General features: G+C 38.0%; 10 protein-coding genes and 3 long non-coding RNA genes across 15 annotated transcripts; 7 read left to right on the top strand and 6 right to left on the bottom strand.

The window, feature by feature from the left end:
* Positions 1-9,260: 9,260 nt before the first annotated feature.
* On the top strand, positions 9,261-12,752 carry LOC133710255 (EIN3-binding F-box protein 1-like). Its single transcript, XM_062136282.1, has 2 exons — positions 9,261-9,489; positions 10,074-12,752. Exons 1-2 carry the CDS (start codon positions 9,465-9,467, stop codon positions 11,978-11,980), a joined length of 1,932 nt encoding a protein of 643 aa, XP_061992266.1. The 5' UTR covers positions 9,261-9,464; the 3' UTR covers positions 11,981-12,752.
* A 3,809-nt stretch (positions 12,753-16,561) lies between these two features.
* Positions 16,562-17,447, top strand: LOC133710240 (EPIDERMAL PATTERNING FACTOR-like protein 8). Its single transcript, XM_062136265.1, has 2 exons — positions 16,562-16,836; positions 16,930-17,447. The coding sequence occupies exons 1-2, from the start codon at positions 16,764-16,766 to the stop codon at positions 17,190-17,192; spliced, it is 336 nt and encodes a 111-aa protein (XP_061992249.1). The 5' UTR covers positions 16,562-16,763; the 3' UTR covers positions 17,193-17,447.
* Positions 17,448-17,592: 145 nt separating this feature from the next.
* Positions 17,593-22,407, bottom strand: LOC133710217 (CBL-interacting serine/threonine-protein kinase 24-like). 2 transcript variants are annotated; one of them, XM_062136240.1, is made up of 15 exons: positions 22,213-22,407; positions 21,824-22,086; positions 21,639-21,701; positions 21,472-21,543; positions 21,264-21,371; positions 21,071-21,145; positions 20,888-20,941; positions 20,222-20,347; positions 19,822-19,911; positions 19,467-19,589; positions 19,075-19,194; positions 18,560-18,676; positions 18,259-18,315; positions 18,083-18,157; positions 17,593-17,949 (listed from the first exon to the last, which is right to left on the bottom strand). In XM_062136240.1, the coding sequence occupies exons 2-15, from the start codon at positions 21,992-21,994 to the stop codon at positions 17,854-17,856; spliced, it is 1,347 nt and encodes a 448-aa protein (XP_061992224.1). In that variant the 5' UTR covers positions 21,995-22,086; positions 22,213-22,407; the 3' UTR covers positions 17,593-17,853. The 2 variants fall into 2 exon arrangements, with proteins under 2 accessions (XP_061992224.1, XP_061992217.1); XM_062136233.1 differs by having other exon boundaries at positions 21,824-22,054; positions 22,213-22,406.
* Positions 22,408-25,340: 2,933 nt separating this feature from the next.
* Positions 25,341-27,200, top strand: LOC133710232 (F-box protein At3g12350-like). Its single transcript, XM_062136252.1, has 2 exons — positions 25,341-25,701; positions 26,671-27,200. The coding sequence occupies exons 1-2, from the start codon at positions 25,627-25,629 to the stop codon at positions 26,953-26,955; spliced, it is 360 nt and encodes a 119-aa protein (XP_061992236.1). The 5' UTR covers positions 25,341-25,626; the 3' UTR covers positions 26,956-27,200.
* A 1,314-nt stretch (positions 27,201-28,514) lies between these two features.
* On the bottom strand, positions 28,515-29,924 carry LOC133710250 (uncharacterized). Its single transcript, XR_009846574.1, has 3 exons — positions 29,818-29,924; positions 29,407-29,681; positions 28,515-28,760 (listed from the first exon to the last, which is right to left on the bottom strand). It is a non-coding gene; the product is annotated as an uncharacterized LOC133710250 (long non-coding RNA).
* Positions 29,925-40,847: 10,923 nt separating this feature from the next.
* Positions 40,848-42,617, top strand: LOC133710208 (uncharacterized). The gene is made up of 3 exons (XM_062136225.1): positions 40,848-41,544; positions 41,952-42,124; positions 42,243-42,617. The coding sequence occupies exons 1-3, from the start codon at positions 40,999-41,001 to the stop codon at positions 42,403-42,405; spliced, it is 882 nt and encodes a 293-aa protein (XP_061992209.1). The 5' UTR covers positions 40,848-40,998; the 3' UTR covers positions 42,406-42,617.
* Positions 42,618-42,756: 139 nt separating this feature from the next.
* Positions 42,757-44,814, top strand: LOC133710200 (phosphatidylinositol/phosphatidylcholine transfer protein SFH12-like). Its single transcript, XM_062136213.1, has one exon. It carries the CDS (start codon positions 42,947-42,949, stop codon positions 44,615-44,617), a length of 1,671 nt encoding a protein of 556 aa, XP_061992197.1. The 5' UTR covers positions 42,757-42,946; the 3' UTR covers positions 44,618-44,814.
* A 1,496-nt stretch (positions 44,815-46,310) lies between these two features.
* Positions 46,311-47,873, bottom strand: LOC133726955 (equilibrative nucleotide transporter 8). Its single transcript, XM_062154591.1, has 2 exons — positions 47,236-47,873; positions 46,311-47,150 (listed from the first exon to the last, which is right to left on the bottom strand). Exons 1-2 carry the CDS (start codon positions 47,774-47,776, stop codon positions 46,450-46,452), a joined length of 1,242 nt encoding a protein of 413 aa, XP_062010575.1. The 5' UTR covers positions 47,777-47,873; the 3' UTR covers positions 46,311-46,449.
* A 2,039-nt stretch (positions 47,874-49,912) lies between these two features.
* On the bottom strand, positions 49,913-51,043 carry LOC133726954 (uncharacterized). Its single transcript, XR_009854955.1, has 2 exons — positions 50,599-51,043; positions 49,913-50,320 (listed from the first exon to the last, which is right to left on the bottom strand). It is a non-coding gene; the product is annotated as an uncharacterized LOC133726954 (long non-coding RNA).
* A 1,442-nt stretch (positions 51,044-52,485) lies between these two features.
* Positions 52,486-54,957, bottom strand: LOC133726936 (uncharacterized). Its single transcript, XM_062154575.1, has 7 exons — positions 54,919-54,957; positions 54,271-54,363; positions 54,088-54,187; positions 53,782-53,998; positions 53,467-53,700; positions 52,876-53,386; positions 52,486-52,800 (listed from the first exon to the last, which is right to left on the bottom strand). The coding sequence occupies exons 1-7, from the start codon at positions 54,955-54,957 to the stop codon at positions 52,486-52,488; spliced, it is 1,509 nt and encodes a 502-aa protein (XP_062010559.1).
* Positions 54,958-55,988: 1,031 nt separating this feature from the next.
* LOC133710184 (nuclear pore complex protein NUP1) lies at positions 55,989-59,882 on the top strand. Of its 2 annotated transcripts, none has more exons than XM_062136203.1 (8): positions 55,989-56,331; positions 56,485-56,546; positions 57,023-57,186; positions 57,360-57,573; positions 57,857-58,138; positions 58,236-58,322; positions 58,427-59,062; positions 59,183-59,882. In XM_062136203.1, the coding sequence occupies exons 1-8, from the start codon at positions 56,064-56,066 to the stop codon at positions 59,597-59,599; spliced, it is 2,130 nt and encodes a 709-aa protein (XP_061992187.1). In that variant the 5' UTR covers positions 55,989-56,063; the 3' UTR covers positions 59,600-59,882. The 2 variants fall into 2 exon arrangements, with proteins under 2 accessions (XP_061992187.1, XP_061992181.1); XM_062136197.1 differs by having other exon boundaries at positions 55,991-56,331; positions 59,171-59,882.
* A 12,662-nt stretch (positions 59,883-72,544) lies between these two features.
* LOC133710177 (axial regulator YABBY 5) lies at positions 72,545-75,914 on the bottom strand. Its single transcript, XM_062136184.1, has 7 exons — positions 75,544-75,914; positions 74,485-74,604; positions 73,644-73,770; positions 73,475-73,523; positions 73,324-73,399; positions 73,156-73,224; positions 72,545-72,930 (listed from the first exon to the last, which is right to left on the bottom strand). The coding sequence occupies exons 1-7, from the start codon at positions 75,616-75,618 to the stop codon at positions 72,886-72,888; spliced, it is 561 nt and encodes a 186-aa protein (XP_061992168.1). The 5' UTR covers positions 75,619-75,914; the 3' UTR covers positions 72,545-72,885.
* Positions 75,915-84,283: 8,369 nt separating this feature from the next.
* LOC133727068 (uncharacterized) lies at positions 84,284-86,458 on the top strand. Its single transcript, XR_009854999.1, has 7 exons — positions 84,284-84,450; positions 84,640-84,737; positions 84,825-84,900; positions 85,199-85,279; positions 85,718-85,771; positions 85,890-85,965; positions 86,178-86,458. It is a non-coding gene; the product is annotated as an uncharacterized LOC133727068 (long non-coding RNA).
* Positions 86,459-117,605: the final 31,147 nt, after the last annotated feature.

Raw genomic sequence — 117,605 nt, 5'->3', positions numbered from 1 at the left:
GTATACGATACTTGTATCCATCACTTCCTTTCCTTTTCTTTTTCCCTTCTCTTTTTTATTCGTTTCTGAAGTTATGAAATGTTATCATAAATGGTTAGTACACAGAATACAAGTAAAGCCAATGGCAATAATGCAATATAGCTCATTCAAAACCCTTCCAGTTTGACAGAAAACTAGAGCTTTACACAAAATCCAAAAATCTAATAGTGCGGGAACCAATTACAGGAGCAGACAAACTAATCAGGCATCTATACCCAGACTGAAGTGACACATATCTTCACTTATGAAATCACAAGTGGCAAATTCATTTGTATATAAATCAGTAAAAGAAGCTACATACATGCATGAATGATATGATTATGATGCAATTAATACTATCTGCTCAACAATAAATACTGCCAAATTAAGCAATTGCATTACAACAAGCTAGCTATAGTAGTTCAGTACGATACCACCTACAATATTTTCCAGATCGAAACCAGATTGAGACAGAAAAAACAAGTTAACATGCACCAAGTGGCAACTTGCATGCCACTCGTTTATTATGGTTACAAAATCTTCTATGCTCCCTCCACTAGGTGTTCACTGAGAAAACTTTGAAAATTAATTTATTCCCCACACAGGCGCGTACACACACATATATGTTTGTCTCCTTGTTCAAATTTTTAGCTTAAATCATGAAATAATTTTATATGTAATTTTAAATATGATCTGAGTATCTGACGATCAAAACCACCGTTCGTTTTTTATATCATCATTAAAAATTCATTTCTACAAAAAAATCCACCAAATTGGAGGTTATTTAGTCTTCTGAATATTTCAAACAAACCAACAATTCTACTAACAAATTTATTTCTTATTGAACCTCATATTTGATGACCGAACATACTCCAGTTCAACTCACAAGCAAATGCCTTTTATCCCTTCAACTACTCCTGTATGTGTATATAGTTTCCAAAAGCTTAGCTTTTTAAATGTGAGACCATCTTCCTCACGAACATTGATCTACGCAACTTTGATATATATATTTATTCCCCATGCAATGAATGTTTCGGGACATTACAAAAAAGCTAGCTACAACTTGATGGATCAATTATCAAAATGCAAATTGGTAAGTATAACTATAAACAATGCTTGTATTTCCAGGTCATAAGTTTGAAGTCATCATAGATTATTAGATTTAGGCAAAGTCTCTTATGACTAAATAAATAAAGAAAAAGGTGGAAATTAAACAAGAAATTATCCAAGACCAAGACTATATGCAGAGACTCAATTAAGATCTCGGAAAAAATTCTAGGTTCAACAAATTAATTTAACCAAGATTAATTTGACTATATATTTGGACTAATATATTTCGATTATTTTTCTTAAATTAGATGCATTATGTCTAATATCATGACATGCCATAGTGCCATACCACTCTAATTAGATTAACATGAACCTTTTCGTGGAAAAAGCTAAGCATCCAAGTTGGGTTTGTAGCTATCCCGAAGATTAACAACTTTCTGTTTGGAAAACATCTTGATTGGTTTTCTCAAAAACATCTTGATTGGCACACTGTAATTCACTCATAGCTGGCATACTTGTCTTTGAGAGCACTGCTACCAACTCATAGGGTTTAATTTAAAGCGACTTGCCTCGTTGGTTTAATTCTAATCTCAGATTAGAATAGCTCAACTTGATCATCATCGAATCGATCACACTCTAGCTCTTATAATTTAATTGGAACATCCAGTAAACCACTTGGTGGTTACGTAAAGCTGTTTTGTATATTAGGGTTTCTATATGCATTCCAAGAAAAACCAGACAGTACGTACGAGGGTACGTGAATTCGTACTCTCTTTTACAAAAAGATAAAAGTGTGAAAACCCTAGTTACCCGTTAGGGCATAGAACAATGAATAAAGTAAAAAAGAGGTGCATGCACCGTGTACTTTCTTTTTTCTAATTTTCGTGGAAGATGCACATTCAGGGATTTGAATAATGTCGTTGAAATTTCCGAAGTTGTTTTCTTGTACGGAATTCCATGGATGCCCTTATTTTCTGTGTAATTTACCAGAACAATATGTAACATGCATAAAGTCGAAGCAAGGAGGGATCCAAATGTTTCTAGCCTTACAATTTGCATGTTTCTGTTCTGGTCACGTTTTCAGTCTCCAACCCATACTTGGCTAGCACTACCAATAGGACCATATTATCATACTTCTCATGCCAGCAGCCAATTCATATGATCATATCCATGAACGAATGAATGAATGCACATTAATCAAATTTGGACCTAAAAGTAAGAAACAAATTCATGCATGCACCTTTTAACGTACCTATCATACTTGCTTTGGAAACATAAAATTCAATTATGTATTCATTCAATAATTGTTATTTCTTTGTGACAAAACATGAATTTGTAGCGGACTCTAAGCATTGTGCAGACATGCAAAATTATCACATTGATTAAATCAATAAGTATATAATCTGCAAAATTATCGCTTTCACATTTAGGCTGAAATCGATAAATATATAGTCCGCTTTTAGTTAATTATTTTAACTCGCTTTTTGTTAATTATTTTAACTAGACGACTACGGCTAGAGCCAACAAGTTTGATCGTTTATGTAAACCGCAATCCGAACTTTTTTTTTTTTTGAAATAAAGGTAGGGGTGGCTGTCCTCAAGTCTCGATTAATAAAACTGCAGAATACAAATAATCAGAGAACATAAGGCCTGAATCCCAAAATACTTATGTATTCTAACATGCACCAACTAGAAAATAGTGTTATACTAGCAATTATATTGTCAGCAATCCTCTTATGCTCTTATAAATTAACTAAAAAACAAAAGTAGCAAGTTGCTCAGACGCATGTCTGATTTGACCTATGCACGGGATGGGAATCATGAGTAATATATTTTCAACTCAAAACATATAAAATCACCGTTTTTTTTTCTCTCGCTCTTGTTTATAATACCTTGCTTGCATGCTTCTTATGATTTCAGCGAAATTGAGATTCAATGTATAGAATGGGCATATTGGACCAAAACTTTAAGGTCAGAAATTCCCTGAAACTAATAAGAAAGGATAAAGTGGATTAGATAAGCCTTATTAACTGTAGTTGATTTTGTTCTGGTTGGCTTTCAGGCATTCAGCTGTCTATGCATGGCTGTAGATGACCCTCTTGAATTCCAGTGGCCAACTTATTCTTTAATTGCTATCAACCCTAGTACCGGTAGGTACAATGTTCATCTTCCACCAATAAATGGTTTATACTACTCCCCTGTTATCTTTATTGTTTTTTAGCGACAATACTTTTGAGCGAAAATGAGAAAGGCCATTTTGTAAGTTGTCTTTTACCGTAAGGTCCTGTGTAGTGCTGTTGGTCTACATTGATCTTTACCGAACAATTTAAACTCAGGGGCAAAAAATTTAAAACAAAGTTTATATAGTTGCTGCGTGTTCATACGTTGGCTCCATTTTTTGATGACATTATATGTTTGCTGCATAGAACATCAGCTTTCAAGCACACTGTCAATTAGCTTTGATGGAATTGAGTAGTTTACTTTTAAATTCATAAATAGTATATCGACGTACAACATAGAAATAGGTCGGATCAATAATTAGGTTTGTGACACCAAGTCTCCAACACTGACATGAAAGGAGCGTCGAGTGACACCATCCACACTCCACAGTACGTGATGAATTGATGATTGATTAGGAGTGCTAATTCACCACGTGGTACTTTCAAATATATAATAAACACTAAATAGATAAGAATACTAAACCCCTTAAAAAAAAAACCAAATAAATATATAATAGATAAGAATAAGAGGATCAGTTGATATTGTAATGGATGCCCTAACCTACCTTGTGTCACTTACAAAAAACCTACCTTGTGTCAATATAGAATGATGAGGTAAGCTAATGGCTTCCAGTATATATACAACAGACGTTAACCAAGTTACAAGAAAATAAGAAATGGATATTGAACGTTTCAAAAAAAAAGAAAAAAAAAATGGATATTGAACGAAAACAAAACAAAAAATGTAAACCACAAGAATTCAGAAGAAGAAAAAAAAAAAAAGGTCCGTGGACGGTGGACATTGAACAATATGAAGAGAAGGAAATGGTCGGTAGCTTGGCGTAGTCTTGAACCAAAAGAAATATAGTGACTTGCAATTATAGAAAAAGCAAAGAAATGAAAACCCACACGGAAAAGCTAATTCTTGTAGCCTCTAGAGGTTTTTGAAAGCGATCCATCGATTGTAACCCACATTATTTTCAAAACCCTAACCCACCAATTAAGTCTAAAATGTTGATATTTTGAGCCTACATAATTAAAAGATTAATGTTATCTTTGAAAAATGCATTGGACCTACATAATTAAAAGATTAGTATTATCTTTGAAAAATGCAAATTCATGCACATATCCTCACTAGTCACACCACTATGCTTTGTCCAGGAGAAGAGAACCCAAATGGGAGTATGACACTTGAGTACCTTTGCCTCTCCTAAACCGTGTTTAAAATTCTTTCTAGCCTACCAAAACATATCATATTATATACGTCGATATAAGATGCTTTGTATATATATACACACATGCATTGTGTGAATCCGACTCTCTGCTGTGACCGTTATAGGAAACAAATTTTGACCACTTCTTCGTTCCAAGTGAATGAATTGAACCCTGAATTTCAAGAAGAACAGTCTGCATTTTGACTTGTATTATTTGTACGGCCGGTCTGGATTACAGGCAACTTCCTGGACTCCTTCAACATTTACACACTAACATTAAGTCGTCATTGTATAATTCATCTAACAATCTAGAGGAAAAATCAAGAAGAAAACTTCCAATACAATAAAACAATGTCTCTGAAAAAATATGTCAAAATAATTTAATTAAATAGTTCTAGTTAACTACGTAACTTACATCTAAGTTTTATAAATTATAGATATGTTAGTAGCTTTCTCTAAAACTCTCTTATCTTTATAGTCAGTGTCAACTCTTACATTCTAACACTATAACAAAAATATTTAATAGCTAAATGGCAATTGTAATTAATTAGTGTTAATTTACCCCCTTTGTTAATGATAAGATTAACCCTTCATGGATCGCAGTGGTTTTGCCCCTAGCTCGTTTTAAATAGTATTAATCTCTCATTAGTCGTAGTGTGTAGTTATAGTGCACTTGAGATGGTTCCTAGCGCCCTTTTCAAGTCATTATGTAGTTACTAATTAAGTAATTATTGGACTGATTCTGTTTCAGCTGGATATCACAATTTAACAACCACTTGTCTTATATATTTTATATAAACGCGGTTTCAATTCATGAATGAATTGAACCTGCCCAAAAACTTCAACCAATGTTAGTAATAATACGGATTTCTTTTAAATCTAATCTTGAAAAATAATAAAGCAAAAGTAAAGTAGAGATTGGCCCAAATTGGAAATAATTATTCATATCGATGATTGAGAAAGTGACCCCTTAGAAAAACTTGTGATCCCTGGTTTGCTGTCACTAGTTGTGTGTTATCATTGTTAACCAAGTTGATTAGGAAAGCTGATTAAGAAAGGAAAGTATAGCTGCTACAAAAGATGGAATCTCTAATCTAACCCATTTGTTTCTATCGAGACTAGGAAAGCACACAGCTTCACCTTAACTAGCAATCTATATTAGCCAACTGTGAGCACTTTCATCCACTTTGTCAAAACCCTAGTGGCAGAGGATCACCTATTATTTTTATTTTATTTTTTGATGACAAGAGGATCACCTATTTAATCTTTTATCTCATTCCCATTTGAGTAATATGAAACTGCATCTTATTAGTAAAACAATGACAAGCTAACTGCTCTACTTTTCTTAATTCTTCTTCCATTTTGTGAGGGTATAATTCCATCCTTTGCTGGATTCTCATTTGTATGGAAAAGGGGTTGTTGGACCACAGTGTTTCGATTCAATGAATGGAGATTAACAAATCAATTCACCTTTTATAAACTTGGTAAATGAAAGTTTAATTACCAACCATAATTGGTAATCCATTGGAAAAGATCACCCAACTTTGTAAAATGACTAAATTTGAATGGAAAATAAACTACCAACCATTGGACACAACATGTTACAAAGTTTTGAAACAATGCATGAATCTTATAGTTAACTATATATATTCCATTATGAATAGAAAAATCTCCAAGCTCTACTACAGTCTAACAGCAAGGGCTAAATTATAATTAATCAAACACCACAGCATAAACAGTTGGTCAAATTAGTGCATTTTTTCTTGGTGGATTTGTCCCCAATTCTTAAAAAAGATGTTGTAGAATGCATCAAATAAGGGGTTGCAGAGTAAAAAAGGTTACCTACAAATTGTTCCAATTTTTGACAGGTTACTTACATTTTAAAAATATATTAAAGTATGTTGAATATATATTCATACTCTAATTTATGCATATGTAAATCATATTTATTGATTGTAATCGTTTAATAAGTTCTCCGTATTATCCAGATGCCGTAATTATTTTTAATAGAATTTTTTTTTATATTCATATACCAACTTTTTATTGTTTAAAGTATTTATTTAGAATATGTAGAATGTTGTAAATTGTCTGTTTTGACGGTCACATTGTCAAACCTAGCGTAAATTGCGTTAGATATGTTTTTACATAAAGGGAGAAAAACATGAATGCCATACACTAAATTTTATAGAAATTTCGTTCACATTCATACCCTAACTTTTAGGATTAAATTCAGTTTACTCCCCTGAACTTTGGGGTTAAAATCAGATTAGTCCCTCTTTCTGAAAATCAATCTCGATGGTCCCTATACTCTCAAATGATATCATCCGAGTCCAAAATTTGAATTTGGCTCCAAAAGTGACGTCAGCTGCTGACTTGGAGCCGACATAGGGTCCCACTTTTCAGCTTTACAACCTCCAAGAAGGCAAAATTTCCAAACTAACCTTTGGGCTAAATTCACCCAAAAAAAAAAATTGAAGAATGCTATCCCAAATTGATCTAAACCAGTGGTAGAGGAGAGAGAAAGAGATTTTCAGATTTACTTTCTCTCTCCTCGAACTCTGTCTCTCTCACAGACACAAACCCAGAAGCAAATTGTGAAGATCTCTCCTCCTCTTCCAATCCCAATCCATCGATATCACACACACATAAACCTTGGAGAAGGGCCGTTCTTGACAGCTTGTTGGCCGTACTTGCGCCATCTGTACCCGTCGTCTAGGTTAGCAACTACACCAGATCCATCATGAAAATCAAAAACCCAAACACTCCAAATAATCATTATCATGAATCGGACTCGATAAATTTGGTCGATTAAAAGAAAGGCGTGGAAATGAAGCTTACTATTTCTGGGTCTTGTCCGGATCTTGGTCAGCATCTTCTTCCTCATCTGTTGTTTTTGTCGTGGTTTGCTTCTCATTATTATTCGCCTCGATCATGAGCTTCGTTAGACGAGGACGAGTTAGGTGTCGTAAGAGCAGTATTGGCAGTAGAGTTCAAGGCCTCGGAGTTAGTCTCACTCTCCGGCACTGTAGACGACACCGGCGACGGCGATGGAAGCGCTTGTGTTTGTATTTGTGTTTATTGTTGCTGCTGAGGTGGCATCATCATAGTCATCAACGAGTTAGACGGCGTCGTTTGGGTCCCGAAATCAAATAGAGGAGCGTAGTCCCCCGCGTTGCCGAGCAAGTCCATGAAACCAAGGGAATCCCTCTCGGGTTCTGAGTCGAAGATGCCGGAGAGTGAAGAGAAGGTGTTGGGTATCATCGGAATCTCGTGATCGGAGAAAAGTGCTGAGTTGGCCATCTGTGCAGAGGAGGAGGAGGAGGAGGAAGAAGAAGGTGTGTATTAGTGTTAGAGGTGAAGATCAACAATTCACAAAGCAAAAGTGATCAAAAATTGAAATTAGGGTTAGAGGAAATTGGGATTAAGAAGGTGTATATTAGTAGCTGTTGCTTGCTTGCTTCCATGTTGACTTTGCGGCCGTTGGTATATGGGTCTTTCATGGCGGAGAAGAAGAAGAAGAAGAGAGAAGCCTACTGTGTTGAGCGTGAGGGTAGAGAGAGAGAGGCAACTTTTCTGGTTTTTGGGGTAACAAGGGGTAGTTTGGACATTTTATCCAAACTGAGGGTCAAAGGCTGAAAAGTGGGACCCTATGTCGGCTCCAAGTCATCAGCTGGCGTCACTTTTGGAGCAAAATTCAAATTTTGGACTTGGGTGATGTCATTTTAGAGTATAGGGACCATCGAGATTGATTTTCAGAAAGAGGGACCAATCTGATTTTAACCCCAAAGTTCAGGGGAGTAAACTGAATTTAATTCTAACTTTTAATTGTTGATGCAAAATCATGAATATTGTCTGTTTTGTCGGTCAAACCGTTAAATGCGGTGTTAACGACCTTAGATATGTAATCCATATAAAAAATAAAAATTTGAATGTAATATACTGGATTTGGTACAAATTTCATTCACCTTCATATACTATCTTTTAATCTTTTCAAAACATTTGTTCATAAAATGCAAAATTCTTTATCTGTTTCGTTGGTCAAACCGTGAAATTTAGCGTTAATTACATCAGATTTATTTTTCACATAATAGGGGGAAAAAAATTTAGATGCCATACGCTTGATTTTGGTAGAAATTCTGTTCACATTCATATATTGATGTTGATCTTTTAAAACATTTATTCATAATATGTTGAATATTGTATATTGTCCCGTTCTTTGGTCAAATCGTCAAAAGTAATGCTAATTGTTTTGACATTTCTATATCAGATCACTTGGGCCGATGTTAGAGGTATATTCGGTTTGAATTACGTCGAGGCTCACGTCAGATTGATCTTATAAACTACATTACCCGACAGTTAAAATTGATAATTTTGTATGATCGTGTTTAATGCTAAGTAACTGTACAAAAAATTAACTACCAAACACTTCGAGTCATGTTTGATATCTCATTTATTACATTATCGAATCGACGATCTGCATGAATATGTATATAGTAAGTTCGAAATTACATACCAAAATTTTGGGTTCTATTTTATGTTTAATCCTAAAATAAACAGATAAAAAAAGATTTCCTAGTTTATTCAAAAAAAGATTTCCTAGTTTCCGGTTTGGTTGTATTTTGGGGGCCAAGGGAGGTGGTTATGGTTGGGAAGACCGGTTTTGGGGAAGAATACATTGCATTTGATTTGCATGTAGGGAGATGTATGTGAGAGCGACACCTTAGTATTTCTTTTCCCCATATAAAGCTTTTGCCATCTACACAGACCCCATCATCCCATTCAACCTCCTCCATTCCTCTCCTCCATTTTTTCTCCTCCATCTTTTTTCCCTACTCGTTAGGGTTGTTTCTTAAATGCTCTGCACCCTCTTCACTCTAATCTCAACGCTTTACATCTTCAGCTGTCTTCTCTTTTGCCTTCAAGAACAGTTTGGACTCTCCTCGATTGTTACAAAGCTGCACTCATGCCTACCCTCGTTAATTACAGTGGTGCGTTTCTGGGTTCTGCTTTTCATTTTGTGTTATTGTTCTGGCTTTGTTAATTCAGTTTTGTTGATCTTGATCTAGTTTTGGGAGGTTGATGTTCATGTTTTGGTCTTTTGTTGTCATTTCATGTTGATTTATATGTCTGTAGCCTTTGATTGCTTGGTGTTCTGTTGGTTGAAGAATGCCTAGATTCCATGTCTGGTTTTGATATTAAATACATATGCCTAGATCATAATCTGCAATATGCATGTATGCCCTCGGTTTCTATATTAGCAATTTGATCCTTGGATGGGAGGTGTTTGAATTGTTTCGTAAAAAAGCCTATGCCTTTGTGTAGATTTATGGAGATTAGATCGCTGAGAAATTTAAAGCAATGATCTTTAGGGAAAAAAATTCAACAGGATTGGATAACAATGATACATTGATGCATTGAATGGTAAAAGTATTACCTTTAGATCTAATTGGTGGTGAATAGTTAAGCTGTTTTAATGTTGATCGGGGACTAAAATCGCTTAATTGCATGTTTTGAGCAAAGCTCTGGATAATCTTTGCTGAATTTTCCGGTTCTTTTCTTTGGGTGTTTTCAGGTGACGATGATTTCTACTCTGGGGGCTCTTTCTACTCAAATCCCATGGATTTGGGCTGCCTGTTGTCACTTGGCTCCAATGCAGATTTGTATTACCCTTCTAGCAAGCGGGCTCGCATCAGTTCCAAATTTGACTTTGCAGGGAGCAATTTTGAGCAAGAGAAGAAAGCTTCCATTGAAGTTCTTCCTGAGGAATGCCTCTTTGAGATCTTCAGGCGCTTACATGGTGGCAAAGAGAAGAGCGCATGTGCCTCTGTCTCCAAGAAGTGGCTTATGCTCCTAAGCAGCATCCGCCCATCTGAGAAGGAGATCCCCAAATCAGATGACACTGAACTGACCACAGGCGATGAGGATCAAGAACTGGAAGCTGATGGTTTCCTTACAAGATCTTTGGAAGGGAAGAAAGCAACAGATGTCAGACTTGCTGCTATTGCTGTTGGAACCAGTAGCTGTGGGGGACTGGGGAAGTTGTCAATTCGAGGTGGCGATTCAATTCGTGGAGTTACCAACCTTGGCCTGTCAGCAGTTGCTCGGGGATGCCCTTCTCTCAAGGCTCTTTCTTTGTGGAATGTCTCTTCTGTTGGTGATGAAGGTTTGATTGAGATAGCTAAAGGCTGCCCTTTGCTGGAGAAGCTTGATCTTTGCCAGTGCCCTTCAATTTCCAGCAAAGGTTTGATTGCAATTGCAGAGAACTGCCCAAATTTGACTGCTTTGAGTATTGAGTCATGTCCCAAGATTGGAAATGAGGGCTTGCAAGCTATTGGAAAGTCATGCTCCAAGCTGCAGTCCATATCTATCAGGGACTGTATTCTTGTTGGGGATCATGGAGTATCTAGTTTGTTATCGTCAGCGTCTTCTGTTCTGACAAAGGTAAAGCTTCAGGCTTTGAATATCACAGATTTCTCGCTTGCAGTAATTGGGCATTATGGCAAGGCTGTTACCAATTTAGTTCTCACTGGTCTCCAGAATGTCAGTGAGAAAGGCTTTTGGGTCATGGGTAATGCTCAAGCTCTGCAGAGTCTGATCTCATTGACAATCACTTCCTGCCGAGGAACTACAGATGTCAGTCTTGAAGCCATCGGCAAGGGCTGCACAAATTTGAAGCAGATGTGCCTTCGCAAGTGCTGCTTTGTATCCGACAATGGATTGCTTGCTTTTTCCAAAGCCGCAGGATCACTTGAGAGCCTGCAACTGGAGGAGTGTAACAGGGTTACCCAATCAGGGATTATTGCTGCCCTGTCGAACTGTGGAGCAAAGCTGAGGTCTCTTACCCTAGTAAAGTGCATGGGAATCAGGGATATTGTTGTAGGAGTACCTATGTTCTCTCCTTGCACATCTCTTCGATCATTGTCCATTAGAAACTGCCCTGGTTTTGGTAGTGCTAGCCTGGCGGTGGTGGGAAGGCTGTGCCCTCAGCTTTGCAACGTAGACCTGAGTGGTCTCTATGGAATGACAGATGCTGGGATTCTCTCACTTCTAGAGAGCTTGGAGGATGGACTTGTCAAAGTGAATCTTAGTGGCTGCTTGAATTTGACAGATGAAGTAGTTGTGGCCATGGCTAGGCTACACAGGGAAACCCTGGAGGTTCTGAATCTTGATGGGTGCAGGAAGATCACCGATGCAAGCTTGGCAGCAATCGCAGCCAACAGCTTGTTTCTTCGTGAGCTAGATGTAACAAAGAGTGGAATCACGGATTCTGGCCTTGCTGTCCTCTCCTGTGCTGAGCAGATCAGTTTACAAGTGCTCTCCATATCTGGTTGTTCTAAAGTATCAAACAAGAGCCTCTCTTCCCTGAAAAGATTGGGCAAGACCCTGTTGGGATTGAATCTCCAACACTGTACTGCAATTAGCAACAGATCAGTTGAGCTGCTTATAGAGAGCTTATGGAGATGCGATATTCTTGCCTAATCAGGAACAGAACAACTCGCCAATTTGCTGAAGCAGAGTAGCGCATATGCAGTTGGTGTCCAGAACTCAGAACTCTAGTTTGGCTCATCATAAAGTAGATCTAAAAGCTCATACAGTCGGTTCGTACAGGTAGCAACGTTCAGCTTACAACATTTTTGGCCCATTCGTGGTGGCGCTGCTGGTAGTTCAGTGGCTTGGTTGTTTTCAGGGGACTTTGGCAACTTTCATCATCCACTTTTTGCAGGCTTCATGGTAAAGCCTGTTTTTTAGCCTCTCATTCAACGTGAGGCCTGCCTCTTCCATGCCCATGGTTCCCTGAAATACAGTCACCAAGCTCTGATTTAAGGTTTCCACTTGCGTACCGGGTCCTCCTTTTGTCTTGCTGGATCATCTGCTTTACCTGGTGTTTTTAAGCTCTGTCCTGCATTCCTCGAGGGATGTCTGATTAAGCTTTCTTTTTATTTTCAGTCTTATGGAAGTCTGTTGTCTGAGATTGGTGTTCTTTCTTTTCATTTAGGGTCTAGCACATGTTTATGGAACTTTGTTTTCCTTCCATGGAGCATCTAGTGTGGTTGCTTTCTGCTTTTTGTAAGTTTGGGTTCCTCTTACTTTTTGCCTTTGGTGTGGTGGCAAGTGATTTCGGTTAGTCTGCCATGACAATCTTGTTTAGGGTTGTTGTTTTTCCCACCAAATGTCCTAGTTATGCAGGTTTCTCCTTTCTTTATGAATTGTACTCTGCAATTACCAGTAATGAAATCAGTCATTTGCTCAATATGGTTTGCTTTTCTCTCATACATGAAATACATAATTGGACATTGCTGATTAAATCTGTTTTATGTACTACCACAAGCTTAGAAGAGTTGCATTGCCAGAAAAAGTTCTGGCGATGCGCAACATTAGACCTTGATGGTTTTGCTGGTGATGATATTGAATTATGAGAAAAATTCAGCTACCGTCCCCAAACTATTCTGCCAAGGTCAATTTGATACCCGAACTCTCAAAACTATCAATGTGATACCCAAAGACCTAAATTAGCATCAACGTGATACTTCCGTCCAAAAATTTTTACTGCGCCGTTTGTTTGCTGACGTGGCAAGCACGTGAGTAAAAAAAAAGAAGTGAAATGACCCATTTACCCTTCTTTTTTTTGGAGAAAAATTCAGCTATCGTCCCCAAACTATTCTGCCAAGGCCAATTTGATACCCGAACTCTCAAAAGTATCAATATGATACCCAAAGACCTAAACAACGTGATACTTCAGTCTAAAATTTCTGACGGCGCCGTTTGTGTTGTTGACGTGGCAAGAACGTGGGTCCAAAAAAAAGGTGAAATGACCCATTTACCCAAATCGAGCAATTGACAGTGTGTGAGAGAAGCCAAAGGTACCAAGTACCAGCTGCCAAGTCTTTTTCTTGATCTAATTGTGCTCAAATGCTATCTGGGTTGGTTTTGCTTTTTTGGTTTATGTTGGGTTTGTGTTTAGTTCTTGTATACATGAATTCATAGTTATATGTTGCTTTGACCTTGTGATTGTGATTTTGATCGGAGTATCTGATATCTGTTGTTACTGACATGACGGTGGTGGTGGAGGAAGATGACGCTGAGGTTATGGCGGTGGAGGAGGGCGTTTGATGAACGGAGGTTCTATTAGCGAATGGGTGATGGTCTTTGCGAAGAAAGAAGATGGTTGGTGGAGCTAAGGTTCACCAGAATTTGGTGTGCAGCGAACCAGTTTCCCAGTTGGTTGTCCCGAAAGAGGAAAGTTGTTGGGCGGAGAAGAAGGAAATCGGTTTTGGCGGAGAAGAAGACATGGGAGTCTCTGGGTGCCCAGAGCAGTTTTCTGGGTGCAGAAAGATTTGATTTTTTTTTTTTTTGTTAATCGTGTCACCCAACTTTGGTTTTGGGTCCGTCCGCTGGGAGTTGAGTGCGAAGAACATGAATTTGTAGCAGGAATTGGAGAGGATGATGGCAGTGTTGGTGATGGTTTGGGCGGAGGGGAAGGAGATGAGAGAGAGGAGGAGGCGAGAGAAGAAGAAGAGGACTGAGGTTGAAGAAGAAGCATAAGCCATTTTTCTTTGATTCATGGGTGGAGGAGAAGGAGCGGAGCTTGCGGCGGTTTGGCTAGAACAATATCCCAGAAGAACAAGAACAAGAAGAAGAAAAATAAATGAAAAAAAAAAGAAAAAAGAATTAACAAAAAAAAGAAGGGTAAATTGGTCATTTCACTTTTTAAAGGGCCCACGTGCTTGCCACGTCAGTAAACAGATAGCGCCGTTAGAGATTTTTGAAGGAAGTATCACGTTGATGTCAAAATACGTCTTTGGGTATCACATTGATACTTTTGAGAGTTCGGGTATCAAATTGACCTTGGCACCATAGTTTGGGAACGGTAGCTGAAATTTTCTCAAAAAAAAAAAATGAAAATTAACAAAAAAAGAGTAAAAAGTCGATTTTGCCCTTCTTTTTTTTTACCCACGTGCTTGCCACGTCAGCAAACAAATGACGCCGTCAGAAATTTTGGACGGAAGTATCACGTTGATGCCAATTTAGGTCTTTGGGTATCACATTGATACTTTTAAGAGTTCGGGTATTAAATTGGCCTTGGCAGAATAGTTTGGGGACGGTAGCTGAACTTTTCTCTTGAATTATTGATACAGACACTGATGGGGGAAGTGGAATTTCATAGTGGAGAGCTTAGAAAACCAACTGTAATTTCTATTAAAACTAAAATCTGAAGTGAAAATTCTGTGGGGTAGAGAAGATGAGATGGCAGGGCCAAGGGTGTTGGTTTAGGCAGATAGCAAGTAGGGTTTGGAAGAGATCCTGAAATAATGGTGAAAGCAACTAAATGCAGAAGTGAGATGGCAATGAGATGAAACTCAAACTTGTATCAAAGAGTAGGCAGATGTTATTTACAGAGAGGACATGGGCGGTGAATCGGTGATAGAGGTGGGAGAAATGTCAGGATGATGCAACTGTTGCTGCATGCCAAGTGAAAGCAGCAGTAACAGTGGGCCTTTGAATTTGATTGATAATGGAAATGAATAAAGAAAATGCAGAACCATCTCTTCTGAATCTTGTGAGAGATGCATATATGGCTAAGCTACTGTTGATTATGTTATATGAATGATATGACCATTTGTCCTATGTATAACAGTATCCCTACCCTATATCTCTATGAAAGGTGACAAATGTCCACTATGCAAATGTCCACTATCCAAAAGCTAAGGTCCTAGACTCCTAGACTACAAGGGGGACTGGTAGCCCACTAATGTTGTCCTCTCTTTTCCATGTGGTTTTTCTGAACCATATTACACTGTCCCTGTGGCACAGATTCTCTGCCCCCTCCAATTTCAACCTTACCATCGTTATGATCTTCACCAGAAAAAGAGAGATTCTAGCTAGCTCTAATTAGAAAAATTAAGTGATAGTACCAGTTTATCTGGCTAATTCTGATGAAGTGAGGTACTGGGATCTCTCACCAAAACGTTGTGATAGGATTATGGAAATAGAGTTTACATGATTTTAGCTATTTAGAATTTTTGATATGCATATGATTGTAACACATATAATACATAGGCTAATGCATATACACTTGCACTATTTATATGACAGTTGACACATAACTTGCTGTGTTCTATACTATTTCTGTATTATGAGAGAGTGAGATATTAGAAGTAACTAAATCAATGCATTATAGAATACACATAATAAATTACTGTATGGATTATGAACATGTGGTTTATATAACCCATCAAGTACAGATGTAAAAGTGACTGAGGTATCTACTAAAGCAGTAGTTTTACATGGGAGTGTAATGCATGTTCAGATTTGCTTTGCTATAGTGATTATGTACTTATGCTATAATATTACGAGATTAGATTGCTAGAATTTAAATGTTGTTGGTCTACTTTCATGTAAGATATTATGTATCACTAAAACCTAAAATCAAATTGATTTGTATACCATGTGTTTAATTATTGTGTCATATGATTAGTAACGATGATTGAGCATATTGTTCGTTCACTCTTTGGGCAGGGTAATACTAAAACAAATAACAAAACTACAACTCTCCTCTACAGACAGAGGTACCGCTTGTTGGTCCTGGAAGCATGGGCTCTTAAAAGAAGAGTCATGGCCTCATGGGTGATATTCCAAAGTACAAATTCCCTCCCTCATCAACTAACATAGATTGATCGTAGTAAATTATAGTAATCATACCAATCAAGACAATGTCGAACCACAGTAAATCATGCTCGTTATCTAAGCTTAGTGTTTACTGCGAGATTTGAGCTGCTGTACGTATAGCATATTCCAATCACGTATAGATACAAAGATGATACTTCAAATCATGCAGAAAAGAGTGGAAGACCATATGTGATTTATAGCAAAACAAAAGCAAAGTGGACAAATGGAACAGGTAAAAGCCACAACATGTACGGTGACAAAGTACAGAGAGAGCAATCCCTCTGCAATAATGTCAAGTTTGCAAAGAAAAGTCAAGTCAGCAAAGTTTAAATTGAAAAAGATGAAGCAAAACTTGTAATTTTGTCACTTAAATAGAAACAACAAGTCAATAGATATAAATGAGTAAATAACAGTTGGTTCCAAAAAGAAAAGCTTAAAAACCCAGAAGCATTCAAGTCCAGAGACCCCCTATTAAACTAGTGTGAGTCTTAGATTCACTTCATTACTCATCAAAAGCCACACAAGCTCATCAATCATCATCAAGACCAAAGGTCCAAAGCCATAGCTGATCTCAAGGTTTCTAGCTAGACTGGTAATGATGGCTGCTTCTTCTAGAATCATTCTGATGATGCTCATCGTCTGTCTCACATTCCTTTCTTCCAATTCAGGTAACCCATTTTAGGTGAAAAACATGTTAGCTAAACTACCTTGGTATTTCTAAACCTTTTTTTCCTTTCTTTTCTGGATTTTTCTTTCTGTAGGTGAGCCATTGTTGCCAAGAGATCAGCATGGTGATCATGAGCAGCAGTTGAAAAAGCAAATGAAGATGGCGTTGGGTTCGAGCCCGCCGCGGTGTGTTAACAGGTGCATGAGTTGCAGGCCTTGTACGGCCACTCTTGTGGTTCCTCCACACCACCACAAGATAAACAATCTCAAGGCCACACCGGATCATTACGACGGAGATGAGACCTATTATCTTCTCTCATGGAAATGTAGATGCAGGAATAAGTTGTTCCAACCTTGAATAATCTTGGCCTAATTGACCCATGATTATGTTTGTTGCTATTTTTGTATGTACTTATTGGTACCAGCTATGATGATATTATAGATCACCTTCATGGATTTGTCTTCATAATTGATACCAATAAGTCCTTCCATGGACAAACTCTCTGTGTTTGCGCTTGTATTTACAAAGGTTTATCAGCATATATATGGTTATTTTGCTCTTTCGTTGTAAAGGTTTCAGTTGCAGAGATTCTGGGTTCATACAGATTCTGGGTTCAGATTTGCCATTGAAAATCAATGCTTCTATAGTGATATGATTCAGTGAACGAATTAGGTGAACGTCTAGTTTGATTAGTTTAACTGATTGCTTGGTGCTGGTCCAAGATCCAAAGTCATGAAATTGCAGTGAAGAATTCGTGGGGTGGTGAAAGCTATAACTATATTGTTGAATTAAACGAACAATCTTCGCGACGATACATTTTGGGAAGAACTTCCGCATACTAAATACAAGGTAACGAGTCTTCACAGAAGTTTACTACAACATTCTTGGCGGACCAAAACTTTAAAAAAAAATAGTAGATTTAGGGCACACTAGCTAGTATATGACTTTTTGAGGGGGGGGAATTGCCTCCCTATGTTGGCCTGCTTGTGGATTTGCGTCACACCCAAGGAATTATGGGTCAGCAAGTCATCGTTCTAAGTAAATTGGAACTGGCCGTGCCCTCTTTCGGTTTCCATATAATCTCATCTAACTTGGCACAGAAATTTTTGTAAAACTGCAAAAAGAGAACCGCAGGCATGTAATTTAAATAGTGTATTTTTTTGTTTTTGTTTTCGGGGGGGGGGGGGGGGGGACAATATAAGAATATTTGAGTGCATGAATCTGAATAATCCAGTAGGAAATCTAACCTTGTGATATTCAAGAGTTTCACCAGCGGCCTTTCGAACATCCACCATAAAAAGGGATGGTGCAACTTCGAAGATCTATATAAGAAAGATAACAACCATATTAAATAGTGGTGTACTGTATTCAAGGCATCCTCTGGAAAGATACTTGAAATATCATGCAGATAAAGCTTAATTACCTCGAGGACAACTGCAAATTGCCCAGCCTTATTTGCAGATATACCTTCAAGTCTTGTCTGTGGTGCAAGATTTGAAAACTACATTAGAACATGTCTTATAAAAGTTGAAGGAAAAAAAAAAAAAAAAAAAAAGCTAAATGACTTTCAGGTAGCATCATATGCAATACATATTGGCTTCCAGAATTCCAGTACACAACAAGGTAGTTCAACAAGTTATACTACAACCTCAATCAAGATCATTAGTCAAGGTATAAGACTTGGGAAGATCAAATAAACTAAGAAGTAAAATTACAAAACAAACCTTGAAATTCCGTGTATGGACCTTGAGACCCATTGATTCTGCAACAGCTTCTACATTTGAAATTATAACTTTAGCTGGTTTGCGGGAGACAAAACGAGTTTGTCGTTTTATACAATCCTGCAGGAGAAGAGAAACTTTAGAGAGAGAGAGAGAATTCCAGTACTGATCGATTTTGCAACATTATACTAGTCCTCATCACATTTCTAGCATAATTTTGGGAATCAACCCTTATAAAGAGCTTTTAGTAGACTGTGAGCAATGGTGACAACCAGAAATAGAGAGATCCAATCAATTTGCAGGAATACAAAGAAACACTTCTTCGTACTTCTAACAGAGTAGCAACACTTTTGTATAAAAGGTTAAAAATACAAAGAAGCAAAAGGTGATAATTCAAACTTTCAACCAAAGTAATAAGTAATGGTTAGTCCCATAAATACTTGTGGAACTATGAAGAAATATTTGACAAGGGTCTTTCTGGAAATATATGCAGAAGGGAGTAAAGTATACAACTATACCTGTCTCCTGTCGAACAAAGCAGATAAATTTAGCCCTTGGGAGAGGGTAATCATCTCAAATGCATTCATTAATAAAGGACCGCCGTCTTTATTATCTGTCCTTTCTTCTGCATATTGATCCTGTGAAATACCAACAGTTGACACAAACTTCCTTTGTTAGCAATCAAATGGATGCATTTCATGCCAAATGAAAAGTCACTAAGACCCTCCCATTTTATTAGTTTAGTAACTTTGTTTTGACCAGATTACGTAGTCTGTACCATCATAATCTTTTTGTGTGTTGGTGATGGATTATCTGTCTTTCATATTGGTATAAAACACAAAATTCTGTAACTTGCATCAGAAAGTTTCTCAACGAAAATGGAGTAGCACAAAAGAAACGGCCAACCAACCTCAATGTCCTCAAAGACTGCACGAACATCATCTAAACTGACTTCCTCATCTTCCCTATATTCAACAGGCGCATAATGTTTTCTAAACCAAGGATCCTTTCTGATTCCTTCAATCCGAATACGCTGCATTAGCACAAGAACCAGTCAAGAAAGCAAAGGGGAACCTTAATCCTAACTCCATTATGCAGATATGGTTTTCTTTGGTCTTTTTTCTTTCACAATCGACATTATAATTAAGTTGGCTAAATTTTGAATAATCATGATGATATATATGATGTGAGATTATTCGTATAAACCTTTCCATCAATTGGCACAAAAAATACTCAAATCGCATATGGTGAAATAAAATACTCACAGTTTTAGGATTGGGATCAAGTATCTTATGTATTAATGAATTTGCCCCTGGAGAGAACCAAAACGGGCAGGAGAACTGTGCTGCATTAATCTACAAACGAGCCAGAAGAAGCATTAGAAACTATTTTAAACTCTAATGATAACAGTCTATACAGCAAAAATTGTAGGAGTGATGTGGGGTGGGAAGATTCTCTAATGGATGATAGATGCATAGATGTGATTTGGAGTCTATACAAGACGACTCAAAAGGAAAAAAAGAGGAGTTCCCTTGCGAGATACTTATGTGTGCACAAAGTAATAACGAAGAAAATGATTGTGCTAGGCATGGACATTTGCAATGTGCAATCCCAAATTTCTGTGCTTGCAAGGAATTCTTACTAAATCCAGTAAATTTAGCACACCTTTTCATATAAGGTAGCAAGGTTTGTCTCATGAAATGGGAGGTATCCAGCCATTAAAACAAAGAGGATGACCCCACACGACCAAACATCAGCAGCTGCACCATCATAACCTTGATTGCCCAGCACCTGTTTGCCAATGAGACATAACATAATCAGCATAAGGTATTGTTTTCTCTTTTCCTTTCCCCCTTCAATTCTCACACATTCACATGCTCCCTTTTAAAGGGAAGCAATGACAAGCTTTGTCTTTAAAGGTGAAGGGCCTTAATGTTAGGGAACACATACAACTTGTGAGACAACAAAGAAACTCTAGAAAGTCAAAGATGGATGCTGCATAACCTATCATGATAACATGAATGTAACAGGAAACTTGATATACATGTCCCAGTAACCATAATTTGGTGAAGAACAATAGAGAAGAAGCAACCTAGATACACAATGAGCAAGACCTCCAAAGAACATTCTCCCCTTCCTACCCTCCAACTACTTAGGACAGGGGACAGGGTATTCAGACAATCTCTTCACCAATTTCCTAGCCTCCCCTGACTTCAATTCCTCTCTTCCACCTGATTTCTATAATTATTGTTTTTGGATATAATCTAAGTGACATCATTTCCTCATCAATTTTTGTGGTAAATGCAACATCAAAGTGTGTAAAAGATTTACCTCAGGGGCGACATAGTTTGGGGTTCCACATGTTGTGTGAAGAAGACCGACCCCCTGCTCAGGATATAGGCAAAACAAGAATGCCAATGAGAGATTGAGAAAGGATAAAGTATAGAAAAGCATCTTTCATTAAAGTAACTCCTCGTACGCTATTGAATAAAAACAGAATTAGATAAAGCTTACTTGCTGGGGCAATGCACTTAGTCCAAAATCAGAAACTTTCAAATTTCCATAAGAATCAAGGAGAAGGTTTTCAGGCTGTAAATGCAAATCACAAGAAAAACAAAGAACTAATCAGTACTAGACCAGTTTCGGAAATTTACAGAACGAAGCCGAAAATTAGTGTCAAACTGAATGTCTGAATGTTGATTTTCACCTTCAGGTCTCTGTGGTACACACCCTTACTGTGACAATGAGACACTGCATCTATAAGCTGCTGAAAGTATTTCCTTGATTCATTTTCCCGAAGCCTTCCTTGATGAACCTACAAGTCAAAACAAGTGTTACGAGTTTCAGTCAGTAGTGAATTAGCTATAAATGATGGTCCAAAATCACTGTTTCAAGCAGCTAAGAAGAAACCTTACAATTTTGTCAAACAATTCTCCTCCGGTTACAAACTCAAGAATTATATATATCTTTGTCCGGCCAGCCAAAACCTAGTATTTGAAAAGCGAAAAGAGTCATTTCAGCTGTAATGCGACAAGAACATACACTCCAGCAGCCTCAAAATGTTACGAAATCCAAAGCTTACCTCATGCAACCTCACTATATTCGGATGCCTGACAATCTTCATTATGGATATCTCTCTTTTAATCTGAAAACACAATTAGCCAAATCCATAATCAAACCTATAAACATCTAGGATTGTATCTCAACTTAAACCAACTCGAATTTCGATACACATTAAATTTGGAGGAAGATAATGGAAGCGAGTACCTGATCAACCATTCTGTGCTTGAGAATGGTGCTTTTGGCCATAACCTTCACGGCAACACTCTCGCCGGTCTCGGCGTTCCTGGCGAACTTAACCTTGGCGAAGGTTCCTTCGCCGATCGTTCGCCCAACCTCATACTTGCCTACATTTCTTGTCACCTTCTGCTTCATCATCGTCTCCCTAAGCTCATTTCCCGCCGATCAAACTCTCCGATTCTCCGAAACTCAAAACTCCTGCAACGCCAACACAAAAGGCTTCAATTTCACTGTGAAAACGAAGCTATAAAAATCAACACAGCCAAAGCAAATCTAAATTTCTCAATCGAAGGATGGAGGATTCGAAAACCGAATCGGCGATTGAAGAGGTTAACAGAATAGGCCACCGTACTTACCAGGAAATGCGAATATTCCGGTCGCAGGAAAAGCAAGGCACGTGCGATTGGGGACCTCCAGAAGCCGGCTTGAGCTAATCTGAAGGTCTCTTGGCTCCGACGAGGCTTCTGCAGCTCAAGATGGAAAGAGAGAGAAGACTCCAAATTTAACCGCTGAAATGTCTCCTTTGTTTCGTGAAAGATGTAGCTGACATGACGGGTCTATCTTTTAGTCTTTATACAAATTTTCTATTTGTTATTCCGATCACAATAAATATTTTTCTTTTTTTTTTGTTAGGGAATTTTTTTTTCTGGATCAAATACAATAACTAGTCTATTGTGGGTCGAGCTCACGAGTCACTACCTTCCACTTACAAAGAACAATTCTTAGGTTCACCCCTAGAGTGAATGAGCATATTCACCTCCGTTGTCGATTAACATATTTTTACTTAATAAATTTATAATTCAACGGTCTATATCTTAAATTATCTTTTAAAGATCATCTCTGTAGAAAATCAATCGAATCAGAAATCGTTTAATTATCTAATTGAATCAAACAAATGGATGGTTCTAACAACACTTACTACTACTATGATGAACCGTCCATGTATTTCATAGAAATAAATAACTAAAAGGTCTTCAATTTGATTGATTTTTTACAGAGCTAATCTTTATATTACGTTATACAACATGAATGGTTGGATTAGAAAATTATAAAGTTATTATGCGTTAATCGCAAGATAGGGTGAATTTCACTCTCTAAGGCAAAATCATTTATCTAGTCTAATCTGCCAACACTCAATTGTGATACATATATCAACTAGAAACATCTTAGAAAGTATATAGAAATCACTCCCACTTGAGAAGGCTTGAAGTTCAGAATGTCTTGAATTTGTTATACCTAAACCCTAATATTTTTTCTCTCTACACCTCCTCTTCCCCACTTCACACCGCTAATTTCCACCGATGACCCCATCCCAATCTCCAACACCGTCTCTAATTTCACGTTATATTCAATAATGATGGTGAATTCCTGAAGATGTCAATGGGTAAATTTTAAGCAGAAGATCAAGATTGAAGATCACTTGGTTATGAACCACACTGGGCTGCTGGGTTTAACTGGCGTTTGGTTATGAAGGTTCTCATTATCTATACATTCACTTGCTTTAATCATGATTTGATTTGTTTTTGTCAGCATTTGGTTATGACCCATCATTTTCTCATTATCTTAACATCACAAACATAACCCTATTGGAAGTATTTGATATGTTTCTATCTAAGCAAAGTAATTCTGAACAAGAATCATGCCTTCGATTTGAAATACCTTCAATTTTCGCCACCACTCATCTATCTATATATTGTAATTTGTTTTGATAGCGATGTTAAGAGCGATAGAGGAGAGATCGCCGTCGAGATCTTGCTGGATTGGGAACTTTGAGAGTTTTTTTTTTTTTTTTCTTTTCAATGATAAGGATAAATTAGGATTTTAAAATTTTAAAAAATATAGAGAGGTCTAAAGAGTAAATAAGGAGGTCTAAATAGAACAACACAAGAGGGAAAAAGTGTTGATGAAACGAAAAAAGTTGGATAACAAAACAAAGTGGAAGAAAACTTTTGTGCGATATACCACTTTGCCACGTGATATATGGGAAAATAGTTATTCTCAACGGAAAAAAAGTCGTCGGTGGGTCTGAGTGATTTTCGGGTTTGGGCGCCTGTGACGAGGAATTAGTCTGACTTTGCTGTGATACTTTCGTAGACCTCGATTCGAGTACTGACTCTATGAGTGTGTTACTAACTCGCAAACGTATCCGATGTGCCTTGCTGCCTCATACCCGATAAAATAAAATAAAATAAAAAATTAAACTTTTAATTAGAGGATGTTACTAAAAATCACATGTTTATACAAATATGCTCTAACTTGTTCTTGATAATGGTTTATGTGATATATTGTAATTGTAATGGGTTGGGCCTTTTTTATGAGTGACCAGTCTACAAATGTTTTCTTTTAGCTTTTTCGAATAACAAAGAAGAGTCTTGAGCGAAAATTTTCTTTAGTACTCTAAAGTATGAGTCATTAAATTAGTTACTGTTTGTGGTGTTCCCAATACTATTAAGTAATCTAATCACTCTATAGAGTTTCAATATTATAAAATACTATTTTTCATTTTTGAAATATAATTGTTGAAGTAGACATGTCACTGCCACTACACTACTTGTTCATTGAACTAAGAAGAAATAAGATAGGTATAGGTCTTTGTTTTTTTTTTTTTCTTTCATTTTTTTTATCAAATCAACAACTCATATATAGCAACTAGCCTATTGTGAGTCGAGCTCAAGACCTCACACTCACAATTAAGAGACTTACGTCATTAGACTAAATGGAACTGGACATTTCTTTTTCATTTTTGATTGAGCAACATTTACTTTCGCGGTTGAAGATATTAAAGTCACTTCATAGTATTCCTTGACATCTTGTATATTTGTATTGCACTGAAAATGAGTGCCACGATTATTTCATCCATACATATGATATGTACCTCATTCCCACGATGGTCAAATATATATCATATTGTGTATAGTTTACACATTGGGAAAACAATTAAAAGCCTAAGATGTAACATGAACGATCCTTCTTATCGATCAAGGTATATATATATATACTCTCTGTGTGTATTGTTTGTTTGATCAAGTCAAATTAAAAAAGAAGAAAACAAGCAATTAATTAAGAATGATCGAGTTGCGTATGCATGTAAATAAAACAATTTAACAATTAAACAAGCAACATCAAATCAATGCTTGAGATCCACGTGATGCTTTCTTTGCCTAATGTAAGGGAGGATTCATAACAAAGGAAAATCGACGTTTATTTTCAGACAAAACAACCAGATTAATTTAATTAAGTGCTTAAAAACATAGGGAAATGATGCAAAATGTCATATTAGAGTATGAAATGATAAAAAAATCACCTAGTTTCCCACTTGATAAAAAGGTCCATAACAAATTGTTAGTAATATTAATATAGTCCTTATAAATAATGAGGTGATGTTAAAAAATGTCAATTTTTAATTTTTTTGATTCCAAGTATGCCCTTAAAGGCAATACCCCGTTTATAACTTTTCATTCAAAATTTTAGATATCTAATTTTCTCTCTCTTTTGATCAGAAAGCTTGATTCGATTTGATCGGAGATTCTCTGTTCGAGTTTCTCTCTCCGCCGCCAGCTTCCAATTGAGCTTGGTCTCTCTACGAAGATCTGAAATCTCAGTTTTGGATCTTCAATCCAGAGCTTTGTTCTCTTTTTCTCGATCTCTGGCACCATCGCTCTTCGCCTTGATCACGTCACTTTTTCTTCTTCTTCGTCTTCCGCCGTGATCAAGCCGAAACACGTCGCCCTTGGTGAGAATCGAAGGATTGAAATTGCAGGGATCAGATTATGAACAAGGCGAGGTCCTACTGGTTCAGCCAGAAGGCCACCAAGGAGATCTCCTCCGTCGACGATGATATCAAGGTAAGCTCACTTCTCTCTCCATTTTGATTCAACTTGTTTGATCTGGTTTCGCGATCCTGAATTGTTGTGTTTTGGATCAGAAATTTGAATTCGTTAGCTACTTAATTGAGTCATTAGATTAATTCATTTAATTATTGTTTAATTGAATCTTAGGATGATTGATTTCCCTGTTATATGTGTTAAGATGATTGAATCTTAGCTGTAACGCATGAAAATTGTATGGTCTTGCTTCCCTTGTGGATGAGATTTTTGTTATAATTCATCAACAAATTTCTTTGTATTGGCATGTTGTGCCTCATAATCTCCAAGCTAGTTACTTTCTGAGATTGTGGCTTCAAAACTGTGTAACCATAGAGGGAATGGAAAGGTCGTATTTGATGCTGCCAGCTATGTCATTTATTTAGCTCATTTTCAAACCTAACATGATGTGTTTGTGGTGGTTCAAGTCTGGTGTGAGATGCTGATATATTGTTCAACTTCTTTTCTTGATAATTATATGCAAGGGGGTTTATTAGTACGTTGCAGTATCTCTTTCCTTTATAGGCTTGTCAAAATTATGGATTGTTTCACATCTTTAGCATATATTAGGCGTTGTCAAAACTAGGTACTAGAACATACATGCCAGGCCTAAAAGTGTTTTGAAGTGTGGCTCAATTGAAAATTATGTTTTTTGTTATGAGGGAAGTCTGTCTACATGAAGCCGTTGTTTTTTAGTGCTGGGAAGAATTATTGTTGATGCTTATCATTCTTTGAATTGGTTTAGTAGAATTTTCAAACTAATGGGCATTGTTGGATCAATCATATTTAGGAACATAATCGGCTAACTTTGAGATAGCAGCTCTAGGGTTAACTGATTGATTTTGTTGTATTCTTGCTTCCTTTTCTTGATTTCTTATTACCCGATGGTGGATTTAGAAGAGATATCAAGTGTGACTCAATTTAATCCTTGTCAATTGTCTCTGTTTGCAGGGAATTTATGATGATATGAACTTGGGATTTTACCTTGTTGCATATGATGACATTGGGGGCATTTCCTACCAAAAGGCTTGCGACTTGTCTAGTCACATTTGCAGTTTCACTCGGGTTATCAGTAAGCACCCAATCTTTTGGTCTACAGGCCCTACTTTTTCCGAGTCTCCGTTTGTCCCAAAGGAAGAAAGTTTATATAATAGTCGCATACATATTCGACAAAATGCCGTAGCAGATCACATTCACCAGCTCACAAGAATTGAAGTGGTCTCTCGGATTCTTTGAAGTTGTCGGTTACTTAATACTTTTACACCTAATAGGCTTTTTAATTGGCCTTCCATGACGCAGTAATTTCCTTTGTTGAAGTTAAGACATTATATAATAGGTTTACTGTAATCATATAGCCTGAATTTTGTCTCCAGCAATTTAGTTAATGAGTTTCAGAAACTATGTCATGTATTTTCTTTGCAAATGTAATGTATTTCCATCTAATTGTTTTTCAAATAAAGTGGTTATATATTGGAAAAATTTGACGATATCTGATAACTTTGTCAGTGTCATGTGTACAACAATGACATGATCAGTGAAATAAAAATGTAGACTAGCCAATAATATGGATATAACAGTGACATGTAATATGTCACATTACATGTCACTGACCATGTCACTAACCAAGTAACTGTCAGTAGCCAAGTCACAAGTTAATAGCCAAGTCACTGTTAATCACATGTCACTAACTAAATAACTGACCATGTCACTAACCAAGTAACTGTCAGTAGCCAAGTCACAAGTTAATAGCCAAGTCACTGTTAATCACATGTCATATTACATGTCACTGACCAAGTAACTGTCAGTAGCCAAGTCACAAGTTAATAGCCAAGTCACTGTTAATCACATGTCACTAACTAAATAACTGACCATGTCACTAACCAAGTAACTGTCAGTAGCCAAGTCACAAGTTAATAGCCAAGTCACTATCACATGTCACTGACCATGTCACTAACCAAGTAACTGTCAATAGCCAAGTCACAAGTTAATAGCCAAGTCACTGTTAATCACATGTCACTAACTAAGTAACTGACCATGTCACATTACATGTCACTGACCAAGTAACTGTCAGTAGCCAAGTCACAAGTTAATAGCCAAGTCACTGTTAATCACATGTCACTAACTAAGTAACATTACATGTCACTAACCAAGTAACTGTCAGTAGCCAAGTCACAAGTTAATAGCCAAGTCACTGTTAATCACATGTCACTAACCAAGTAACTGTCAGTAGCCAAGTCACAAGTTAATAGCCAAGTCACTGTTAATCACATGTCACTAACTAAGTAACTGACCATGTCACCACCAAGTAACTGTCAGTAATATGGATATAACAGTGACTTGACATGTGACATGTGATTGACAATGACTTGGCCACTAACTTGTAATTAAGTCACAAGTTAATAGCCAAGTCACTGTTAATCACATGTCACTAACCAAGTAACTGTCAGTAGCCAAGTCACAAGTTAATAGCCAAGTCACTGTTAATCACATGTCACTAACTAAGTAACTGACCATGTCACCACCAAGTAACTGTCAGTAATATGGATATAACAGTGACTTGACATGTGACATGTGATTGACAATGACTTGGCCACTAACTTGTAATTAACATTGGACATGACCAGTGACCTGGCCAGTAACTTGGTCTATGCCGAATTCATTTCTCATTTTTATTTTTTCCTCAATATCAAATACTTGCCTATCAAATTAGTTCGATTAGAAAAATAAGAAGTAAGGCTACAAGTACTATCAGATTATATATTACAAATTCATCTTCAACAAATTATTATGCATTCATCTTCAGCAGACATTTTCTATGTCGTGAATGGGGTGTAACTAGACAAACGAGATTGGGTACTGATACATGCGAAGCAAGACAAGGCCGGTGTCATCTCATGTAGCATATTAGGGCAGATAATCTGTTGAAGCATGGTTCATAGTTTACTCGCATCAATCCAATATTCAGCAAGGTTCCATCATTAGTTCTTCACCTCTTCAGTGAAGCATGTCCAGTGTCACCTAAATGCTTATGTAATTGATTCCTGCAGCAGAGAAACCATCCACATCCAACTAATTAACATTACCAGAAAACTAAAACTATAATTATGATAAGAACAAATTAACCAAACAAATTGCTACAAAGTGAACCAAACTTGCTGCTATGCTAGTTAGACTATCCAAAATTTCAAGCATGGATAGTGCAAATGATGTTCAAAACATCAAATTCGAAATCAAATAAGCAGATAGACGAAGAAACAGAACTTCATATTATTAACAACAAATTCAAATGCTACATGGAAGAACCATAATTTTCCTTTTTTGTTTTACATGTAAAACTAGTAAAACCCACCAAGCCCAACACTATTATTTATATATTAGTACAAACTAATCAAACATATAAACTGGTAAAAGTTGTCAAGAGTCTTGCATGCCTTATAACTAGAGCAGGTAGCACATAAAAATTAGAAATGTCCCCTTCATGCATAAACATGTCTTAATCAAAAGCAGAATATGGATCTATATGGGTCTGTATACTATTAGATACGTACCAATGCACTAGCTACAAAGTACAAACCATTGGATTTGGTAACTTTTTTTTTACTATAAATGACTTGTATTTGGCAAAGGCATCAATTATCTGGTTCAGTAGATATCAGTCAGAGAAAAGATATCAATGGTGAAACATACCCAGTATCTCGTTCGAGCATGTTGAGAGAACATTGCAGCTGCACCATCAGTTTCCTTGATTCCAAACAACTTGAAAGTTCAAGACAACCTAGAGGAATCAAGTCATTCAACAATATGCTACCAATAATAAGAAACTCCCACACACCAACATCACCTGATTTAAACCATTACCATCAGGAAAATGTCAGTAACACTGCTAAGGTTATGGAGCAAACTGTACTTCTTGCTCCAATGCAAAAATAGCTCAGTATCAACATTACTTTCACCACATAAAACTGCATCCAACACAAATATTGCAATACTTCAAATATACAATACCAAATTCTCAGGCATTCTCAATCTAATCAAACTAAACCAGTGCCTTATAACTGATTTTGCTCAATAATAGCGACACAGATAGAGATCAACTACCTGACCAATGCAGCCAAGAACCTGTTCGCTTTTCGCAGTCTCGTCTCTGTTCTCATACAGCTCCAAATCAGGTACCTGAATTCGTCATATATAAAGAACATGATAATACCCACGGAAACATACAAGCTTACATACAAACATATATAAAGAACAAGTAACAAGGCCTCGATCTCCATATGCAGGCCAATACCACACACATAATTTTCCTTTGTCTACCTATAACTCCAAACAAACTCGTATAAATCCATTAAACTGAGCAATTCATCAGCAAGTTTGTCATCTCATACTACACTGCTGGTCAATTATCAAGTTATCAACAATATCAATAAGAAATGATGATTAAAGCTATAGCCTACAGCTTTTTTGGTGGAAAAATCAGGGATGCAGTTAGAGAGATACATGTGGCTTTGATGAAGAAGAAGACGAATCTCCGCCGTAGCGGCCGACGCGAAAAAAAAAAAAGCTCCTCATGCAATTGATTCCTCAAACTCCATCAAATTCACGCTAGATCTCGAAAAGCTCAAAAACGAAACTGGACCTGAGGAACTCCCGAAGCAACTCCCGGAAATACGCGCCGCCTCTACCAAATCTCTCCAAATCCACAGAGCCGATTCAAAGCTCCCGCTCCGGCGAAGAACGCAGAAACGACGTAGTAAGGGACCGGACGTACTGGACGCCATGGGAGGGAGAGAGAGAGAGAGGGAGATTTTGGTAAGGGTCGAGTCCGAATGGATTCAGACGGGCTTGGGTAACGGCAAGGGAAGAGAGAGAGAGAGAGAGAGAGAGAGAGAGAGAGAGAGAGAGAGAGAGAGAGAGAGAGAGAGAGAGAGAGAGAGAGAGAGAGAGAGCTGCCAGTGGCAGCTTTGATAATTAAACTTAACTTTAGTGGCAAGTTGTTAATAGGTGACCTTAATTATCATGAGGACATTTGTGGTGACTGGATTATCATAAGGTACTTTAAAATGACATCTTTTATCATTGTCCCTAAAAACATTTATTATATTCAAGCGCGTTCTAAGACTACAGCAATTTAGGTGTAGTGGTAAAGCCGCATGTTCATGCAAAGTTTGTATGGATATGGCTCGAACACTGAATTTGTGCATATTACTAGGGTTTCTCTAATACTGTTTTTGGTTGCAAACACTCTCGCTCAAACACTAAATCTTGACAATCATTACCACCTATCTCATAGATCTCATTTTTAATTATGATTCCTGCAAAATTTGAGTCGAATTAAGAATCAATTAGCCATTTGATTACTCATCTTTAACATTTCAATTTCATCCGGTGTGTTATTTATTTGGGAAAAATTCACCAACGGTGTCTGGACACTTAGGGGACTTTCAGAATGATACCTGAACTTACAAAGTTATCAATGTGATACCTGGACTCATTTTTTCGTATCAACATCGTACCTATGACCAATTTCCGTAACGGCTCCGTGACGGAAATTGGCCATAGGTATCACATTGATACGAAAAAATGAGTCCAGGTATCACATTGATATCTTTGTAAGTTCAGGTATCATTCTGAAAGTCCCTAAGTGTCCAGACACCGTTGGTGAATTTTTCCCAATTTTACACGTGCGATGCACGTGAGTCACTTAATGAAGACAAAATGACCGATTTACCCTCAAATTCTTTCTTTCTTTTCTTTTCTTTTTTTCTTTATTCTTCTTTCTTTCTTCTTCTTCTTTTCTGGTTTCTTCTTCCCCTGATTTGAATCATCAAGATTCAAATCATCTTGCTCGTCCGATTCCTACCGCCGATCGCCGATCAAACACCACCGCTACGTCTCAATCCACCTTCATGCACCACAGATGTTTCTAGTTCCCCCAACTTCAAATCCTATAGCAAATTGAAATTGTGCATTGAGGCTTCACCACTCACTCCGAGTTCATCCCTGCGCCGTCGCCAATGACTTGACCACAACAACCTCCACCACCGCACAACAACGTCGTCCTCCGCTGCTTCTCGATTGGGTTTGGGGATAAGGACTGCTTCTTCCTCCACCGCTAGCAAAATCGTGGAGGCTCAATGCCACATTCTAAGGGCCACAGACCGGAAGGACAGCCACAGAAAGGTTTGCACCACCAAAGGCCCCAGGGACCGCAGCTTCCGGCTCGTCGCCCACACCGCCATTCAATTCTACGATATGCAGGACCGGCTTGGATACGACCAGCCTAGCAAGGTCTTCGATTGGCTAATCAAGAAAGCCAAGGCCGCAATCAACGAGCTTGACTAGTTGCCACCGTGGAACCCAAACTAAATTTATGTTCATACAACATTTTCTCCGACGAGGCCGATATCCGCCGCGCAGGACACGCAGAACGTGAGCCTCAATTTCTCGATGGTGGAGGCTCCGAGTTCTTTGTCTACTAATCGGCGAGGCATAATGGTGGGTAGCAGCGGAGTGGCGAAGCTGGTGAATAAGAACAGCTCGAATTTTCTGCAGGTGAGGATGGTGTGGAGGCCGAAGTTATTAATCTTTGTCTGCCTAAAATTGCCTCTGATCGAAGTTGGGCTAGAGGCCGAAGTTTTCGGCTAAACCGATGAAGTTGCAGGTGAGGATGGTGTGGAGGTGGTGTTGCATGTCAGGAACGAAGGAGAGGATGGAGGGGTGGGATTGGAGCTGTGATTTGAGAGTGGAAGGCTGGCGGAGTCTGAGTTTCTGATCAATGGTGTATAAAAGGGGGTCGGAGGAGAGAACGAGAGTGGTGGTGGTCAAGTCATTGGGGGCGGCGGCGGGGATGAACTCGGAGTGAGCGGTGAAGCCTCAATGCACAATTTCAATTTGCTATAGGATTTGAAGTTGGAGGAACCAGAAACATCTGTGGTGCATGAAGGTGGATTGAGACGCAGCGGCGGTGTTTGATCAGCGATCGGCGGTGGGAATCGGACGAGCAAGATGATTTGAATCTTGATGATTCAAATCAGGGGAAGAAGAAACCAGAAAAGAAGAAGAAGAAAGAAAGAAGAATAAAGAAAAAAAGAAAAGAAAAGAAAGAAATAATTTGAGGGTAAATCGGTCATTTTGTCTTCATTAAGTGACTCACTGTCACACCCCGAATTCTGAATTTAAGTAATTCATATTCGAAGCATGAACCTCAAATACCCTGTTTATAATCTCAGAATTTTTTTCTCAAAATCAACTGCACATTACACCTCTCAATAATTACATAAACCAAATCCTCAAGCTACTTATTACAGTACACTCTCACCAAAACAAATTATAAAGCTCAAGAGAGCACAATTCTCCTCACAAAACAAATGCTATAAATCTAATACTAATACTCTAAACCGCACGATCACTGCCCTGATTCTCCTGACCTGTAGGATTACCCGCTACACATTTTGAATAGTGTACCGGGAGTTGCAACAACACAAAACCCGGTAAGCTTTTGACAGCCCGTATGAGTAAACAAGAAAGAACTGTTGATTTATTCAATTATATTTATTATAACTCAAGTAAACAATCAACACACTCACAAGGTAACTCCAAAAATCACATAAACATAAAAGCAAGTATATTCTCGATACTCTCTTTTAAAACTCAACATTTGACTGATCACAACCAACAACTATTGCAACATTAATATGTGAAATAACATTAAAGCAAAGCATGCTTGATTCTCTTTTGACTAACACCTTCACATATTAGCAATATATCACAGATAGATATTTGATCAGGATAATATAAGCACACTTCTCTTTTTAGTGAATTTTCGGATTAACTGGTAACAAATCACAAATCCACGTACTAGGGTATGTCTACTATACCCAAAATACGGGTAAGCTGCAGCATACTAAGGCTACTTCCAAAGTATGTATACCCAAGGTCGGCTACTTCCTTCCTATGAGTATAATAGTGCACTATCTGTAGGGACTAGGGCCCAGGCTAACTCCTCATAACACCAAAACACATTTACCAGTAATTCATTTAAGCACGGGGTTGTAGAAATCACTCGGCTTCACAATTGTACTTCTCAGACATAATCAAATTCACAGAATACAATCTTTATGATTTATAGATCGTATATATGTATATGTACACCCACATAAAGAGACATATTATTTCAAGATAAATCTTTATTTCTTAAAATAATTTCCACATAATCACAAGTGGGCATATAAAATAGCTTTCACACCACATGATCAACATTTCATTATTCAACAATTAAAATGCGAGATTAATAGCTTGAATAATATCCAATCCATTCTCAATCATTTCATCACACCAATCACACATCAACCAATATATATATTCCACGTAAATATATATATACGTAATCATCCGCTCAGGGATGACCACTAATATCAACTATAGTTCAAGCATAAAAACCGTGAAATTCATTTGTATAATAAAATCATTTTACTTACCTATGGACCGTAGTTGATCAAGTCCATATAATTTAAAACAAATATTTATTCCACAAATATTTTCACACAATTGCGACAAAAATAAAGTAATTAAATTTATTCGGTTCGTAATATGAACCACGTGAGGTTTACTCACCTCTAATCCAGCTGCGTCTTCTAAAAAGCCAAATATATCAATCCGAATCGTCCACCAAATCAATCCATCGATCACCTAATCCAATAATGATCTTAACTTAGCCAACAACTCATAAACGTACTTAAACGATGATCCAACGGTCTGATTGAAATTAAACGATGATCCAACGGTCGGATCGAAATTATATGATGATCCAACGGTCGGATCCTCACGGATCGCCTTTAGGATCATCCTCCTAAATTATCATGAAGATCCAACGGTCTGATCTTCCTGAATCGCCCTTACTAATATCTCCATAAATTTATATGAAAATCCGACGGTCAGATTCTCACGTATCGCCTTCCGAATTACTGCTTTACAATTATACGAAGATCCAACGGTCGGATCTTCGCCCGTGACCTCACAAAGTCATCGGTACAGTCATACGATCAACATATCTAAATTTGAAGCAAAACCAATGGTCTGATCTTCGCAGATCGTAAACCGAAGATAAAACGTAAAAACCGTAAATAGTAACGTAAAAACGTAAATCCACTATTTATCAACTTTTTCTAACATGACCATGTTATATATCAAAACGTTCGTATGGATGCATAGATCATCGCCTAGATAATGAAAACTCGAAATATGGTCTGACGCGCCGCCACAAGCGGTGGTCAGTGGGCGGTCAACGCGGCGGTCAACTCCGGGTCAACCACCTCCGATGGCAAAGTGACCAACTACAAACTGGTTCAAAATGAAGAGTTGATCGTCTTTCATACCTGGAGCTAAGCGAGATTCAGTCTAGATCGTCCTAGATCAAGCTTTGAAGTCGGATTAATCCTGTGCGTCCGATCAGATTTCATATTAAATCAGGGACGTCGAAAAAGTCAAACCTTGATCTAGTGTTCTACACTCAAAATCGTGATGAAAGACTTACATGGGGATGATCAGGGGGAAGAGAAGATCACGAAAATGGGAAGGATCGGCCTCGGAGACGCCGGAAAAGTGGAGTTCCGTCCGGGTCACCGATCGGAGGCTGGGTTGCTTCGATCCAGGTCTGGGGGCAGCGTCGGAGCAAGGTGGTGGCACCAGGAGACTGGGCGGCTCACGGCGAAGCTAGGGATGGCCGGGTCGTGGCCGGAGGACGGAGATGGATCCGGGTCGGGTCAGTCGGGTCGGCTGCGTAGGGAGGAGAGAGAACGGAGAGTTTGGGGGACCAAATTGCAATTTTGAGAAAATTTTGTCCTTCCGAAAAATTCAGGTTTTCCACCTATTTATAGAAAAATCCCAATTTTTAAAATATTCGTAACTTATTCATACGAACTCCGAATATTGCGTTCCATATGTCCACGAACTCGTATCGACGAGCTCTACAACTTTCATGAAGTAAGTTTTCCCAAATTTTGAACGTATCAAAAGTCAATTTCCACGAGCCCCTAAATAACGTTCGATTTCGAAAATAAAATCGTTCGAACTAATTCCACAACTTTTCCAAGCTTCGTACTCGCTCCTACTATCCTGAAATCATTTCTAAAAATCCATGGAATTTAATTTGGATTTTTCGGGGTATTACACTCACGTGCATCGCACGTGTAAAATTGGGAAAAATTCACCAACGGTGTCTGGACACTTAGGGACTTTCAGAATGATACCTGAACTTACAAAGTTATCAATGTGATACCTGGACTCATTTTTTCGTATCAATGTGATACCTACGGCCAATTTCCGTCACGGAGCCGTTACAGAAATTGGCCGTAGGTATCACATTGATACGAAAAAATGAGTCCATGTATCACATTGATAACTTTGTAAGTTCAGGTATCATTCTGAAAATCCCCTAAGTGTCCAGACACTGTTGGTGAATTTTTCCCTATTTATTTGTCTATAATGTTTCACTATTTCAAATAACAAAATGGTTATTAACATGACTAAAATTTTGCAGAGTTATGTATAAAAGAGTAATCTTTAACATCAATGATTTCATTTATTAAAATTCAGTGCCTGATTATCAAAATGATACAATGCCGCAAGCAGAGAAGAACCTAGAAAAATTAAGTTTTTTATATATATTTTTTTATAGAAATTTATTTATTTATTTTTTTGTTCGGTGTAATGAAAATTGTGGATGACACAACTCATGGGCGCATTAAGCATTCTGTGTTGTCTTCTTATTCTTTTGGCTATATATATATATATATATATATATATATATATATATATATACAGATCTCATCCAGAGTGGAGCTCCGCTTTGAAATTAACGTGTGAAGTTCGAGTTTTGGGTCACTTTTCGGTCGCATATCCACATCTCGACCGTTCAGTTTTTAGGTACTAGTGTATAGATCATCTCTGCAAATTTTCAGCCAAAATGATGATCGTTAAGGCATTGATAACTGCCTTAAAGCTAGTACGGTTCAGGTTGACAGATTCAGTCCGTCCATTGGTTTAAGCGAGTTAGATACCTTAACGATCATCAATTTGGCTGAAAATTTGCAGAGATGATCTATACACTAGTACCTAGAAACTGAACGGTCGAGATGTGGATATGCGACTGAAAAGTGACCCAAAACTCGAACTTCACACGTTAATTTCAAAGCGGAGCTCCGCTCTGGATAAAATCTATATATATATATATATAGAAGGTCCAAATAACAAATTTAGAGGTCTAACTAGAAGTCTAGAACCACCCATAAAAATTTGTGATCTCTAGCATTTTTCTGGATGAACTGAGCTTGGGCTCGTACAAAAAAAAAACAAAACTAAGCCTTGGCTACAGTCCCAATCTGACCATTCTTGGACTGGGTTGTCTATATGTTTAGCGTTGGGCCACATGTCTTTTTTTGGGCCTGCTTTCCTAATATATTGTCAAGATTTTGCTAGGGTTTGTTAGTTTGTAGCATGTGTAAGGATTGTACACTTCAGAAGAAATGAGGAGTGCATATGATCTCTATGCTTTGCAGTGAAAGTATCAATTTATATCTGCGGATGGTAATGGTGAGGGTAAAGGCTGAGGATTAAAATATGATCTCTGACCCAATCTCCGAATTGTTTACCCCAATCCCCGATATATTATATATGAAAATGTAGACCTTTTAAAGGGCTACAAACATTCTCCATATTTAGCTCTTAGGCTTTATCGATATGAGGTTTTTCGCCTCTTTTATCTTATATTTCACATTTGCTAATCCTATACATGGCTTTCCTTATCCAAGCGCTGAGTACCCACTCATCCCTTCATCATGATCGTTTTGATATTGCCATATTGTTTGGATGCACCAGGAAAATGCAGGTGATGCCGATAGCAAACCATGAAGAGCATTGTAAGCCAATAATAACTCTTATAAGATAATGTAGGAACATAATTACCCAAAAGAAAAAAGAAAAAACACAAAGGATAATGTAAGACAAACTTAATTGGTCAGCTAGTGCATTATTGAAGATTAAGCTTTAGGAATGCAAATGAATAATATTCTCACTAGTTAGTCAATTTCCTCAATCTTGTTGGATCATCCTATTGGAAAGATATTGATCTTCTCCAATGGGCGCGCACGGAATATGTAGAACTAGAATACAGGGGGCTGAACCACCACAGGTGGTCGAGTTGGTAAGAGCCTCCAGGTGTGGAACCCCCACACCCAGGTTCGAATCCCGCCGACGCTTATTGAAGTTAAATCCCAATATATTTTTGGTGGCCAGGGGGGATGAAACGTTCTGACAAGATCCCCCGAGCACGGATTAGTCTCTGGGCCTAGGAAGCCTTTGAGGACACCGTGTAATTGACAAATCAAAAAAGAATACAGGGGACTGAAGTTGAGCTTAATATGCTAATCAACAGTGTAATATTATAAGCGTGTGGTTGTCTACATTAAGCCTGAAAATATTGTCTTCATGAGGCTTACAATTCAATGCCCACAGCTATATGTATGGAATCTCCTCCACATAACTTAGAAAGTAATTCTCATAACCCTCTCTTTCACTCAATTTCTTTGCTTTATATCTCTTTCAATCTTAAGTCAATTAAAGGTTCGTCCAATCTACAATAGGATTAATAAATCTCACACTATCTTTCCTGTGGCATTTTTAGGGACCACTTTATTCATTGGTCTACACCCCTTAATAACATTATTCTTTTTTGGATTTCATATATCCATCGTTATATATCAAACAGTAACCTATAACAATCCTAACTCTATTATTCCAATCCCCGATCTGATAGGCTAATCTGAGGGTCGATAGTTGGGCACCTCTCATTCTGTGGGAGAGAACGTTCATTTACAACATATATAACATGTAAAGTTGATTAGAGATAAGCTAGAGGTGTTTCGACTTTAAAGTTTCCCGCCGCACTATTTGACAGTGAGGGTTTTAATCTTCACCGTTGGCAACTACAGCAATTTGGTTTCGTTTGCCAAATTCATGGATGTGAATCATGTGGGTGTCGGCTGTTTGAAGCTAGTGTAGGTGCTAGGAACCCTTGTGTCAAATTAAGCCCCCTGGCCAAAGTAAATATATAAGAACCTAATAGATAAAAAAAAAGAGTCTCTAATTTTGTCTTTCTCGTCAATAAAATTAACTTTTACTTCATATCATGGAGGATTCAACCGCACCAACTAGTTTGAGAAATACCATCATCATCTCTCGTGTGTATAAATATCATCATACATTGCTTCCTCGCCTGATCTATAATAATTTCAAAGTAGCATCGATCAATTAATTTATAGAAAATATATATACCCTATATCGTTCGAGATTGTATATATACGATTCTAACGTCTTGTAGACACTTGCGTCTCATGCATGCATGAATCCTGTTCTTTAGTTTTTGGTTTTGAAAAGTTTCCATCATCCATGCATGCATGAATCGCATGGACCAAGAGTCCAAGACCATGCCGAGTGGCCCAGTGGATGCATGTGAAAACGATTAACCGGTCACTTTCCGATCAGTCAAAAACTCAAGAGAAACTTCTCCCACGTACGGAGCACTTCAATCATTCACGTGACGATGGAGCCCAGAAACTTGACAAGAAACAAACAAGAAAAGCCGAAATAATATTAAACCAGTTTCAGAAGAAATATCTAAACCCCAAATAAAATTACAAAACTACCCCCGTCGGAGCAAGTTGAGCCACTCCGCGACAGAAAAAATGGAAAAGGAAACTCGGCGGTGGGATCCATTTCAAATCTCCCAGGAAAGAGCTGCACCGTCAATCTTCTGCCGATGACGTCATGCGACCTCAGAGCTACCTGCTCCGTTGAGTTCCAGCCGGTGGGGCCGTCCCAGGTGATGCAAGCAACTGAAGCAAGTCTGTTTTAATTTGCAAGCAAAGCACAGCCGCTTGTTTTGCTCTAGTGGCAAAGTCGTGAATTTGACTAATATATTGGATTTCTACGTAATCTAACACGGACAGTCCCGCCATTCCGCGCCAGGGAATGCCAATTGTACGTTGGGGAGGATGGGTTCGATCTTGCCGTTGAAGTCAAGCATGCATTGAGTTTGACGGTCTAGATTTTAGCGGGTCAATCATGGCGCCTCTTTTAAAACTTGGGCTTATTTCTGGTGTGTTGGGTACTAGTACCTCTAGTCCACTACCGTCTGATACGGAGAAGCCGACTTCAATTTGGTAGGGCGTGTTTGTGAAAGGGAAAAAAAAATGCCTTTTTGGGAAATTGGGTTAAGGCCCCGAGGAAGAAGTACTTCTAACTAATACATGATTGCATTTTTTTTGTTTTAATTCGTTAAACTTGCCATCATAATGTGATTAGGCTTAATACTTTGTGAAATCAAGCACATGATAACACTAAAATATCTAAAGATTTTATGATTTCAATCAATGCAATCATGCTTTTTGTTTGCTCAAACTTCAAATTTCTCTAAGCTAATGAAAGACACCGATAGTTTTCGGTAAATAATATCGATATCTTTTGGTTTGTAATAGTATATGTCAATGAAGTATTAGGTACAAAGTATAGAACTATCAAATTGATTCTTTTAGCTAGGTTTTTTTTTTTTTTTGAATAATCATTTAGCTAGGTTTGAAGAGAAAATAATCTCGAGTTTAATATAATATTGTTAACCTAATGAGTAGTTAGTTGACCGAACAAAGACCAATATTTTCATAATAAGGAAAGAACCTGTGGTGAGCGAAATGAAAACGACAAAATAAAACGGTTGGCAATTTCACTCAAGTCGAGTTCTTTACCATTTCCTAACTTTCGTACCTGCTTATATTAGTAATTATCTCTAAAATCAAGCACGACAAAACGTACAAGGCCTCTTTTTTTTTTTTTTTTTTTTTTCCGTATATGTAATTACTTGCATTAGCGAGATAATGCAGGGGGCACATCCCACATCACATGTGTTTAGGCCAAGTGTTTGAACTGTTCTCACGCCGAGTCTCCATCCGACCAACCCAAAAGGCACAAAACGCTTTTCGACTTTTCGAGCCAGCACCACCACTGTGCCAAACGCGCCCTTACCGTCAACGCACCCTCCCATCTCCCTCCCACTCCACACTGAACCAACGGCTCAGATCTGATGCTTCCCTCCTATATAAAATATATTCAATGCCCTTCCGTTTCCTCCATCTCACATTTCCCTCTTCTCTCCAGACCTGAATTTCAGTTGTATTCTAGGGTTTTAGAAGGAGTCTGAGATTCGGGGTTTCTCAGGCGCACATCATCATTATGCTTCTACGAAGCTCATCGTCGCCGATACTAAACTCATGGCTCCCCCACTCCAAAGACTCGGGTCTCGGGTCGTCCTCCTCGCCCGAACCCGAAATGGTGCCCCAAATCCCCCGAACCTGCGCCATTTCCATCAGGTCTCCTCTTTCCGTATCTCGTAAAACAAACCAACACCTGATCACTCTCACGCGCGCCCGCTCCGACGCCGATCTCGGCGGCAGCCACCAGCGGAGGCCGCCGTTCGCGAACACGTTGAGCGGGTTCGAGGAGAGAGGAGGAGGAGGAGTGAGGAGGACGATGTCGTTGGGGTTGGCGGAGGTGGAGGGGTGTGAGATGGGGACGAGAGAGAATATCGGGTTGTTGAGCGGTTTGGTTGGGGGTGGGGACGGCGGAGGCAAGATCTGCGGACGAGGTGGCGGCGGATCGGACGGTGGTGACGAATCGGATCGGGGAAGCGCGATCGCCGAGACGCATTATCGGAATATGATCGAGGCTGATCCCGGAAATCCTCTGCTTCTTAGCAACTATGCTAAGTTTCTCAAAGAGGTAAATTTTTAATTTTACCGCAAGAACTTTTTTTTTTTTTTTTTACTGAATTTGTGGTTTTGAATTTTTTATTAGAGAGTTTACGTTTAAGTTACTAATCTCTGATGGGGTTTCTGTAATTTTTTCAATTGTATGCGTAGTTTTGAACCGACAAGAAACCCATGCATCTGTTTATGATTTTAGTTTGCAAATTTCGAGTCAATTTGAAGCAAATCCATGCATAATTGTTTGAATTTTGTTACTGGTATCTCTGATTTTGGAAGCAGATACATTGTTTTTGTAAAACAATACAAAATCTATGCATATTTTTATGATTTTGTTAGGATTTACAGGTTTTTGATTTGCTATTCTTATGCTATAGTCAAGATTAGTGGTGCTAAAGGTGTTGTTTTGGTAAAAATTTACAGGTTGTTGGGAATTTAGAGAAAGCAGAAGAGTACTGTGGGAGAGCAATCTTGGCTAACCCAAACGATGGAAATGTTTTATCCATGTATGCGGATTTGGTATGGCAAATTCACAAGGATGCTGCCAGAGCCGAGACTTATTTTGATCAAGCTGTTAAAGCTTCACCTGATGATTGGTAAGAGCTATGGTCATGTGTTATCAACCTACTCAGTTGAATTGCAGTAATGGAAGCAGTGATTTCTGAATTAGTTTTTAACTCGGTTTTATTGTTGTTTTTTTTTTTTGTGGTGCAGTTATGTTCAAGCATCATATGCTCATTTCCTTTGGGATTCTGAGGAAGACGAAGATGAGGAGGAGGAGAAGGAGGTGAAAGAAGAAGGCAGCAACCGAGCACCAGCACACAAGTTGGTTCACGGAGTTCCCCCTTCCCCGCCTCCGTTAGCTGCTGCTGCTTAGATCTGCCCGCAGTCCTGACCTTTTTGTTCATATCTACTTGTTAACCCTTTGTAGCATAACCGCTTTGGCTGGCAGCTCACTGCTGTGCCGAGATGAGCTGCAATCGACTGCTCTTTGTTTTGTTTTCATCTTCTTTTTTAGTCAGTTATGTCTTGTAAAAGAAAGAAATTGTAACAAAAATAAAGGCTGGAATAGATTTTTTCGAAGTAAAATCATTCTCCCTAATGCTTTTTTAGCATAATATGCATCCTCTATTGATCTAAGCTGTTAATAGTCGACATTTAAAATAGCTTGAAGAAAAGTTGTTTCCTTTGTTGTTAAAATGCTCGAATGGTGAAACGAGTTTTCAGGAAACCACTGTTTAAGGCCTCTGGCTAATAATAGCTAAAATAGCAAATTGCTCTGTTTTCGAACCTAAAAATGAAAAACGGTTAATTGAACCTCGCTGTCTTTGCTTCATCTTCAAGGATTCACAAATTCTGAGGAAGATTATTTATACCAATCTCTTTTGATACACACTTTTGTGTTAGGCTGTTAAGCCATGGCTGCCTCTGTATCTCCATTGTCCGAATCAATCATGAAGAAAGCAACACATGCCTCTGCCAAGTTCCGAAACTCTTTTACCCGAAAGGGTAAGAGAAGCAGCAGCAAAGTCATGTCTGTCGAAATTGCAGATGTGCATGATGTTGAGGAAGGTCAGGCTGTTGACAAGCTTCGTCAGGCGCTTATATTGGACGAGCTTCTTCCAAGCAAGCACGATGATTATCACATGATGCTTCGGTTCTTGAAGGCCAGGAAATTCGACATTGAGCAGACCAAGCAAATGTGGTCTGAAATGCTTCAATGGAGGAAGGAATTCGGAGCTGACACGATCAGAGATGATTTTGAATTCGAGGAACTCAATGAAGTCCTGGATTATTATCCCCAAGGACATCATGGGGTGGACAAAGAAGGAAGACCGGTCTATATTGAGAGACTGGGACTAGTTGATTCAACCAAGCTCATGCAAGTCACAACCATGGACCGGTATTTGAAATACCATGTTCAGGAATTCGAAAGAACATTTGATGTTAAATTCCCAGCTTGTTCGATTGCAGCGAAGAAGCACATTGATCAAAGTACAACTATTCTTGATGTTCAAGGAGTTGGACTAAAAAATTTCAACAAAGCTGCTAGGGAGCTTATTATGAGCCTTCAGAAGATTGATGGTGACAACTATCCTGAGACCTTGAGCCGGATGTTTATTATCAATGCTGGTTCTGGTTTTAGAATGTTGTGGAGCACTATCAAGTCATTCCTTGATCCGAGGACAACGGTGAAGATTCATGTCCTTGGGAATAAGTACCAGAGCAATTTGCTTGAGATTATTGATGCCAGTGAGTTGCCAGAGTTTTTAGGAGGAAAATGTACTTGTGCTGATGAAGGAGGATGTATGCGTTCCGATAAGGGACCATGGAAAAATCCAGAGATAATGAGTATGGTCCATAATGGTGATCATAAGTGTTCAAAGGAACCAAGGACTCAGGTGGCTGAAGACAAGAAGTCAGTGTATGTATCCGATGACGAATTGGTGTATTCCAAGGGACATTCTTCCCCTTCTTTACCGAAAAATTTCCACGAATCTTTCAAGCATGAAGATTATGCCCCAATGGTTGATAAAGCTATGGATGTAACAAGTCACATTGTTGTGGGAAGTGTCAAATTTGACACATTTGCCTCTTCTAAGTCGGCAGATTGTTTCGACATGCCTGAGGCTTGCAAACCTCCTGAGGGGTTTAGCGCTCGTTTTTTGGGTGCTATTATGGCATTTATTTTGAGCATTGTGGCTATTTTCCGGCTAACAAGTAACGTGCCAAGGAAGCTTACTAATTCCACCTTCTACTCTAGTGCTGTTTGCCACGACGACACAATGCTGAAGAGCAAGGCGCCTTCCAAGCCTGCCATTGCCATTTCTGATGCAGATTTCCAGTCCATCATCAAACGCATGGCGGAGTTGGAAGAGAGAGCCATTGTTTTGAGCATAAAACAAGCCACCATGCCACCCGAGAAGGAGGAGTTGCTTACTGCTGCTTTGAGCCGGGTTGATGCCTTGGAGCAAGAGCTTATGGCAACTACTAAGGCTCTCCAAGAGTCAATTTCCCGCCAAGATGAGCTCTTGGCATATGTTGAAAAGAAGAAGAGGAAAAGGAGGTTTTTCAAGTTCCACTGGTGAAGGGTTCTTATTTGCACCCTCACTTTATGTCTCATTTACCACATGTAAATAATTGTATAAATTTACCTTGGTAAAAACAACTGCTTTGGTTACGATTCTGCATGATATCTGCGAATATTATGCTTGTATATTTGTAATCAAACATCTTATTATTTGGGCAAAATAGCCAAATTACCCCTAACTTTTCTCATGACTGCCGATTTATCCCCTGACATTTCAATTTTGATTTTGATTATTTACACCCTTACTTTTCTAAATGTTGCCAATTTACACCATACAGTCAAATTTTAGACTTTCCATCCAATTTCTCCGTTAACTTAGTTAGCACGTGAGGGGTCTTTTCGTCTCTGCAATTGTCACCCAAAAAAAAAAAAGAGTGTTGCTATTTGTACCGAACAAAAATCTTAGTACACCCTGGCCAACTGTAATTTTTTTTGCCTCTAATGTTCCAATATTACCCTCATATATTAATAAATCAAGAAAAAAAATACAAAATTACTTTGTTAAAAAAAAAAAAAAATACTGCTATTCGTCTTCCCACAACTGTTTTTTTTTTTTTCCCCTCATCCTCTCCTCTTCTTCTCTATCTATCTCTCAATTATCTTCTTCTCAACATGACCTCTTCCTCTATGTTCCTTTTATCGAGATCAATATAACACAATCCCAACTTAGATCAATCAAGATGACCTTCACATGCTTGCTGTAATTTTAATTTTCATATTCTATACATATAAATATTTTAGTTTGTTCGATGGCTCCTCAATCTTATACACAATACAAACCCCTTCAATTGGAAACATGGAAGATCAAATTCTTATATGAATGTTTGAAATATTAATCCAGTCTGGCCAAAGAAAAAGAAAACCAGAAACCTAAATGATCAAAGATGGTTAATTTCTCCTTCAGTGATATGATCATCCAATCATTTGATGTGACTAGCAAATATTAATTAAGCGATCAGTTGCAAGCTAACAACCAACCTTGAAATAAAGGGAGTGAAGAAGAAGAATAAGAGATGGACAAGGAAGAAGCGACAAAGGGCAATTTTTTTTTTCCTTCTTTTAACGAAGAACAGTTTTGTATTTTTTTTTTATTTCTTTAAAGATGTGTTGGTTTGTTTATTTATTTTTTTATGATAGTTGAAAAGACAAAAAAGCCCCTCACGTGCTAACTAAGTTAACTGAAAATTGGATGGAAAGTCAAAAAAATAACGATAGGGTGTAAATTGGCAACAATTAGAAAAGTGAGGATGTAGATAATCAAAATTGAAATGTCAGGGGGTAAATCGGCAGGGAAAAGTCATGGGGTAATTTGGCTATTTTGCCTTTTATTTGAGATGAATTTCCACAAGCCTCTGTACGTTGCAAGAGTTTTTCAACCTAATTTTCAAAGGCAGGATTTGATGCAAAAGAAAAGCTTGTATGGGCCAGAAACGGGAGCATAATTTATGAAAGCTCTGTTTTCCTAATGCATTGTCTCTTGCACCTGTACTTTTCTCATTGAATTGGAGCCAAACCTAATGAAAAGTGGAAGCATGTGTGATGACCTTGGTCAGTTGGAATTTTCTTTTATAAGATTCCACATGTTTTATCTTCATCCTTTACAAGTTAGGCCTTTGTTCCCAGCCTTCCCTTTTGGATCTCAGATTCTGAGTTATTTGTCGTTCTCTCTAGAGCAAGTAAATCTTTGGAAATAGGCACACAAAATAGTTCCATACTTTTTTTTTTTTTTTTTCACAATAGTAGTATTCTACGTTGGTATAGGCTTACATAGACAGGATTTTAGCATTTCTAAAAATGGAAATACAAAGTAAATACACTAATGAATGAGGCTCATAAAATCCAGAACCAGCCTAGAACCGAACCACTAACCAACCCGACTCCAAGGAACACAACCATTACAATTGCAGATAGTTCTGCTTCTGGAACAGGTACTAGTTTTGGTACTGTCATCATGATGACACTTGTGAGGTAACCATTGGACATTCCAAGCATAAATGTGAGGAAGATCATAGGAACTTCAGTTTTCAGCCATGTTGGTCCATGGAGGCAAGCAGTGAAGATTGGATAGAATAAGAGTCTGGTAACACAAGCCCATGTTGCCTTTTTGATACTCTTCAGAAGGTACACTGCAGTCAAAAATTTACCTACTAAATCCGCAAAGTTGTACACTGTGATAAGCAAAATGGGATACCAATCTTGAAGAAGCTTGGATTCCAAATTTTCAGCTATAAATCCTGGAAAGATTGACAGAGTCACTGTATAGATTAAGAAGATCCCAAAAGCTGGCCCGGGAACTTTTTGCGCCACAGCCCAAAATTTCGGCCTTGATGAGCAGCAAAAGGATTGATCTTGAACAAGTTTGCAGTGTTCCTGCATGACTCTCAGCTTGTATAGCAAGTTGGAACAAAGGATGCAGCATAGGAGTATAATGATGCTGACAATAAAATACAAGTGGGCACTTGTTTTAAGTCCTTTTGGGGTCTGTGGAACCATTGCCTTTGTTGAAATTCTCAGGACACAAATTATAACACCTGAAACCAAGAACTCTAATTTAAATATTGGTAGGGAAAAAAGTTCGATCACATACATTTACTGAGGTTATAATTTGCATGGTACCTGAAGAAGCAGTGCCAGCAAAAACAGCCTGCATATACTTTTTGGGAAGCTTTCCAGCTGATCCCATTAAGCTTCCACCTACCAAGCCATCAGCTAAGCCACATATTACAACTGATGCAACTGTTACACCATAAGCTGCATTAGTACTGAGATAACTAGCCCAATCTGTGATAGGAGCCACGGTTAACGAGAGAATAAACATAAAAAAACCCAAGTTGAGTCTGAGCCTAGGGCTCATTTTCTCCCACCAGCAACCCCAAGTCATCATTACAAGCAGAACTAGCACTGAAGAACTCATGTAAGCTACGGAGAAGACCTTCTCGACATGCTTGGTTGGATAGAGATAGCCAAAGTAATCAACAGCAGTGATGAATGCATTCCAAGGAAGCAAATTGCCTGCTCCGAGCAAGAAGTGAATAACGTAAGCAACCTTGTAAGCATCTCTTGGCTCATCTTTGAATTCTAGACCTTTTACTCCACTTTCCATTTTGTGAAACTCTTGGTTTGTGTCACTCTTGGTTGGAAACTTATATAGCACCATTTTAAGCGGCGAGTGAACTTAGGGAAGTGATTTCTGACAAGAAAGGAATCTCCAAGCTTTATGATCAAAGCCCATGTGGGCTAGCTAGCTAGCTAGCTAAGGCTTGTTGTAGCTCTGGCTTAGGTTTGCTATATCAGCAACTAGTTTAAGCTAGAGCACAAGAATAGCTGGAACGTACAAGTAAGCTGGACCGTGGAGGCGTGGAGCCAGTTAGGTAATGGATTTTGATTGATGGATTTGATTCATGTAGAAAAATTATGCTGAGAAGAGGACAATAATGGATGGGTGCTGTTACAAGTACTATTTATATATACACCATTAGAATTTGGGTGACTAGAAACAAGAATACTGAACGTTTCCAGCAAAATTCTGTTCCTTGATCGCTTTTATGTTTCACAACTTGACAAAAATTACTCACAGCCTCCATATATAATCATGACATTTAGTCCGGTTCACCTACTGAAATGAATTTCTTACCGAGTTGTACGTACTCAACTGCCATTGATTTATATCCAATATATAGTGAAGAATAATGAGTTATTAGTTGAAATGAATTTATTTACTTCATATAGACAGTTGAGTATAAATAAGTAAGAAAATCTATTGAGTACGTGAACAAGATTTCTCATGACATGTTATAATTGATATTAAGTGATGAGAATTCAAAAAGTTAGCTTGGGGACTTCGAATGACTGCTAAACCATAATGCACTGATTTCTTGTCATTGTTGACTAAAGCAAGGTAAAGGGCAATTCACTGTAGGAGAGCCAAAACCGGTTTCTGTCATGAAGAGTAGTACTAGCTAATTAGTACTAGTGATGTTGTGAAATGATCGAAAGAAGAGGGCCTATCGGCGTGCCCCAGCTGTCACATTACTCGGTTCATTTCGATTAGCAAGAACTTGATTCTCTTCCTCTACTGTCAGGAATTTCCATTAGTGATTACCATGTTACAGTTCCACTACTGCATTATTCTTGATGCTGCTGTACGGGTACAGACCTAGCTTCATAATGAGGTTAATACTATGTACTTGATCACAAACTAAACATATGAGATTAGGGGGGAAGAAGCTACATATAGCTTTGAAGATTTGTTTTACCTAAAGTGTGTGCAGATCAAAGACAATCAGTTTTGGAACTATTATCAGGTGCTTGTCACTGCAGCCATTATTAAGGTCGTTGTGTAGTGTCATTATACTTCTCCATCCTTTTCTTCCTAATAGAATTACATGCACCAGGTTTAGTGGTGTACCATTAAAGCCTAAAAAGGCAAAATAAGGTATATACCAATAATGGAAGTAAGGAGTAGTTGACGGCAAACTTGGGTGCTGAGATATGGCCTCAGATTTGCCAAAAAGGGGATTCCTTTTGCTTGTTGATCAGATGGTTATAGTTAGTTCAAGGAAATAATGTACTAGGATGATCTATACAACTTTTTTGGTACAAATGATCTATACAACTTTAAGCCTATATCAATCAAGCTCAAGCCAACCATGAACAATTTGGCTTGGTTTTGGCAGCCCTAACTATATAGATGGTATATATGGGGTGTCAATTTATCATGGAGGATGGAGATAATGTGTGATTGTTTGATGCAGCCAGAATGGTTGGGGGATAGCCATAGCCAATTAGCCATATGCATACAAGAAGAAATGTGAATAGGAAGCTGCAGTGGAATACTGGAATGTTTTACTCTGGGCCTTGAAGGACTCGGTCAGAATCTTGTGATGGGCTATATGAAGTGATAAGAGAGAAGATCTTCACAGTAGATGGGTCAAATGAGCTTAACTGCTTAAGGGCATATTATGGGCTTAAGTTTTTTTTTTTTTGTCTTTCTAAGAACTCTCTGAAACTTATGAGAAATTTTATTAACACATTGCAAAATACTAGATACACATCTCTTACTTAATACACATTCTATTAACTTTTTTATTTTAACATTTTACTAGATACACAACCCCAGACTTCCTAAACTACCCTCATTCACAATACACAATACTTATTCATTAAATACACATCCTCTTTTTTTTATATATACCATCTTAACTTGAAAAAAAAAAAAATTATATATATATATATATATATATACAGCAAGGATCTGAAGAGGACGTCCGTGAAACTAAGAAAATGCGGACGAATCAATCACAGCCGTTGGCTGTTTTAATTGATGACCAACGGTTTAAAATGAAAGCACCCAAACAAGTATGCGTCTCTATTCCCAAAATCCAGTCTCCTCAGTCCACTCTCAACGACACAAAACCAGAGTAAAAGCAAAAGCCAGTAACAATCGGTGAAATTCATCGATTTGATTTACAATCGGCTTTGAACCTTTGATGGTGTTGAAAACCTCCTTTTGAGCCGAACCTTTTCAATGTTTTGAACGTCTGGGTGCGAGAGAAGGAAGAACTTGTTCGCTAGCTGGAGATAAGATTGCTGAGTCCCTTCTTGACCTTCCATGGTGAATCGGTAGCTGTGACTCACTGAGTTAAGTGGGCTCCGAGTAAAAGCTTTCTTTCTGTGCTTTTCTTCAGCGGGCTAGGAGGCACTGAAACGTTTGAAATAGACTGTATATGACTCTGTTTGTTTCTTTATGAACCAATGACAATTTGGGATGGGCTCTGTATGGTTTTTGCTGTCAGATACAAATTCTTTCAATCTCAAATTTGGGATTAGCTTTTTAGTTTTTGTATGTTTTCTTTTGATTCAATTTGAACGCAAAAATTGTGCCAGGCAAAAGCAAAAGTTTGTTTTTCTTCTGGACATGAGATTGGGTATAAGCCAAACTCTTCATGCATGGATGGAAAGAGAGATGATGGGCCTTACAGCTTTGAAGTAGAAAATTTCCATTCAGATCGTTTTCGAGTTGGGATGAGGGATGATGGGTTTGGATCGATGTCAGTTTTGAGCTATTAATCTGAAAGAACGAAAAAGAAACAACAAAAGAGTAAAGAAAGAGGAGAGGAAAGAAGGAGAAATAGAGCCGCTAAAGATCATTAATCTTGTGAAATAAAAAATTAAAACTCCATGATAGAGAAGAACCCTTATCCCCAGTAAATCTTTCCATAATCAGGACAATTGTGGGAAATTTCCAAGAGTAGATCAGTACTAACCCAGATAAAAAGAAACAAAAGAGAAATAAAATACTCCTCAAATGGCTAGCATGATCCTCAGTTGAGAGGCTAAAGGATGAGTCGGTGGTTTTGTCATGGTTCTAAAAGATCGATAGTTCCCGAGTGAGAGAGAAGGATTGAAGAGTGAATGAAGTTCACAAAAGAACAAAAGAAGCGGATAGAACGTCCTCAAAAAAGAAAAAGAAAAAAAAGAAGCGGATAGAACTTGGCCCGCACTTGTTGACCGTCGCGAACCATTGGATGTCATTTGTACCATCCAACGGCTAACGCTTCATATCCGCAAAATTACAATTGCACGGACGTCCTCTTCAGATCCTTGCTGTATATATATATATATATATATATATATATATATATATATATATATATATATTACATTCTCGATAAGAACAAACAAATGGTCAAGGAGGCTGGAAGAGGCGGTGGCGGTGGCGGAGGAGGAGAACAAGGCCAAGGAGGCCAGGGATGTGAAGCTGATAATGGCGCAGGTACAGTACCTGCAGAAGAAAGTGGACGACGCGTTGAGTAGCTACAATGAGTTGGTGAAGGAGGATCCCAAAGACTTTCGGCCTTATTTTTGTAGGGGAATGATTTACAGCTTGCTTGAGAGGAATGAAGAGGCCAAGGAGCAGTTTGATAAGTACCGGCAGCTTTCGCCGAAGAAGTTTGAGGTGGATGGATACTTGATGAAGCCATTGTCGAGAATCAAGCTTTTCGGGAGCGATGAGAATTGAGCCAAAAAGAGGATAGTGCATTCTCTGTTAAAGTTTTGTTATTTGTTTGTTTTCGATTGAGACTTCACTGAAAGTTCATAATAAGAGGCCTGTAGAGAAAAAACATTTATATGTAAAAGAATAAAGAGAACAAAATGGTTCTACAAAGAGAACCATTGCAAACACAATTCATATGGTTCTACAAAGAGAACAAAATGGTGGCAAAATATTGATGCTCAGTTCAAGCTAAAAATTAAAAAGCTACACAAGTACAATTGTTAAATATATTGAAGTTATAGTTCTAATTTATTAGTCTCTAACAATCCAACTGAGTAAATCTCAAAACAATTCAATCATCGCCAAGATGCATTGTATTGTCTTTGCCAGACAGATTAACATCACCAAGTTGAGTAGTTTCATCATCATCACCAAGTTCCATAATTTCTAAGGATATATTGGCTACTCTTTCAGGATGCGGCAACTGGTTATATTGCTGGAAGCGATCTTGATATTTCAAGTACAAACTCTTAGTTGTGTTATCAGCATGATTAATCCAATTTGGTGGAACTGGTGGCAGTGGGTGCCCTGGCAATAAGCATATCTGCAAAGTAATAAGAAATTTCATTAGTGATCTAAAGTTATATCTATAAAAATTATATACACAATTAATGTATGCTACTTTTTACCTGCACAAAGTGATTACTATTCACAAATCCAATGCATATCTCACGTAGATCTGCTTCCATTAGTTTTCCCTCAATGTACTCACATAGTGGGAGAAATGTAAAGCATTGACCATTTGATAAGTTCACAACCACTACTCCATAACAAGTTGCTATTAAATGCCCCATGTCTGAAAGATCCATCTATTTTGTTTTAGGTGCAATACTAGATGCAGAATGGTTGAGTCGTTGATGAAGTTTCTCAACTCCATATTGTCCTCCATAGAGACCTTCATAAAGATCAGGCCTGCCTTTTAACTCATTTATTAAATCAATTCTCACTTTACGCCAATGTTTTCTACCAAAACCCAAAGCTGCTGCCACAACTCTAAAACCACAATTACCATCAGCTTCAACGTCCATTGAACCAGTAATATATTGCCTCATACCAAAGATGAACTGCCCTGTATACTTTTGAGTTACCTCAAACCTTGGATCTTTTGAAGTTGGCTTGTTTGGCTGTACAAGTAGATATATCATAACTAATAAACTATTATCAAACTCAAACAAAACATTACTTTATTTGTATCATACCTTAGTTTTCTCAACTTGACCATTTGCTTTCTTTGTATGCGATGTTCTTGATACCTTTGGAGCAGTTGGTACTGAAGAATGATTGTCGCGCTCCGATAACAATGCATCTACAATCTCAAACCCGGATGGCCAACGATGAGTACTAGTGTCTACTTTATTTGGACGACCATTGGTTTTTGTCTTTTCAGCTGGTTCCCTAAGTAAGGTACAACCTGGATTCATCAACTCATCGATCTTCACCAAGATTTGACGTTTTGTTTCCTCATCTTGTACTTCGGCCCACTCTGCTAATCGATCTAAATGTGCTTTTACAGGAACCTTTTCATGTACTTCCGAGTCTTCCACAGTTGTTCTGATCTCTAACTTTCTCCAATGGCGGTGCACAGATGATATTGGTATGGGACGATCACAACGCTTATATTCAGCTATCTCATGTGCACAAGGCAACCCGTGCGTTTTGCGAATATCACAATTGCATAATGCAAGTGATTCTGATCCAATATATTCAGCACTGTGTAATAAATAAATTAATATAGTCTGTAACATGAATAAAATATATCACACAATTAAAGACAATTAATATTGAGCTACCTGTTCGCTTCACACACGATCTTGTTCAACGCAGAGATGGACACGAATCCTATCAAATCCCTCAAGTATGCATGCCTAAACTCGTGTTGCACAAAGCATCTACTCTTTTCAAATGAAGCCTTAACTTCAATGTGATGTAAACACAGTAAAGAGTGAATATGCTCCCATGATACACTAAAGTCAAGTTGTGAAGACTTAAGCTCTCGCTTAAGCTTTGTATGTGCACTCTCCGCCCTAGTCAAAAGATGAATCGTTGAGTAAATTAAGCAAAGGCATCAAGATAAATATTGGAATAAGACAATACATAACTATTACCGATTAGAAGTTCTCGCACCAAGATGCATGTATTTGTTTGTCCATGCTGCAACAAACATTTCCTTATACTTAATCAGCCAATTGGTCTTCAAGTAATTTATCTCTTTAGGATATGCAAAATATTTTGATTCAAGAGTTGCAAGGCTCCTCAAATAATCATCCTCAGTGATGGAATCCACCCAGCTATTCCAATCCCTAATAAACATTTCCCACCCGGCTGTTGTTGCAAAGCTTCCCTTGCAAACTTTCTGTATTTGCCACTTCTCTCACAACAAAATCTTATTTTTGGTTTCCTTTTCTTATTACCCCAATTTGCTGAATCAGACCTCTCAATCACAATCACACAATTGTTTTTCTTTCCCGTTGTATAGATCCATTGAAGTAATGCAGCCTTACTTTCAAAAATCTGCACAAAGCAACACATTTAATTTGTAATCCAACCTTAATAAGGTCCATTAATAATTTAAATCAAACTGAATGAAATATTACCTGGTGCGTTGTGAACTCATTGGTATAATCACGTGAACAATCTACTCTAATTCCTTTATATCTAGTAGAGTCATCACCATGCTGGACTTTAGCCTGGGATTTACAAAAGTTAAAATAAGTAAAGAGTTTGAATCTTCTTAATAATGCAAGAGCATAGTTTATGACAAGTTGAAAACTCAAAACACGCCATAATTATTGTGTTAGTACTTGAAGCTCATAGTTGACTATCTTGGTCACTCTAATGCTGCTAAACCCTGCTGCTTATTACTGTAGTTTTTTTTTTTCATCGAAAAGGAAAATAGGATCAAGGATCAAACCAAAAAAGTAAACCGTTCCAGTATCTAATTGCCAAAAGCTTCCAATATCTTGACCAAGAAGATAGTTAAAGTAAAATCATATGAATTAACTATGTTCGCTTCCTGCAATAGTCATAAAAAGAAGCAAGAAGCTTTCTCGATTTGAGATCGAAAGCACCCAACTCTATGATATCTTATATCTACATTACTTGCAGGATCATCTAACAAAACAGAGTGCCCATCATTTAACAACAATTGAAATACGAAGGAGAGAATGAGATAAAATTCGTAGTAGATAAAATTCAATCAAAGATAAAATTCAATCAAAGATAGAGAAGGAGAGAAGTCGTACCTCAATTGAGGGCTGAGAAACACCAATATCAGTATCCATTACGCTATTGATAATTTTCTTTAGAACTATGGATGTTCATCGATCCGTGTCGTTAACTGTTTCTAACTAGGGTTCTAAGTTTGTTCATTCACGTTATTCGCTTAAAGAAGAAGAAAACTCTAAAGCGGGATAGTATATTCTAACTATGTTTCTTTATTTTTGATTTATATGTCTATTTTGGTAATTTAACATACCCATAAAATCTGATATTGGGTGTATGAAAAAAAGGATGTGTATCTAGTATTTTGCTATGTGTGAATAAAATTTCTCGAAACTTATTGAATAACAACATATCATAAAAGAGCATGTACAATTGTACATTAGGATTTGCCCATTATAAGCCCCAATTAGTGGAAATAAATATTTTTCATTTTTTCATTGGATTGGTGCGATAGACTTCTGTTTAAACATATATCAGACAAAAGTGGGGTGTGTGTGTTTGGTGGGGTGGTAAGGCTTTGGTCTCATATATAAGAGGTCAGGAGTTCGAGCCCCATCAAGGGTGGGAATGGGGTGGGGTTTTTTTTTTAAAAAAAAAATATATATATATATATATATATATCAGACAAAAGTGTGGTATTTAAAAAAAAAAAAAAAAGAATCAAACCCGATTCTTTAGTGTTCCTCAGTTGTAAGTAAAAGTACTGCCTTTTAATTACGACAGAACACTTTTCATAATCATTCACACTCTCAGTAAAGTACGAGAATAATAAAATGGCAACAAAAAATTATTTAAAAAAGAAGAAAGATCTTCACTAGAACGATCGTACAAACTTGTTACATGAATAAAAAATTTCATAACTGTCATAAAAAAAAAAAAAAATTCATAACAAAAAACACATACTCATAACTCATTCACAATACCAAAGATACTCTCTCAACATTTAATTAAATTTACACACAGTGTCATAATTCAGATAAAATCTAATAATCCGAGTCACACCCCAAGCACGTGCGCTAACTCAAATCTCCGCTTCTCATCTCTTCACCGTCGAAAACGGGAAAGAAAATAAAAGCAAAGTCAAAAGCGGCGCGCTTAAAAGCGAACACTCCATATTACTAGAGACGACAGTCCCCCTCTGCACACAAACCGAGACACAGAGCCCATGGACGACGAAACGACACCGTCCAGGGGCTTCTACGCCGCGAGAGGCGCCGGCGCCGGAGGCAAACTGAAGAAGCCGCCGTCCCGCAAGCCGCCGACGACTCCTTACTCCCGTCCGCCTCCGAACCCAGCCGAGCGAGGCAAGCGGCGGTGGCTGTCCAGCGTCGTTGATCCCGCTTATCGGCTCATCTCCGGCGGCGCCACTCGGCTTTTCACCTCCTTCTTCTCGCCGGCGAATACCGTTAATGCCCTTCCCGCGCCTAATCACGGTCAGTCCCCATTCTCTCGCTCCCGTTAGGGTTTTGAGTTGGAAATTTGGTTTTCGTAATTCGAAATTGGATTCAATTAGGGATTGGCTTTGTGTTTAATTCATTGATTTCGATTATTGTTTGGCTTCTAAGTTTGTGAGATATTGTGGACAGATGAACAGGAGGCGGAGATTGAACAGAATGCTACTGGTGACGAGCACAACGATGATTCAAATGTGAGGCTTTCGTCACTTTTTTTCTCGTTCATGATAGAACCATAGAATAGGACCTCATGCTCTCTTTCGATCCATGCTTGCGCGATAAGTCTGAACTATTAGTGTAAACTTTTGTGCCAGCATGTTGTTTTATCTGCTGATACCCGCTTTTTAATGCGAAATGTCATCACTGTGATCCGTGGTTAGTCATGACATCGATAATGTTTTGGTCTTTCTAGTGGTTTCATGCTGTTAAAGTCGGCATTGTTATCGTTTTTTTGCTCTACTCATATGGTGATAGGTTCAGGGTACGTACTAATGGTGGTTATTGTGTGTTTGTGGTATGTCAAGAAGTATTAAGTGTGATTATTCTCTGATTGGTTTAGAGACGCCTAGTTCTTTAATACGTGTCGTGGTCTATACAGCTATATATTTAATTCCATACGATCCTCCCAGTGTTTTCTTATAATTATTCTTCTCATTTTTATGTTTCGCAGAATTGGGTGACCAGAACTGAAACAGCAGGTCCTAGCAGGCCAGGAAATAGTTCAAACGATAGTTCTGGTTTTCAAGGCCACACTTTAGACGACAACAGCAACCTGTCTGATGTGAGTGGGCTTTCTCAAATTGAGCAGCTACTGAAGGGGAAAAAGTTTTCTAGGCAAGTCTTGCATTTGGTAATCTTGTCTGTTCTTAAATTGCAACTGCACGCTGCATTTATGCCATAGTTATGTTTACATGTGCATTCACTTGATACTCATGCCTGTATACCGGTTAAAATGAATAATTGTGCTAGTCATATCTGGCCTCTCTAAACTCGCTCCTCCCTATCAGGGATGAAGTCAATCGCCTGATGGATATTATTCAATCAAAGGCTGTTGAGCATCCTATTGTGGGGCACGAAAAGGAAAAAAAAGGCATTACTACTGGAGGAGAAGCCAAGGGGCCTGTAAATGCCCATGCTGTGCCAAAGGCGTCATCTGGAGAAATTCAGGAAGACATGAGTAAAACTATTTGGGGAACGTCAACCTCTCTTTCCCAGTCAGCTGTGAGTGTCACTGTCAGCATCTTTTCTTTATGATCACATGTCATCAAATCATCAATCTTGTTAAGCATTTTGCTTATGTGCATTTGTTAGTTTGCATATTTACCCTCCATAAGAAGATGCTCTTCTCATATAAGAGCATGAAGTGTTGCCCCATCGTGTGTGCTCAATTGCGCATTTGCACTGTTCTAAATCATCACTGTTATTCTTCTTTATGATACATGAATTTGATGTGGTTCACTTGGATCATTATACTTAGTCAATCTACATATGTTCACGTTTTCAGAGGCGAGAGGAGGTTGGCGCTTCACCTATTGAAATTGCAAAAGCATATATGGGAAGCAGAACATCGGATATTGATGATAGGGCAGCAATGCATAGTAATGATATTGCATCAACACCATTCATTCCAGCACCTTCCCCTAAGCCATCAACATGTTGGCCTGGTTCCATGGTACAAAACCAACGCGATTATTCAACCCCACAGAGTGAAAGAGGCAGATTTGGCCTTCATAATTTTCCCAGAACCCCTTATTCTAGAACTATATTTTCAAAATCCAAGTCCAAGGTATGTTAAATGGCTTATCCTGGTTTTGAGTTGTAAAATGCTGATTCTAGTTACAGTATTCAGATGGTAATATCTCTTTATTGCATGCCGGGAGCAGTTTACTCCATTACAAGGTGGTGATGATAAGTCCCAAAGAACATCATCAACTCCTTTTAAGCACTTGCAAACTCCTGTATATGGGCAGGTAAAATTTACGTATGAAGGATGAACACTTTCTAATTTTGCATGGGATGTTGAATCCATACATTCTTGACTTGATTGTTGATTGTTCCTTTCTTTGCGTTTTAGACATTTGGGAAGCCAAGAGATGATGCATTGGATGGTGGCTATGGATCATCAGTAGGACCAATTCGCAGGACACGCCATAAAGTTGCTACACAAACTCCTCCTAGAGGATCTCCTTATGTTCATTCTTCTTCAATTGGAACTCCACAGGTGGAAAATTCCCACATCCTCAAAGAATTTTTGCCTGCTGGCAGGAAGAATTTTGAACTTGGAGGATTAAGTGGCAACTCCCCGTTCCAGTCAATAGATAGAAAGCCTTCCAGCTCTCAAGTCGGTGTTCATCCACAGTCTAGTCAGATTGCAAGGACAATTTTGGAGCACATCAATAGAAATTCACCCACTCCTAAAGATAAGTCAGAAGAGTTGAAGCTAGCCATTGCGTGGAAGAAACCCCTGACTTCTGATATTCCTTCACTCAACCAGAATGGAGATGATAACTCACTTCTAGGAGGGTCTAGTTCCCGTAAAGTCATAATTAATGATAACCAGAAAAAGCCTGCTCTTGAGAACGCTGAAAAGTGGAACTCTCTGTTTAAGGTCCCACCTCCAAAGCCTAGTGTAAAAGCTGCTGATGTTGTAAGCAATGGTCCTGCTGGTGGTGGGAGTGGTGGAAGATCTCTAGCCAAGAACACAGAGGAGGTAATGTTTGTCCTTTTTAAATTATTGTTATTCAGCTTTCTAATAAACAGTAGTTGTACTGGTTCATGGTGAATAGAGTATGTGATAGCTAATGAAACAACTTTGCAGGCTTTTCCACAGACTACTTTAAATGTTGTTGGTTCGGAGGTACTAAATCAACAGAAGAAGCCTCTCTTTCAACCTTCAGGGACTAAACGCGTTTTTCCTGCTATATCTGTTGACAAGCCCGAGTCCACATGGAAGTTTTCTTCTGATAAGAGCTCTACCTTCACATTCCCAGTGTCTACATCTTCCGCTGTGTTTTCTGAACCACCCACACCGTCCGTTATGCCATCTGTGTCGACTAGCACTGAGCATCAGCTGAAAGATGGAGATGCTGCTGTTCCTACATACAGTTTCGGATCCAAGAAGTCTGATCGCCTTGTGTTTACATTCCCTTCTACCAGTGATGCGATCCAGATTGGTAATTCAGATATTAAGTTCAGCTTTGGATCAGATAAGCCAAGATTGTCATTCAAAGATGCCGTCTGCCATTAATTAACAAGAGATGTTAGCATAGCATGTTCCATCTTTTTCATCTGTAGGTGTAATTTTATGTTTTCAAGAGTTTGTCAAATATTATATTTCAACCCATGCCTCGTTGTACCCTGGACTTGGAGTGAGGCGGGCAACTAGTTTAGTCAAGGTGATTTTTCCCAGTTTACAGTAACTTAGCGCACATATCATCACTTAATAATGTTTTAATTGATAGGCAATGTGTTGTGTCTCTACGGCCTACGCAACTTATGATAGTGGAAGGCACATTACTGATTCGCTTGCATGATTGCTATTGTGGATGCGTGCTCAGCTCAAAGCTAGCACTATGACATAACCAGTTCAGCTGTTCAGGTGATGTGAATGCGTGACAGATTGTAATTTGACGTACTACAAGCACATCAACTGATCACCACGCAGGTCGTTGTTTGTTTTGAAAGTCGGCTCTAAATCTAGATGCGTTCGATACTGATATGGTTCAACATGGTAGCAAATTTTTATAGTTAGAGCGTCAAATGTCAATCTACAAATAAGCGGTGTTCAATGCTTTGATAGTCAGACGATTAAGGATAAATGAAAGACTAAGAATAAATCATAACTTTTATTAATCTATTCAACACTGATGTGGTTTAACATTAAAAAAAAATAATCTTATATTGTTTAAGGAAATAGAATGCAAGAGAGATTGTAGAGAGAATTGGTGTGTCTATTCAGTGATATAATAGGAGCCCTATATATAGGGATTACAAAGTACATTATCTTGGAGTATAAGGATTCCTATTCTAACTTGAACTAGAAATCTAGAACATTCTCTCCTATCACAACTACAAAAAGTATTCATAGTTTGACAAGGCACACTATATAAAGTCAGATATATATTTCAACACTCCCCATTATGCCGCTCAAACTTGGTGTCACTGATGACATCATGACACTTCAAATGTTGCCTCGTTAAAACCTTGCTCGAGTAATAAAAACCCTGTGGGACAAAAACAACCTCAAGGAGGAGAAAAAGAGTACAACACGTCCTTCACTCTTCGAGATCAGACATGTAGGCATCATACCTATTGATGTTGACATCTTTCCCTGATTACTTCAATCATGGGAGTTCGGATAATTTTCTCAATCCGATACTTTGCATATGTTTCTCGAAGGTGGATTTAGGTAACAAATTAGTGAATAAGTCCGCTACATTATCCTCTGATCAGATTTGATTCACTTCAATCTTTAGACGTGTTTGTTGTTGCTGATTATATAAGAACGTAGGCGATATTTGCTTGGTGTTATCGCCCTTGATGAATCTTGGCTTCATTTGTTCAATACAAGCTGCATTATCCTCATAAATGCATGTAGGCACAAGTTCCTCGAATATATCTAATTATAGACCTTAGCCATATGCATTCATGCACAGCTTCATGTAGAGCAATAATCTCTGCGTGATTCGAAGTAGCAGCAACAAAGGCCTGTTTTGTAGACCTCCATGATATTGTTGTGTTTCCCATGGTAAAGACATAACCAGTTTGGGAGCGACTTTTGTGAGGGTCAGAGAGATACCCTGCATCAGCAAAGCCCATCAAAACATCACCATCATTTTGATGTAATGGAGGAGGACACTGGCTACACTTGGTGGCGGCGGCAGGGACGGCGGCTTTCGGGCCAATAAGGTCCGATCCCATTCTTCCGTCATTCTTTTTCTCTCTATAGGGATAAAACAAGCCCATATCAATTGTAACCTTTAAGTATCGAAAGATTGTCTTTACACCAGTCCAATGGCGCGTGTGTTGGCGCAGAGCTATATCTAGCTAAAAAGTTCACTGCGAATGAGATGTCCTGTATTGTGCATTGAGCTAAGTACAATAATGCGTCTATTGCACTTAGATATAGGGCTGGGCATTTAAGCCCGAAAACCCGCAAACCTGGACCGGCCTGTCAAAGCCTGACCCGTTCGGGCCGGGCCCTAATTTTTTTGTCACCAAAACGGTTCGGGCCGGGCTTGCACTTTCAAAGATACGGTTCGGGCCGGGCCCTGCCATTCAAAGCTAGGAAAGCCCGTTTAGGCCCGTCTAAATTAAAAGGATACATATGTCCATATATTATTGGACCTCATATAAGGCTCAGAATTTCTACTATAGGATCAGATACACCAAATTGTTCCTCACTCAAACCTAAAGTCCAATACGACTAAGTACTAACCTAATCAATCTCAGCCATTTCTTCAAACCCGATCTGAACCTAGAGAGTAGAGGCCGCCTCCTTCCCAAACGGCCAAACCCGATCCTCTCTCTCTCCACTGCGATCTGAACCCGATCGGCCAAACCCCATCCACCAACGCCGAGACAGTGAGACTCACTCTCTCTCTCTCTCTCCACTGTGATCTGAACCCGATCGGCCAAACCCGATCTGAGCCCAGCGCCTCCGCCTCCGCCTCTACCATATCCACCAACGCCGAGACTCACTCTCTCTCTCTCTCTCTCTCTCCACTTCACCTACACTGCGATCTGAACCCGATCGGCCAAACCCGATCTGAACCCAGCACCTCCGCCTCCGCCTCTGCCATATCCACCAACGCCGAGACTCACTCTCTCTCTCTCTCTCCTCTTCACCTGCACTGCGAGACGCCGAGACTCACTCTCTTTCTCTCTCTGTCTCTCTCTCTTTTCAGTTTTCACATCAAGATGTGAGTTTGTGAAGGTGTTCTTCTTCGAACTGGTGGCTCCGGAGGTGTTCTCCTTCGAACTGATAGTCTGATTCCTTCTCCTCCGAAGGTAAAAATTCATCTCCCTTCTTCTCGTCCTTTTTCTCAAATATACAAACTTGTTGTGACTTCTGGGAAGTATTGGGTTGAGTTTTATGTGCAAAAAGATTCATTATTTTGAAGTAATTCTGTAACTCAATGTATAATAACTATGGCTCGTAAATCTGTAACTCTGTAAGCCTAAGTTCTATACTTCTATGCACACCAAGTGTTTGATGAAATGTCTGAGTAGCTGCTGAACCTTTTTGTTTTTTTTTCTTCTGATTTCTATAGGTCTGATATCGCTTCTGCTGCTGGCTGGGATTCTAGGGGCTACTTCCAAGTTGGAGATTATATCACTTACTGTATGTGGTCACTACTTCAATGTGTTTCTTGCATTTACAATATTTTGTCATTGGAACTCTATACTTGGCTGCTTGTCTCTGTTTCTGATTTTTTGTATAGATGCAAGCATAGAATGTAGCTATACCAAAAGCTTTGTGTTACTGTGTTGGGATACTAGTGTGTAGAATTGTCAATTGTATCTGGGCAGAGATGCATTCATGTTTTGTGTTGAGGATTTTCGGTCAATGGGTGTATCTGTTTGTGCTTAACTGTATATGGGTTCGAATCGAAATTTTTGAAATTTATATGGGGGGACACTCTGCTTATGTCATTGTTTAGAGTGTAGGGAATTCAAATTTAGATCGAAAGTGGGAAATGCTGTACTGAATTTTATGCAGTTAAATGGTGCTGTGAGTTCGGCTAAGTGTCAGCGTGTAATGTTCCTAATTGACTTTTGGTATGAGACATTCCTAAGTGATGAGGTCTGAAAGCTTGATAAAGTACTTTTTTGGTATAGTGAGACTTGACAAGAAGTTGTTACAAAACTAGTGGTGTCGAAGCTTTAGGTAGATGCTGTGGTAACTAAATGCCATAAGGACAGAGAACTGTACTAACTAATATGGGACTGATGATTTTTCTGAAAACATGAAAGTGGAAAGTTTCAAGCTGAACCTAACATGCATACCGGACAGTTTGAGCTGTTGTTTGTGCATAACAATGAGTGTTATTGTGGCTTGTTCTGTGCAAAAGATTCATTCTTTTACAGTGATAACAAAAACTGCACTTTGATGAGTTTGATCTTTATTTTGGAATTCATCCTTTGCTCGAAGCTGTTCATATTGTTACTAATCTAATAACTAATATTCTAATTTTTCTTCCTGTTTTGGTTGTAGCATGGCTACTGATGGGAATGACATTGTACCATCGCCGACAGCTCCAGTGGAACCAAGACCTGAATGCTTAGAAGACTGGAGAAAAGAAACTGCTGAATTGCTTCTTCCAATTTGGACTTTCTATTTCAATTGCAACTTTGTATTTGAATTGGGACTTTTTACTTGAATTGGCAGAATTGCAGCTTTGTATTTGAATTGGGACTTTGTAAGTTTGTATTTGAATTGGGACATTGTATTTGAATTGGGACTGTGAGTGCTTTGTATTTGAATTGGGACAGATTTGTATTTGATTTCAATCAATATTCTTGCCTTCTTGTATTTGAATTTGGATAATGAACTCTACATATTTGGATATTTGAATGTGCAGGTTGAATTTTAGATATGGATAGTGTGTTGAACTTCAACTTGTTGAAATCATGAAATTAATGGAATGTGGATTAATATATATGTGGGCAGAGAATATGTATATTCGAATGTGCAGGTTGAATTTTAGATATGGATAGTGTGTTGAACTTCAACTTGTTGAAAACTTGAAATCATGAAATTAATGGAATGTGGATTATATATGTGGGCAGAGACTCAGAGAGTAAAGAAAAAAGATGGAATTTGGGCCCGAAAGCCCGGAAACCCGGCCCGAAAGTAAATGGGCCGGTCTCGGGCCGTTCCCTGTAAGTGTCAAAACGGGCTTTAGGCCCGAACCGTAAAAAACGGGCCGGTTCCGGGCCCAGTGAACTATTAGGTGGGCCCGGCCCGTGCCCAGCCCTACTTAGATAGGGCACTTCTACCTCTAACACATCTTCATCCTCATCCTTTAGGCGAAACGGATCCTTTCCAGGTTCAAGACTACGGCCAATCATATCATAAGAGTACTCACAGGCTTCACTTTATCATCATTAAAGTGCCTTAATATTTTCTAAGTATATGCTGACTGATGGATCAATATCCCATCACTATGGTGCTCTAGTTCTAATCCGAGACAAAACAGTGTTTTTCCAAGATTTTCATCTCAAATTCTTTCAAATACTTAGCAGTTTCCTTTAACCCATCTAGAGTCCCAATTAGGTTCATGTCATCAACATAAACTGCTACAATTACAAATCCAAAACTTGTCCTTTTAATAAACACGCATGAACATATTTCATTATTGACATATCCCTTCCCAATCAAGTATAGTCACTTAGACGGTTAAATCACATCCGTCTGGATTGTTTCAATCTATATAGTGAGAGCTTTAGCCTTATTGAAAATGCGCTCCGTGGTTTAGAGCCACTTAATTTGGGCAATTGAAGTCCATCTGGAACCTTCATATATATCTCTGAATCTAGATCCTCATAGAAATATGCTATAACCACATCCATAAGCTGCATGTTAAGTTTTTCAAAAACTATCAAACTGACAAGGTAGCGGAATGTTATAACATCCATTACGGGAGAATGTCTCCTCGTAGTCGATTATAGAGCGTTGTGAGAAATCTTGCGCCACAAGGTGGACTTTATATCTGACAACCTCATTTTTCTCATTACGCTTTCTAACAAAGACCCATTTATGGCCAATAGGCTTTACACTTGGGGGTGTCAGCGTTACGGGCCCAAATACTTGTCTTTTTGTTAGTGAATCCAATTCAGCCTAGATCACATCTTTCCATTTAGGCCAATCTGCTCTTCGTTGACATTCTTCAACGGAGCGAGGTTTGATATCATCATGTTCTATAAGTCCTTGTGCAACAGAATCTGCAAATGCATCATCAAGGATAATATAATCTTTATTCAACGTCTCATGTACACTAGTGTAATTCATGGAGATATCTCTATTCTCTGGAATTGGTTCTAACATTGGAGCGTCCTCCAATGATGTCTCTTGGACATAACCATAATCCGGAAGATGCTCATGAGACAGATTATTTATGTCAAACAGTCGATGATTAATGGATTATTTTGTGCCAAACTCGCTTTCTTTCTTGGGCGAGAATTCATCGAACCTGTGGGTCTCCTGCGCTTCCTGGAGGGAGCCATGGCCGTCACCACTATGGGACACGTTAGCGCCATGCCCAATCCCTCTTGGGGTGGCGTTATGCCCTCTTTGTGTAGGGACATCAATCCTTGCAGGCATGTTTGCAGCAGGTATGTGTGATCTCGTCACTTTAGCGATACCAGTAAAACCATTAGGCATCGAATCTGCTATGTTCTGAAGATCGAGAATTCTCCCCACTTCAATGTCGGACTGCGGTTCGGGGATCAAGATGAGACAAAGTGGGGACAGACCACGACAATTCCTGTTGTTTCTGTTGAACATTAGTGTTCTTATCTCCCCCTAACGACGGGAAGACTGTCTCATCAAAGTGACAATCCGCAAATCTGGCTGTAAAGAGATCATCTGTTAAGAGTTCTAAATAGCGGATAATGGTTGGAGAATCATATTCAACATAAATGCCTAATCGTCTCTGAGGACTCATTTTAGTACGTTGTGGCGGCGCAATTGGCACATAAACTGCACACTCAAATATGCGTAAGTGTGAGACATCAGGCTCATACCCAGTCACCATCTGGGACGTTGAAAAGGGTTGAGTGACAATGGGCCTCAGACGAATAAGCACAGCTGCATGCAATATTGCATAGCCCTAAGCAGAAATAAGGAGATTGGTGCGCATAACCAATGCCCTAGCAACCATTTGTTGTCTTTTAATGGCAGCTTCAGCGAGACCATTTTAGGTGTGAACATGAGGAAATGGATGTTCAACTTCAATCCCAATGGACATGCAATAATCATCAAAAGTTTTTGATGTAAATTCCCCAACATTGTCAAGACGTATTGACTTAGTAGGATGATCTGAGTGGTGAGCCCTTAACTTAATTTGTGCTTGGAGTTTAGCAAATGCAGCGTTCCTTGTGGACAAGAGCATGACATGTGACCAGCGTGTTGATGCATCAACCAACACCATAAAATATCTAAATGGTCTGCAAGGTGGTTGAATAGGTTCACAATGATCACCTTAGATTCTTTGTAAGAATGAAATATTTATTTTTTATTGTCCTTTGCATAGGATGGTCTCGATCCTAATTTTGCTAAAGAGCAAGCTTGCAGAACGAAAGATGGGCCATAGAAGCAACTAATGAGGATTTTGGTTGAGCCATAAAGTCACAATTGAATTTAGAAATAGAAAGAGGAGTCGAATTAGGGTTCTTGGCGTTAAAACCAAGTGTTGGCGGCAGGGGGTAGGCGGCGCCGGCATGAGCCGTCTTGTGTTGCATAGTGGCAGCGCAGTGAGGCTCCAAGTTGGCCCGTGCCTCTCCTCGAATATATTTTTGATTCTTACTTCTCTTTGTTCTGAATAAGGGATGTTCGTGAGAAGTCTTTAATATACGGATCATCATATCACGACCTGGGTGTCCCAAACGGTCACGCCAAAGCCTATATAACGGTCATGCCAAAACCTATATGTGTCAGAATCCCATAAGTAATCTCTCATAACATTGTTGGATTCAATTATTTGAATAGTGGTTACATATAACCCACTAGAGAGATACATAAGTTTCTCTAATACTCGTTTATGTCTGTAGTCATTAGAGGTGATGCAAACGAACTCTTGTCCATTCTCGTTTCCACATGAAAACCATTGGCTCTTATATCTTTAAAGGTCAAAAGGGTTCTTCTGGCCCTAAGAGCGTAGAAAGCTTCAGTGACGTTAATGATTGTGTCATTTGACAACAAGAATTGAGCTAATGCTGGACCATGAATTAATTGTGAAATCTGACACAGGCATAGTAAGAGATGAATGACAATGTGCATATGCAGAATATATTGTCCAAAAACAAAACTCGCACGCACAAGTGCGGCCCTTCCGCACGCGCATAGCGCGTGCAAGAGGCTAGTATCTTTAAAGCTCAAAAGGGTTCTTCTAGCCTTAGGAGCGTAGAGAGCTTCAGTGACATTAATGATTGTGTCATTTGGCAACAAGAATTGAGTTGGTCTTGGACCATGAATTAATTTAGATGACCCTGCCATCGTAGTCATTGAAGATCGAGTAGACATCATCTCAAGGAATAATTGCCTATTTCGAAGTACAGTGTGCGTAGTAGCATTATCCACGAGGCATTCTTGCTTTCCGGGAAACAAACTTGAATGAATAAAGTTCGAATCAAAATCGAAACTTTATTTTAATGAAAGCCAACGAATATGTCGAAGTTTCTAAACTAAAATCTGATCCAAAATAATTATAATCAATACACGACTAATGGTAGTTAATCAATTCTTTCGGTAACTCCAATTAAGTATGAACAGGAAAGTAAGAGGAGATGTCGGTGGAGCAAAGCTCGCTTAAGTACCACTTGTCTCAACTATTTCCCTCATTAGACTTAATTGGATAAGCCTAGTTGTGAAAGAGTTATAACCAATGTCTTTGTTGATAGTTTCCAAACTTTGGATTTAGATCGAAACAATGACGTTTAAATGGCCAAATTTTGTTGCTTACGAACGCTCTTAGTCCGTAATATTTTGATGCTCGTGAACGCTCATAATCTGTGGTATACGAACACTCTTAGTTCATAATTTAGCGTGAACTCCCCACGGTTCCGCTTATGAATCGAACCCACGTTACAAGAAAAGTGGGATGTAGAAGAAGGGAGGTTGCAAGTCCTCGAGAAAAAGAAAGATGAAATTGACACGGCTGAAAAGTAAGCGCGCAATTTAACCCTGCAAAATGTAGTTGTCAGTATAGAATAAGTAGGTATCGTTCTAGCCGGGGATTGAAGGTACACTTGTAATTGCAAAAACAAATAAAGAATAAAAATACAAAGTATAAATTTACAAAAAGAACATATACAAATAACGAAATAAAAGGGGGGTTTAAGAATTAGAGTTTTGAAAATTAAAATAAATAAAAGAAAGAAAATATAAAAACACATGTAGAAGAATGAAACGTAAGAAACAAAGATCAAAACCAATTTCATGTAATCAAATTCGATTCAAACCCTATAATTGATCATCTAAGTCATGAGAAAGAAGTTGATCATGTGAAACATTTGAAGCAAATGATTTCCCATATTTTACTTTCCTTTACTAATTAATCTAAGTGAAAGCACCTAGATCAATCCTATTAAGCATGCAATCAAAGTCTAGAAAGCTAGCTAATCAACACATGTTCAACGCAAGAAGCATAGAGAAAGGTTATCAACTTAAGTACGTGCACAACCTAGTATGAATAAGTTCACCTACTTGCAATCCCCTTCAATTGAATTCGACTTTTGTCCAAAACCTTTACTACTTTCGATCTAGGTTCACAAAACTATTAGGTGAATTGTTTACCTAAATCTAGCACCAATTACATGCAAACCTATAAGTGTCGACCCAAATAAGATAAACATATAAAAGTTTTCTATCAAGCAAATTCAATCAAACAAACTCATATAAGCAACTTAGAATCACAATTATGGAATTCGAAAACTTTATTTAAACATAGAAATTGGGCTTAAACTTTGTCCTAAACGTTATTGTTAACTAGAAACAAATTCATACGAAATCAAACAAGGAAACAAAAAAGGTTACAAGGAAAAAGAACGAATTACACCGTGAGTGGAAATGGAGATGGAGAGCTCGAACATTGGAATTTTGAATCTTGGAAGCAAGTCTTCAAGGTGGATGATGGAGGTAGATCTTCACGGCTCCTTCTTCTTCTTCCTCTCCTTGCTTGAAAACGCAGAACTTGAAACTAGAGAGTGGAGAGAGAGGGAGAGCTTATGACGTTATGGAGGATTTTCTGAATGAAAGTGTGTGTGGAAAACGTCTAGCATAGGGGGTTTATATAGGGGGACGGCCAAGCTTCATGATCCTTCTTTTAATTTCCCAAGGAATTAATCTGATAATGCCACACAGCTTCGACCAATCACGTAGGGCCACGTCAGCTCTGTTGTGTCATCCAACCAATCAAAAAGCTCCAAAATCAATCCCTAATATATTGTTGCCGAATTTCCAAGGATTATTTCTGATTTTATTCATAAATTTCGGCCAAATATCTAGGCATGAATCTAGACAATGTATCTGGACGCATTTTGGACCTTTTCTCCCTTAATTCTCTCCATGGCTTTATCCTTAATGTCCTCCCCTTGATTTTCTCTTGATTTTCACATTAAGACTGCAGATTTTAATTCCTTAATTTCGGCCAACATATCTTGACTCTTGAGGGAATTGAGGAACTAATCTGGACTTATTTTGAGCCTTTTCTTGTTGCACAATCCCTTGAAACTCTCCCAAGATTTTCTCAACGTAATCTCCTTGATTCTCTCCTTGATTTTCACATTATCTCCATCATTTCCCATGGCAAAAATCAGATTTAATCTCCCAAAATATCTCCAACGTCATCTTCAAGCCATGTGGTCTCCTAATGCCTTCAGGTTTCCTAGCCTCATCAGGATTCCTGGGTTGACTGGGATTCCTAGTCGGACCAGGAAAACTCCATTTCTTCATTTCAACTCATTTCTGCATCCCTTGTGCCTTTAAGCTCATTTCTTCTCCATTTATTCGATGTACCTAGAAAATAGAAACTAAATTAAAAATTAATTTATTTAAGGAAATAACTAAGTAAAATATGAGGAGTTAAATATTAAAACGTCGCATTAAAATGCTCATATCAGAAATTAAAGTACAAAAAGCAGGAACTTTAACTTTAATTGTAAAACTTACTTGGATTTTTTCTTGTTCTTCTTCTCGGTCTTGGATTCAAAAGATGATGGCACACGGGTGCGCAGGGGGATGGAGGCGTTGGAGGTGGTTCTCGGCCAAGGATGGTGCGCACGGTGTTCCTAGGATTTTAGGGTTCTAGGGTTTGATGTTTGTGCAGCAGGATGCTTTGCATAAATGTATTTGGCTTCTGATTTCAAAGTTAGGGTTCATGCTGATAACGTGTTTAAGGAAATATAATGCAAGAGAGATTGTACGTAAGAGAATTGGTGTGTCTATTCATTGATATAATAGGAGCCCTATATATAGAGATTACAAAGTACATTATCTTGGAATACAAGGATTTCTATTCTAACTTGAACTACGAATCTAGAACATTCTCTCCTATTACAACTATATTCTAGTTTGACAAGGCACACTAAAGTTAAATATCCTTCAACATTTGCATTTCAATATATGAAAAAGTGTAGTTACGTGTCACGGTTTCTTAGCACACACATTTGGAGATGGAGAATTTGTGATCAACATTCAACAAATGCGTAATTCCAGACACACAGAACATGATGCCATGGGAATCACATGTTGCCCCAAATTTCATAATAATGAACCATACTTTAGTCCTCACAAGGGGCCCTAATCAAGTTGATGATAGGGTACGTGCCCCCACAGCATTTAAGTGTAGCAACACGTTGAGAGGACACAAACATTCCAAAATTAAGAGAGAGATTGACGGAAAAGAAATTAATACTGAAATAGTAGTCCAAAGTTGCAAACTTCAAAGTGAATGAGCTAGCAGCCAGAGTGCGGAAGGGAAGGGGGTGAAGTCAGAAGAATCAGAGAGCTGAGAAGACGACGGAGCTGGAGAGGTGAAATGACACTGAAATGAGATTGAATGCGTTAACAGACATGAAATTGACGTTTCAGATTCTAAATGTCAGAACATGAACGTGTAGTGAGTCGTGTCAGAGCAGAAGCGCAGCAGAAGCCAGCAGAACCCTAGCTTGCTCGGCCTTATATTACTACTGCATGCACCACCAAATGTGTACCGTCATATTTACTTTTTCTTTTACAGTTTTACCAAAAACAAAGAAGAAAGAAAGTGAACTTGACAGCTAGTCAAACCAAGCTAGCTACTTACCACAGAACCCACTTCAAGATCCCCAGGACGTTGCTCTGTCCTCCTCTCTCATCTTTTCTTTTTTGCTTCAAATCAGTTGAAACTCAACCATAGATATGCAAAAGGGTTTTCTGTAATTATATTTGCTTTAGTAGGAGTAGAAGTGCTTTTGGAAGGGATGATGATTCTGTCTAGAGAAGGTATCTAAATGGGGATGGTGCATATATGCAGAGGCAAGATTAATGGTGGTCCATGAATTCCTTTTCACTTTTCACAGAGGTCATGCATATATAGGTGTGTGTCTTTACAGTGGTCTATGCTTGGATTTGGACACACAAAGGCTTTTCTTGGATATTTGCTGTCTTTATTTTCTTTTTTAAAGGAAAAAGGAAATTCAAGAATTACCTTTTTCTCTACTGCTCCAATTACATTACATGCATTCAATAAGGACTGTTAATTTGCATGTATACATTGATCGTCATTTTGAACCATTTTCATATATAACAGTTATAAGTTCATGTAAATGCGACTCTACATGTATATAGATTGTTAATATTTAGCTAAACACCTCCATTTATTTGTTAGTTAGGCCTAGCACTGAAATTGATAACTTTCTCCCAGTTACAGTAGAAAAAAACTACGCATGAATCCTCCATATCCTTATAGTTTATATAGTATTGGACTGTCAGATCTATATATATACAGGTATACAACTGATTAAGTCAAACAGAACCCTAGCTAGTTATCGTGAAGCAACTTCGTTTAAAATTATTTACAAATAATTCAAGTCAAATTGGTTATGCAAGAATACTTCAGAAGAAAAGGTTAAAGTTAAACCAACCAAATTCATTTGTCAATTGTTTAGCTCGATATATGCTAAACTTTTTTTTTTCTTACCTAAGGATCGATGCATCTTAATTGGCTTCCTTGAGACTTAACTTTGCTTGGATTGCTCTTCATGTAATTGTAATCCAATCTCGTAATCAATGGAACTGCTTTGAGGAAAAAAAAACAAACAAACCAAGAACTAAAGAGTAATGTAAAACGCTATGCCCCATAATTACCCTATGTCAGATATGTGAGGAGCCTCTACAAACCAATGTATCTTACAATGTATTTATAATGGTGAGGGTAAAGTTACTTTTTATTCAATATTTCATAGTTCGTAAATTGTAGACACAAATCTGCATATCAAACTTGTAGGGATAAATAATATTGATCTTATGGGATACTAAAATGTATTATCAATGTAAAATCGTAATGCCATTAGGAAAGCAAAACAAGCCTTGATGAATTAAGATGACAAAGTAATTGAAGTACACAGGGTATACTTTACTACTTTTAAGTCAAGTACAAACAATCCGCTAAGCATAACTGGTGACAAACACAGAGAATATGAAGAAGAAGAAGAATAAGAAGAAGAAGAAGAGTATGAATGTCCTTAAAACAACAAAGTACAAGCCAATTCTTGTACTCCTTTGATATCCATCGACCACTGCTTATGTGGCCGGAATCATCATGACGGTGATCATTTCAGTAGTGCAGCCCTTGACAGAAGATGTTTCTCAGAGCCCTGCAATTTAGTTTCATAAAGAAAAAGATCAGACCACATCCCTGCAATGTTATACTCAATCATAACCTTGTGAACTTAAGACAAGCTACAACATTTGATTTTTTTCCAAATTTTGAAAGAGGGAAAAAGGGTTGAACAATATTGAAAGGCAACTTGTGAATATGGAAGATACACTTCTTTCTAATTTTTTTTTTTTTTTTTTATAGAGTGCAGAAGATTACTTACATTGTCCAGCTTAGCCTGATTGTTGGTCTCCAACATCAGCCCAAAATGAATATGAGGGAAGTGCGCCCACTAGAAAAATTGATTAAACTAATTAATCACAAAGCTGACATATTTCATAGTGGATATGTTTCTGATTTGATTGCAATCTATTTCTATCTAGCTACTTACATTTTTGGCAGCAGTGCTGAAAGCTTCTCTATGGCTGATATCAGGGTTATTGGCCTTGATCCTCTGAATCTCCTCCCTACAAATTAACATCCTAAATTTGTTAATTTTATGAAGAGCTTAACATCAGAGAATAGTGTGCATTAATAGTTACTTTATGAACTGGTTATAAGCAGAGGGTACGCGCTGCCTCTTCTCGGGAGCTGAAAAAGAAGAACAAAAAACTCAACAAATTATTAAAAAAAAATCGTAACAGATTAACACACTGTTATTTGTGAATTAATTTACAAATAGATCGACTATGAGGAAATTAACTAACTCACGTCGGTTGACACCCTTTTCCTCAGTGGCATGATGAACTGCAATGGAGTCTCTGGTTGCAATCTTCTTGTTGCCTTTGGATGATGAACCCGAATCAATCCGGTAATTCTGTGCGTTTTGGTTTTGTGCCTAAAAGTTCATAAGAAAACTTCATAAATAAAAAATAAAAAAGACAATTATGAAGGATTTCTTTTATTTCTTCAAGAGAGATAATTAATTACGTTATTTAAGCTTTGTTTTTTGGGAGCAGTGAGAGAGCAGGAAAAGAAGGCTTTAACTAGCACCATTGACAGGACTGAATCAGCTGGAGATCAGTTAGACTAGAATGGAATCCTATTGTCATGTAAAAATAAAGCATATAAAACCCAGATGTCTGTTGTTAAAAAAAGGGCTTTAAGGACATGTAAAATAAGGTTATTCTTGCGCAGTAGAGGACAAAGATTGTGAAAAGAAATCATTAAAACCTAAGAAGTATAACATTCATGTCAATCAAATCAAGAACCTCAAATCAAATCAAAGATAGAGAAAAGGAGCAGCTAGCTAGCTAGGGATTAGCTAGCTTTGAACTTCCTGGGTCAGGTCCTGACCCCTCTTTATCTCTAACTATGAAAAAGCAATCGTAGGTCTTCAGGGTATGGCGGCTGCTTAGGGTTTCAATGCTTTGAAATGCTCAATCTTGAAGTCGTCTATTTCCCAAAAAGGAAGTGAGAACCAGAACCAGAACAGCCCTAGATTTCTGAGGGGCTTTACATAATAATATTATATTAACTCCTGCTTTAAATTAGTCAATTAATTAGTTGGAACATATTTAATAGAAATCGCTATAACTGTATAGGAACACACCTGGACATCTTGCCAGGACAGTGACTGAAAGGCAACGGCCATGTTCACGGACCACAGATTGGTACAGTGCCCGCATCGGACGGTCACGATGTCAAATAAGCTGCTGCATGGAACACTCACCTGCACAATTAAGCACAATTGATCATAAATATATAGAAAACAAAGATTAAAAGAACCAGATCAAGATTAATCGATGATTAATCAGATGGTCGGAATGATAAAACTTTCCCAGAAAAAGAACAGAAAGGAGAAGAAGAAGATCTAAGATCCATAGAGAAATTGGATACTCAGATTTTAGGTTAATTATTCTGATGAATCATGACCAGGTTTTGGTTATTTTCTTTGCTTTTAAAGAAATAACGAAGTGTAAAAATGAAACCCTAAAAATGGAGTTTCTAGGAAATTGATAAAGCCAAGTGAGGAGAAGTGGATTTTGTGCTTTCCGCATAGGCAAAAGAAGCTGATTTTGGACCAAGCTAGACCCTGATAGTGCAATGTTTCTGAGTAAGGGAAAAGCCAAGTCACTGCAGAGATATCAGATTGATGAAATCAAAGGCTGAAGGACTTGTCATGATCAACCAAGTATAGCCTGTTTTCGTGTTAGTTTTCAGAGAAAGAGATTTACTATATTTACAACACAAATTAATTAACCAATCTATCTATCTATCTCTCTCTTTCTGATCTTAATTTGAGCGCTAGCTGGTTTCAGGCCAGGACCTTCTCAGGTCATGACTTTTCCTTGACTGCAAAAGAAAGAAAAAGTAAAGTCCATCGATGGAGACTTGACTATACATACAACTCCAAAACAAAGAAAACTCAGTAAATAATAAATTCAAAGAGCTAGATTTCAGTGAACAAGTACCACCAAAACCTGATCATGACAAATCAAGCTGCTTAAAGTTACTGATCGAGGGAGAGATATGTGTGGGAAAGAGAAAACAAATGTACACCAGAGAAAAAACTTATATAATAAATGGGTGGGTTTTGATGATAAAAGCTGAAAGCACGCAGATCTCCTCAGCTCTCTATCAAAGAAATGATGAAGAAAGAGAGAGATACCGCGAGAACAATATTGCAAAAGTTGCAGGGGATGTAGCAGAGTTGCTCAGGCACAGCATCGATGCAGCTCGACATGATGTCTTTCTTTGACAAATTAATTATGAAGAGGAAACTCCTTTAACCAACAAGAACAAGAAACAAAGAAGGAAGAAAGCAAAAGAGAGAAGAATTCAAGCTGAGCTATTGCAATAGAAACACCAAAGCCCCAAAGCAAAAGCTTCTGTTTGATATCCTTGCTTTGATGATGGGTTATGTTATGTATAGCTTACATATATAGAGCTAGTTTGCTAGAATTAATTTTTGGGGAGAGAGAGAAAGAGAGAGAGTGGGGATAGAGATTCCAAGGAAGGAGTGATGAGGGAAATATACTATAATGATTTAAAATAACAAAAGTGGGTAAATGGGAGTGCCCAAGGGAAGCAAGAACTGCTGGGACCGGGAAAGGAAAAGGAATTAAAGTGGGTTTTATTGGACACCGATTGCGGTTCCACCGTCTAGGTTTGCTTAGAGCTATTTTGATGGGGACTTTGAGAGATAGAGGATTAGGGTTTGAAGAGGCCAGAAATTAAGAGGGAATTTTTAGTTATTGCATTTAACCATTTTTCTGTCCACCTATGATAATAATTATATCATTGATATGTATCTATCTGGATAAGGTAACTATTCCCCCTTAAGTATGATTAAGTGAGTGTGACAATTCCCTCCTCTCCCCCTCTGCGGCCGGACGAGGGGGTGGCCTAAAACCAAATTATTTATTTTCCCAATTAAGAAAGTCCTTGTTGAAAACTATAATGATCTAATTAATTATAGGGTTTTTGTCCATTTACACCATTTTTAGATATTTTTTTCCCACTTACCCCATTAAGTTTTTTTAATTCTCTCTTACCCAAAACACTCTGGAGGTATTCCTTAATACACCATTAAGATTTTTTTGTTGTTTTTTTTAATACCATTTTACCCTCACCCCTTTGTTACTTAGAGAGAGAGAGAAACCAAAGGAGACTTCGCCGGAGCTCGGTCACCGACTGCCGGAGTCCGGTCACCGGTCGCCGGATTCCTATCACCGCCCAACGGAATTTGCAGAAAATCTCATCGGAAATGTTTTTTTGCCCCCAATAGACATCTATTGCCCCCTAATAGAGGGGTAATATACCTCTATTGCCTCCCAATAGACGTCTATTGTCCCAATAGTCTATTACCCTCTAATAGACGTCTATTGCCCCCCAATAGACTACTATCAGCCATGTATTGCCCCCCAATAGACGTTTATCAGCCATGTATTGCCCCCCAATAGACGTCTATTGCCCCCAAATAGACGTCTATTTCCCCCCAATAGATGTCTATTATCCCCAATAAAATTTTCGGTTGCCAGAATATGAACTAATCTCCCCCAATAGACGTCTATTGCCCCCCAATAGAGGGGCAATAAACTTTTATTGCCCCCCAATAGATGCCTATTGCCCCTCAATAGAACTTTCGATAGCCGAAATGGGAACTAATATTCCTAAAATTAGACAAATAAAACTTTGATTAAAGAAAAAAACGAAGAGATTATATCAATTTAAAAACTTCTATTGCCTTTCAAATAGGTTTCAAATTTCAGTTTCGATTTCGATACTTCAAATTTAAGGAAATTTCGGAGAAAGTTTCGATTTCGGTGGAAATTTCGGTTAAAAATAAAGAAATCAAATTAATTGCATTTATAAAATGATATTTTTGAATGAAACTTTTACATAGACTAAACTAACCTATAATAAACCTATTTACAATGTAACATCTCTAAAATTATACATTTATAATAGAATTATGATATTTTATATGGACGAGATTGCTAAACTAGTGTTTTTATCTATGTGTATTGATAATGTGTTGTATATTGATAATGTAAATATGATTTACTTTTTTTAATAATTAGAAAATTACAAGGGGGTGGGGCGGGGCACGTAAAACCAAAACCTCGTGAATGAAAATGAATAAGTACAACAAAAGGAATATAATCAGGGGTTTAGGCTCAATGTCCCCCCTTGTATTCGACAGTTTCATTAATCAAGGCTTGAGGGCAGTCGCACCAGCCCTTAATTCAAAAAAAAAAAAAAAATGAATAAGTACAACAAAAGGAATATAAAAGCTACTACGATGTGGTTCGATCTAGCTGGTTGAACTGCTTTCATTTAGTATCATACAATACTGCTCCCAAGTACATGAATTTTGGAAATGATTTTCGTACTTCATCACATGGTTATTGTATGTGTACGTGTTGTTCCCTTTCCACATGCAATCCATATATCGGATATTGTGGAATTACCTAATATGATGTTACAGTGTCTGAAAGCATACAATATTTGAGACGAAGCAAAAAGGAAATCATGTTATGGTTGGAGCATTCAACTTTGTAGCAGATAAAAACAAAAAGGTTTTTTGTTGTATTCAACTTGATTGCAAAAAAAAAAAAAAATCAAAATTTCATATTTTCTCTATAAAAGTGTGAAGTAAAAATTCATTGTAGGTGACAAAAAAATTTAACATAAATTTTAGAGAAATTTCGGACAAAATTTCGGTGTGAATTTTTAAATATATATTGTGTGTGTAGATATTTCGGAAATTAAGAATTTAGTGGAAATGTACGGAAAATTTCGGGAAACTTCTGACGGAAATGATATAGCATATGAATTTCGTTTCGGTACTTCAAAATTACGGAAATTTCGGTAGTTTCGGAGAAATTTAAAACCTTACTTTCAATAGACGTCTATTGCCCCCCAATAGACATTCAAGACTTTTTTTTCTTTCCTTCTGTCCCATTACTCAAAAAAAAAAAAAAATTATTTGGGCACATATAAGCACATGCTCTGCCCTGTCCAAATTCACATCCAATGCAATGTGTATCTACATAGCACAACACCAACCATACATCAATACACACAGATACAAAAAATCCCCATTGTACAATTGAAGTTAAAGGGAAATGAATCACAGAACATACCAAAAGTATAATTCAAGACCAATTATAGTCCTTACTGAATGTAATCAAGTTTGGTGAGCTTCTGGGCCGAAGTCCGAAATATAGGCCAGGGCGGGTTCTCTTTGCCGACGCTGGATGATCTCGTGTGTGTTTTGAGAGCGGCGGGGGGTTGGTTCCGATTGCGATAGCCTTCGCTCTGAATCGAATCGCTGTTATGAAGAAACTGAATTTGATCAGGATTTCGAGTCCGATTGCGAGTCGGAGTCGTCGGTTTCCGATGGGTTTGGGGTTTTCACTGCGAATCAGAGGCATGGAGTACGCTCCGATCGTCGACGCCATTGATGACGAGCTCGTCGCCTTCGCCGCCGCGGAAGCAGCAAGGATTGCTTTGAAGATCAGTCGCCCATCAGTCGCCGGCGAGCTACAGCGAGAGAGAGAGAGTTTCAGATGATGACTTCGACATCGCCACCATCAGATAAGGAGGGTTGGTTTTGGTGATCGGCGAGGACGACGACGATGCCGACAAAGATCATCGGCGGGCACTGAGAATCTGGGCCGTGAGCGTGAGAGAGGGAGAGAGCTCGAGAGTGTATTTGCTCGTGACCGGAAAGAGAGAGAGAGAGAGAGAGGGACATGGTGTGGCATGGATGTAGTTTTTTAATTAGGCTGAGGGTAAAAATGTCAATTCAATTTAAATTGGGTTAGTGGGAATAAAAATTTGTTGCTGGGGTAAGTGGGATAACTTTAGCTCATTTTTGGGCTTTTGGTCAAGGACCCTTAATTATAAAACTTTTTTTTTTTAATTTAGTAAATTTTATTAAATTTTTGTTTTGATATTTTTTTAGTTCAGACTACCATGCCATCTCTTTTTTGAAGTAATGGTAATTCCATTGATAATAGCGCATGCCAAGAAGGCCATTACATACCCATCCGCTGACACATAACAATGGCCAGACAAGATTTCGGGGAGGAGCTACAGTGATACATAGGATAGACCTACTATATTAGAACTTATCGCTCGCAAAACAGCGAGCCTATATGCTATGGAAAAAAACATAGCAAATAGACAAGCCGAAACAAAACACTCGTTGGGTTCCTAATACAAGGGAACGTATGGTAATTAGACAAAAGCTAAAAACATAGATTTGGGCCAAGAGCCTAAACCCTAGCCCAAATAGAAGTTGATGGACTAAGTTAGAACCTCAGCCCAAACAATTAAGCCCAATAGGGCATACCAAGGAGATCTCCAGGCCTAGCAGCCTGATTTGGGCCCAGTCCGCCGTCTTCTCCATCAATCCGTCGTACGGTCCCTGCCGGCAGAGTTCTGTCCGATCCATTCCGACGACAAACGTCGTCAAGATCCACGTCCCCATGGCAGCGAGCGATCCACTCGCTCCTAGCCACGCCGCCGACTTGCATCGAACTGAACAAAACATCCCTGATCTGGGTTCCTCGACTCCGCGGCCCAACGCCCTCGATCGAAACCATGGCGGCGCCGTCAGTCCAAGATCCAAACCACCACGACCTCGCATCATTTGTCGCCCAAGCCACACCGCGACCTGCATCACAACAGACCAAAACCATCACAACAGACTACCATGCCATCTCTTTGAAAATATAAAACTGAAATAAACTTTCTGATTTTTATTTAAAAAAAAAAACTGAAATAAATAATGCAGGGCCATCAAGGGGTCGTATCGTGTCGAGTCAAGATATTTGTCGTGTTTTATTAGACAAACTCAAACCCAACTCATTTAATAATCGTGTCAAAATTTAAACTAAAATTCAACCTATTTATTAAACACCCGTTTCCACCTGCTTAATCTATTTAATAAATAGGTTGTGTAGTGTTGGATAAAATGACTCATTTAAGGGTTAACATTGTGACTCATTTAACTAAAAAAATGAGAACAACCAATTGGGTTACTCACAGATTAGCTAGTATAGCTTATGAGGACTCTTTGAACACTACTTGGCAGTGTGATGCTCCAACAATCATTGTGGATGCACTCATCTTTGATTGTAACCATATGAATTTATGATATTCATCAATTTACTTACAAAAAAAAAACTAAAAAAATGCGTAAATTGATTAAATTCACTAAAAACTCCATAATACAAATAATATAAATAATTATATATAATTCATGAATAGTTAAATCCAATAATGAATAAGGAAATTATTTCAAGTTCTCCCGTCCAATAAAAATAACGGGTTATACATTCACGTTGTGTTGGCAGGTTGACCCGCAGTCGACCCGCTTTTTAACCGTGCGGTTTCCCCTCTTAATTTCGTGCGAGTTTCGAGTCGTGTCATCAAATCATGTTGAAATTAACAGCCCTAAAATAACGCACCGATTTTTAGAATTCCAAAGTACAATCATCTTGGTATCTTTAAACCAAAATATCCTAGCAATGTGTAACCAAAATATTCTATATGTGAATAATTACACTCGTTTAGCTCTCACTATGTGCATTTCAACTGATTATTGGCATATATATATACACTTTTTAGATTAGATATCTAATGGTGTTTTATTGGGCTAAGAATGTAACCTCATGATTAACATTGAGACCATCGATCTTCAGACAGATTAGAGTGTTGTCACTGTTGTGTATCAAACTCTTAATCAAAACTAGTAGCATAAGATCTGCATGTTTTTATTTTGTTCTTCTTATATATGCACGTGTACACACACACACACATATTAGTTATTCACAAAACTCGAATTTTTTTTTTTGTATTGTTCAATATCAAACCAACTTTTTATGGTTTTTTTTTTTTTATTCTTTATGAGATACGTAAATGAGAGTTTTTTTTTTTTTTTAATGAGACCTGTAAATTTACTCACTTGACCTCCTATACTTTTTACACCTCCTATTAAATTTTCAAATACTAAATTTACTCACTAAACCTCACTAAAGAAATATCACTTCTCGAGAACACAAAGGTTGAGAAGGCATGGCACCACCAGATCTCGTCCGGTGGGTCTTCGGCGTCGCCTCAATATCGTGGTGATGTCGCCGGACGGGCAACATATGGTTTAGACCTGTGGGATTTCTTTGCTTGCGGTATGGCAATTGTAGCTGGGCCTATTCGGATCTAGATGGCTTTGGGACAGGAGGCTTCGTGCGCGCCGGTTTCAAGGAAGGTGACTATAGAGGCGGCTGGTTTCGCTCCAGAAAACGGTGACCTTTGTGGCCACCATTGATGGGGTTGGAGGCTTCGATGTAGAGACCCTTACCTATTTTGCGTTGGGGTCGGCATGTGTTGTAGTTCGTCCTTCGTCTTCTGGGTGGTGGCGCGAGATAGTTGGGAGGCTGGATGGGGCGGTGGCGTCGGTGAAGGGTCACCGCGGCAATAGGTGTGCATGGAGCATCTTCGCCTTTGGGATGTGGAAAGTGGATGAGCTAGGCTTAACTGTTGGGCCGAGGCAGGATTTGTTAGCATTGAGGCCACCCTCAAGTGCAAGAGGTACAAGTTATAGAATAGAGGATTAAGTAAGGATGTCGAACCCACGGGGATTGGCAAATCCTTTCCTAGCTAGGGAAAACCTAAGGAAAAACTAGAAGAATATGCAAATGTACAATCACAAACAAAGGCTCACAAGTGAAACAAAGTTCATGGTGAGTATGTGCAAGATGGTGTGTAGAGATTTAATTTTGATTTTGAGATTGGTTTCTATTCAAATTGAAACAATGAAAGCAAGTAATATAAACTAAGCTAAAGTAAACAAGTTGTTATCAAATGGATGGGAGTTAGGGCATTGGGTTTCACCTTTTGCCTCCCTTGCAAGCATTAAAGCAATTGAATATGAATGATGCAAAGCTAATTGTCCAACTACACTCTTAGCATCCGGATAGGACTACTAAGGCTTAAACCCCTTTCATTTTATTAACTTTAACCGGATAAGTCTAGAGCTAACTACCTAGACACAAATTCAATTACCGGATAGGTCTCAATACTTTGCCCCTAAATGCATAAAGCTTAGAGTTTAGGTAACCAAGCAAGCAAACCAATCATATCCCTAGATAATTTTAGCTCACTACCCTCACATGCACACATGGTGTGCTTTCATGCTCCCTTTTTGCCTAAAGGTAATCAATCTCTAGGAAAAACTTCATGTCATGGCAAACACATAACTCAAATTGATTAGGTCTAAGTAATGCATTCACTATGCCAATAACCTCATCAGACGACAGAGATCAGACGACAGACAGGTTGGTTTCTGTCGTCTGATATATTTTAACGACAGACAGTGTAGGAACTGTCGTCTGAATATAGCAACATACCATGGTAAGTTAGCTTTGAGAATTAGGTTTGTCTTCACACAACAGTTATCTGTCGTCTAATCAAAGGAGATAAATTTGATTTCGGTTCGTGTTGTATCTGCTTTTTTTTTTTTTGTTCAGACGACATTTATCTGTCGTCTTGTCAAAGGAGACAATTTTTTTTTTGTCATAGCTGTTTGTTTTTTTTGCCACAACATGAAGGGATATATGCCAAATTTTAAAGCTATTTCTCCCCGACAAATTTAACTCTTTGAAAAATTTTCTCTTCCACATCTGAGAAACCCTATCTATCTCACTCTCCCTTAGGCACAGAAGAACCCAGTAGCCCCAACTCAACACAAATTTCTTGGCAGATCTCCCCCATTAAACTCTCCTCTAATCAAAACTGAAAACTCAATCTCCCCCATCTCTCTTCGACAAACATAGAACCCATCTCAATCACTTTTTCAAACCATACAGCCAAACCATCTCAATCCCTCTCACGAGTTCTTGTTGGTGTTGAGAAGATTTCAACGCTTTCAATCCATATTGTTTCACTATTGTTGGGTAAGCCCTTCGATTCACTGTTAATCAATTTATTTAGAGTTTCTTTTGGATTGGGTTTTAGGGTTTTAATTGAAAATTTCTATTCAAATTTGATTTGTGTTTGCTGGGTTATATTCGAATTGGGGATACAAGGTTATCTTTTGTCTGGGTTATGTTCAAATTTTCTTTTCGAAGGTACGATTCGTCTCTGAAATCGGTGAAGGAGCTTAACCAACCCCTGGATTCGAATTGCGGGGCGTTCGTGAATCGGAAAAGGAGATGATAGGTTAGTTAGCATTTTATTTCCATTTGCATTTGCACTTTTCGGGTCATTACCTATCTAAACTTTGTTTTGCTTAACTATCTTTGTTAAGTTTCAGTTTCATGCTTGTTGTTTGCGAGGTCTGATACGTGTATATTTGTATTATGTGCATCTTATTTTCAGGAGAGTTGGAAAACTAAAGGTTGCTGCTCCAGTTGATAAGAGTAGCAAAGGAAAGGCCATTTTTCATTGGTTTTGCTAGCATCTCATTGATGGGTCAATTTAGTTTTGTCATGTTTTATTCAATTCAATTGTGTTTGTGGGTTTTGTAGATTGGATTTATTGAAGATTTTGAAAGCATGTTTCTGAAATCTTGGTCCATTTGAGGCAAGAGCCTCTTCTTCTCCTTTCATACTTCCAGAAAGGTCAATTCTTTTTTTTCTTAGGCTTTGGGTGTCCCAAGCTATAATGTTTATCATTCTATCTAGTATGCTGATCCTAGTATGGTCTTGTAGATTTGGAAATGGTTATAAATGGTATCCTTCCTGCTTGATTTTTTTTCTTTCTAATTTCATTGTTATTGAGCCCAAATTATTGATTGATCAATAGAAGGGAGCATGTTGATTAGTTGTGTGCTGCTCTATTGTGCCCGACTACATATTCTATGCCTTCTACAGAACTTAGTGACAAATTAACAGTTGTATTTGTTGTGAGTTTTCTTGAATTATATGCACTTGTTTTTCTATAGTGGTACCCTCATAATTAGCTTGGACATGCATGTTGTAGTCATAGTGGAAATTGCCAATATGTTATAATGGACTACAAATAATGATAGAGGGATTGATCGGACTAGTGCATTCTACTAAAGGTTAGTGACTACCTTCATGTCATCGATCACTTACGTTTTTGCAAATATGGTTTCAGTTTTTAATTATGCACTAATTATACACTACTTGCATTCTAAAGGTTACTAAGCTGAACATTTCATTGATGTGGTAAATTGGCTCACTATATGCTAATGTTTTTTTTTTCTTTCTTTTATTGTGACTTGTATCAGCCTCTTCAAGAACTAGAGAAGATGACCAATATTATTCTTCAAGCTCTGAAAATTACTGGACAAAGAGGCATTATCAACAAAGGCTGGGGTTGGTAATTGTAAATCTTGGTTCTCAAGATTACTTTTGAGCATAGTGTATATGTATGCATATCTGGATATGAAACAATTTATTTTTATCTTCTCAGCAGTACAATCAAATGATTCTGTGTACTTAGTGGACAATTGCCCCCATGATGACTCTTCCTCGGATGCTCTGTTGTGGTAAATTATTTATGTTATTAGTTTATTTTGGTTTAGTACAGATTTTGCTGCATTGGTGCTTACTAGATTCATGCTCGCTACGTGGTTTATTTGTTGTAGTGACATGATCATTAATTCAAATATGACTAACAAAAAAAGGTCTTGAACATTTTCATTTGAAGCATGTAGGAGCAGTTACATGTTGTAATGATAAATTGATGTAGTAGTAATAAATTCCTGTGGTCCATAGTAGTCTACTTGTTTTATAGCAAGAGGAATATATGTTGGTTGATTCACTCTATTATATGGGACACTGCAGGTCAGGAACGTTACCATGGCCTGGCTCCCATGTATTACTACGGTGCAGCTGCAGCTGTTGGTCTATGATATCACAAGCCTGGTAATCATTCAACTCTCCAATTTAGGTTCAGATGTCCTTATGTGTTGCTGGTTTTTGCAAGTTCGTGTTTGTAATTTCACGGAACATTAGACTTTCAAGTTTCAACATTATACAGTCCCTGCAAGGGTTTCCATTATAAGTATATGCAGATTATATGTAATCAACTTGAAGTTTTTCTATTTTTGATACTCTTGAAGCAAAGACTTTAGCATCTTTGATATATAACTTTTGAAAGCAGAATGAGCCACTTGTGACATGCTCATTGTAAGCCTTAAAATTTTATCTATCAAATGATCGAAGACTATGTCATTAATTATCTGCAATATGAGTTGCTTAGACTTTATCTGTCAAATGATACAAGACTCTTTGGTGATTTGTAATATGAGTTATGCACTTTTTAAGTGTAATCAGTTCGATGCATATTGTTTTTCGCTGCAGGAGTAATTTGTTTTTAGCGAGCTAAGAAGTGGGTTTTTGAATTGCAAAGACAAGGTACATTTGAAAAGTTTTGGAGTGACCACTTTTTGGATTGATATAACTTGAGTAACTAATATTCTTAAAGACTACTAACTCACTCAATAAGTTTATTTTACTTCTCATTTGATATTAGCAAATCCAACTTTTTAATAATGTTCTTGGCTGGAAACAAGGCTGACTTGGAAGAGAAGAGAAAAGTAGGGACTGAGGTATATGCTCACTACTACCTTTCCCTATTCATTTTTTTGTTACCTCTATTCATGAAGTATAGTCAACTATACATTTGCATCTCGATTGAGTTTTGCAAATGAGTTTTCTGCCTGATACTGTTAATCAAGCAATTTAACTATAAAAGTTTGACTTATATTTCATGTGTTTAGCCCAATGGTAACTGAACTAATGTTGGTTGATGTTGTCACAGAAAAGTAGTCCTCACTTAGGAAGCATAGATCTATCAGGGCAGAAATGGTTAGGAAGTAGAGACGATACGTAGTTTGCAGAAGGCAAGCAGAAAACAAGTAGTGAAGTCTTTGACCATTGCGCAATAGATACACTGCTGATTTCTCATGGGACAAGTACACTCTTCATGAAGGACCTTTTGAGGAGGTCGGAGCAACGTGTTGAAACTTTTATCAATGGGGTAGATTAGTTTATGCTGTTGTTAACGAACTGTATTTCATGGTTTGAGTATGACTTTCATCATTGGGATATATGATGATAATACATTGGAAGTTATATGTCTTTTTAAATAATATCAAACAATAGAAAGTTACCAACAACTATGGTTTGAAACAAGTACACACAACAGAAAGATCAAAGATACTTTAAGCATCTACACATTCAAAGGACATTTAAATGTCCTTTTACAACAATAGAGACAATAGATAACTAATAGTGGATGTTGTTTCAATAAAGTTCACACAACAGATTTGGCAAAGAAACATGGAAATTCTACACATTCAGACGACATTTTATTGTCGTCTCGCATTAAAACAGACAATAGATTATTTGTAAAGTCTGTTGATAGAGTTTGACAACAACAACATTTGACTGTCGTTCTATTTCATATCTAACCACATATACTTACAATTTGTACATATTTAAGCACATTCAGACGACAGATTTTTTTTAGGTGTCTGTCGTCTAAGTGAATTTCTGACGTCGGGCTTTAACCGTCGTCTGAACGTCAATCAGATATCAGCTTACTAGACGACAGATTTTTTGCATATCAGACGACGGTCATTGTCTGTCGTCTGATGAGGTTATTGGCATAGTGATTCAACTATTGACTTAGCATGTGAGAATGACAACATGGATTTGCATCAATTTATAAACAAAAGCATCAATACAAGCAAGTTTGGCTAGGGCTTTCAACCCTAGCCCCAACTAGTTCACTACTCACACATAGCTAGATACATAAGTTTCAACATTCTATTAAACATCAAATACATAAAGAGATAGGGAGTAAAGGGTGACTATTGATGATGCTGGAAGAGGTGGTGGAGATGGGTCTCTAAGAACATGATGTGGTGGTAGTCACCTCCTTCTCCTTGCTCGAAGCTCTTGATATTGGTAAGAATAGTGAAATTTGGAATCTCTAAGGTGAGTTGTGGTGTTGAGTGGTGGAGGAAATGGAGGTTGTAGTGGAGGAAATGGAGGTTGTAGTGGTGGAAATGGTGGTTTTAGTGGTGGAAATGGTGGTGTCTTCTCTAGAGAGAAAATGGATCTTGGATAAGATGAAGATGAATGAATGGAGTCAAGAATGCTGAATAATTGGTCTTTGGCATCTCTTTGATCAGCTATGTATGTCCTCTTTAGTGTGCGAGATGCTCTTACACTATTGTCCCCCAAATGGTCCTAAATTGGCAAAGTGACAAAAGGACCAGGTGTAGGGAGATATTTGAATTTCAAGTGATGAGATATTCTCACAACCATGGTCCTCCTTTGCTGGAGAAAAGGCCCTCCATGAGTGGCGGCTCGCCGGAAAATTTTGCCAGAAAAGTCGCTGGAAAAATCACCGGAAAAGTCGATTTTGCAATTTTCTTCCAATCTCCGTATCTTCTTCCCCTAGCTTCAAATCTCCGCATTTCAAGCCTCAAATAGTCATTTTATTCTCAATGCAAGGTTTCCTACAAATAAAAGGAAATGGATTAAAAAGGGTAAAATATCATGGAAGACAAATCAATTTTCATAATTATGGGGCACAATTACATAAGTAATTTGTGACTCAACAAGATTCCTTTGAGCTTTTGGACCTCTATTTAGTTTATTAGTTCCTCTAATAATTCCCTACTGTTCTAGGGACCTATGCTTGTTAGTTCTTAATGAACGCTAATGAGTATAGTTTTTATTTCGCCTATTTACTAGTTCTAGCTTACAGGCTCGCTTTATTAAGTGAGCACTGATTGTATAATGAATAGTCTATACCTATGTACCATGTGGTACCTCCACAACCTCTTGTCTATATTTGAATGGTAGCGAAGGGGTATGTAATGGTCATTCTGGCTTGAGTTTATTAATGACAATCACTGATGGATTGATTCAAAAAACTAAACCTCACTAAAGTTCATCAAATAACCTTACTCATATAATTTGCAAAAAAATAATTATATTTAAAATAAAAAACTTTAGCCATTTCAATAACTTAATTACTCTATAAATCTTAATTACATGTTCATTCCTTAATCAGACAACATAAATCTCTTATCCAATAAAAAAAATCAAACACAAGGTATTGTGTTTCAAAAATTAATTTATAGTCAACAAGAATTTTTTTTTTTTTTTTTTTGGAGCTTCTATTCATACCTCCAAAATTAGTATTTGAACCTCTCTCTTTTTCCAAGTAATAGTTGACTTTATCAACTCATATCAAATTAACAACAAGGACACAAAAGATGGGAGAAAAAATAATAATAATAAGTCTTCAATTTGGAGAAAACTTTCTCCTCCAACATAAACCCTAAAATCATTAGCAACAATTATTCTTTATCTCTCAAAAGTCAATCTTGGTGGTGAGATTCTACTCCCCGAGTCAGAGGTGAGACAGAATTTATCAAGCTTAATACCTACTTAGAAATTTATACCTAGTTTTAGCTTCTTTTCTGTCAGTTTTCTACTTTAGAAATTTATACTTAGTTATCTAGTAGAAATTTGAATATTTATGTTTGACCCTTGAACAATCATATGATGATTATGCACATTCATATGTTCTACAGTACCTAGCTAGCTTCCGAACTTTTGATATAACTCGTCAACATCACATGTACAAGTTCATGGAAGAAACACTAAAATACGTATGGAATGAAAGAAATAAAATAGGAGTGACAAAATTACGTGAAAGAGAGAGACTACCACCTGGAGATTTTTTTTAAAAATTGAAGGAGGTCCATTTACTGATTTTGGAGGTAAAAAAAAAAAAAAAAAGAATTTTATTGATTTTATTGGGCAATGGGCATTTTGGGAAAATTAGGGAGGTGTAAATAGCATATTGGTTATTTGTAAAAGTAAGTTGGTGGTCTATTAAGTGGAGAGGTCCAAATACCAATTTTTGAGGTATGAATAGAAGCTCATTTTTTCTCTCTCTCTTTTGGATGTGCAAAAAAAGATGCAGGGTAATCATTTTTTTTAACTTTTATTTTTTTCTCTATTTTTTTTACCTCATGATTAATTATTCAATAGTTTTTTTTCTGCCTCTTTTTTTCTTTCAAATATAACGAATAAACTTAGATTTAGGGTCATAATATGATTACATAAATATGAAGTATAATACTTAAAGAAGAAAACCCTAGGCTCTGCTAGGGTTGGCTGTCTTTAGCAAACGACGGCAACGAAGCCTTATTGGGTTCGTCCTCTGCTGCATAGCGGCCTTTGTTGTCGAGTCTGAACGGTGGTGCCTATCTTCTTCGAGAGCTCTTCGACGACAGCCTTTGGAGGAGATCAGAGATAGGCTAAAGAGGAAGGAACGATTATCAGGTTGCCTTTTGTTTCATGAAGTGAGGCAATCCGGTGAAATTGCGGTGGTGGACAAGGTGTGAAGGTCACGTCTGTTGGTTGTCGTAGGCGAACAGCGGCGACGGCGTTTCAAGTTGCAGGCGAGGATCTAGGCGGTGTTTTTTGGTCGCAGATGAGGTAGCGGCGGTTTTGTGCCGGCTTGGTTGGATTGCGGCGTTGCTCGTCATGTCCTGGCTGTACATCCGGCCGCCGGAGCATGAAAGCAGATGGTGACCCATGGTGGTTTCAAGGAGGTAGGGAGCGTTGGGATAGGCTTGCGGGCTTGTTTCAACTAAACCCTAGTCTCCTTTGTTTGGCTCAGTTTGAATAGGCAGGGGAAGGATTGGGCTATGGGCTTTTGGGCCGACTGCTTAATTTTTTTTTGCTATTTTATTGTGTTTTTCCTTGGTTGCCTAGTTTGTTTTTTAGAATAAGGTCTATATTAGTAAGAGCATCTCTATGAGCCCATGTAAAAGTACTTAGTATCACCATACCACAATTGCGTGCTGGGCATGTGAGATTAGGTAAAATAGATTGCCTGCAGGGCGAAATTCTTTTATTAACATAGTGTAATACCCCGAAAAATCCAAATTAAATTCCGTGGATTTTTAGAAATGATTTCACGATAATAGGAGCGAGTACGAAGCTTGGAAAAGTTGTGGAATTAGTTCGAACGATTTTATTTCGAAAACGAACGTTATTTAGGGGCTCGCGAAAGTTGTCTTTTTATACGTTCAAAATTTGGGAAAACTTCATTCATGGAAGTTGTAGAGCTTGTCGATACGATCTCGTGCATATGTGGAACGCAATATTCGGAGTTCGTATGAATAAGTTATGAATATTTGAAAATTGGGAATTTTCTATAAATATCAAAAAAAATGTTGACTTTTTCATTTAGGACGAAAACATGTTGAATTTGCGGAACAGTCCCCGCGTTTTCTCTCTGTCTCTCTTCAGAACCCTCGGGTCCCGACCGACCCGACCCGGCCAAACGACGGCCCTCCGACTTCCTCCGGCCTCGGACCCGGAGCTTTTCGAGGTCGCCGCCGCACGCTGAGCAGCTCCCCAGCCTCGCCTTGCTCCGCCGCTGCTCCAAAAGATGGATCGAAGCCACCCAGACGCATGATTCTGACCCGGCCGGAAAACCACTTTTCCGGCGTTGCATGGGCCGATCGTCCCCAGTTTCGTGATCTCCTCCTCCCCCTGATCATCCCTATGTAAGTCTTTCATCACGATTTTGAGTGTAGACCGCTAGATCAAGGTTTGACTTTTTGGACGCCTCTGATTCAATCTAGGATCTGATCGTGCGACCGAGATTAATCCAACTTCAACGCTTGATCTAGGACGATCTAGACCTTGTCTCAGAAAAAGTCAGGTATTAAAGTGGTTCAATTCTGTATTTTGAAGAAGTTTGTAGTTGACAACTTTAGCATCTGAAGTGGTTAGCCGGCGTTGACCGCCGCGTTGACCGCCGTCTGTCCTCCGCATGTGGCGGTGCGTCGGACCATATTTTGAGTTTATATTATCTGGGCGATGATCTATGCATCCATACGAGCGTTTTGATATATTACAAGGTTATGTTAGAAAAAGTTGGTAAATAGTGGATTTACGTTTTTACGTTACTATTTACGGTTTTTACGTTTTATCTTCGGTTTACGATCTACGAAGATCAGACCATCGGTTTTACTTCAAATTTTAATATGTTGATCGTATGACTGTCCCGGTGACTTTGTGAGGTCACGGGCGAAGATCCGACCGTTGGATCTTCGTATGTTTGAGGAATAGTGATTCGGAAGGCGATTCGTGAGAATCCGACCGTCGGATTTTCATATAATTTTGTGGAGATGTTAGTGAGGGCGATTCAGGAAGATCTGACCGTTGGATCTTCGTGATAATTTTGGAGGATGATCCTAAGGGCGATCCGTGAGGATCCGACCGTTGGATCATCATATAAATTTGATCTGACCGTTGGATCATCATTAAATTAGAATCCGACCGTTGGATTTCTGTATATGTGTGGTCTATGAATGATTTCTAAGTTAAGATCGTGTTTGACTAGGTGGTTGATGGATTGATTGGTGAACGATTTCGGATCGTTGTTTTTGAGCTGTTAAGAAGACGCAGCGGGAATTTAGAGGTGAGTAAACCTCACGTGGTTCATATTACGAACCGAATAAATTTAATTACCTTATTTTGTCGTAATTGCGTGAAAATATTTATGGAATAAATATTTGTTTTAAAATCATATGGACTTGATCAACTACGGTCCATGGGTAAGTAAAATGATTTTTACTATACAAATGAATTTCTCGGTTTTATTGCATGTGAACTATAGTTGGTATTAGTGATTATCCCTGAGCGGATAATTACGTATATATATACTTACGTGATTATATGTGAATGGTGTGACATTGAAGAGTGTGGAATTGGGATGATTAAATTATTATGAATTGACATGTGACTTACCATAATTATATGTGATGAACATGATTGATGAGTTCTTGTTAATATTCATGATTTACATTGGAGGATGTATAGAGTTAGAGAATGTAGGGTTCTGAGGATGAGGTGTCCGAAGTTCGACGGTTAAGGATAACCGGAGTGTTTGTGTGCTGAGGACGGGGATGTCCAAGGTGCGACGGTTTATTATTAACCGAAGTTGTGTGCTGAGGACGGGGATGTCCAAAGCGCGACGGTTTATTATTAACCGAAGTATATGGTGCTGAGGACGGGGATGTCCAAAGCGCGACGGTTTATTATTAACCGAAGTATGTCGCATTACTTGCACCTAGGCCAAGGTGACTGGTAGCGATGTGGTTAGAGCTCTAACGTGTTATTGGGATGGACCAGAGTGGTGTTATGTGGGTTGGGTGTTTACAGGACCAGTGTGGTGTATTGTGATTTGAGGATTGTGAAAATGTATTCCTTGTGGTTTTCCATGAGTGGGTTGATGTCTCTTTGCAGACGTAATACTGTTGAATTTTACTTGAATTGTAATTTAATAAATCAACAGTTCTTTCTTGTTTACTCATACTGGCTGTAAAAAGCTTACCGGGTTTTGTGTTGTTGCAACTCCCGGTACACTATTCAAATTGTGTAGCGGGTAATCCTACAGGACAGGAGAACCAGGACGGTGATCGTGCGGTTAGAGCAATGGTTATAGTTTTACAGCAATTGTAATAGTGAGGCGAGTTAAGCTCATTTGAGCCTTACAATTTGATTTGGTGGGAGTGTGCTGTAATAAATAACTTGAGGATTTGGGTTATTGTAAATTTGAGAGTTGTGAAGTGTGGTTGTTTGTGAGAAAAAAATTCAGGATGTTAGTTGTAATTTGTTATTATTCATGTTTCGGATTTGAATTGATTATTCAAAATTCGGGGCGTGACACATAGACTACTCTGAGCTACGATTGTTGAAACAGAGTAGTCGATTTTGTACTATTCTTATCTATGAAATAGGGGCATATATACAACTGGTATGTACTCTTTATCTCAAAAAAAAAAAAGGTCATAATATGATTTTTTTTTTGTTCTCCCTTACCAATATGCATTCAACATGTATGATGATAGAAATTTTTATGTTTAATGATCTTAAGCATAGTTTTAATCTTATTAAATATATTTAAATGCTTTAATGAGAATGTAGTGAAATTGAAAAATGAAGATAAATAAGAAAAATAATAAAGAATATTTGGAATGTCTAGAGAAAATAAATATAATATTTTTTGGTATAATTATTGTTCTTAATAGTCATTTTTTAGGAGGTTATATATGTCATTTAAGAATTCATAATGGAATGAGGTCAAGTGAGCAAATTTAGAGGTTTCAATATAAATACTCAAATGAATTTACCAAAACTAAAATCGTGTCCGTATATAACTGCATACAAGTCGAACACAAGCCTACATGTATATATCGACTTATACTCATTTATAGTATGTATATGTTATAGAGAAATGCATACACATGCATTACATACCAGTGTATACATTACATGCAATACATTTTCCCTCGAGGAATATAAGGCCTTCTCCAACCCAAGAGGCCAAAGTGCCAAAGGGCCAAAAAATAGCCCTTTCTTTCTCCAACCCATGAGGCTAAGGGGTAAAGTGCCATTTTTGAGGGCCAAAAGGCCAACCCAAGGGCTAAATATAGCCTTTAGGATAGCACTTTAGCCCTTAGGGCCAAATGGATCATAAATGGGAGGCCCACCCGTGTAGTGCTGTGTGACATATGCATGACGTCAGCGACGGCTAGTTGCTGACGTCAGCTAGCCGTTGCTTTTTTTTTTTTTTTTTTTTTTTTTTACCGTTGGCTATATAGCCGTTGGTTTGAAAAAAATAATAGCCTTTGAGTAAAGAGTATTATGACGGAAAGAAAAGGGAGATAATGGAGAAAATTCAGCGCCGTGAGTTGTTTCCGTCATCCGGTTCGACGTCGAATGAGTACCGCCCGGAAATGTCATTCAATGACTCGGATGAGTAATTAATGTTGCCCAAATAAATTGTTATAATCTATTAAAAATTCCTTGTAACTTTTATTTATTATGAATAAATTTTGCTTGTAACTTTTATTTATTATGAATAAATTTTGCTTGTAACTTTTATCTTTTATTAATAATTTTTCCTTGTCTTACTTTGTTGTGTAACTTTTAAATGCTTATGTCATGAATAAAATAAATATTAAAAATTCTATTGCAGTTTTATTTCATTTCAACATTAGCTAAAGATATTTTTAATTATCTTTAAAAAAAAAAATACAACCGAAAAAATATTTTTTATCATATAATTTATTTCAATTACTATAAGTCAATTGACTTTAAAAAATGCGCCTCCTTTGGGACCGTCTTCCCCTGCATCTCCTCCATTTCAATGGAGTCATTCACGGGCCTTGGTCCGTCTCTTGCTCTTCTTCCTACCTTCTATGGGGGATGTGGGGCGGTTTGCCTGGTTCTTGGCCAAGAGAGGGTGTCTGATGGTGGGCGTTGCAAAACCACTATCTACGGCGATTCGGGGACAGAGACTTTGAGTTCTGACCTTGAAGGAGTGCAAGGCCAATCATGGTCTTCGGAGGTCGTTCGTGGTGGTAATTTGGCTGATAGTGAGGCAGGCTGGGTATTCTCTTCTAGCCCGGCTGTGTGGGGATTGTGGAATCCAGGTGATTATGGTTTCTGGGCTTGTTTATGCAGGTTGGTTCGATCTCTGTCTTCAACTCCTCCAAGTCGATGGTGGGTTGGTGATCAGCGTTCGAGCCGGCGGTGGTGGTGGGCTGGAAATCAGGGATCACGCCGGCGACTATGCAGAAGGACCCGGATCCGGATCTGGGATCCGGGAGGTTTTTGCAAACGGGTTCAGATATGGGATCCAGGTGGAGATTGGGCTTGGTCTTTGGCCCACTATTTTTGGTGGGTTGTATATCAGTCGCTTGATTGGTTTGGGTCTCTTGTGCGTAATTGGTATTGGATTCGAGATCCATGTCTATGGTATCTGTTTGTGAAAGATCGTCTGCTAACATGGCCATGTTCTGACAACCTTGGCCGGCTTCGATCTTTAGGTGGAAGAGTGCCCTCAATTCTGCGCCAAATTGACTTTTGTCGATTTGTGTGTTGGATTTGCATGGGTAGTCAAACCACCGACTACTCAATTCACTACACGGCTGTAATCAGTAGTGTAAAATCAGCCATGCGTTTCGACGCTGTTACTCTTGCATTATTTATTCTTCCTTGTATTTTGATGCAATGTTTGCATCCTTTTCTTTCGTATTGTTTAGTTTGGTTATTGATGTATTTTTGCATCATCTCATTGTAATCCCTCAATTTCAATAAAGGGCTGACCTCAATTTATTAAAAAAAAAATTGACTTTAAAAAATAAGCACATATATATATATATAACCAATCCAAAATGTTAAAATATATTTTAGGGCTATAATTTAGCCTTGACGGGTTGGAGACGGTTGATGTCAGATCAATGAATAGTACAGAATTTAGGGCTAAAATTTAGCCCCAGGGCCATTTTTAGCCCTTTGGGTTGGAGATGGCCTAAGAAGTCTTGCTTACACCCTTCGAAGCATTTTGTAACCGGGTCGCACAATGTCATGGCCAGTTATTTTATGCGTCTTTAGCTTGAAGAAATACCATCCGTACTACAAACTTATATATATTCCCAAGAACAAATCCCAGGGATCATACTCCAAAACCATGACTTGAGTTACGGATCTAGTCCCATCTGTACAGATTCCTCTAGGACGTCCTTTGTTAAAGGTTGTTGATACTTGAACTATCTCATATTCTAATATTATATATACACACACACATATATCAACCAAACGATTATAGATTAAACATAATACTTGAGATTTGAGACCAAGTTGACCTAATAATGGGTTGATATTACATGCTATATATCATGCCTTCTCCACTCAAAATATTGACATGGAAAGAGTATTGGGTGCTTACTATTTGTCGAGCCGGGACAAGATAAATCATATTTCAATAATCGAAACTATTATTTCGATATATATTTTATAATTAAACTTTGTAAATGATCGGTCATTTTAGACATATATATATAGTTTGGAATGTCTAGACATATATATATATATATTTTGATTGAGAGCTTAATATATGATGATCATTATACTTCTTTTCTGAATGTAGGTGATTTTTTTTTAATCAATAAAAATTAATTTTATTTAACTAAAGTACATTCCACTATTAAAATAACGGGCAAGTAAGAATATTGGCATGCTAGCACCACTCACTGTTACATTCATTGCTTACTCTTATTTAAAATGAGCCTATAAATTATGGATAAAACATAGCAAATAGGCTAAGTCACAAACCATAAAACAAACCTAAATTCTCTCCTTGCCCTTCTCACTCAGGCTAAGAGGCTTGGTAAGATAAGTAAGGTAGATCACATGTGCTTCAGCAACTCTTTTTGATTTGGGAGGGTTCTTGTTCTTGGATCCAAGTGGTCTCCCTCTCTTCTTCTTTGGTTCAGTTTTCACTTTCGACATCATATCTTTGGGTACGTACCGATATATATGCTGCTAGCTGCCTCGATCAACCCAATAGACCTAGCAGAGAATTTATTAGGGAATTCCGGTACCTTTAGCTTCTTTGTTGGCGCATCATGTAGTACCACCTTGTTAAATAGCTCCAGCAATAAGATTTTCATTTTTTCGAAGATGAAGCAGATGATGGAGGCCTGTTTCTCTTTTCAGGTTGAGGTTTCTCAGTAGGAGGCAAAAAAGCCGCAGACTCTGTTGTAGGAGCATATAGCTTTTTAGAAGCAAATTCTGATGTAGCAGCTTCCTCTATTGCAAGCTCTTGTGCAAGTTCACCTACAGCCCCAGTTGCCAGTTCAGAAGCAGATACATTTGCTGCTACCTTTGTAGTAGAAGAATCATCAATGTATACTAGTTTTGTACCGGAACCAGTGCCATTGAGTTTGCATTGGCCTTCGAGGATACAAGCTTTTCATGTGGCGCAATAGGCTTGTATACATTAATGCTCACGGGGTCCAAATAGTAATCTGCTAACAGAAGGTAAAATAGGGGTTTGGATGCCCTGAAACCTAAACGTGTCATCCAAGCCATGAACTTATTGGCAGTAAACCCTAGAGAAGAGCTTCCAATTTCAAGTATTTTTTCCAGAGAACTAGCTCCAACCTGGAAGATGATCTGCTAAGAGGGCATTGATCTCATTCATGAACAATTAAATGGCATAAGTTTCACTTTCCCACCTGATTCTCAAAGAAAAAGGAGATTTAAGCTTCCACATTTGAAGCAAGCCGTAGGGTTCTCTCTTTTTTGTGAGAAAAAAAAGGTTTAGAGAGTTCACGTAAAACACAAGCCCTAACATTTCCCATATTTTCAAAAAACTTCTCATCAAGTTCAATAAACTTATCAGCCACAAAGGCAATATCCTTAATCATATCAAGTTCCTCGAACAAATTAAGGCGGGATGTTAGTGATGCACACCTAAAAATAGAGAGAGTTCATTTCAACAGCCTGCAGAGGTGCGATACCATCATACTCTTGCAGAACCACCAGAGCATGATTGAACCGCTATGGTCCACCACGTAGCACCTTGTTCCAATCCCTAAGCAGATCAAATGCCAGCATAAAGGGATTCTGTTCACGATCCTGTATCGTGAATGATAAAGTAATCTGGGGTTCACATCCAAAACCAAAACCAATTGTCAATGGATGGAGTGGCCCAAACCCTTATAAACCCATAGGCAAGGTCCCATTTTTTCCATGTGAGATGACATATATTCTCAACATGCCCCCGCACGTGTGGCGAATTTTCAAGCCATACACGTGGACAACTTTGGGTGACGTGGAGCCCGTGTGGCCGTTAGGCATGCACACGCGGGTAACCTGGCTCCGATTCCATGATAAAGTAATCTGGGGTTCACATCCAAAACCAATTGGCAATGGATGGAGTGGCCCAAACCCTTATAAACCCATAGGCCCGTCCCATTTTTCCCATGTGGGATGACATATATTCTCAACAGTGAAACCTTTATCCACGCTTGAAAAAAAGTTGCATGCAATTCATTCAAGGCAGCAGGTTTTTTCGCCATAGGCTTATCAATCAAGTAAGACTGCTTAGGGCGGCGTTGAGCACCCCCAGATCTTCGTTAGAGATCGATTTCCTGCCAAAGCCAAAAGAGGCAGCGACGTCGTCAATGGATGACATGGTGGGAAGGTCTCAGTGAGGTAAGGACGGACGGAGCCCGTCTTGAAGGTATTAGGTTGAATGAAGGTGATTGAACCATTATGTAGTAAAGTTATTGAATTCAAATGGAGAAAAGCTTAATAACTAATATATGTATGACAAAACGCGACCTATCCGAAATTAGATGCATGTTCTACATTTTGTTACTTTGTACATGCAATAGCCTTACAAGATAGAGCTGGGTAGCCTTTAACGAGTTGTATTACATAGTATCGAAGTGGACAAAACTCGAAAGATAATATGAGCTAGGATGGGAAGAAAATGATAAAAGCCCGAAACATTATTAGGATCTAATTATTGTCGATTTTGGCCGACTCCATAAAGCACTGTGCGGTGCCTGTTTGGCTCGTGTCCCTTTCGATGTCTCTCGTCTAATAAATAGCCATATGAGACGACATATATTTTATCACCTAACTATAATTCCCCTACTTTTAAGATTAATGTTCATAGATCACCTTTTATTTTAGATTTACATCTTTTCTTCCCTTTTCTTTGTATGTGTATGTTTCAATAGGAGAAAATCTTAAAGGGTGGATCATTTTGATCAAGAAAAGAAAAATTCTCACTAAATTCAAAATCATTTAGTTATTTGAATAAATTTGTATATTTTGATGTAAATAAATACAGTATGTTCATTTGATCTATCATTGAAAGATTTTGATTCGGCTTTATTCTTCATAAAAATTAAACTAATGTATGAATATTTAAAGTTTTAAACTATATCATACAATTAAAGTTAATCAACTACTTAGCTAGCGTACGGTACGTACTGACCGATGATATTGTTTAATTTCTTCTTTGCAACAATATATATATATATATATATATATATATATATATATATATATATATATATATATATATATATATATATATGTCACATCTTTAATAATCTAGGAGTCGTCAAATCTATGTATAGGCAAGTGGGTTAGGGTTGCCCATCTTTTGGGGAGTCCGACTTGGACATTCCATACGAGACTACATAGTTAGGAGACATTGATCATGATGAGTTCTATAACTTCTTAGTACTCCAACTTGAAAAGACAAATGTATGTAGCTAGCTAACTACCTCTTTGAGTTTTTTTTTGAGGATTTTTGATCCAAAGCACAAAATTAAGCAAATGTATTCCTCCACTTACTCCACCAACAAAATTTTATTCCTACTAACCCAATTTAAAATAAAATGTCAATTTTGCCCTTAACCTAATTAATAAACTACAGTTTATGCCTCTGTCATCTCTCTCTCCAGCACGACTCTCTCTCTCTCTCTCTCTCTCTCTCTCTCGCTCAAATTCCCCGCTGACTCCGACTTCCGTTGGTGACATCACCTCTCACTCCAGTGACAACGCAAACCCCGCAGCCGGCGACATCAACCTCTCCTTCCGGCGACTCCTTCGATGTCGTCGTCGTCTCTCCCTTTTGGGTTTCAGATCTTGTTTAAGAACCGGAGCTTCCAACCAGCGGCGGAGAGGGTGTCATCGAGGAGGAGGACGAGGCTCTGGGGTAGAGCTCCCGGAGGACGTCAGCGACCGGTGCTCGTCGCTGCAATCAGATCCGGCCATCCCTCCTCTCAGTCTCAACTCGATCTCTCTCTCTCTCTATCACCGCCGTCGTCAGATTTAGGTTTCACTTGCATTCATGACCTTCGTGTAAACAAAACAGAACTTGTATAGCTTTGAAACATGCATGACCTTCATGTAAAGTCCTTGTATAGCTAGCAATTTCATGATGACTGTGTCTGTGTGAAAATGTTTATTAAGATAAAGAAATTGGACCTCACTGCTGAAGGTGGGGTCACCGGAGGAGGAGGAACCGGTTGAATTCATGCCAAAAACATGTTTTATTGTCTCCTAATAAAACATTTATTGGGAGACAATAAACGTTAATTGCCCCCTAATAAATGTTTTGAATTTTTTTCTTAATCAAAGTTTTATTTGTCTACTTTTAAGGAGATTTGTTCCCATTCCGGCGACATAAAGGTTCATTGGGGAGCAATAAAGGTTTATTGTGGGGCAATAAATATTTATTGGGGGAAAATAAAGATTTATTGGAGGCAATAAACCTCTCCGGCGACCTATGAGATCTCCGACGACCATTTTGAGGACCTCTGGCAAGGTTTCATAAACTTTTATTACCCCATAATAAATGTTATCGGGGGGGGGGGGGGGGGGGGCAATAAACCTCTCCAGTGACCTATGAGATATCTGACGACCTCTTTAGAGACCTCCGGCGAGGTTTTCGGATAAGTCCGGCGGCCGGCGATCGCTGACTGGATTCTGGTGATGTGAGTCTTGCGGCCAGTGACGAGATTCAGGTGATCGGTGATTGGATTCTGGTAAAGTCTCCTATGACTTCTCTCTCTTCCATTTTCTCTCTCTTTATGAAACAAATGAGTGAGGGCAAATAATCTCAAAAATAAATTAATAAATAAAGAATTAATTGGGTATTAGGGAAGAAATGATTAGAGTTTTTATAGGTAAGTGAAAAAAAAAAAAAAATTGGGTGGTGTAAGGGGGGAAAAAGTCCTTCAAATTAGGGTAAATGGTCAATTTTTTATTTTTTAATCGAGATCACTAATAAAGCAAATTAAGGGGAAGTATTAAAAGTGGGGGACCAATATAAAGGTAAGACAAGAAATTAATAAGAGTAGTTTATGCTAAATACCAATTTGACTGTCCTTGGTTTAGGGTTTGCAATTTTTCCTTCTTGTCCGGCGGTGCTCATGAACGGCGTTGGCTCGCCTCGCTGGCTAGAGGCTGCTGTCGGACGGGAAATAGAATACTAATGGCGTGGAAGCTTCATGGAGAGAGGTTTTGGCTCAGGGTTGGACTGGATGGTGTTGGCGAAAAGCACCACAATGTCTTAGCCTCGCTGGGCGGCGGTGCAACGTGAGTCAAGCGTCGGTGGGGCACCTCCATGATCAGCAATGGGATGGAGGGTCTGGACTGGGTGGCGGCGGCGTGCTAGATTGAATCTGCATCGGACTGATGTCGGTGTGGCTCGATCAGGTTTCGCCATGGGTTGAGGCAGCGCGGTCGGCGATGCGTTAAGGTGGCGAGGGCTGGTTAACAAGTTGGCAGCGGTGAGGACTAGTGTTGGTTGGCGGCGGCGGCATCGGGCGTCGGGTTGGGCGGTCAACCAGTGAGACTGAAGATGGGCTGTGTGAAGGAATTGTGTCCTAAAACAATCATTTTGATGTAATTATTATTGTAATTATTATTAATCAAAAGGGCAAGTTTATTGTTCATTGCTTATATTTAATATTTGATTGAACAAGGTCCAAGGAATATGAGTTAAAGAGAAAGTAATCTAAAGAGTTAGATGTGTGAGACCTTTACTCTTTCACACTCTTATCCTAAAAGGTTCCTAGTCATAGGATTATCGCTTGGACATTGATAATCCGGAAAGACTAGCACATACTATGTATGCTCAATATGGAGGATGATATGTCTTTTGTCATTTGTGTAGAGACACTAATACAAGTATGTGGGTGCTCTTAACTTAAAGAGTACACTGAACGCGATCATTAGAGTTCTTGTATGGAGTCTTACTTACATGTCAAACTTGAACTCTAAATTGCAATAATACAAATTAGTCCTTTGACCTGAGACACCATAGTTGTCTTATGAGTGAATGGATTATCTCTTGATGATGCAATAATATTGTGTCCCTTAATGGATATAATAGATGCATTCATTGGTATAATCAATTCGGTCATGGAGACATGTGAGTGTACAACAAGGAATCTCTATCCTTAAGTAAATAAGGTGTATGTTCAAAGATGTGATTCAATGAGTCTTTGGCCAAAGCATTGAATGAGATTTAAAAAGGAGTTTTTTAATCACATTCTAAGAATCACATAAGAATGAAAATCACATTAGGGGATTGACATATCAATTCCATACCCCGATGATGTGATTTAGAACATCGTGTTAGAGAAGGACCATATTGTATTGTAATTCCAATTGAATAGGTTCTTTGTCATTCTACATTAACTAGGGTAGTCATGATATGTTGCAAGACGTCACTCATGACTTGTGAAGTCCCCGAGGATTAATAAACATTTATTATCCTAATAACAAGGGAGAATCAAAAATGGAGTTTTTGATTCGTAAACAAAATAGAATGGTTTCTATAAACTTCACTGCCTTGTTAATTAGAACCTAAGAGATCGCACACTATATAAGTGGATCCTTGAGATTGTATATGAAGAAGATTAAACAAGAGTTGGTTATGACCAAATAATTAATTAGATTTATTATTTGGACATAATTAGAATTTTCGGGTAAAACCGAACCTATTGGGCCTAAACGATTGTCGGGTTTTTGGTGTGGACTTGGGCTTCACTAAATGAGATTTAAATGAAAGCCCAAGACACATTTTTAGTGCCCAATAACATGTATGGACCAGCCAAAATATTGGCTTTATGAAAGTCAATATTTTCTTTTAGTAATTGGAGTTATTTCCTATTATATAAAAGTGAAAGCATAGACATAATAATGGTAGCATCTCTACACCATTATTTTCAGATTAGAGAGAGAGAAAGAGAGTTCTCTCTTGGTCCATTTTTCAGAAATTAAAGGAAAGAAGAACACTTGCATAATTTCTTCTTTTCTTTCATCTTTCTTCATCTCTTGATTCACTTGGTGAAGATCCTTAGAGGCCATATATTTTTGTGGCTCTACTTGTTACATCAAGGAGAATATTACAAGCACAAGGAGTACAAGAAGGAGTTCTTAATTCAAGGTGCTTCAAGGTGGAGGAAACACACACAAGGAGAGATCAAGGAGAGGAACTTTGGTGGTTCACTTGGATCGGATTAAAATCACGCTCCAAGGGTGAGTAGAACATAAACTCCCTCTTTGTTCTTCCTTACTATGCATGCTATGTTTATATACATATCACAATAAGCCAAGATCATGGGTTAAAGGAATGGATTTTATGTTTAGTTAGTAGTTTAATTGTTAAACTTATTCCGCACTAATTAAAAAGTTTTGAAATCCATCCATTCCTTCAATTGGTATCAGAGCCATTGGCTTAATTTTGATATGTTATAAACATGGCTAAGTATGTTGGTTGATGTGATTTTCTTAAGCTTAGAGTAATATGTAATTTAGATCATAAAATTTGCTTTATCATAAAAGTTATGAAGCATGTGATGTAAGGTAGATTTTATGATAGCTAGAAAAAGTTTTCTGGAAATTACATGTAAGAAGTGGTTTAAGTTTTATGAAACTTTGATGCATATGAGATATGTATTAAGGGAATCTATATGTTTCTTAATTAAGGTGTTAATCTTAGAAACATGTTAGATTATATATGCTTTAGGGTATGCATGATTTTTGGCTTCAAAGATGAAGTAAACAAGTGTTCAATGGAAGAACACAAAGCTGAAATTTTATTTCCAGCTTTGGAACATGTCTAATCTAGTTATGAACTAGCTAATTTTTCATGGTGTTTGTTTTTCACTTTTGATCCATAAATTCATGAATTCAAATTTACCTAATAGTTAATGATGACATAAAATCATTTCCATGTTTCCCTCACCAAAAGGTTGGTAGAGTTAGTCATCTTTACTATTAGTTTCTCTAAATTACTCACCAAAAGTTGGAATGAGATAAAAGACATGTCTCCCTAAATTATGAGATAAAAGACATGTCTCCCTAAATCACTCACCAAAGGTTTGTGAATCATGATGTAAAACATCATCCCCTAAATCACTCACCAAAAGTTGGTGATGCATGATGTAAAACATCATTCCCTAAATCACTCATCAAAAGTGATGTGAGACATCATCCCCTAAATTACTCACCAAAAGTTAGTGTTGCATGATGTAAGACATCATCCCCTAAATCACTCAATTAATTTACTTGCATTAAATTAAAGTAATTTAGTGGTTAATTTATTTTGAATAAGTTAATTATGCTTGTTTAATTAACCTTATTAATCTAGGTTAATTAAAGGATGATTATGGACTATGGCCTAATATAATTGAGCATGAGATTGGCCGACTATTCATTTTGAATGAATGTGGTTATGTAATTAAAGTAGTTAATTCATTTGGGTTATGTAATTAATTTAGTTAATTCATTTGGTTGTGTAACTAAGTAGCTTATTTAATTTATTCAAGTTTGATTAAATTAAATGGGAGCTTGTATGCCCCTCATCCACTCTTGTAATCGAAGATGGAGGCACATGAGGATGATCCAAAGAAGAAGTTTGAAGTCATCAAGCCTTGAAAGGAGTTTAAGTGCAAAGTGTAATAGCTTAGCTTAGTTATTTAATTCTCGTAATCGTTACGCGTAATTAAAATCAACCACCCAAACATAACCTTGATCCAACATATTGGCTCATGTTGGATCAAACAACAAGTCCATAATCATCCTATGTGACCTATTATAATTGCATGTTCATTGCACTTGATCAAGTAATTTTATATTTCCCATGATTCCATTTGAAAAATGTTTTTGATGAAATCAAATTGTTTTCTGAAAACAATTAGTGGGAGTATTTTATTATAGATCAAGTATAATGAATGTGTGATTGCATTAGGATCAAAGCAAATGCAATGTGATTGTTATTAATGAGATTATTAAAGATGAGACCTTAAAATTCCCTCAAAGTGATATTAAGTTGAAAAACGAAGAAGTCATTATGAATGCTTCTTTGTGGCCTTCCAACATTGTAATCTCCTAGTAGATGTTCTTGCATGTGAATATCATTCCGAACGGAGGTATTTCTTGCTAGGAGCATTAAAGAGAGGTTATTCAACATTTCATGTTGTAAGGTAGGGACAAATCTTGGTCAATATTCTATTATGATGAGATTTAATTTTTGATCTCTATACTTACATGAGATGTTGGGTATAACTTAACTAGAGTAATTTATCAATATCCTATTATGGTGAGACTTAATTACTTTAGAGGCCAAAGTTATGGATATTCACATTTGATGTGATTGGATAAGAGTATCCTCTCATGGAAATTAAGTTGACTTATAGTTCTATTATGATGCGGTTGGCTTAATGAAAATGAGTCTTCCATACTCACTAAGAGTTTTAATTTATACTCTCGAATTCCTTTGAGGGATTTGGAATTTGTTAAAATAGTGAGAGGGTGCCATTTGATTCTTAAGACCCGAGTCACTTGGTTTTAAAATAAATCTCACTTCTTTTATTTTATGTTATGTAGACTGCAATATGTCAGGACATCCTATCACCAAAATTCTCAATGAAAATCGTCTTGAGGGCCCAAACTTCAATGACTGGCTCCGCAATTTGAAATTTGTATTGACATTCGATAAGATCGCTTATGTCTTATAAAATACACCTCCTCACACTCCATTGGCTCAAGATGCAACCGATGAGCAACGTGTTGCTTATCAAAAGCATAAGGATGATGACACGCAAGCTAAATGTTTTATGCTTGCATCCATGAACTCACAACTTCAGAAGCAACATGAGAATATGGATAGCGCCAGTTCTATATTACTTCATCTCACTGAATTGTTTGGTGAGAGAAATAGAAATGTGCGCTTCACAGTAGTCAATGAGTTTGTTAAGACAAAGCATGTGAGGGGTGCACCTGTTCATCAACATGGTCTAAAAATGATAGGCCTTATTGAGCAAATTCAAGACCTTGGATTTGCACTTGATGCGGAGCTAGCTCAATATCTTCTTCTTTCCTCCCTAGATGATTCATTTTCTCAGTTCATAATGAACTATAATATGCAACAAATGGATCATACTCTTTCTGATCTTCTCAATATGCTGGTAACAGCTGAGAAGCAAATTAAGAAAGAGAGTGGGAGTGCGGCTATTATCGCTTCTTCTTCATCCGGTAAGTCCAAATGTAAAGGCAAAGGGAAGAAGAAACAAGTGATAAAGCCTAAGGGAGTAGTCCAAAAGAAGAAGAAGAAGGAACAAAAGGAACCAAAAGGTATTTGTTTCTTTTGCAACAAAGATGGGCACTGGAAGAGGAATTGCAAAGCTTATCTTGCATCCTTGAAGAACAAGTCTTCAACAGAAGGTATGATCAATGTGATTGAATCAATATTTACAGTTAATAATACTTCCACTTGGATAATTGATTCAGGTGCATCCCACCATGTTTGCACTTCGTTGCAGGACCTAGTGGGAGCAAGGAAGCTTAAAGCTGGAGAAATTTCCCTACGTGTAGGAAATGGCACAAGAGTTGATGCCAAAGCCGTGGGGACTTATATTTTGAAGTTACCATCAGGAGATACATTGGAGTTAAATAATTGTCTTTATCTTCCTATATGTATAAAGAACCTTATCTCCATCTCCATGCTTTTGAAGGATGGTTATAGAGTAGTTTTTGATAAACTAAGTGGTTTTGTATCTATTAATGAACGCATGATATGTCATGCTAATATTATTGATGGTCTCTTTCATCTAGCTTTAGATGGTAGTATTAACTGTATGAAGGAAAATGCTTTGGGATCTAAGAGAACTCGAGAAACGGTTAACCCCATTAAGATGTGGCACCTTAAACTTGGTCATATTAGCCAAGATAGAATTCACAAATTATCCAAAAATGGATACTTAGAGTCATTAGGATCTGATCCTATGCCTACTTGTGAGTCTTGTCTAAAAGGAAAAATGACCAAGTCACATTATGGTGGACAAAGAACAAGAGTTAAAGAACTCCTAGGCCTAATACATACCGATGTATGTGGTCCCATGTCCACTATTAGTAGAGGTGGATTCTCATACTTCATAACCTTTACCGATGATTATTCTCGGTTTGGTTATTTATACCTTATGAAGCACAAATCTGAAGCCTTTGAAAAGTTCAAAGAATTTAAGAATGAAGTTGAGAAACAAACCGACAGAAGTATTAAGGCTCTAAGATCTGATCGAGGAGGCGAATACTTAAGCAATGAGTTTATTGATTATCTCAAACAAGAAGGCATTGTTTCTTCACTAGCTCCTCCTGGAACACTGCAACTCAATGGTGTCTCTGAAAGGAGAAATCGAACTTTGTTAGACATGGTTCGTTCCATGATGAGCTTTACTGATTTACCTATATCCTTTTGGGGATATGCACTTCAAACAGCAATTTATTTGTTAAATAGAGTGCCTTCCAAGTCCGTCCCTCTTACACCATATGAGATGTGGCATGGGAAGAAACCAAGTCTCAATCATATTAAGATTTGGGGTTGTCCAGCTTATGTCAAAAGACTAGAAGCAGGCAAGCTTGAAGCTAGATCAAGCAAGTGTTTATTTGTGGGATATCCTAAAGATAGTTTAGGATATTATTTCTATCAACCTGAAGAACAAAAGGTGTTTGTTAGCAGGAATGCCACTTTCCTTGAAAGGGACTATGTCCTTGATGGAAATGTTGAGCAAATGGTAGAACTCAAGGAAGTGTCCAACAAGCCACAAACTAACACTTCATTTCCCGTTGAATAACTTCCTGAACCAACTATAACACAAACTCCAAGAATATCTAGTAGGATCCGGATACCTCCCAAGAGGTATGGTTTGTGTCATGAAAGCCTTGGGGAGTTAAATCTCCTTGGTGACAATGAAAACCTGCATGATCCTTCTAGTTATAATGAAGCAATGTCAAACGTTGACTCAAAGAAATGGCAAGAAGCCATGGAATCCGAGATTGACTCTATGTATACCAATCAAGTCTGGACTCTCGTTGACCCTCCACCTGGTATTAGACCAATTGGAAACAAATGGGTCTTCAAGAAAAAGATAGGCTCAGATGGTAAAATAGAAACCTACAAAGCAAGGTTGGTGGCAAAGGGCTATAAGCAAAGAGAGGGCATTGATTATGAAGATACGTTCTCTCCTGTTGCCATGGTTAAATCTATTCGGATATTATTTGCTATAGCTGCTCACTATGATTATGAGATATGGCAAATGGACGTAAAGACTGCCTTTCTGAATGGCAACCTTGAGGAAGACCTTTATATGGATCAACCTGAAGGCTTTACGTCTAAAGATGACATTCATAAAGTGTGTAAGCTTCATAGGTCCATCTATGGACTCAAGCAAGCTTCAAGGAGTTGGAACATCCGTTTTGATGATGCAGTCAAATCTTTTGGTTTCACACAAAACATGGATGAACCTTGTGTTTACAAGAAGGTCAGTGGGAGTGCTGTTGTGTTCCTTGTACTTTATGTAGATGACATCCTACTATTTGGGAATGATGTAGGAATGTTATCTTCAATTAAAGTTTGGTTGTCCAAGACCTTCCTTATGAAGGATCTTGGAGAAGCTGCCTATGTACTAGGAATAAAGATCTATAGAGACAGATCAAAAAGATTAATTGGATTATCTCAATCCTTGTACATAGACAAAGTGCTGAATAGATTTCACATGGAACAATCTAGGAAGGGTTTTCTGCCTGTCAGACATGGCATTCACCTTTCTAAGAAAATGTGCCCACAAACGATTGAGGAAGTGCAAAAGATGAGCAAGATCCCATATGCATCTGCAATAGGGAGCCTCATGTATGCGATGCTATGCACAAGACCTGATATCAGTTATGGCGTAAGCATAACTAGTCGATATCAGTCCAATCCAGGTTTAGAACACTGGAATGCTGTTAAGAATATCCTTAAGTACTTGAGAAGGACTAAAGATTTATTCCTCGTTTATGGAGGTGGTGATTTGCAATCAGAGTTGCAAGTGGAAGCATACACAGACTCAGATTTTCAATCTGATGTGAATGACAGAAAATCCACATCAGGGTTTGTCTTCACCTTGAATGGAGGTGCAGTAAATTGGAGAAGCTGCAAACAAAGTGTTACTGCAGATTCCACTACTGAGGCAGAATACATTGCAGCTGCAGAGGCTGCAAAGGAAGCAGTTTGGATGAAAAAGTTCATCACTGAACTTGATGTTGTTCCTACCATTGAGTCACCGATTCCACTTTTCTGTGACAACAATGGGGCAATTGCTCAAGCCAAGGAACCAAGGTCTCATCAAAAATCCAAACACATCGAAAGAGTTTCCATATCATAAGGGAGATTGTTAATCGTGGAGACGTTAACATTCTCAAAGTAGCATCTGTTGATAACATATCAGATCCATTCACTAAGCCTTTATCACAAGCAAAGCTAGAACAACATCTTGAGAAGATGGGTGTACGTTTCATGGCTGATTGGGTTTAGTACAAGTGGGAGATTGAAGGAATTGTGTCCTAAAACAATCATTTTGATGTAATTATTATTGTAATTATTATTAATCAAAAGGGCAAGTTTATTGTTCATTGCTTATATTTAATATTTGATTGAACAAGGTCCAAGGAATATGAGTTAAAGAGAAAGTAATCTAAAGAGTTAGATGTGTGAGACCTTTACTCTTTCACACTCTTATCCTAAAAGGTTCCTAGTCATAGGATTATCGCTTGGACATTGATAATCCGGAAAGACTAGCACATACTATGTATGCTCAATATGGAGGATGATATGTCTCTTGTCATTTGTGTAGAGACACTAATACAAGTATGTGGGTGCTCTTAACTTAAAGAGTACACTGAACGCGATCATTAGAGTTCTTGTATGGAGTCTTACTTACATGTCAAACTTGAACTCTAAATTGCAATAATACAAATTAGTCCTTTGACCTGAGACACCATAGTTGTCTTATGAGTGAATGGATTATCTCTTGATGATGCAATAATATTGTGTCCCTTAATGGATATAATAGATGCATTCATTGGTATAATCAATTCGGTCATGGAGACATGTGAGTGTACAACAAGGAATCTCTATCCTTAAGTAAATAAGGTGTATGTTCAAAGATGTGATTCAATGAGTCTTTGGCCAAAGCATTGAATGAGATTTAAAAAGGAGTTTTTTAATCACATTCTAAGAATCACATAAGAATGAAAATCACATTAGGGGATTGACATATCAATTCCATACCCCGATGATGTGATTTAGAACATCGTGTTAGAGAAGGACCATATTGTATTGTAATTCCAATTGAATAGGTTCTTTGTCATTCTACATTAACTAGGGTAGTCATGATATGTTGCAAGACGTCACTCATGACTTGTGAAGTCCCCGAGGATTAATAAACATTTATTATCCTAATAACAAGGGAGAATCAAAAATGGAGTTTTTGATTCGTAAACAAAATAGAATGGTTTCTATAAACTTCACTGCCTTGTTAATTAGAACCTAAGAGATCGCACACCATATAAGTGGATCCTTGAGATTGTATATGAAGAAGATTAAACAAGAGTTGGTTATGACCAAATAATTAATTAGATTTATTATTTGGACATAATTAGAATTTTCGGGTAAAACCGAACCTATTGGGCCTAAACGATTGTCGGGTTTTTGGTGTGGACTTGGGCTTCACTAAATGAGATTTAAATGAAAGCCCAAGACACATTTTTAGTGCCCAATAACATGTATGGACCAGCCAAAATATTGGCTTTATGAAAGTCAATATTTTCTTTTAGTAATTGGAGTTATTTCCTATTATATAAAAGTGAAAGCATAGACATAATAATGGTAGCATCTCTACACCATTATTTTCAGATTAGAGAGAGAGAAAGAGAGTTCTCTCTTGGTCCATTTTTCAGAAATTAAAGGAAAGAAGAACACTTGCATAATTTCTTCTTTTCTTTCATCTTTCTTCATCTCTTGATTCACTTGGTGAAGATCCTTAGAGGCCATATATTTTTGTGGCTCTACTTGTTACATCAAGGAGAATATTACAAGCACAAGGAGTACAAGAAGGAGTTCTTAATTCAAGGTGCTTCAAGGTGGAGGAAACACACACAAGGAGAGATCAAGGAGAGGAACTTTGGTGGTTCACTTGGATCGGATTAAAATCACGCTCCAAGGGTGAGTAGAACATAAACTCCCTCTTTGTTCTTCCTTACTATGCATGCTATGTTTATATACATATCACAATAAGCCAAGATCATGGGTTAAAGGAATGGATTTTATGTTTAGTTAGTAGTTTAATTGTTAAACTTATTCCGCACTAATTAAAAAGTTTTGAAATCCATCCATTCCTTCACTGTGGGCTTGGGTCAAGCCATCTTTGTTTGGGCCTGAGTTGGGTTTCTTTCTTGAAGCTGTCACTACTAAAAAAAACCTCATTTGCGATGCCTATTTTGCGACGGCAAAAACTTTTCTCGAAGGCAAATTAAGCTTTTTGCAACGGAAATGTTAGCGTTGCAATAGGTGGCGTCACAAGATCCATTTGCGACGGACAATTTCCGTTGCAAATACATTTTGCGACGGAAAACTATTGCCGTTGCAATGGCTAAACTATTTGCGACGGGTACTTTGCCGTCGCAAAAAGATATTTCATTTAAAAAAAAAAGTGGGGTGAATTGGTTGCGACGGATACTTTGCCGTTGCAAAAGAATATTTCATTTATAAAAAAAAAAAAAAAAAGTGTAAATTGCACACCAAAGCTAGTGTACCATATGCAGCAAATATCATAAATTGAAAAATATTATGAAACCCATCATCTATAACCAACCAAAAATCACAATTCTAAGACCAGCCAAAGGTTCACTACTAGAAAAAATGGATTTAAGGACACTGGAAGTGAATCTTCTGTTACATGATATATAAGCATCAACTTATATATATATATATATATATTTGCAGAGTTAAGATCTTCAAGATCAGGAATACTTCCTTCCAATTTATTGAAGCTGAGATCTCTGTAAAATAATAACGAGAGGATGTTATAAGAACCCAAAGCTTACTATTTGGAGGCTTAACTGAGCAAATGAACCTCGTTAATCAAACTGCTATAGAGAAAGTATAAATTGACTGTGCCTTGTGTACTTTTAAAATGGATTAAATTATGTTTAGTCCCTGTACTATGACCATTTTTTCGTTTCAGTCCCTGACATTCTCAATTAATCTAAAAAGTCCCTAACGTCAAAATTTCCGTCTGATTGGTCCCTCCCACGTTAAATTAGGAGTTGGCCTTAGGTGAAATGTCCAATATACCCCTATTTTATTTCTTTTTCCTTTTTAATTTTTTTTTCTTTTTCCTTTTTAATTTCTTTTTTTCTTTTTCCTTTTTAATTTCTTTTTTTCTTTTTTCTTTTTAATTTCTTTTTTTTTTTCTTGTTCCTTTTTTAAAAAATTTCCTTTTTTTTTTCTTTTTCTTTTTTTCCTTTTTAATTTCTTTTTTTCTTGTTCATTTTTAATTTCTTTTTTTCCTTTTTTTTCTTTTCGTTTTGCCTACTTTCTCCTTCCTCAACCCACAAATCCCATTCCGATCAAACTCTACAATCCATCTGTTTCTCTCCCCAAATTGAAACCAAACCCAGCAAAGACCTAGCGGCGGTGCAGAGATGGACATCGAGCAAAAGCAAGAGGCTAGGAGCTGATCGATCACTTCTTCACCTTCTCTGAAGCCATCTCCCTCTTTTAGGATCCGTCCTCGCCTCCATCGTCGCCGACGCCATCTCCCAAACACAAGAAGATCCCAATCAACTCGGAAATTCGCCGCTAAACCACTCCCCTCTTGTTTTCACAGCCTAGTTCTCTCTCTCCCACTCAAATCTCACTTTCTCTCTCCACATCAAGCCTCAATTTGGAAACTTTTCACTGAAAACTACCATTTTTTCAGACCCTGAGGTTTTTGGGTCTTGCTCAAAATGGTGATTTGGATTTTGGGTCTGATTGAAATGATGGTTTTTGATGGCCAAGTTTACCAAAACCAGAAGTGAAGAACAGTGATGGAAAAGAAAAATGGCCGCCGGCGTGGAGAACAATAATTGGGGTTTCGGGTCGATCTGGATTGGTTCGCCGACGTGGCGCTACCGATGCAGCAGGATACGATGGTCATTAAAAAGGAAAAGAAAAAAGAAAAAAGAAAAGAAAAAGGAAAAAAGAAATTAAAAAGGAAAAAGGAAAAAAAAAAGAGGGTCGCCGGCGTGGAGAACAAGAATTGGGGTTTCGGGTCGATTTGGATTAGTTCGCCGATGTGGCGCTACCGATGCAGCAAGATACGATGGTCATTAAAAAGGAAAAAGAAAAAAGAAAAAAGGAAAAAAAAAGAAATTAAAAAGGAAAAATGAAAAAGAAAAAAGAAAAAAAGAAATTAAAAACAAAAAAAAAAAAAGGAAAAAAAGAAATTAAAAAGGAAAAAGAAATAACATAGGGGTATATTGGACATTTTACCTAAGGTCAACTCCTTATTTGACGCGGGAGGGACCAATCAGACGGAAATTTTGACGTTAGGGATTTTTCAGATTAATTGAGAATGTCAGGGACTGAAACGAAAAAATGATCATAGTATAGGGACTAAACATAATTTAATCCTTTTAAAATATAGTAGAATGAAAGATAGAAAGTAATGAAATAACAATATTACAAGATATTCCATGCTATCATTGCTGATAAATCAGGAATAGGTCCAGATAAATTACAGCTCCTCAGCATTCTGCAACATGACTCCATATTAGCATTCTTGAGGATAAGCAAGGATTAGTCTAAAACTATGATTAACAAAAATACAACATCTTTTGGACTTACAATCTTAGCAAGCTTGTCATATTACTCAAGTTTGGAAACACTGAACCCCCTCCATTTGAGCCGCTAATCCTTATGCATAAATGGCATCAGAAATTAAAAAAAAATAATCCCTGTGATATAAAGCTATAATGTAAATTGTTAACTATATATTACAGTTTTTAGTGTCAATGCAACTGAGAGTTAGATGCGGAACTCACAGTTCTGTTAAATTACAGATAGAAATGTTCGATGAAATGGGGCCTTGTAAACCACTAGCTTGGATCTCTCTGTCAAAAACATAATTCAATGAACAGAGGTTAGACCATAATGTTGTAGACATCAGAGCCAACTTAACAGTTGGTACTTGCTTATTCAACTACTTAATACTTATAACCAAAAAAAAAAAAGTAAAACAAACTGGGGTTGAAAAGAAGGAGCTTACAGATTCTGCAAGTTAACCAACTTCCCATAATTGTATGCATGATCTGCAAAGCATTTAATGGTACAGAACTTCCAAAACGCAGGACAACCAATTCAGCCTATTCACCATGGACCTACATCTCTCAAGATACACAAGAACAGTCTGCTCTCTATATTTACTTGAATGTGACTACTAGCATCTCAAAGTTAAATGAAGTTTTCTAATTATAAAAGAACAGACTTCCAAAGCACAAGATAAGTAGAAGGGAAAATCAAGTTGGAACAATGCTAGTATTTTATCTCATTTATCATTATGTGTACTCAACTACTTGTGAAATAGAATAAGAAATAGAAAGGAATGGAGGCAATAAAAAATAAACAAAAGGAACACTTTACAACTTTCAAGCAGATTCAAATTGATACAAACCTCCAAGAAGGGGAAAATAAAATTGGAACAAGAATGTTAGGCTTACTCTCATGTTCCAGTCCTAATCAAGCCAGCGTGTTATCCCATCATCTTCGCCTACAGTGGCCAGTATCTCGATGCTTACATCCAAAACAGCCTACAGGTTTATAAATCCAAAAGGCGAGGATAAAAATTGGAAGAAAATATTAAAATTTTAACAAAGTCACAAAGATCATGAGCTTATATCAGCTAAAGAACTGAGAACAATATAATGTTAAATCTCAAGTAGAAGCAGCTCATTACAAAGTTCCCCTAAGAAAGACATCACAACTTTTGCACACTTAGGGCTAGTTAAGATGCAAATTTCAGCATGGTGTTGAAATCTGTTCCGCGGTTTGTTAAGCCCCCCTAACATACTTGAAAGAAGCTGTCACGCCCCGGATTTTGAATGATAAATTCAAATCCGAAACCTGAATAATTACAATTACAAAAAAACCAAATCTCGAAACTTCGAGTTCATTATTACAATTCACTCTCACAATATATTATAAAGCTCAAATGAGCATAACACACCTCACAACTTACAATTGTTGTAAAACTCTAACAATTGCTCTAACCGCACGATCACCGTCCTGGTTCTCCTGTCCTGTAGGATTACCCGCTACACAATTTGAATAGTGTACCGGGAGTTGCAACAACACAAAACCCGGTAAGCTTTTTACAGCCAGTATGAGTAAACAAGAAAGAACTGTTGATTTATTAGATTTCAAGACTACCACAAACCCACGTTACTTTCTCACTCTCATATATATATATAGACACTTATGAGTTACTCTCAATTTAGCTCATAAGATCACTCACTCTCATATATATATGTAGACACTTATGAGTTACTCTCAATTTAGCTCATAAGATCCCTCACTCTCATATATATATATAGACACTTATGAGTTACTCTCAAATTCGCTCATAAGATTTCCCAACATTTGGTAGACAGACTCATATATATATATAGACCCTTATGAGTTACTCTCAATTTCCCTCATAAGGTTACCATATATATATTGACACTTATGAGTTACTCTCAATTTCACTCATAAGGTCACTCCACATTTGGCAGACAGACTAGAGCTCTAACTGAACGTAACCACTCGTCCGGCCACAGACGTGATTACGATTTAATACTATTAATAACCACCAGCCCGGTACGAGAGCGTGATTCACTAATAGATGCCATGGTCACCTCGTGACCTAGTGATCTCCACAGATCACAACAATTTATTGTTCCTCAACAATAAAACTCAACACCTCTCACAATATATTGTTTCTCAACAATAAACTCAATACCTCTCACAATATATTGTTTCTCAACACAACTCCAACAATACATATTATTTCACGTAATAATATATATACAGACATTCACACAGGAATGTCTAGTAACACCAACAATAGTTCATATGATTGCAACAAAATAAAGCAATTAATTGTATTGGGTTCGAAATATGAACCACGTGAGGTTTACTCACCTCGATAATCCCGCTGCGTCTTCAATTCAGCTCAAAATACGATCCACAATCGTCCACCAACTCAAACCGTCAATCACCTAGTCCAATAATGATCTTGACTTAGCCAACAACTCAAATATGTAATTAAACGACGATCCAACGCTCAGATTCAAATTAAACGATGATCCAACGGTCGGATCTGAATTTAATGATGATCCAACGGTCGGATCCTCACGGATCGCCTTTAGGATCATCCTCCAAAATTATCACGAAGATCCAACGGTCAGATCTTCCTGAATCGCCTTTACTAACATCTCCACAAAATTATATGAAAATCCGACGGTCAGATTCTCACGAATCGCCTTCCGAATCACTATTTCTCAATTATACGAAGATCCAACGGTCGGATCTTCGCCCGTGACCTCACAAGGTCACCGGGACAGTCATACGATCAACATATCCAAAATTGAAGCAAAACCGATGGTCAGATCTTCACAGATCGTAAACCGAAGATAAACGTAAAAACGTTAAATAGTAACGTCAAAACGTAAATCCACTATTTATCAACTTTTTCTAACATGACCATGTTATATATCAAAACGCTCGTATGGATGCATAGATCATCGCCTAGATAATGAAAACTCGAAATATGGTCTGATGCGCCGCCACAAGCGGTGGTCAGTGGGCGGTCAACGCGGCGGTCAACGCCGGTCAACCACCTCAGATGGCAAAGTGACCAACTACAAACTGGTTCAAAATGAAAGGGTGATCGACTTCCATACCTGGAGCTAAGTCTGGTTTGGCCTAGATCGTCCTAGATCAAGCGTTGAAGTTGGATTAATCTCGTGCGTCTGATCAGATTCAGATTAAATCAGGGACGTCGAAAAAGTCAAACCATGATCTAGCGTTCTATACACAAAATCGTGATGAAAGGCTTACATGGGATAATCAGGGGGAGGAGGAGATCACGAAAATGGGGAGGATCGGCCCGTGCAACGCCGGAAAAGTGGTTTTCCGGTCGGGTCGGGTTCTAGCTTCGGGGGGGGGCTTCGATCTCCATCTGGGGGCAGCGGCGGGGCAAGGCGGTGGCAGGGAGCGGCTGGGCGGCTCGAGGCGACCTCGGGGAGGGCCGGGTCGTGGCCGGAGGACGAGCGACGGCGCCGCTGGCGTCGGGTCGGGTCGGCGGGTCGGCAAGCGTGGGGAGGGTTTTGCGCGAGAGAGAGAGAGAGAGGGGGGGGACTATTCCGCAAAAAAAGGAATTTTTTGTCCTTGAATGAAAAATAAAATCAGAAT

This window comes from Rosa rugosa, chromosome 1 (assembly GCF_958449725.1).
Source record: "Rosa rugosa chromosome 1, drRosRugo1.1, whole genome shotgun sequence".
Lineage (NCBI taxonomy): Eukaryota > Viridiplantae > Streptophyta > Magnoliopsida > Rosales > Rosaceae > Rosa > Rosa rugosa.
The sequence above is the reverse complement of the archived record's forward strand: the minus strand, read 5'-3'. Positions and strand labels throughout refer to the sequence as shown.

Excerpts from the sequence above, each read along its gene's own strand:
- LOC133710217 (XM_062136240.1), bottom strand. The coding sequence starts at position 21,994 with ATGATGAAGCAGAAGGTGACAAGAAATGTAGGCAAGTATGAGGTTGGG. Across the intron at positions 21,372-21,471 it reads GAGAATTGTTTGACAAAATT|GTTCATCAAGGAAGGCTTCG; the intron begins GTAAGGTTTCTT and ends TTTGACTTGTAG. Across the intron at positions 17,950-18,082 it reads AAACTCTTGAATATCACAAG|TTTTACAAAAATTTCTGTGC; the intron begins GTTAGATTTCCT and ends CTCTTTTTGCAG.
- LOC133710177 (XM_062136184.1), bottom strand. The coding sequence starts at position 75,618 with ATGTCGAGCTGCATCGATGCTGTGCCTGAGCAACTCTGCTACATCCCC. Across the intron at positions 73,524-73,643 it reads GGAAAAGGGTGTCAACCGAC|CTCCCGAGAAGAGGCAGCGC; the intron begins GTGAGTTAGTTA and ends CTTCTTTTTCAG. Across the intron at positions 72,931-73,155 it reads ATCAGGCTAAGCTGGACAAT|GGCTCTGAGAAACATCTTCT; the intron begins GTAAGTAATCTT and ends ACTAAATTGCAG.
- LOC133726955 (XM_062154591.1), bottom strand. The coding sequence starts at position 47,776 with ATGGTGCTATATAAGTTTCCAACCAAGAGTGACACAAACCAAGAGTTT. Across the intron at positions 47,151-47,235 it reads TGCTGGCACTGCTTCTTCAG|GTGTTATAATTTGTGTCCTG; the intron begins GTACCATGCAAA and ends TCTTGGTTTCAG.
- LOC133710240 (XM_062136265.1), top strand. The coding sequence starts at position 16,764 with ATGATGGCTGCTTCTTCTAGAATCATTCTGATGATGCTCATCGTCTGT. Across the intron at positions 16,837-16,929 it reads ATTCCTTTCTTCCAATTCAG|GTGAGCCATTGTTGCCAAGA; the intron begins GTAACCCATTTT and ends TTCTTTCTGTAG.
- LOC133726936 (XM_062154575.1), bottom strand. The coding sequence starts at position 54,957 with ATGGATACTGATATTGGTGTTTCTCAGCCCTCAATTGAG. Across the intron at positions 53,999-54,087 it reads GTCTGATTCAGCAAATTGGG|CCGGGTGGGAAATGTTTATT; the intron begins GTAATAAGAAAA and ends TTGCAACAACAG. Across the intron at positions 52,801-52,875 it reads GTCAAGTTGAGAAAACTAAG|CCAAACAAGCCAACTTCAAA; the intron begins GTATGATACAAA and ends CTACTTGTACAG.
- LOC133710255 (XM_062136282.1), top strand. The coding sequence starts at position 9,465 with ATGCCTACCCTCGTTAATTACAGTG. Across the intron at positions 9,490-10,073 it reads TACCCTCGTTAATTACAGTG|GTGACGATGATTTCTACTCT; the intron begins GTGCGTTTCTGG and ends GGGTGTTTTCAG.
- LOC133710200 (XM_062136213.1), top strand. The coding sequence starts at position 42,947 with ATGGCTGCCTCTGTATCTCCATTGTCCGAATCAATCATGAAGAAAGCA.
- LOC133710208 (XM_062136225.1), top strand. The coding sequence starts at position 40,999 with ATGCTTCTACGAAGCTCATCGTCGCCGATACTAAACTCATGGCTCCCC. Across the intron at positions 41,545-41,951 it reads ATGCTAAGTTTCTCAAAGAG|GTTGTTGGGAATTTAGAGAA; the intron begins GTAAATTTTTAA and ends AAAAATTTACAG. Across the intron at positions 42,125-42,242 it reads AAAGCTTCACCTGATGATTG|TTATGTTCAAGCATCATATG; the intron begins GTAAGAGCTATG and ends TTTGTGGTGCAG.
- LOC133710232 (XM_062136252.1), top strand. The coding sequence starts at position 25,627 with ATGAACAAGGCGAGGTCCTACTGGTTCAGCCAGAAGGCCACCAAGGAG. Across the intron at positions 25,702-26,670 it reads CCGTCGACGATGATATCAAG|GGAATTTATGATGATATGAA; the intron begins GTAAGCTCACTT and ends CTCTGTTTGCAG.
- LOC133710184 (XM_062136197.1), top strand. The coding sequence starts at position 56,064 with ATGGACGACGAAACGACACCGTCCAGGGGCTTCTACGCCGCGAGAGGC. Across the intron at positions 56,332-56,484 it reads CCTTCCCGCGCCTAATCACG|ATGAACAGGAGGCGGAGATT; the intron begins GTCAGTCCCCAT and ends TATTGTGGACAG. Across the intron at positions 56,547-57,022 it reads AGCACAACGATGATTCAAAT|AATTGGGTGACCAGAACTGA; the intron begins GTGAGGCTTTCG and ends TATGTTTCGCAG.